This window comes from Haliotis asinina, chromosome 12 (genome assembly GCF_037392515.1).
Source record: "Haliotis asinina isolate JCU_RB_2024 chromosome 12, JCU_Hal_asi_v2, whole genome shotgun sequence".
Lineage (NCBI taxonomy): Eukaryota > Metazoa > Mollusca > Gastropoda > Lepetellida > Haliotidae > Haliotis > Haliotis asinina.
In genome coordinates this window covers 7,016,200-7,141,857 of record NC_090291.1, presented here as the reverse complement: position 1 = coordinate 7,141,857, position 125,658 = coordinate 7,016,200, and the positions used below count along the sequence as shown (strand labels likewise).

General features: G+C 40.2%; 4 protein-coding genes across 5 annotated transcripts; 2 read left to right on the top strand and 2 right to left on the bottom strand.

Annotated features, from left to right (window-relative positions):
• Positions 1-24,871: 24,871 nt before the first annotated feature.
• On the bottom strand, positions 24,872-68,407 carry LOC137258151 (uncharacterized). 2 transcript variants are annotated; one of them, XM_067795718.1, is made up of 8 exons: positions 68,328-68,407; positions 46,356-46,424; positions 33,995-34,031; positions 32,898-33,075; positions 30,643-30,857; positions 29,417-29,665; positions 26,590-27,303; positions 24,872-25,654 (listed from the first exon to the last, which is right to left on the bottom strand). In XM_067795718.1, the coding sequence occupies exons 1-8, from the start codon at positions 68,337-68,339 to the stop codon at positions 25,362-25,364; spliced, it is 1,767 nt and encodes a 588-aa protein (XP_067651819.1). In that variant the 5' UTR covers positions 68,340-68,407; the 3' UTR covers positions 24,872-25,361. The 2 variants fall into 2 exon arrangements, with proteins under 2 accessions (XP_067651819.1, XP_067651820.1); XM_067795719.1 differs by lacking the exon at positions 68,328-68,407 and adding an exon at positions 51,705-51,727.
• Positions 68,408-79,478: 11,071 nt separating this feature from the next.
• Positions 79,479-80,561, top strand: LOC137257634 (ankyrin repeat and SOCS box protein 2-like). Its single transcript, XM_067794962.1, has one exon. It carries the CDS (start codon positions 79,479-79,481, stop codon positions 80,559-80,561), a length of 1,083 nt encoding a protein of 360 aa, XP_067651063.1.
• A 5,024-nt stretch (positions 80,562-85,585) lies between these two features.
• On the top strand, positions 85,586-104,815 carry LOC137257758 (mdm2-binding protein-like). Its single transcript, XM_067795180.1, has 20 exons — positions 85,586-85,808; positions 86,462-86,592; positions 87,864-87,955; positions 88,500-88,564; positions 89,160-89,223; positions 89,611-89,809; positions 90,465-90,566; positions 91,309-91,415; positions 92,749-92,812; positions 93,331-93,448; positions 95,954-96,256; positions 97,081-97,248; positions 98,338-98,469; positions 98,832-98,920; positions 99,206-99,297; positions 100,352-100,588; positions 101,342-101,690; positions 102,233-102,346; positions 102,986-103,051; positions 104,484-104,815. The coding sequence occupies exons 1-20, from the start codon at positions 85,775-85,777 to the stop codon at positions 104,535-104,537; spliced, it is 2,580 nt and encodes an 859-aa protein (XP_067651281.1). The 5' UTR covers positions 85,586-85,774; the 3' UTR covers positions 104,538-104,815.
• A 161-nt stretch (positions 104,816-104,976) lies between these two features.
• On the bottom strand, positions 104,977-107,657 carry LOC137258095 (mediator of RNA polymerase II transcription subunit 10-like). The gene is made up of 4 exons (XM_067795654.1): positions 107,528-107,657; positions 106,792-106,875; positions 106,221-106,323; positions 104,977-105,755 (listed from the first exon to the last, which is right to left on the bottom strand). The coding sequence occupies exons 1-4, from the start codon at positions 107,647-107,649 to the stop codon at positions 105,660-105,662; spliced, it is 405 nt and encodes a 134-aa protein (XP_067651755.1). The 5' UTR covers positions 107,650-107,657; the 3' UTR covers positions 104,977-105,659.
• Positions 107,658-125,658: the final 18,001 nt, after the last annotated feature.

The window sequence follows — 125,658 nt, the reverse complement described above, 5'->3', positions numbered from 1 at the left end:
TGAATGCATTTTTGTTATGATCTGAAGAACCACGAAGTGAAAATATGTTTTTGATGCTGTGAAGAACTACGAAGTGAAAATATGTTTTTGATGTTCTGAAGAAGTACGAAGTGAAAATATGTTTTTGATGTTCTGAAGAACTACGAAGTGAAAATATGTTTTTGATGTACTAGGTTATTTCGAATCGACATGCATGTACCTTCACCAATACACCACTAATGGGACCATTAAGGCCTTTGTTCATAACCTGTCACCAGTGACGTCATACTGCAAGGGACATAAGCCTGGGTGTGTATATTTTGAAAATGGAATTATCTTGAAAAGTGAAATGGATGTATGAATCGAAATATGTTTTAACTTAACTGTTTTGGCTATGAAACTACGAAATCGAAATAGAGACAAAAATGTTGAAAGAACTTTGGAGAAAATGGTTTATTTCCGTGCATTACTGCCTTTTCTCTAACCCAACCTATAATCAGTGGCTATATGCTGTACAAAATAAGTTAGGGATATTGGTATTGTTATTACTTATTTGTTATCAGCGTGCCAAAGAATAGATCTCAGTGTATCAATGAATAGATAGATCATTATTCATAATTTCAAAATTTACATATATCCCTAAATAGTTTTGTCCAGTGTATTTTACCGTTCACTGTAGACATTTTATATCGCGCGTTTTAATATAAAACAAACATCTGCCTTAAGCTAATGCCTTTCTGGTCGAAGTCACTATCTAATTGCTAATCTGTTGTGATTTACATTAGCAGAGTCATACGTCTTTCCTATCTGAATAGACAAACATTTTCGCAACAAGGCAGGCCAAATGTAAACAGTTACCAAAATATTTAAATGTGAGACGTTCACTGGTAACCTATTCAGTTCAAACGAATATCAGTAAATAGTAGGAAATTGTTTTAGTTACCTTGCTATAGCAGTGTTTGGTAATGTGATGAAGGAACCACAGCCTATTGATCAGATCCTATGACAGCTACAATTTGCAGTAATTTGTGAAGCTCCACAGAAGCGTTCTCTCTAACCATCTAGAACATTACGTCAGTGTGGAACACTGACACCTGATGGGCAGGATCGACCTCAATCAATGCCAGAGAGACACACCTACTATTTTCTCAACGGCAAACATTTTACCTTGCGTGTGTTAGAGCCATACAGAATTCTGATCTGCCATATGTTTCTAATGTTGAACTATTGCCGGTAAATCGAACGATCCCTCGACATTTACACAGCGGATCTGGTCTTTCCATTCCACTATGGTAATACCATCGTTGTTTGTTTGATGTACACACGACCTTGTAAATATAGACGTAAATATGTACAGTACTCGATGTTTGACATTATGATCATCGATCTACGCAGCTGGCACCCTATGACATGCATTATTCAAGTCAGAGGGTTGCCATGCTTGAATGCCTTTTAACGCCGCATTCTGCGATATAGTAACGAACAATGGCAAAAGTTCTGTGGATATACATCTTATTTACTAATACTTCTTTGTGCAGAATTTCGAATTGTTCATCACACCATCCTCTAAAATTCCTCTGAAAATTGTCCACATGGTAATACAACTATTATGTAATGAAGGTTTCATCTGAGCGGGCACATGTACGCCCTGAAACATGATGGTAGAACGTCTTTTGACAGAAATCGCCTATTCTCCATTGGCATTCAAACCATGCGCCAGTGACCCCCTTAAAACATTGATTTTATTCCCTAGCAAACTAACAGATGTTCGACTGCCACCAGACATAAAACTTTATATCTAATCTCGAAACCCGATTCATAACGTCTTCAAAGCCTCAATGCCTTCAAAGCATACAATTAAAACTCCTTCCAAATGCTATGAGAGAAAAGAATAAACCCACCACTAATAAATACACTTTTTGCATAGTCAAATTCTTGTTTTCACCTTATGAAATGAAAGATAAATGTTCGAACGTGAAGCTCAGAGAAACATGATTGAACTGTGTGGAAAGAGTAACCAATTTAGCGCCTGGTGAAGATCCATGTGTTTCAGGTTTATCTGAAATCCTCTGTCTGTTCGTTTCCCAGTTTGAATTACTCATTGTTTAATCTTTTTTTCTCACGTTTTGTCGCAGCACCAAACACATTGTTTTCCCTTTCTTTGACATATTCCGCTTTACAAGAAGCTTTCAAATTCCATTATCAGTTAATATCATTCATAAGGTCCTAAGCTCCATCTTGCAAAGTTCCGTCTGCAGCCAAAGTATTCTTCACTCGAACCTAAAGGATACCTGATTTGATTTCAAGGTTGTAATATTTGTCCAGTTCAGATGGTATTTAGCAGACAAACCTTCGTATTAAATTAATCCTATAAACGTAAGCGTTCACTTTTATGGCTTCTATTTAAAAACCTGCCAAAATGCCAGTTGCGTTTCTTTTGCTGTTCAGTATATATAATATTTGATTGTTTTGTTGCTCAACGCTACGTTCATCAATGTTGATACAGTAATATTCTGTAAATAATCAAATCTGTCAAATCTGGACTAGACAATTCAGTGATCAACAGCATGAGCATTATCTACGCAATTGGGTCACGACGATGTGTGTACCACGTCAGCGAGCTTGAGCCATTAGTTTCTAAGTTGGGTTGCTCAATTCTATCCCAGATGTTCAAGGGTCTGGAGTGATGCAATCACGTATTGGATGCAAAAACCCAGTGGATGCATCAGTGCATAATTTGAAGGCGCATCGCTTCGGAGGTACCGTTTATGTCCACGTCCGGACTTTTGATTGGCTTCAGTTGGTTTGACTGACTGAAGGATCGGTATGTTGCGAATATTTGTGGATAAATGCACACTTTCCTGTTGGACTGTATGTATTTCTTGAAACTGATTAATTGTCGGAGTGACAATCAACGGTACAGTCCGATTAAGAAGGGCACACACAGGAGCTTTGAAGCCACAGGACTTTTGGTTTTCATCCCGAAGGGGGGTCTGCCGACCATGGGCATCGTGTGCAAAAGTTTGCAAAGGAACGAAACAGTCTTTGGACCAAGTCTTTAGGGTTGTGTTTCAATACCAACTATCAAATCACTTTTGACCATACATACACGTTTAACTGGTGAAGACGTAAAGTACTTTAATCCTGAATTTTAATAAATGCAGCAATAGTTGTATCTATAATTGCCTGTTAACAATTTTGAAATGGTCTAAGATAGCCACGTCTTGTACCCATGAGTAATATGTGATATATGAGACCACCGATGCTCTTGCCTGCCGCGAACACCTGGCATATCACTTTTTGACAGCGATTAATAAACGCAGGAAACTTATATAGTACACAGGAATTCTAGTTCAGGTGTCTTACGATTATATAAACGCTTTCGTCGCTTTTTCAATGCTTACCATTTTGGTCCATTACGCCTCTGAGTTCATGATGGAGTGCAGAGCTCGTCTCAATGCAGTTCCTGTTGTGCAGTCGGAAGCGACGTGTTCCGTGTGTTCAGTGAATCACTATAGTACCCCTGACTTTGATCTTTGTCCCCGTAAAGGTGCCGTGCGACAGTGATTGTGAAGCCCTCGCGGCGATGGCTACATTTGGAACGGATATTGCTTGTTAAGGAATGGGAAATGTATATGAGAACATATTGTAGAAAGAGTCGGCAGCTGGAAAATATGTAGTGTAGAGTGTAGTCCAGGATATTGACTTCTGAAGATCAAATGTAGGGTCCACAAGTTGTTTATACAAGATCAATTCTAATTATGCACCTTTATGAAGTGAGCCATGCCTCTGTTGTTATTATCTAGTTGATGAAAATACCCTACGGACGTTCGAAATCAGTGCTTCAGATGCAGCATATATAGGTCCATGATAGAAACAAGCGACGACACGTTCCGTGCAAATTCGAATGTGAACTGTCGGACAATCTTTTTCTTGGGTGAGGCCCATGACTGACCCCCGTTATGGATCAGTGCCAGAAACACGTGCATCTTTGCCCCTCTTTCCAATAGGATCTATAAAAATTATACTATGTTACTGAATATATGAAACTTTGCGATATGAGATTACCTCGCAGCTTTGAAAGACTTGAGAATGTAGAAATGATTATAATTACCTAACAGTTTTCTGGACGAATGTGTTGTTCTTGGCTCTATTATGTTCACTCTCAAACACTAATACGAATACATGTAGTATTAATAATTTGTACATGATGCTTATCAGGTAAACTTGGAAGTCAAGACGAGCAGACACTGGCGGATTACAGACTTTAGACGATGCTAGCAGTCTTAACGCTTTACACAAAACGCATATTACAACTTGGTAATGAAAGTCACTGTGTATCAGCACCAACTGAGACTGGCTTAATATTCACAGTATTGAGTAATATCCACAAATGTGTCTGGTTAGTCCAATTTAATACAGTCTAAATTGTTTACATGATATAGAGGCAAGTATGATAATCTGAAAGCTGGTACGAGTGATACTGACTTTGCCATTCGACCACGTACAGGACGTCTACGGTTTACAACGCCAAGACCGGGTACGGGTGACCTACCTCCGACACATGTTTCACTCTGCAGTAACCACAGCTCTGATCTACCCGTTTAGGACATGGCTCCCCACACCTTGACTCTTTCTCTACCAACTTTGCCGACCTGTCCAACGCAATCTGGCCCCAAAACGTTCGTGTTGCCATCGATAGACCCGTTGCCTCTCATCCCGTCGTTGCTGAAGCACGTCTGTACCCTGTTGCACCCTAGGACACGTCTTTGTCGGCGTAGTCGTGTCAGGACTGGTCCAACATTTGGTCGATATGCTCGAATTCCTACTTCTCTCAGACGATTTCTAGTAATGATGATTGCTTTCAAGCTATATCTGCATGAACCGCTGAACACGTTAATTTTTCTGAAGAGCGTACGATGTTTGGAAGATTATAATGTCGTTCGTGTTATACAACGTTGACCATAATTATCATAGTTCTGAATCAGGAATGCAAAGTAAACGCCAATGCATCATAAATATTTACTGAAAATCATAAACGTTAATTTGCCTTGTTTTTTTCAAGAAACTGTATAATTAACCGTCTGAACTGTCACTGTATCATTGCCTTACAACCGATCGACAAAATATAAAGTGGCAACTAGGGAATGTTCAATATATAGGTGTACAGCTGGTAAGTTATAAGTTATATGTTTAATCAGAAAAAAACAACTTTCTCAGTGTAACTGAGACATCTGACCGTTCGTCGTGTACATACACAACGTGCCTTGCTGTCCATCATGCCATTTACATGATAAGTCAAATATATTCAGTGAATCAGCCTTTATCATCAACAGAATCCCGGTGACGGGGCCTCTCCTAATCTCACGTCCATTGTCAGTTATTACCATTCTATTTCATTCATAGTTCATGATCCTTGGGGCTGGTTGTTAACGGCAACAAATTCGCCGTCCAAGGGTACCCCAGCTAGGCATTTTTAACTGGCGCCTCGTCTGGGATATTAATGGGAACTGGCCATGGTAGGGTGGTTGTGTTCTCCTGTTGGGGTTAGACAGTAACAACAGCAGCCCTGTGGCCTGTGTCATAATGGTGACACATGTAGACGCCCATGTAGGGTATTTATGGTCTCCTGTTGGGGTTAGACAGTAACAACAGCAGCCCGGTGTGTCCTGTGTCATAATGGGGACACATGTAGGCGCCCATTCTCTGTTGCACCTGTAAACACCCATGAAGATCCCGGTTATAACTGGTTTTTAGCAACCCCTGCTTGTTGTTAGAGGCGACTAACGGGATCGGGTGGTCATGTTCGCTGACTTGGTTGACAACATGCTCTTCACCACTGGATTGTCTGGTCCAGACTTGATTATATACAGTTACTTATATCATATAGGTGGAATATGAAAAGTCAATCTTGATCCAGCAATGCCGCTCTTGGCACTGCAGTATCGCCACTGGTCGTCTGTCGTTATGCGAGGTGTATGTCTGGCATGCAGGTTTCATCTCTGTTGCTTCGAGAAGCATATCCTCAATTTCAGAAGTACTTTCATCATGGTTTCGTACCGCAGTCGTTCTGATGAAACTGTCTTGTGCACCAGTTGAGGCTTTTGGTCGACCAGATTCACGTCCGTATCGGCGTTATTTCTCTAGATATCGTGATTGTAATCTGCTAGTTGCTTGTTAAAAGTTCATACCATTATTGGCATGTGTCAGCCAAGTAAACGAGTCTACCCACTCCACCCTCTTACGACAAACATAGGTGCCTTTTGTGAAAAGCATAGGTTGCCGAGGACCTGTTCTACCACGGACCTTTACGGGTTACGTCATGAAAAGCGTCAGCAACCAACTGGCGTGTTTGCGTAAAATTCATGAAACGTTGTGAATGGAGAAATTCATATAACCTGGCTTCTTCAATAGTATCATTTGAAAGTGAAATATTCCTTATTTTGTTTTTTTTTTTTTGCATAGAACATGAGTACATCTTTGGAATCTATAATGCCCATCAAAAGTTTAGATTCACTCACTATATGTTATGTGCTTAAGCGTGGCTACACTGGAGATGAATTTTTCCACAATCTTACGGGAACCAACTGACCCGTAATCTGACGCAGATGAACTGTACGCGGATCATGGATCATTTTGCTGAAAAGCATGACATGTCGTGCATGTGAACAGCCGCGTTTTGAGGTAAAGTTGCATTTAGAATTCACTTATTTTCACTGATTTTCATCATTTATTGAACTCAGGACAATCACCTTTTTAACCTTACGAATTTGTTTTAAATACATTAGTTCATGTGTAAACAATACCTACCAATCTTATGGAATATGTGGAGCAATCTAGTTTAGATCGGGTGATTGATGGCTGCATCTACATTAGCGATTCTAAACTTTTGATGAGTAGTATATCTATGTGTCGCATAACCTATATTACGACCCAGGCCTAAAGTGATAAAACAAGATGACTGAGTCGTCCATAAAACAGTCGCAAGGAGTACCTTCTGTGAACATGTCATGTTTGTTTGCTTAGTTCGTGGCGATGTTTATACCATAACATGACTATTCGCATGAATAATTTTGAGATTGAGAGCAAAGTTTAAATGTTTAGTAAAATACGGTTGTTGGCCTAGTGAGGGAATATCTCCGGGAGAACGGAGAAGGCTGTTCAGGGACATATTCAAGCAAAGAAGGGCATCTTGGCAATATGACGATTGTGAATCCTTTTTGTGTAACTAAACGGACAACCAATATGAGAGCAGAAAACAGACTCTCTATAGCTCGGATGAACATTTTGTGTCTCATGCTTGGCACCAGAATGTTTTATGGGAAATATCCTGTCGAATAAAAATGTGTCGAAGAAAGTTTCTGAAGACAATAGAGACGCATCACCTAATTATCATTGACCATGGAAAATGGAAATCTAGTGTTGAATCCAAACTGTGCTTGAAGTAATCTGACTGAGAGATAAACGTGATGCTTACCAAGAAGCATGCATGTGCATTACTGTATGATCACGTGACCAACAATTTGCTGAAAAACACCTTTGTTCATGGTGTGAAAATGTAAAACGTGATGGTTCACGTGATCTTTCAACCGTGTACCAGAAGTCTGCTTCAGTTTAACAGGGCTAAATTTTGAAGCGATTTTGTTAGCTGTTGCGAGAGAAAGACCTGTTAGGTTCTCGTGACTGGTTTATCTAGGAGTCAAATTGGCAGAAAGTTCCATTGTCACAATTTAAACATTATCAGAGCGCCTACGGCACTGAAAGAACATGTGATCAATCACGTTCACGTCAACCACGTGTCGGGGTGTAAGGGCCATACACACGTGTCACAATCAAGATCGTCCTCACACATTTTAGGAGCAATTCAATTCGGCACCCATGAATGCCGCTACATCGTGGTCGTAAACGAGGACGTCTGGCACGTAGACCCACGTATAAGTATGTGTTGGAAGCTTGCCTTCAGATCTCCAGGCTTCTGAACGTTACTTGACTTCAGTTGCATAAATAGGAGGGGATGTCAATAAGTTTTGAGCCTTGCATAGAAAAACACAAAACATTGGTATGAACCACATATATTTTTCAACATAGTCCCCTTGTGAGTCAAGACACTTGTTCCATCTTTTCTGCCAGTCGCTGATGCTATCTCTGTAGAAGGCGCCATTTTGGTCCTCAAACCAAGCCTCAGTAGCAGCAATAAGCTCATTATCATGAAGAATTGTCTCGATGGATCCGTGTTAAATGCCTGCGGTCTCCTCTAACTCGTGGAGTGTTATTCGACGATTTTCCAGTTCTTTAAGTTCTTTGGGGGTTAAGCTGACTAAGTTGCAACACATCACTAAGGACAATAAGACTGAATCTGATGACGATATGGAATATTCCTGAACAACATATAGCCTGTGACATAAGGACATTATTTTGGATTTACGACTTCTTTAATAGTTAAAACACGGCGTTTCTGTGCTACTTCTTGAACTTTCATCATTCATGATTATAAATAAAATATATGGCATGTATGGGAAGCCAGCGAGATATTATTACAGACTAAGATGTAGAGAGATCACAAAGACTATGTGACATATCCATGCAATGGTTGTACAGGGTGTTTACACAACGGAGAGGATCGGATATACATGATAGGATTAATTGGAAGCCATTTATGAAAACAATGATAGCTACACATAAATGGGTTCCAATCAGTCCATTCATGTATATCCGATCCTGTTCGTGTTTCCTTATTCGTTTCCATGAGTAAAATTAACTTGGTCGGCATTGACAGCAGACAGAAAGGCAATGCAACCAACCTGGGCCTAGATTTTCGAAGCCCTCTTAGTGCTAAAATAGTGGTAAGTGCCATACATTAACATTAATTTACGACTATCTTAGCACTAAGAGATCTTCGAAAATCTAGACCGAGGATATTACAAATACCAGTGCCCGGATACGATTCAAAATAGGATTCAAAGACAGAATCATGCATCATTTCATTTAAACTAGATAGGCTCTCCACTTGGCAATACAAGCGGAGAGGAACAAGAGAAAACACAGAGCTTCGGTTGACTCGGGAATAGAAGTGCCTTTAATTCACAAAAAATGTATATGGAAATTTAAGAGACACTTCAAAGCAACTTCAGATGAACATTCCTCACAATGCGTAAATGACACTTGTCGTAGAATAGTGTATTGCTGTACTATTAAGAGTAGAAAAGAGCTCTAGAAACAGACATACTATATATGTTGTTAGTGGAATCACCATGTTCCTGGCTGTGACTGGAGCAAGACTTTACTTTGACATATGAGAGCTTAAATAGGTCTATCATTCAGCACCAGACGACGAAGCAATAGGTCACAGGTCAAGGTTAGGTTTACGTATTGTTGTCGTGGACAAACGAGATGGGTCAAAACGACCAAGTATCGATTTTAGGCAGTCGATATGTAGGTCAATCTTTCAGCACCAGACGATGAAGGAACAGATCACAGATCAAGGTGAGGTTTACGCACTGTTAGTTGTGGACTAAAAGGATGGGTCAAATCGATCCAGTATCGATCAATAAAATCTAGCATCCTCATCCAGTAACTGTTCATATTTCTTGATGACATTCTCTTTTTCTCATGGAGCAAGGACAGGGTTATGAAACACCGGTACAGTCAGTATTTGACAAACTGAAAGAACATAATCTCAAGTTAGGACATCATTATGAACAGTCTCGAGGGTGGAGTGACACAGTTCATTCAACTATGTGTGATGAGGGAGCAGTGCCAATTTAGGAACTGCAAGGTGTACGTGAAGCAGGTGTATACGTGCCGATAAAGTTATTGATTCATGTATCTGTGCTGTGCCGTGCCCATTCGTTCCGCACACCAGACTGTTCCTCCCTTTGCACTCCCCAGCCCCCACCCCCTGGTAATAAATAGTGAACTGTGTAAATATTTTAATGATAGTTTGTTGAACAGGTTATTTTAGGACCTAAATTCTGCAAACAAATGTGATAATGATCAGTGTTACATTTAGTAGTGTATGTTTATCAGTTCTCGAGTTAGAAAGCAATTCATTGGCCCGTTTTTGAGGGCATGTGGACAAGGCGCCCGACTTCGGATCAGAAGGTCCTTCGTTCGAATCCCATCACGGGACTCGGAAATTTTGTGGCCGCTATATCACCGAGGATGTTGTGAAACCAGACAAGAGAAAGACAACAATGCCCCCTCCTTTAGTTGAATTCGTACTTATTGCACAATGTGCACTCAAAATTGTCTGAGTTTACAAAAAAACCCACATCATTCCTAGATAGCATATTGTGTTAAACAGTGTAGAAGACTTTTGTTATACAAGTTAGTAGTTTTTCGTAATTTTAAGTATAAATTGTGGCGAGGAGAACAAAATTTAAAGGGCTACACTTAATGGAGCCATGTTAGAATCAAACTGGGCTTTCATAACAGTTACTTGGCCTTGAGAACATTTCGTGAAATATAAACAAAATACAGAATTAGAAAACATGATTTTGTTGTCCCAGAGATTCATGCTTGTAAAAAGCATCAGAACATCCATGGTCTGTTGAATGTCTTAGTCCTCTCGCCCTCGCAAATAGTCCTTGCCTAAATAGATCATGTTTTCTCATTGGTTAGATGCAGAATGTCTTGGACCTTTGATTGTCCCCTCTAAACACCTGTCATACACATGCAGAACTAATAACGAAACCGTTTAGACACTGAGCTGAGAGTTTTTGAATGACCAAGGGCCCGTCAAGATACAAGTTAGAACTGATCAATAACCCATGCTTGTGGTAAGAGGCGACAAACGGGACCTGGTGACCAAGCTCGCTGGTTTGGTTGACGCATGACATCGTGTCAGAACTGCATAGATTGTTGCTGATGCTGCTGATCACTGGATTGCCTGGTCCATGGTTTACTGCCAAGCGCAGATTCGCCTTCAGGTCTCTCACAGGTTGTTTGTGTCAGGGTCAATAACTAAAGGAACACAAACCCTTTCAACCAGATGAGCGAGTAAAGACTGATATTTTATGAGCGACTTGCTCATTTGCCGAAACGTACAATGATCTACAGCCCAATGAGACGTGAGTATCACAGACGCAGAGCATGGTCATTATCCAGTCATGTACAGTCAGTGGTTAGAATGCATTAAACCATATTGCTGACCTTGAAAAAAATAATATGAGCGCACCTTATTCGTTGCAAGTTCTCTTTCCACTTTGCTACATTTGCTACAGCGATGGCTGAAAAAAAACTTAATTAGAACTCGGCATGTAACACTTACTACACCCTACTGTACACTCATATTGAGTTTTCCATGGATAGATATACCGACAGACATAGAGATGCATGGTAAGGAACGCATGTAGTCCAAAGGGCAGGCTAATGAACAAATTGTAAAATGAAACCCCACGTATTGTTATTTGACCTAAGTTCTATCCTATGCTATAGATAGTAATGTGAAGTTACACACTTACTAGAAATTCATATGAAACTGGCATGTTCAATGTCATGTACAATTCCAAATGTGATCACTCGTCGGGCTAATGTGTTCTATATATAATTGTTCCTCAGAGTAAAGGTGGAAATGAAACACGCGTACTGTCTTTGAACTGGACACTGTAGTTGCTATATATATTGCTATTCAGACTGTTCCCAGTTTTAATTACATGTTGAAGTCATTCGCGAATTAGACTCGCTATCCAATGTCATTTAGCCGTACCAGCCATGATCACTCATTATCGGCGATTGCGCTATTTAGCAATAGCCACTGTTTTGTTACTACAATGTTGATTAGCTAATTTCCCGTTGGGACGGAATACGGAATAGACCGGTGCCGGATTGGACAATGTTTTAATGATCATTATCTCGATGTAAAATGGCGGAACAAAACTTTATCCGTTAATGACAGTGGACCGAGGAATCATTTCTGGTCGATAACCATGCCTTATTATTTTCTGGTATTGCCATCATAGACTCACAGAGTGGCACTTTGACGTTGGAGGATACAGGGTGTAGTGTTAAGCAGGGCTACATGCAAATAACTAGAACCATCGACCATCGACGCCTGCCATATCTACGGACCGCAACTGTGCAATTTGAATCAGTTGACCTTGACCGCCAATGAATATAGAAGAATATCCGACAACTGGGCTGTTTGTGCACAACGATGGCATGCAAGATAAGTTATCCAAATATTGGCAACTGGTTGAAATGGATTATTGACAAATTTCTTACACTGACAACGATTTTAAGTTTTGATCAATGTGTATGCGGACGGAATAGGTCGATAGGAACGTGTCGCACATGGTACACTTGTGTTGTTTATGAAGTTCAAGGCCACCGCCCTGTGGTTATGTCAGGCTTCTTAAATACCAACATCCATGTACACCCCACAGCGGTGGATGCGGTGCGGTGCATGCATTAGAGAAGAGATCCCAAGGAAAGCTTTCAGTGGATGAAGGGGTTCTCAAAGAATGGAGGGTTATATACTCTGAATATCTCCTGAAAGAATCTTAGTGTATAAAGGATTTTCCGTATCATGTGTATTTTAATTTCCCTTTTAAAACATCCACGTAATATGAAATCCTGTAAACCGGAAATATTCAGTTTACATTTTGCGAGATTTGTGTTTTTCTTCCCTACGCAAAATATTCTCTATGCAGTATTATTGAGAAAGGTAAATTTACAATTTACATCAAGAATGTCGAAGACATTCCTCCTTCAATAATTATCAATACACAACAAAAACTTTACACTCGTTTCAAAGTCAATAATTTGAACATTTTGGAAAAGGGGTTTGAAATAACGATTGTATTCAATTCTCTTGTCATTAAAGATGCTATAGCATACAGATCATGTTTGTCATGGAATCGGTTCCACCGGAAATGTGACTACAATGGTCATAATAAAAAACTGTGAGTCACAACTTCATGAAATCATGTCAATATCGGGTGTGTCCTCCATGGGCGTTCACAACAGCGATACAACGTCTCCTCATGGATTGGATGATGCGTCCGAACACAGCTTGGGGAATGCATCGCCGTATTTGTAGCAACATGGCACCAAACTCCTGCAAGTTTTGTGGAGGGTTCATTACTTGACGGAGCCGCCTGCCTAACACATCCCCCACATGCTCAGATGGGTTGAGGTCGGGAGATCTTGAGGGCGACTCCATGATATTGATGCCAGCGTTCCTCAGGAAATTCGTTCTTAAATTGGCCGTGTGAGGTCTGACGTTATCCTGTTGGAAAGTCAGACCTGGGCAATGAATGGCAAAAGCTCTGGTCCCTGATCCCTGTATGCTGACGCATTACGGTTTCCCTGGATTACATTGAGTCGGGATCGAGAATGACCGTTGATAGCACCCCAAACCATAACGCTATCGCTCCCAAATCAATCCACTTCCTGTACACTGGACATTGCGTTCTCCTCTCCTCTCCTCTTCTCCAAACTCTATCCCTTCCATCAGCAAAGGTTGGTGTGAACCTTGATTCATCACTAAACACCACCCTATTCCAAGCTCACTGGGTTCATCTCAGGTGCCGTCGTGCCCAGAGAAGACGTTGGCGTCGATGGAAACGGGTTAGAATTTGTCCAAGATATGGTCGCCGTGCATGAAGACGAGCAGAGCGCAGACGATTTCGAATGGTTTGGGCAGTCACTCGACCTCCAAACAATACATTCCCAGTGGATGTGGCAGTGACAAACCGATTGCGGCTTGTCAACTGCATCCCATAACATCAGTGACGGATGTTCCCATATTCAGCATGCCAATGGCACGTTCACGCTGAATGTTTGGCAGTCGTGGCATTGAAAATTAACGAATAATTAACCATAAAACCGTGTTTTTCTGAGATGACACTCTACTATGCTACCGTGAGATTAATTGCACGTGTATCAATAGGTCACGTGACTTGTGGCACGTGGAAACGTGATTTCAGCGTGCAGTGCTCTCCCCCTTGCTATGTAGGCCCGACCAGTAGAATGAATGTGGGACGTAATGCCCTTGACAATGCATTTAACGATAATTACAACAAGAACTCTTTCAAGAAAAGTTTCAAAACACTATTTGAAAAATAATGAGTGTCAAGTTTTTAATAATCGATTAATAACAATAGTGGTGTATGTTCAAGAAATAAGCATTGGCAGTTTGCACTAGGTTGACGAATATAGAGCAAGGACCATGACCCTTTTCAAACATTTCTTGGCGACTCAAATTTTATAAGAGGTCACTTGAGATCACGACTAGTAACAAAAGTTGTTGTTTTGTTTTTGTTTGTTTAGAATGCGACTATTCCAACTCGTCACAAAGTCTCTAACGCAATCTTTACGGTTTCTACGGTGCTGAACAGCGAGAGAGAGAGAGACCTCCTTGAAGAATATTCTTTTGCGTTTACGGAGCCAGCGGGGGTCAAATGCCTGAACCCCCCACCCCCTACCCACCCCTCTTTCAAACTTTCTGGATACAAGTATACATCCCATGTATCATTCGTTTTAATACATGTTGTATGCATATACATGTCATTTACTGTACTTTCCTTTTACTTTAAAGTCAAATATATCCATTCAGTATTTGCCTGGACGTCAATGTTGCTTCTTGAATTATTAATGACTGAACAGTATTTCTTACACAAAGGAACAGGTAGGCTTTTAAAACGAAAGTATTTAAAGTTAATGATCCCATTATGTGAATACGTGAATCACAAGAACCTTTTTTCCGGTTAAACTGTTACGTGCATTGAGACACAGTTCGCTGGATACCAAAATTGTATTAATTAAGTCGTTGGCAGCACACCACTACACTTGCAAAACAGGTTCGGGAGAGAAACCTGCCATCTTGCTATTCTCAGTAACTTTTTTATGTCTGAAAACATTGCTGTTTATCTAATATCGATTGTAACCTTTAGTGTATTGTAAAACATTTAGAAATCTATTTCTCACTGGTTCTGGGGAGCTACCTGCGTCCCCAGATGATCTGTTCTCAGGCATCTCCGGTGCCCCTAAGGTAGAACGAATTATTAATGGAGGTAGTATTTCGTGTTTACTGAAACGGATGCCATGAAATTTCAGTATAACATTGACAAAATGTTTTTACAGGGAATAGTAATATATTATTTACTATGTTCAGCAGTTGCTCAGGACTTCAAAGGGAAAATGATATTAAATATTCATTACTTAGTTCCAAACATGATCTTAAAGCAGTGTTTAAAGTAAAATCTATTTTCTACACAATCCATTACTCCTTTGATCAAATGCCTGTCGTTATGACACATATTGCAACTAGTGTCAAATTCTTTGCAATTGACATCTGAACGGGGCATAAGTAAATCGACAAAGACTACTTAGTTGTTTACCTGAACAGACTCGAATATCTGAACTGACTCGAATATCTGAACTGACTCGTATATCTGAACAGACTCGAATATCTGAGCAGACTCGAATATATGAACTGACTAGAAAATCTGAATATCGATAACAAATCGAACTTGGAATCGTATCTGAGCAAGACTCAGATGTCTGATTAGAAAATGGCCTCTACATATGTTCCCTAAGCTTCACTAAGGCCCGAAGTCTTACTAAGGCCTTACTAAGGCCTTCAATGTGAATCTGGGTAGAATATGTTATCATGCTATTTTCACGGGTATTAAAGTTTTTGTCCACACAGAGTCAACTTTGTCTTCAGGAACCATTGCTGGTCGCAAGACGTGATCTTGAGGGCTGGCTGGTCAGGTTCGCTGGCCTAGTTCACGCGTGTCTCACTTCCGCTGATCGACGCCCTTGTCAGTTGCTAGGTTATCCGGTCCAGTCCAGTCCAGTCCAGTCCAGTCCAGATTATTTACAGACCTAATTTAGAGTACAGATCGTGGATGATGCCATTTTCCTTTGTCAAAGTGAGAACTGGACCAAGAAGGCAAAGCAGATCTCCAAATCTTCGAACTGGTGGGCAAAAGTGTGGTCTTACAGTGTGGTCATGCGGTTGGCTTAGAGCAGTTCAGGGAACCGGATCATCAAGTCCACTTTTGTCACGTTTAGTGCGTAAATGTACGTATATAAAACTGACTTCCATGGATTCTTGTTCTGGTGCCATTGAGAGACTTATGAGATTTGGAATACGTGATAAGAGAGGCTGTTCTACATGATATTGAAAACAATAAACATTCGTAAACAAGAAGTATTTATATAGCTCTAGATATGTAGTTCTCTAGCTAAGTAATTATAAAACGAGTGATTCTGTCCATATATTTACACCAAGACCAGTTAAACATCAGGACCTAGATTTACGGGGCTCTCGTACCGCTAAGATAGTCGTAAGTTGATGTTAATGTATGGCTTCTGTAGCAGGGTGTGGAGTCATCCCACAGATGACATCCTTACCTTGTCAGCTTGCTGACGGGGTTAACCTCTTTGGTCATGTGGACAAGGCGTCCGACTTCTGATCAGAAGGTCCGTCGTTCAAATCCCAGCACGGGAGTCGGAAAATTTGTGGTCGCTACACTTCGACAATATTGGCCCAGATAACAACCTTACGTCCCAAAGAAGCAGTTCATGGATTCCAATCTACTAAAAACTGTGACAAGCGAAGAACAAACTTATTTTTACCTGTGCACCCTTTTACAAAAGACATACAAAAGAGGTAGTCGTGTCTGAGGACATGATTATACAAAAATAATGAGAAAGTGTGATTATGGTTTTTTGAAAGGGTAATGTGTGTTAACAGCGACCATCAGTTCTGTACAGCCTGTGTTGGTTTGTTCAGCACGTCCACACCAAAGGGATGCAGTTAATTATAACATTAAATATTCATTGTTTCTGTTCAAACTTGACATACCATAAGGAAATATATTGACATGAAAACACACTGGTGCTTTGATACAAAGTTCAATTCCAAAGATAAATATTGCATCGACTGTGCATAAAAATAGGATTATCAGAAAGCCGCAGAAATAGACACCGAATGTATTGCTCTGATGCAAGTGCATACTTACTTCATCTCCTTGTTTACAGAGCACAATGTGTACTACGAAACTGTTACAAATATACATTGTTTTCTGACTCTTGGTGCTATTCAGTGAAATTCTAGAGCCCAGTGAATGTTCTTCCACTTGCTTTGAATGGGAATGTTTGAAGAAATGGTCCGACAGGCAACAAGGCGAAAGGTGGTTGCTCAGATGACTAATATTATCAAACGTCTGTATATTCAAGACATCCCTCAACTTTTATTTACATCCTGTGAACATAATACCTCACGATGTATATGGTCGCTACATGTTGTGTATACATGATATAGTGAAAGGAAGCTATGAATATTGAATAGTAATGCAAAACGGAAACGTTTGTTTCTTTCGACTTATGGGAATTCATCTAAAAATACAACTGCAACATAAGCATTACAATATTCTAATACAATCAGCTTGTTAACAATTATGAATAACAAAGATTTATTTGTAATAGTAAGTGCACGTTTAAGATATATACGATAAGCAGAATATAGACCACGTGTCTTCTTCAATTTACGTGCCCAAAACCGAGTATAAGAAACAATGAGTGTAGGTCCCATGCATGGATCATCTGTTGAAAATGAGGTTTTGAGAATTGGACACATTCAACAAATCAAGTGAAGTCTATTTAGAGTGAATATGGCACCGACGTAAAAAAACTACTTGTTCTGTATTACCTGACAATTTTCACAGCATACATGGGCTTGACTGGTATGTGGCGGCTTAGAGTCAAGAAGATAAAGCAATTCTTGGATACCCCGGTAGAGAGACAATGCGTAAATCTCATTCCTTGTCACCCTGACGCTGATGTCATTTGAAGACTGCTAAAGATACCGGGAGACTACAATCATAATAACACTGCTACTCAACGTACTCGTGATAGAAGAAGAAAGAAAGAAAAGAAGAAAAATATTTTATTTACGTGTCAAGTGATGTAATCGTTAGACACCTTATAAAATATCAGGTAAAATATCACCCGGTCAACGTGGGGTTATTTGTCACTGATTCCTTCTATAAGTACATATAAAAGCACCATAAGTGCTAGAAGGTAATAATAAAACACAGGTGATAGTGAATGTGCTTGCATTAAAATTACACACACACACACACACACACACACACACACACACACACACACACACACACACACACACAAAATATTAATAAAAATAATATGAAGAAGAAAATCTGGAGTTCAGAGCTACATGCTCGAAACAAGGTCAAAGCCACCAATGCATTTGCTGTGCTAGTCCTATCCTATTCCATTGGTGTAGTTGATTGGACAAAACAGACTATCCAGAGTCTTGACCGCCTGACCAGAAGGATCACGTCTGATAACAGAGCACACCACCCTCGGTCCTCTCTTAACCGTTTATATATGCCAATCAATTCTGGAGATCGTAGTTTGATTAATGTGGAAGCTCTTCATGACAGAAGTTTATAGTGTACTTTTGCACATATTATTTATCAGATGATCCTCTGGTGATGCACGTCAAGACTCATGATGAAAGCAAGGAATTCCACAGCTACTTTAAGCGTGCCAAGGCTGTTGGACACAATCTGAAATTTGAAGCTGATTTTGTTGATGGCGGTGTACTGCTGGACGGTACAGTGATGGGAGTAAACCAGGTGAAGTCCTTCACCAAGTCTGCCCAGGGTCGATCCTTTGTGGAGAAGCTGTCTGAGAAGCCATTGCATCGTGTGTATATGCAGTGTGAGGAACAGAACAGCAATCCAACCGATTCCTTTGCCTGGATGAAATCGGCTGGTCTCAAATGTGGGCTTCCTTTTTGCTGCTTGGGACCAGTCACTTCCCACTCGCAATCGCCAGAACGTGATTCTTAAAGAAAATATCAATATGAAATGTCGTCTTTGCAATGCATTTACAGAGACTGTCCAACATGTCAGTGAATGCTCTTCCTTGGCACAAACAACATTTCTTAAGAGACATGATGACATGGCTCACTGCTTTTACTATCGTCTCTGCCATGCCTGTGGCTTTGACCCAGAGGTCCATCCATGGTACGACCCTGAACATGTCCAGGGCGTCCTGGAAAATGATGCTTTTAAACTTCTCTGGAATAGGCCAATATACAACCTGAGACGAATTCCAGCCAACAAACCTGATCTTGTCCTTTTTGTAAAAGCCAATGAAAATATTTATATCATAGAATTTTCTGTCCCTTTTGACAGCAATCTGATAGGTGAAATTCGGGAAAAGCATGATAAATATGCAGACCTCGCCTTTGAAATGTCTCGCTTGCAACCCAGGTACACTGTCGTCAGGCTCCCCATTGTTCTCGGTGCCCTTGGTTTGGTACCTCTTGATCTCTTAGCGCAGATGAGGAAAGTGCCCGGGTTCTCCACCTGGAGCACAGCCCTTACAGTCTGGGTAATGCAGAAGGCTGTTGTGTTGGGGAGCCTTCATATTCTCCGGAAAGTTTTTGGTGGGTTCGACTAGGCAGTGTTTCCTGGGAGAAGTCCCATTCGCTGTCTGGGCTGCGTGTAGAGGGGGCGAGGGCCCTGAACTGATGATGAGCTTTACCAGCCGTGGACTGTGCCAGGATCACCCGTACCCTCTCGGCTGCATTTCTATCTCAATCTGTGAAACATAATAATAATAATAAATAGATAAATAAATAACCATCCCATCTTAAATCACATTTTGAGAGAGTCAATTTTGAATTAAACTGGCGACGGAGTGGTTAAGACTTGGCTGTTTCATTGGAAATAGAGGCTAATCCCTCGCAGACAAATGGAGGAAATATTGGTCTAAGGACGAAGCGCGATTCCAAAGACTTCTTACTGCTGAATACAAACTGCATGTTGTCAGAAAATGAACCTGTCCTCAATGACGTTAGAATTGCACAACTTGCATAGACGATTCTCAAGCGGGATTTTAGGTTTTGTGAAACGGTCTCGATTTCTAGGGGGAGTGTGCAAGTTCCACATTTTGCTAAATAGCTAAGGGCTACCCTATCGTTAAGAGATTTCACATATTCCGAGCTACAAAAAGCAGTTTTGTAGAAACAGTGCGTCCTTAGCTTATTCCCATTATCTTGCCCCATACCGTCTCAGAGTTTGAAAAGCTAATTATTTGTGTCGATAACAACACGTTTTCGTTTTAAAACATCAAGCTGAAAATGCAGAGACAGATTAAGACGTTCAGAGAGCTTTACTACAGTACAGTCCCGTGATTTAGACACCGACAGGGACCATCTGTGAGTAAGAAAAGGCAATCTATTTTCATTAACGCGACATATTCTCTTATCTTACCTCACACATGAATGTCACTTTCTGTTTAATTAAGCGATATTCTATTATTTTCAATGTACCCCGTTTACAGGCGATGTATTATTTTCAATGTACACCGCCGAACTCTTCTGGTGCTTCATGGTAGTACTTTTGCACCTCGAATAACATTGAATCACGCATCAAGGACGGAAATTACTGATGTTTTGCGATTGCAAATCGATGGAAGGGAGATAACTCTAAATCAGTTTACCTTGTGAAATACATGGGAATGAGATGGCAGATAATTTAGCCAAATCTGGATTACAGTTCCCTCAAATTGATTTGTCTGAATTTCAACCAGTCCCCCAAAAATTTGAAAATGTCTTATCAAAATCTGTTACAATGAATTGGCAACAGATGTGGGATACAGGGAATACCGGCCGTCATATGTACAAACATAGACCATCCTTGAAAGATGGCCATAAAATTCGTCGTCGTAAAGGGCGTGATGAGGTTATTCTTTCACGACTTAGACTTGGACACCGTGGTCTAATGCTTACAGGAGTATAATAGACAAGGCGGTCTCTTCTAAATGTAGCCATTGCAATTTGGAGATTAAAGAAAATATCGAACATTTTCTAATTACATGCCCTGGGCACAATAACATTCGACACAATCTCAGAAATGCTGTACTTGAGGATGATGATGTATTATCATTAGAGACAATTTTGGGCCCCAATATCATGTATGGGTCTGTGCAACGGACAGTTTTAGATTTTGTCTCGTCTTCTGGAAATTATGATATTATCTAGACAGGCTCTTGAATGGTTTAGATGTAAGTCTATGCTTTTAAAACATTTCAACGCTCTGTCATCTGAACCTACTGCTTTTTTAATGAAGAGTATCTCGTCTTTCAGAGATGAAAGTGGGTACTTAAGGTTTTTAATCCGTAGCACCAAGCAGAGGTTATTCGATATGCTTATTTATCTATCTAAAGTAATATTGACACTGTTGCCGTTTCTTTCATTTTAATTAAGCGATTCGTTTTGAAACTGATGCAGCTACATACGGTTGTTATTTAAATGAAGACAATGTGTTGGGAGCAAATAGGTTTTTTTACTGGCCCATGACGCCCTAAAATTGTAAAACCAACCAACCAGCCAACCTTGTGTCGTCTGCAAAATGGCGACTCGCCTCTCATTCAACAGAACTGCTTCAAACAGTTCAAAATTAAAATTCAGGTGTTCGGTAAGATCAATATGTTGTTCATTGGTCCCTCGGGGGTACATGAACATAAACATAAGAGGGTTATAAACATGAACAGACCTCGATGGTACGTGATCCCATGGCCCCCTCGCGACCAGTGAACAACTTATGTTATGAAAATGACTAATTTCAATACGGTTTTTTGTTAAATTAGATATCCAACCCATATCTTCCCTCCCCGCCAGATTTGGGGTCTTATTACCTACACCTAGGACAAATCTCCATGCTCGACGTTGTTTAGCATTTATACAACTGAACTGAACCCGAGTACCCCAGATAGCGGCTCTGTAAGATAAGATTGGTTGAACAAGATAGTATTTAAAATACCTCATAGTCCAAGCTATCCAATTTATTTAAACAGTAATTGCCGTGATGGTAATACTTACTTCGCCCCGCCAAATTGATCAAGCCCTAAACACCAAAATAGCCCCAGGATGAGAATCCAGGCTCAACGCAACTGCTAGTCTTCTTGTACGGTAAGATATGATAAGAGATGCGTGCGTGCGTGCGTGCGTGCGTGCGTGCATGCGTGTGCGTCTGTACACACGTAATGGACAGAGGGTATATATACACACAAAATATACCTTTGTCTCTTGCATCTCTTCAAACAGTATTTTCATAGCCGAGTGCATATGTGCGATTCTTGTGTCTCGCTTGACAGCCAGCATGGTGTCTGGTCGTCAGCTGACTTAAATCTGATGTGGTGTTCGGTGCTGCACTTTGAGTTAAAAAACGTATGCATTGTGCAAAACGTGTCCCAAATGTCACATTTTTAGAAGCAGTGTAACCAAGTTCTAACATATACTGAGTCTTAAAAGAAACTTCACAAAATGTAATTTTAAAAAATAATGAAAACCTTTTCTCTGACGATACATCTATGTATCCGAAATGGGATCCCTATCTTTCGACTCTAGAAAAACGCGAGCAAATTCGCTGTGCAAATGACGTTAGTGCCAAATTAAGTTGTGTACGTGCAGTCGATCATGTGATCAGTTTTAAACCACAGTTCTAACGGTACTTTAAATGCCACGATAGTCAAATGTGCAACTTGAACGTGCCGTTGGCATGTTGCAAGCGGGAAGATCAGTTATTGACATCGCAAGAGCAGTGTAATGCAGCCGTCGCACTGTGTGTGACTTGCGAGGTCGTCTACAACAAACTGGCACCACTTCTGATCGGGTCGTCCACGTATGACGTCACGAGCAGAAGACCGTCAAATCTTCCTACGTCACCTACGTGACAGATTTCTGCCGGCTACACGAACCAGGGCTGAGATTTTTAGAGGTCGGCTGTCATCACAGACCATTCGAAATCGGTTGCGGGCTGTCAATCTCCATTCTCGACGTCCACATCGTGGGCCAATATTGACGCCGTTTCATCAACGTCATCATGTGCTGTGGGCCCAACGTCACCTCCGATGGACCCAGAGAGACTGGAATCAAGTTCTTTACCGATGGATCCAGGTTTACCCTCAGATTCGCGGACGGCAGGCATAGAGTCTAGAGACGACGTCGTGATTGGTATGCCCAATGTTGTGCACAGGAAGTCGACAGATTCGGGGCGGAAGTTGCATAGTGCGGGGTGTTTTCTGTGGGAACAACCGTTTCCGACAACTGGTCATCCGTGGAAACCTCACAGCTGCTGCTTACCGCGACCAGGTGCTCACCCCTGAACTCGTTCCTTTCATGACGGCTCATGGCCCAGGTCTACAGTTCCAGCATGATAATGCTCGGCCGCATATCGCGACGTTGACCAGAAATTTCCGTCAAAGCGCTGGAATCAACTTCATGGACTGACCATCGAGGTCTCATTAATCCAACAGAGCACGTGTGGGATGCACTTGGGAGAAGGCTTCGTGGTCTTAGGAACCAACCTCAGAATTTTCAGGAACTTGGCGCCGCCTTGCAAGAACAATGGCTCAGAATCCCCAAGCACGTGTTCTCAAGCATCAGGCAGTCGATGAGGAGACGGTGTTTGGCAGTGGTGAATGCGCGGGGCGGCCATACACAATATTGAACTGAGTAATTTCGAATTTTCATTCTTGTGACTTGACAGTCTGTATTCCCATGTTTTGGGACGGTGGTGTGGCCTAATGGAACTGATTTTGGCACTGTCAGTACATCAAACAGGTCTCAACAATAAAATAACAACAATTTAACCATCTTACCATCTCTTGTTCTTTTATAGCCCGCTGAAGAACGTATGTGACGTTTCTATTTTGACTCAGTATATTCAACTTGAATCAGTTGTCTTTCAGTCAGTATCTTCTGTATAAAGATCCAAAACATTTTTTGCACTTTAGGTACCAATCAACACGACATTAGCTATAACGCGGTACCAGCTAACATTACTATATCAACAAATGGAAGCATGTCTTGCACCGGAAATATTAATTTATTTAGTAAACAAAAACGAAAAAAAAACCTTGGGGTGCAGTAAGTATGCGGCTAAACTCCTCAAGTCAAAACTAGCTTCCGAGCAAATCATTCTTAGTAAGGATTTGTCCATCCCAAACTACTTAAATGAGGATAATGAAATAAATTATATAAATTTCAAATACGTCTCGACCAATTACGAATGCATAATAATGATATTTATAAAAAAACAGTTAACGGTCAAAAAGTTTGGTTTATTTGTACTTTTCAATTCACAAATCCCCGGTTATAATGAAAATGCCCCAGTAAACACATCTTTGTTGTAAATTGGATTTTACATGAGATTAAAATTAAATATTTATATGAGTTTCAAAGGGTAAACCTTTTTTTCCATGACAAGCTATAACCATGGCAAACTCTCGTCAGAATCCATTATCTATTATCCATGCTTCCTTTCATGTACGTAATACATTAAACAAAAGTTGGGGGCATTGTCAGTGTCAAGTAGTTTGCAATACACTGTCCGCAAAATATACTTCCCGTGTATATTCTTTCTGGTCAATTCATCAGCTGTGGGATTTGAGAAAACTCGAACGGAAGCATTGTTTGTCAATTGGCACTTGACGTGCTGTCAATAGAGTCGGTAGTGCAGAAATATAGAATCACAGATTTCTAAGTACCTGGAATTCAGCACGGCCTTGGCAGTAGTAACTAGGTTACTTACATCTTAACATCTTCTGTGATATCATTTGGGCCACGCAGTATAAGACAAGTTAAAGTAAATTACATAAACTGGCATGTCATAAGCCATTAGGGATGGTTAGATCTCCAATATCCACTGGATGACATATGTATAGTGTTTATGTTTTCTCACATACATGCAAAGACAAAAACTCTGAGAATGCTGAACGTGCTCATCCCCATTTCACAAACAGTTTCACAGCTCAAGCTACAGGCGGTTGGGTTTGGAACAGAAATGACTTCTGTCATCGACATATTGTAAGGACAGATAAATTAGTTCAGACAATAGCATCTTGCATCATGCAGTATTGAAAAGCCATAATTTATTTATAGTCTGTTTAAAATGGTAACAAAAAGGCACAACGTGTTCATACTGGTAAATATGAACGTCAAACGATATCCTTAATTTGACCATTCCCTGCTTAAATGATAAGTCTCCATCATACGTTTCTTCGAGTGTCAGCTATAAGCATGGATAGGAACAATGGTTTAGTGGATAATCAAAGTCTTCATTGCATTGGATGCCGTGTCTCGGTGTTGATGTTAACTTCCGTGATAACATCTGTAGCGCAGATTCAGGATCTACACCGAAACGTCGCAGCCATGGCCATAAAGAAGCTGTCTGTCCATAAAACACTGTTCCTGTTCACGACATGGGTTGTTCGACAATGCTTTACAGGTGAAGGGTTATCGCTTTGTCCACTGTCACTGTAGATGTTCCAGCCTTTGTAGTGGATCCCTGTTGCACATAATCTGTCAAAGTTTATCAACCATCTAGCAATCATATGTTACGACTTTGTGTCTGGGTTCGGGCATCTTTGTCAGTGATAAACTGACAGAGTCTTATCGTATCAGCAACGACGAAGAAACTGAATGTGATGACGATGAAGACAATTCCGGAGTAGCCGATGGCCTGTGCTGTGGGTCGGCTGTCCTTCGCTGATTCCAGCTTTCTTCTCGTGGCTGACAGCTTGGACTTGTCTATGTGTAGGATCAATAAAATTTCGGCCATAAGACTTTGCATTTCTGTCCTATTTTTTATTCCAACACACACCAAACACGGGCAGGTCTCATCTGAAAAATACATAATCATGCCTTCCAATATATATTCAAACACAAAAGTTATTGTGATATGATTTTTTTATTGTTGATCTTGTGAATGAATTCTTAGATTTGAACCAGAGAAGCTGTCCATTAAAATTGTCGAAGAAACGCTTCGTTGTTCGAATTGCACGGAATTTGCAACAAACGTGACATAGTATAAGAAACGGTCTGCAATGTCCAGTTGTAAAGGCCAGACGTTTGACTTATCCGCCGAAAGCAGTCTTTATAAGATAGATGGCAGAACAAGTATGTATTCAGCTATCAGTGTAAACGAAAGAGTGACGCATGGCTTGCATTAATCCGCAAGGTCATCACACTCGCTACTGACGGCGTGAACTCCCTCCTGTAGTGTGGCTTTTCAGCATATTCTACCTGCGCTGGTCGTATGTAACGTTAATACCTGTACGTTCCAGGACATAACAGCTTGCCGTTGTATACAATACAACACAATACAATATACATTCCGTGCAATTTCAACAAAAGTTGCAATGACCATTGTAATACACTCCTTATCTGGTTCAAATCCAGGAATTCAATCACTAGATGTGTATATTACCAGGTCACTGACACACTGACGGGCTGTTTCGATCTGGCTGTAAACTGAAAAGAGAAGTTGATGACTGAGAAACGTTTGAATAAACAAACATTACTGGTCTGCGTCAGTTCCTCGACGTCATTGTTAGCTGTATACAGTGGAATCTGTCAGAACCGGTATCTGTCCATTCCGGCAAGTCATCAACACCGTCATACAATCTCAGTGCCATTTGTGGCTTTCACATTATCATCAGCTCTCCAACACGGCACATTGTCTAAAATGGATTATTTCGTCAGTCCCTAAGAGCGCCGGTTTAGACAGTTTCCACTGTATAAGGAAAGACGCTGTCGTATCTAACATAATATCTTACTTCCTTGCAAAGATGATGACAACGTCCTGGCTATCGTAGAATTTGCAGTTCCCGTTGATGCCATGCTTTGGGTTGTTATTGTTGTCGTTGTTGTACCCGGAGCATTAGAGGAGACCTGCTCCGTCGATGAGGCTGGAGTATTCGTCGATTCTAGCGTTGTACCACTTGTGGCAGCTGGTGACGTGAATGCTCCTGATATATTGGTGGTCGTAACTATGGCAGTAGTTGACGTTGTCGTAGCCGACGTTGTGATTGAACTTGGTATGCCAGTAGCTGAAGCTGCGGTTGTTGGTATCGTGTTAGTGCTGGTAGGAGGTGGTGTTGTAGTGGCTGATGCGTTAATAGTGTGAGTGGTTGTTGGAGTCGTAATGGCAGGTATTGTAGTTGCAGCGGCAGTAGTTGCTGAAGGTGTTGTAGCAACTAATGTAGTAGTAGGAGCAGTAGTAGTAGTGGTAGTGGGAGTAGTAGTTGGAGTAGTAGTAGTTGGAGTAGTAGTAGTAGTGGGAGTAGTAGTAGTAGTGGGAGTAGTAGTGGGAGTAGTAGTAGTAGTGGGAGTAGTAGTAGTAGTAGTAGTAGTAGTGGGAGTAGTAGTAGTAGTGGGAGTAGTAGTAGTAGTACTAGTAGTAGTGGGGGCCTGGGTTGTATATAAGTTACAGTTTATTTGTGGGTTGGAGTTACCGTTGTTGACGTTTGATGTGGAGGTCTTTGCTTGGACTGTTTGAAAACAAGCAATGTACAGTAAATGACATTGTTTTTAGACGGTTTATATAAAATTAGACAAAAGAAATATGTCATAAAGTATATATATGTCTGTAACATAGGGGAATATACAAAAGTACTAAAAAAATCACGATTGATAAAGAGAAGAGAAAAAGCAGGTTTAGGTTTGCCAGACCAGTAAACATTGTGAATGACCACGTAATGTGAATGTAAACGGTAAAAGTGTCTCATGAATCACGTTCAGTTACTGATGACACCAGGTGGTCACAAAATGGTGAATGTATCCGGCCCTATGGTGGCAAATCACAAACAGACGTAAATCAACCATTCTGGATGCAATTCTGGTTGGCCCATATCGAGTATTATTTGTCCGTTATCACAGAGCTTCATGTAATGAGTGATTGAGTTTAGATTTACGCCGCACTTCAGCAATATTCCAGCAATATTCCAGCAATATTCCAGCTATGTGACGGCAGTCAACTCTTCCTCAAATAATCTTATATTACGAAGACATGATCTTTATTACTATAGAACAAAATACTTACCACCTAAACCGGTAATCTAAAATATCACTTAAATCAGTTGGTAGACCACACAAGCTTTACAAGAGACGGTTTGCAAGATAGTGAAATACTTGGGATAACTGATAATAATCGATGATAGTACTTCTAACGTACTATTGCAAGACTCTGGTAGAAATACTATTGTAGCATCCTATACCATTCCTAAAGTCAATCAAATACCACTGTCCGTCACTCTGCCCAAAATAGACCCGTGAAGGTCCCGGGGACCATGCATGCCATAAAAGGCGACTGTGCTTGTCGAAAGAGGCTTGTGCGGTTAACGGGATCGGGTGATCAGGCTTGCTGACTTGGTTGACACATGTCATCGGTTCCCAGTTGCGCAGATCGATGTTCATGTTGTTGATCACTGGATTGTCTGGCCCAGACTCAATTATGTACAGACCGCCGTCATATAGCTGGAATATTGCTGAGTGCGGCATAAAACTAAACTCACTCACTCTGCCCAAAATACACTAACTATGGTCTCATACTCCGAGGTCAGTGTCAGCTCTGTACTCTGTGCTATTAATGTTTCAATGCTCATGAAGTAAAGAAGTATTACAGTATAGAAAAGTGATACGAGTTTGCAAAACTCTCACCTATCAATTTACATAATTTGCTGTTGTGTTGTTATAAAAATGTTGAAAATTTTAACTATAACCGCGGTATGGTTTTTGCTTTATGGGATACTGTAAGACCGAAATATCCAAGAAAGTAGCAGTACTGGTTAGAAAAACATATTATCTGTTACAACAAATATAGCCGAAATGAAAATAAAACAGTCTGCTACAGTAAAATACAAAGGGAACTTTGATATTGATAATAGATATACCAGGGTAGTTCATAACATGTTAATGTTTTCTGAATCTGACAGGAACTGGTAAAGTGGATCTTTACAAAAACAAATATTACAACAAAACTTTCTAAACAACACATTTTGCTTGCATTCCCTTAAACAAAGACTGCTTACATGTGAACCCAACCTGAATCAGAGAACTATTAATGAAACACAGTATCTTTACACCAGCTCCGACTTTCCATGTCCTACATTGGGAATCGATATTACTGGGAAATGTGAGCTGAAGATATAGTTGACTACAATTCCATTGTGTCACTCTTCGACCTACCCATTTGATATTTATGATAAAGTTTCCCTCAGAACTTCAAATGAATATAAACAATGAATACTGCAATGGAAACAAATGAATAAAGCTAAATTATACATTGCATTGCAATACCAATTCATTAACTTCCGACAACAGAGATTTCAATTAGCTCAAAATGACTGCATATGTAAATGGATGACCGCAACGTATGACGTACATACTGAGGGACAGCAAAAGTGTTCATTTATTTTTTTTCCAGGTTTCTTTACAAGCCTTGTATCCCACAGCTTGTGAAAAAAACAAGGACAAATAATTAAAGGAACACCTGTGTCTTCATGTGTTCCCTTATTTGTTTCGTTAAGTATAGATATGAATGATGACTGCGGCCTATAAGGCATATACATAACCTAGTGTGGGAAAACGTATATATGTACGCACAAGTAAAACAAGTCCGTGTCTTGGCTACTGTTGTTGCTCCAGGATTTGAACATTCCCAGGGATCTTTGTCAAAGAACAGTTTACATGTGTCTGGGGAAGTGAAGCTGTACATCCAACATGCCCGTGTCTGGAAAATCTCTGTGCTACATAGGGTCTCGCAGCCTGAGGCAGATGGCACTGTGTGACTGTTAGTTGTGTCGTGATTTGTTCCTGAGCAGGATCCGCTAAAGGCTGTATAGGTACAGGGGCCTGTGAACACACAGGACAGATACGTGACAGCATATATATATTCCATAAATGGATACGTCATTTGTTTTAGAGTTTGAACATGGGTTTCAAAATGTGTTTATCGTGTAATCTGCAAAACTGGGATTCGATCAACCATGTCTTAGGTCTCTTTAGACGACTCGGCCATCTATATTCTAAGGAAAAACACTACACATGAACAGTAGGTACACTCCTCGTTGAAACCATCAACGTAAGTACGTAAGTCCCAAAAACATTTCATGTAGATTTAAGTCTATCGGGTTTTTAATCGTACTATTTTTGCTATTATAATTTTGGCGAACATTTCTTACACTCGCCAGCACCTGAAGGGATGGTGTAAATCCAACTAGGGTCCATGTAGGTAGGAAAATCCCCATGGTCTCTAGTACTGTGCTCTACCTTCTTTTGTTGGCGATTGTTGGCCTGTTTATATATTGTAGTGTCGAAATCGTGCTAGTTTTAATTCTCATTGTGATACTCTGGTGGTTTTACTGTCTTCGTGTACAGTTTTAGGGGGTATACATACATTCCATTTCAATGTCAGGTATGTTCTCGTCACGATATGGCTGAAATATTGCCCATGTGACGTTAAAGGTTAACTCGTTCACACACCCTATGTAAAATGTAGGGTTAAAATAATTTCACAAAAAGAAAGCTTCCTACGGGCACCAATTGTTTCTCTCCTTGTAAATCTCTGCATATGAATCAGAATTACATACCTTACCACTGTAATGGAGCGTGCCCGCTTTTTCCAGATTTCAAACGTTACATTTGCTCTTAAGTTGTCGATTTAGGTTACATCATTGAAACCTTTCAAAATGTTCCGCTAGCACAGTGATAGAAAAGTGAGTTATACACTAACTCGAAAGAGGAACATGCGCGTTAGGAGAAAACGCTGCTTTAATGTGCATATATCTCATCGCCCTGTCAGCAAAAGGTATTTGTGGTGATCTATTTACCAGTGGCCTCCTCGCACAGGAACTGGTAGCTGTTACTATCGCACACTTCGTTCTTCCATTCTAAAGTGTCTCGTTCGGAGAACACACAGGGCTTGTCATCTGCTTGTGGACTCCCGCCTTGCCAGGCTGTGTAAGATGAACCGCTGACGGGCTCACAGTGGTCCCACCGATAACCTGATGACCCTTTATTAAGTCCAATCCAGAAATGATTTTGCCTAGGGTGACATAATAGTTCTTGGTGTTAGTATGATTCACACGCACGCACGCACGCACACACACACGGTGTAATCATTGTTTGCATTAATCATAATGGTATTCATCCTACGTAGTACAGTTAGAGGGTAGTAGAAGGCTGATCAGTGATTAGGTAAACTGATTTTGTCTATGACGTACAAAGGGCGCTCTGTTCCATACAAATCATCATCAGCCCTTTCTCATCCCTCACACTCCCTCTTCTCTCTCTCCACCCCCACCCGCACCCCACTCTCCAGCAGCATAGAAACTTTAGGAAGCTAAAATGCTGTGGAAGGTTGATAGGTAAAAAAAACAAAAACAAATTAAATTATTCATATTCGTATTTCGGTCCCCAAACAGCGTCGGGAAGATATATACCGATCCATGAAAAGCTACTATGTTGAATAGTTCATTTGTCCCCCTTAACTTGAAATTAATATACATTTGTGGAAGCGAATTTATTAAACCCCCCCCCCCCCCCACACACACACACACACAAGCCTACTCTCCAGGTAAACAACTGACATGTTTTGCTTTTGCATGTAATGGATACTTGGTAAGACTTCGCATTTGTTTATGTCAACGCCACCCGTGAGGCAAACACAGGTATCACCTGTATCACCTGTATATATATAGTAGAGGCTACAAAATACACGTTCCTGAAAAAGTTGGAATCAAACAATCCACTCCGCAACGAAGAAAGGAATGTCTTATGAATATTGTACGAGTTCTGTGATTTACACCAACCAAGTTTGTTTAATTTGTCTGCTGGACGCCAATCTTGTTTTAACCATAACTTCTTCGCATTTCACAAACAAATGTTTAACGAACAAACAAGAACTGTTTAGGCACCCACTGCTTCATAGAGCGATCCGAGGACTGGTGCAACGCGTGCTGTAAATAACAGTCCTCTCGTGGACGTAACATCATGAAAACAATATGCTACACTAAAAACATTTTCAATTTTTATTACAGGCTGTTTCATTACACCAAGACCAGAAATTGCACCTTTAATATCCGTGAACATTTGATCACTGTTGCTCCTAATTCTGTACAGACCTTGAATTGTGTATTGCCTCGCAACTGCGTATGTCCATTTTCATTATTTTGAAGTAATTCGTTCAATACAAATGGTACTGGTGAAACAATATTTTGTTGCCTGACGATTTCACAGTGAACTCATTTCGGTATAAATATCGAGGTTAGATAATTGGTAATCGTTGATATTTCCTTTGACGCCTAAAACATACAACACTAACTTAAATGAAGACCTATGATAATCTAGATATAACATACGACATGTCCCTTTTCTAGGTTGATTGATGTCGGGTTTGATTTATGAAACTAGAATCTATCTGATTTCGTATCAAAATCTGGCGGCCTTACGGAATGCAGAGACGATATTGTACACCGTCACCATAATGATATGATAAAAATTGAAAAAATACGACATCTCACGAACGAACGACTCAGTGTGTCAATGTGTCTATATACTGAGTCGGATCCCGGCCTAATTGCGTCGAGACAGCCAGGGTCATATACACTATTAAAAAAGAAACGCATAGACCCATAATATGAAAATATATTAAACGTATATAAGGATACAAATTTACGGGGATAGACATATGCATTGTTGTCATTTTCAGCATTTATTAAGTTCACGCACTGAACATGCATGTGAGGACCAAAGGGGACTTTCAGGTCAGTACCTGGTAAAACCATCTCTTGCAGTCATCACTGCTCGACTCTGCCTTGCAAGGCTTGCGCGCAATGCATAACAGACAAGACATAGTAAATGGAATTCAACTATAGAAATTGTCTTAATGATGATTGCTGTCAAACTTTATCGAAATGAACTGACGGTCTATGCTTTTCTTTTGTTGAAGAGTGTAAAAGGACTTTACGATAGTATACCATTCAGTTGAAAAGGCTATTCGCACACCCCCGCCTATCCCCATTCCTTTCTATTTGTTGGGAGGATTAAATATGGATGTTTAGAAAACGTTTGTGAGGAAACATACATTTGGTTGTCCCAAAGACTTTTGCTTGAAAAAGCCTTCAAAGCATCCGTGGTTTGTTGATTGTCTATCTGAGCCAGCCGTCTCCCATCGAGCTCGCAAATAGTCCTTGCTTCATTCCATGTTTTATGATTGGTATAGATGTAGAATGTCTTGCCTGTTAGACTGTCACACAAAACACCTGCAATATACAGTGATGTAAAATTCATGTATGTACAGGTAACTTCAAAGAAAAAGAAATTAATGTCCTCAACAAATAATAATGTTATCTATAATATCTGCCATTATCTGGAGAAGGCGCAACAATTAAGAGAAAACATTGCTACTACTTTATTACTTCGCGCATAGGTTAATCATTCTTTAAAGGCTGCATTTTGGGCATATGACATTTTTCCTAATTACGTGTGTCTTCTCTAATGATGTGAACAAACTAGTAAATTCTCTCCATGTTTATGACTAGACACTTTGACTGGAATCATACGAAACGAAACATACAAATAAGATGATATGATTATTACAAAATTTAAAGAACTATCTGGCGATATACGTCTGTTCCATGTTCATCTGGGAAAAGTGGCATGCTCAAGAAACATGGAAATGACGCCTCGCTCCTTGAATAAAACAAGTTCTATAACTACGCAGAAAACACAAGAAAAACTAGCTGTTCACAGTTGCCCCGCCATTCTGTGCCATAATCCGTTTGAAGAGCTATCGATTACTAGACTTCGATTATTTCTATTTTTCAGCAGCACGTTACATGTTCGGGATGGTTTCAACAGAGTAACACTTCTATCTTCATTACTTTAGGAGGCCTCAAATTCCCCAAGTCAAGAAACAGGACATAAAATATTTGCATTTTAAGTTTCGTATGAGTCCAGTCAAACTGTCTAATAATAAACATAGAAAGAATTTATTAATGAAACACCTGCTTGCAGTTGCGTTCTTAACAGCACACAAAGTTCGACATCAATTGGATTAAATCCCACTGTTGTTACTATATGTTACCTGGCAGAATATAAATAAATTACCTTCGAAATGATGTATTTATATATGTAGTAATAAACAGATAATGAATAGTCATATTTTCACAAAGCACTCACATGTCGTAACGGCAGCGAGGATCAGAGATATCAGAATCTGAAACAATGAAAGTGCTTGTGCTGAATATTATGTCGAATGCCACATCCATGATGAAATTATTATCACAAAATCAGAACAAGGGTGGAACTTGTGGTAGCAAATATACTTGATGCATCCCAACGCACGAACTTGCAGAATTATGGTACTGTGACTCTCGAATGACCTGTAAGAACTCAAACTGGTGCTGGGAGCTAATCAGTGTTCACGCTTTATCACAAGTCAAGAGGAAGTGACAGGCATTAATCGCTCTCTGTTAACTATTACCTATTGCAAGAAGTTTGCTTCTTTAAATAAAACAATCCACTTATAGTAGAGTTAATGTCAAAGACAATTTTCGTTACTTCGATTATTTACTCGTTGCTTCGAGTATTTTCTCGTTATTTCAGTAATTGTCTCGTAACTGCGAGTATTTTCACGTTATTTCAAATATTGTTTCGTTGCTTCGATTGATTTCTCGTTACTTTGAGAATTTATTCTTTACTTCAAGTTTCTTTCAAAAACTTGAAATTTCGAATTTCAGGTTCATTTCAAAAACTTGAATTTTCGAGTATTTTCTCGTTATATCAATTATTTTTTCGTTCCTTCGATTAATTTCTCGTTGCTTCGAGTATTTTCTCGTCGCTTCAAGTTTCAGTCAAAAACTTGAAATTGGGAATATTTTATATATAAGTTTCTTTTAAAAAAATCTTACTTTCTAAGTTTGATGAATTTAGCATGTATATTTTAGGAGATCTGCTCCTCCATCCTACACTACCCGAGTTTCAGGGATCATAAAACAACATTTCAGTTCAATAGGGAGGTTGCGCGCCCATGCAACCACGGTATCTTCCCATAAAGAAGACCTCACAAGAGACAGACCGCTTAAAACAACACACTTCATGGTTGTTTGCACAAGACTTAATTAAGCTGGTAATAATGGCATGTGCCCAGATATGTAATGTATAATTATAAACTATACTTTTCTTAATTCATGTATTGAATTATGATTGTTATATTAACATTTATTGCATCAAAGATACAAAATACAGTGCTTGAGGACATTCTCAACTTCTCAAACAACTCTGTTCTCTACTACTTTTCACTCTAATTACTAGTAAACTAATAGAGGTGGGAATGTGTTGTTACTATACTCTGCAGTGACTCAAAAACACAAAAGGGGAAATGTAGTGAGTGAGTTCATATTTAACGTCAAATCGGCAATATTGCAGCCATATCGTGACGAGAACCTTCAATATTACACATAATACAGAATGGTGAAAAATCTGTCAACGAAAGACAGTAAAACAACTAGATTATCACAGACAGATATTTAAAACTAGTAATTAAATCTAAAACAGTTTGACTATAGAGAACGATACAATATAAAACACCGGCTACAGATCGCTGAAGGTAGATCACCATACTAAGGACCATGGGGACTTACAGTGCCTTTGCTATCTTCATGGATCCCAGTTGTATTTACACCATCCCTTCAGCCGCTGGCTATTGTAGGAACGTTTAGTTTAAAAGAACAAATATACTACGGTTACAATCGGGTAAGGAAAAATTCAACCGTGAAAGTTTGGGGACTTACGTACCCTCTGAGGAGGACCATAATTTTACGATACATTAACGTCCTTTGAGGATACAGCCACTAACAATACCAGTTGCTAATTTATACTACCAATCATTAAAATACATCTATCTACAGCACATATTAATCATCAATCATGAAATCGATTTCTTTAAAAACAACAATGATTTAATGATAACTGACTTTTGTAAAAAGATCCTTAATCTAAATAAAATAAAATATGCTTGACCGTGACTCTCTCATCACAAGGGATACAAAACAGAGGATCTTCACCTTTCAACAGATATGCATGTGTATATCTTGTGTGGCCAACACGACATCGTCGCATGATGACCTCTTCAAATCTGGACTGACAACCCAAGTAGGTGTAACCAATATAGGGTTTTATTTCATGTACGTTATTGATACCAACTTGAGTGTCCCACTTCTTTTGCATAAAATCACGGATGTAAGATCTAATGCTAGTTTTGTAATCTGAGTATGGAATAAGAAGTGATGTCACACTTTAATTTGTTGGTGCAAGATTGGCCTTTGTATTCCCAGAAATACCTACGTGACTGAGTAACCAATAGAGGACGATGGCGTATTGGGCAGTAGCAAGATCAATTCAATAATTTCAATTAAAAGTGGATGCTTACAAGAAATATTTTAATAACCTGAAGGCACGAAAGAGAATCTGAATAAATTATATATTGTTTATGTTTAGGGTGTCTTTGAATATATTTAAGAGCCGTTAATATGGGGTCAGCTTCTGCAGTAAAAATAGAGCTGTTATTTGGTATTGTAGAAGTTATTGTTCTGGATCCAATGACAGTGGCACAAGCCACTGTCTTTGGACCCATCTGTAAATAAGGTTTACTTCTTAAATGATTATACTGTAATTCATAAGTTTCTGATTTTTTAAATGTTGTTAATGTTAGGTCAACTTGTGGACTGGACAATTGCCAGGGAGGAGAAGAAAGAAGTCGGGAAGGAGCTATATTTTCCAGCTCAATGCCGGCAGCAGCAATAAATGACTTTATTCTGAGCCCAAGAGGCGGAACAAGAGAGGACCTTTTGATATACAAAACCTCATAGAGAGGATTGAAGACACAGTGATATGCAGGGTTTTGTGCAAAGTACAGTTTTGTGATGTATTGTAAAGATAGTTTTATACGGCGTTGTGTAAGAGATGGTTCATCTACCTCGACGTAGAGACTGTCAACAGAAGTTCTAAAGGACCCAAGACAAAGTCTTAGATCTTGGTGATGGACAGAATCTAATAGTTTGGGGTTGCTTTGACAAGCTCCACCATACACGACGGAACCATAATCAAGCTTTGAGCGGACAAATAATCTGTATAGGTGTAGGGGAGTAGCTTGATCTCCTCCCCATCTTGAATTAGACACGACTTTCAACAAATCGAGGGCCTTCAGGCATTTAGTTCTTAGGGATTTGATATGCGGAAGAAAAGTTAAATGGGAGTCGAATATCAGACCTAAGAACTTGGCCTCCTTGACAAATTTAATGGGAGTATCATATAAAACAGTTCTTTATGTGGTTTATATTTACGGCAGAAATGTATGCAATTAGTTTTGGATTTCGAAAATTTAAAGCCGTTTTCAAGACAGCATTTATATATTTTTTAAGCACAATTGCAGTTGCCGTTCATTAGTATGCATATTTTTACCTCGACAAGAAATATTGAAATCATCCACAAAAAGTGATCCATCAATTGAGTCATTTATTTATTTTTTTAAGCATAATTGCAGTTGCCGTTCATTAGTATGCATATTTTTACCTCGACAAGAAATATTGAAATCATCCACAAAAAGTGATCCATCAATTGAGTCATTTATTTATTTTTTTCAAGAATAATTGCAGTTGCCGTTCATTAGTATGCATATTTTTACCTGGACAAGAAATATTGAAATCATCCACAAAAAGTGATCCATCAATTCATCAGTCATTTAAAACCTTGGATAAACTGTTGATGCTGATGCTAAATAAAGTGACTGACAAAACACTGCCTTGAGGGACACCCTGATCCTGAATGTAATGGTCAGACAGGGTAGAACCCACTTGAAATTTTCTGTTATATAAATTGGGGTAAACGGCCCCTCAAACCAAAGTCACGGAGATCTTTGAGAATTCCATACTTCCATGTTGTATCATATGCCTTTTCAAGGTCGAAAAAATTGACTCGGCATGTTGTTTATTTAACATGGAATTTTTAACACAAGATTCTAAACGTACCAAGTGATCGATAGTACTTCGATTTTTGCGGATACCACATTGAATGTTAGTGATGAGATTGTTGGTTTCCAGGTACCAAACTAAACGATGATTAACCATGCGTTCCACAGTCCTACAAACACAGCTAGTGAGTGATATTGGTCGGTGGTTAGAAGGATCAGTATGGTCCCGACCAGGTTTAAGAACAGGAATGGTAATAGCATTTTGCCATGATGAGGGAAACTGACCAGAAGTCCATATATTATCAAAGATATTCAACATTGTTTCTAAAGACGATTCAGGCAAATGTTTAAGGAGCTGATAATGTATGTTATGAGCCCCAGTCGCAGTGTCATTAACTTGTTCAAGGGCAGTATGGAGCTCATGAATGGGAAAGACTTCATTATAATCCTCCCTTTTGTCAGAATTAAAATTAATTTTCTTTTTCTTGTTGATCTTTAAATTCCTTAAAGGCTGGTAAATAATATTAGACGAAGAGGAATGTTTAGCAAACGTTTCACCAATTTTACTTGCAATATCAGATGTTTCAGTGAGAAAAGTGTCAGCTTCCTTGAGATGGTGAACACTACACTTTGATCCTTTACCTTTCATTTTCTGTATCATATTCCAAACCTTAGAAATTGGCATTCGTGAGTTGATTTTAGAAACATGGTTTTGCCATGACTGTGCTTTATTTTGCTAAAATATGCGACGAGCTTTGGCATTGGAAATTTTAAACTGATTCAAATTATAGACAGTTGGGTGTCGACGGAAATGTTGTTCTGCTTTTTTTCTCACCCTTCTAGCTTGATTCCAATCAGTGTTAAACCATCGTTTACGAATGTGTGGGACTGTAAAGGATTTTGGAATACGTTCATCAGCTATGATATTTTATTCATCAGAAAAGATTTGAATAAGATCAGGAACATTTAGGAGTAAGTTAGGTTGCAACCTTTCAGTGCATAATGTTCGAAACAGACCAATCGACTTAAGTAAAGTTCCATCTTGATGGTGGTGGAGTGTCACCTGGATGTACAGTTGATAGATAAGTGGGAAAGTGTTCGCTTCAAGAGAGGTCATCATGAACCGACCATACAAATTCATTTAATAAGTTGGAGTCTGTAAGGGAAAGATGTATTGACGATAACTTCCAGATCCAGGATGCAGATAAGTATGTGAATTATAATTGAATATACATTAATCATTATTGGAGATGAAATCCTCTAGTATTTTTCCTTTTGTATTTATAACTGTACCACCCCAAAGTGGGTTGTGGCCGGTGAAGGCACATGCGATAACACAGGGTTTTGGAAGTTGATCATGCAACTCTTGAAGATCTGATTGCTACAGATAGGAAGAAGGAGGAATGTAAAGGGAACATAAAGTGAACACAAAATTCAATATAAGCCGGACGGCAACTGCTTGAAGAGGGGTATTAAGTGACATACGACTATGGATTATACCCTGCTTCACAATAATGGAAGATCTTCCAGTAGCCTTATGACCTGGAGGGGAGAAACGATGATATGAGCTATACCGCCGCAAGTCGAATGTATCAGTGGCTTTGAGATATGTCTCTTGTAAACATAAAGCTGATGGCTTCTGATCGTGAACTAAAAGCTGTAAATCATTAAAATTATTCAGCAGACCTCTACAATTCCATTGGATTATATTTTGAGAACGCATGGTGGCTTAATAGGAGTTTTGGATGAGTTCATTTCCAATGCAACAGAGTATCTGTCATTTAGAATGAGCCTATGGAGAAAGCTCATGACTTTTCTTCTTTGGAAAATGACTCTTGGAGTATGTGCTCTTGGAGTACGTGGGATGACACGTCCATGTCAGCTGAAATATCAAACCTATTTATAATGGACACAGGGTATCTTTGTCCTTTAGGTACGCAATCAGTTCTACCTTGCTTTTGAGAATAATCGACAGTCGCATTTTTCTTTTTCACAACATTCAGTGGACTTCAAAGATCGTTTTAGTACTTCTGCGTATGTGGATTGACGTCTAAAGGAAGCATTGCCAGAAGTCGAAGCTGAAGCAGCCAGTTTCTTTGCTTATGAAAAACTTATATTCTCCTCCGTTTTGATTCGCTGAGCAGACGTTTCAAGCTACCAAGATTGACATTCTTTTGAGGAGGCCTTGTGCGGGCCAGAACTATTCCCACAGTTTGGTTCAGATGAGCATGTAGTAGAGTCATGATCGTCACCAACACAGCGATAAGAAACAGCACGATTTTTACGGGTCATCTGTCCATGCCGAAACCTCCGGCAGTTAAAGCACCTGAGAGGATTAGGTACATATAAGTCAATTTTCATTGAGAAACATCTGACTTTAATAGATTGGGGCTGCTTTGGGATATCAAATGTCTTTAAATAGATATTGGAAGGTAAGGTAAAGAGATACCATGAGAAACGATTGACCTCAACTACTCCCTGCATTCGTAACTGACAGACAATGTCATCAGTGGAGAGATCATCTGTCTCTGTTACGAATAATATCTTTGCCTAAGTTCAGTGTTTTGTAAGGATAACATTTAATAGGAATATTTGCAAAGGATTTGGCTCTTATGAGATTAGCTGCTTGCTCTCTCTCTTCAAGTATTCTATTAAAATGGAGCCAGATCTCCACCGGCACAGGGCCGCAACACACGGCAAACGGGTTGGGGACCAAATATTTCCCCGGGTCCACAACGGGGGTGTTGGCGAGCACTTAGCGTTACCCAGAAACTGCTAGAGGAGGTGGCTCGCAACGGGTGCCTACAAGTATATAGAAATATAATTAAAATATTTACATGATGTCATTTGAAAAGGCACTCTGTTTCATATAGTTTGGATAATCTGAGAGTGAGTGGTGGACAAATCACATTTCATGAGAAAATACATGTACAGATAGAGAGATTCACACAGAAATATTTGGTTTGAAATGATATTCGTTTTTCGACAAGTGGTGGGCATATTAGTAAAACATGGAATTCGTCATATACGGTTTGACTATAAAGACTACAACGATTAAGTCGGTTTTCTTTCAAAACCATCAGACAGCGTCCTGTTTCCACTGGTAACCTATGATTTGCTGTCCTAAATTCTGGTTCTGGAATAAATGCATTTTCATACATTGTGTAATGAAATCCTTTTGACGACTGAGTAATACTTGAATTCCAAGATTGTACAAACTGGTCTAACTTACTGTACTCACTATACTCTGTATTGACTCCGGGTGAGCTCATTAACTGAACAGGAGTGGAGAGCATGGCTGAGCTAATTTAGTGTACTCATTGAGTCTATCTTACAGGATGTCTGTCTTTTGGGAGTAAAGTGCAACTAAGAATTAACTAAGAAATGATACCATATATTAGATAACTTTGAGGATTTGACTGAAGTTGATTTCGTCAAAAAGCGTACCAGTTTGGTATGAATATCAGTACGAACTGGTTTCGTTCCATTCTCCGCATACAACATGTAATGGCAAGCACTTTCCTTTACGCGAAGCAGTTTTCTTGAAAATATTAAAGGAACATTTTCAATAACGCTTAAAGTTTCATATGGTCAGAGGTCGTATAACCATTTCTAAACATAGTGTTGTCCTTTTTTATCAGACAACACTGTGCCACAATTTTCAAGGGTACAGCTTAATTAAACCTTATGCAACCAAACATAAAATGTTTTAAGCGGTCTGTCTTTTGGGAGGTCGATATTGTCCGAAGCGTATTTCCTAAACTATTAATATGATAACTTCTTCAGACTTGGAACACATATCAAGCATGATAGATAGGTTTGCCATTTGGGGTTAAAACCCTGATATGAATCTTTTGCGGTTTCAACCCAAATGTACTTAGGCTGCGGGAATGGGGATGTCATCTTGTTCGGAGCAGATTTCCTTTAACTCTACACGCTTCCTTCATCGAATTTGGCACACATATCAAGCATGATCCATAGACTGCATAGTATCAACCTGTCTCTATAACTATTTTGAAAACTTCGACATTTTATGCAGATCTGACCCGGATCATTTGCCCGTCACAGTGAACATGATTCGTCATGTGACAACACAGCATACGAGCAATCACGTGCGAATACTCATAGTTTCAGATTCGAGCGATGGGACAACGAGCGATTATTATTAAAGACACTGCCGAACATTTTAGCCATGATTTCTATGACTGTGTACACCATAATGTCGATGATGCCATTAAAGCCCTGAAATGATTTTGTAAAGAAGGGACCTCATGCACTGAGAGGAGACACACACAGACATGCTACACACCGAGCACGCATTCAGCCACCCTGGTTGAACCAGCAATGTGATAAAAGCTCAACGGCGTAAACATAACCTTCTAAATACATTCAGATAAACAAAACCATTGTAAACAATACGCACACGCCAAAAAGGAATTTTGGAACTTGTGTTGCAAAAAGAAAAAGGAATATTAAAAAAAGTATTATGAATGTTCAGGCTGCCAAAACAAATGATTGTTGATATTTCTGGAAGTCCATAAAAAGATATTATTTTTGTGCCGAAAACGTTGACCAAACTTTAATAGCTGATGAATGATATAGAATATTTTAGGGAACTTCTTGATAACGCAGATGGAGATGAAGATGACTATTTCGGCAGACATGCTGCAGATTACTTTAGCCCTCATAATGCCAATGAATGTGATAACTCTATTAGTGCCGATGGAAGAGTTGGTAGTAGTATTACTGATAATGAGATTCTTTGTGCCATTAAGAGTCTGAATAATGGGAAATCTCCAGGTAAAGTGGGGTTCTCGTGAAAGTATTAAAGAAAAGTTTGCCTTATATAAGCTGTTTGTTTAACAGTGTTTTGGAGACAGTCCTGTTCCCCGATTCTTGGAATATTGTTTTAGTCGTACCATTGTACAGCTCATGTGATAAGAAAGACCCCAATAACTACAAGGGGATAGCACTGCTGAATACTTTAAACAAGATATTAAGTTATAGGATAGCCGCGTCAAATTTTGGATCCAGAGCCAACAACTATTATCAGAGCATTCTATACTATAAGTATTTTGGAATTGTGTTCTCGTGAAGAAATGTTTTCTCAAGAACTTGTGATGAAGTTATGAATTATGTGAATTATTGTGAATTATGATGAAATTACCATCAGTGGTTATTGTAACCTCAGAGGATGAATACCATATACGTTTAGAATGTCATCAATATTCACGTTTAAGATATAAATATTTACCTCTATCTATGTAGACAACCATCTAAAGAAAGGTTTAGCCTTTTTATTATACCATATACATCGCAAAAGATCAAATTGGCAATAGCTCTATATTATACACAACATTGTCTGTGGTATGCTATTTACGTCGTATTGCATGGTAGTGTTGTCACTGTGTACATTAAAATATATTTACATTGTATTGTTGGCCTCTGGGTCATATATACCAGTTATATCTGTCCGTCAGTCCTTTGTTTCTCTATGGATCCCTGTATATCGGTTGATACATACCTCCCGATCTGCCGAGTAAATGGACGCTAATTGACGTTAATGTTTTGTTTATTACTTCCTTTCCAACAATATTTGTACATGCCTTGTTTCTAATGGATTGATAATACAGCAAGTCTTTGTCTCATCGACCTTTGTCCTCATTTCTGTGTTAGTACATTTGGCGGTAAATACATCTAAGTGATATCTGTATGCATATTTTGAAGGGTAATGTTCCTCGCTAAAAGATATTTACCATTTTTTCCTCCTGTCTCTTTTTAGGTCATCTCGAATGTCTCGATACTCATGGAAACGAATATGGGAACACATGGAATTATAAGATTCCTTTATTTATTTCCAGAATTTCGCCGACATTCGATACATACCTTGTGAAGAAACCTGGAAAAGAGTAAAGGAACACTTGCACTTTCATGTGTTCACGTATTCATTTCCATAGGCATATTGTTACAAATAGATCTTGTCATTATGTGTATATTTAAAAAAACCAAGATTTACACGTAAACAATTGTATTCTTGCTCTGGCAGCACGTCTTACATCTCGTCAAAAGTATTTACTGCATGTGAATTTCAGATAGCATACGTTATGTGACTGAAAATTATTATTGAACATTTGAACACAAGAAGATTCAAATTAGGGGAGATTTAATAACGAAGTGGATGGAGATATGGAAGGCAAGTGTCCCAGTACAACCAGGCTTGTAACAGTCAGGGGTGGATGCAACTCCTTCAGTAATGGGAATGCACACTTTTGAGAAAGGAGGAAATTGGTTAGTAACCGTGTAAACAACGTGACTGGGCCACTGTACAATCACTGTTGTTTGGCACTTGCAAAGGGTAGACACGTCCTACAATACAGGTAGCAGGAGACGCATGCAGATAAACCTGGCACTCACAACGGTACTCCAGCCACACAATTTAGTGATTGGCCGAGCAGAAAATAGGATAGTGCATCTTCTGGTTTTGTAGACACAAATAAAACAATAGTCTGTATGCCATGAGATGGTAAGATTTTGAAATGATATATCTGGATCAAGCAGACGCGGTGTGCCTCTTTTGCCAGTTGAGCAAGTTTTTATTGAAGATGTAAGAGGATTGGAAGGCATCGTGGACTGAGTTTGTATGTGTAAGTAATCACGGTGTAGTGGGACGGAGGGTGGGGGTTGACGGAGGACACGACCAAGCCAAGACAGACACAGGTGATTTTTGTTCAGTTAGTACTCCATACGTCACTATCATTCGCCTTGCAGGAGGTGGCCACCTTCGATCCAGAAAACGAAAATACAGAGAACTAAATGATAGAATGCAGATAGACAAAGAACACCTCCAAGCAGGAAGTAAGACCCTGATATAGTATGAAGATGATGTTTCTTATCTTGTTAGACTTAAATGAGCCATCATTGGGGACATTGATGATGTATGGTAATTGTGTTTTATTGCAGTAATTTATCAGTTTCTTATATTTATGCAGGTTCATAATGCTAAACACGGTGTACAGTTATAAATGTTATGTCTACTCTTCAAATAAAGTAGGGGAAGCTGAACTTTGAAGTCTGGTAGAAAAAACCCATGTATCTCTAAATTTCGACAATTGTGCATTAAAAGTACAGTTCCCTACTTTTTTAAAAGATTATATTATGTATGATTGTGTTTTATAGTAATTTATCAGTTTCCTATATTTACGCATGAACATAATGCTAACTTAAAAGAAGAAGAAGAACAACAACAACAAAAAGGTACAAATGATAGTCTTTCTTGTCTTGGTCACCCCCACCAGGTCGTGAAAATAGTTAAACTTACCTAATCGACCATATCAGTTAATCCTCTTAGTCCTTAAATAAACAACTTGCCGGACTGTCAAAAGATGATACCACCGCTGAGAGTAATAAAGGTCCATTGAAAGGTGACGAACTTTGAGTGCTATATTTTGTACTTCAGACGTTATTCACTCCACATGCACCTTCCAACGTTTCTCTCATCGTGCTGTTTCTTACGACAATCTCTGTGGATGTTTACATGTCAGTTGCAAAATTGTCTTGTTGATTTGTGATGCTTTCAAAATACCAGTGTTAGTTGCACTGCATCTTTTTGTTGATTGTTGGCTTCACACAGAGACCTTTTCGGACTGATTCCAGGCTAACTGTTTGAGTTCAACTAGGAGATAATCACATAATACAGAACATTCAAGTGTAGGGTCGCGGGGATCCCATGCATAGCTCTTCCACAGACCCAGTTTGAATTAATGAAATGAGCTAAGAACATGAAAACAACATGGTGATATATTTTTAGTACAAGAGGGTGGTGCTATTCTTGTGACGGCCTTGACAGTGTTTCAAAATTAAACTATTGTGTCTTGAAGCCATTGGCCTGACAGGCATGTTGTGGACTTGGTATTATGCTTATATGGTGAACATTTTTGAATAAAATGGACTCCACACTTACTACTTATGGACAATGTACTAAACGGGCAACGAATGTCACTCTTACTACATCTTAGTTAGATACATTTAGACAGGGGTTTAGAGGCTTCCATCGTGTTCTGACTCAGAACATATTACAGTATGATCTGAAAATGACAACATAACTAGCATTGTAGTTTATGATCGACCTCGCCCACGCTTATACATATTACTGCCAAACGACCTGACGTATTTGTGAGTCACTGAGGGCATAAATAACTCAAAGATATATTCCAACATAAAATTTCCATGATAATGCGCGTACACACACACAGACACACACAGACACACACAGACAGACACACACACACACACACACACACACACACACAGAGTCACACACACGTGTAGGTGGGAGGGCTCATCTGATATTCAATGTTATCTTTAGTTTCAATACAAATACAAATATCTTACTCGTTGGAGTATACTTCGAATCAAGTTTCCACACAAAATCATGAGGTATTTGGTTTCAGTTCAAGAACAAAACACAAAACCTAAACTCTCCATATTTGTTTCTGATATATACATAATCTACATGTTTATAATTCACAATGTTTCTACAGAAAAAAGTCCCGTATCGTCAAAGAATGTTACCTTGTTTTTGTTGAAGAGAAGCATCGCCATGGTGTTCCAAGGCTCTATGTACCTGAAAAGCTCCATCGGCTGAAAAATAAACGTTAAAACCTGAGGAGCGAAAAACACCTTTTGAAAGTGCGCAGTCTGTAGGGAGATCTTATGACACTATACATTTTGTATACACACAATACTTGCATCCGAGCGAACAGATCAACTACAATCGATATAGTGATGCCCTCGGGGAGTCCATCTGTCATTCAGCCTTCAGGTCAGTGTGCAACCAATGACGAGCAGAACAAGGAGCAACAAGCAAATGAAACAGTAGCTATTTATGATCGTGTGCTATTTGGTCAGCTCACAAATATCTGTGTTAGATCCATGTATGGATCGCGCATATCATCCTACACAATCAATTAATGGTATAGCCGGACGGGAAATTAACAAGTGTAACCGTCGAATCAATCTTGGTTATGTAGTAAAAATTACAAAGGACATTTGTCCTTTTTGTGATTAGATCCATACTGGTTGTTATATAAGGTATCGAGTTATGTATGTAACGTTTTGTTGCATGTCAAAAATAATTTTGAGTGGGAGGTTATATACACACATTCCTCCATATTTATGTGAGGTGACGTGACATGATTCGCTCATACCCTACACAGACACATACTGACTCCGAGCCGACCAGCGTCGAACCCATTAATGCCGAGCACCAATCAGGGACCAAGTGGTACCATATTTTCACAGTATCAATTCAATCATTATTCTTACAAGTTGCAGGCAGACAGTAGAAGCACAGATTAGTCATGGATGTCCAATTCAGGCAGCCAACCAGAGTGAAATCAGCTCAATTCAGCTCTTAAATAAGTTCAGTAGATAATCGAGTCTAGACCAAACCAGCGATTAACATCATGAGCACCGATCTGGGATACGATGACATGTGTCAGTCTGCTTGACCCTGTTTATCGCCTCTTAAGACAAGCATGGTTACTGAGAACCAGTTCTAGCCCGGATCCTCACGGGTCCCTCGGAAACAAAGAACATAACAGTATTTTTATCTGTACATATAAGCAATGTTTGGAACATGTTTGTCCACACAGTGATTTCACTAGGAGACAAACACGTGATGGATCTTGTTTACATATATCAGATAAGAACACTGTTCACTGATACAGAGAAGGTTCTGTCATGTTATAAGATGATCAAAATACATTTCTCATAAAGTACACAAACACTACTCCCTGAGCTGCTTCATATAAAAGGTCGTGTTCCAGACCAAAACAGGGTTAAAAGGAAACGCGTACTTTAATATTCATCTTAAATCGATTCTGAGTTCTAGAAAACTCGGATACGTGCTCAATACATTTCGTTGTTGCTTTAGGTGAAAACCGACATGTGAATCTGCACATGCACATTGCTGATCAATTAGTCAATACCAGAGCTCGACAAAACCGCCAAGAACTATGTAGATATACTTAAATATCTTTTGCAGAAGAAATTGTACATTATCATACTCTTTGTCATCACGCCTCTTTCATGCACAAATAAAATGTTTCTTTAGCATTTAATGTATCCTTTTGTCAGCTAAACCTTGTTGGGGTGACACAAAAGATATTATCTACACCTGCCAGTCACCATAGATCATTGTCTCTAAAAGAGCATGTTCTTCGTGGGTGTTTATGGGTCAGTTGGTGTAAAGATGACGGCAACTAGCCTTTATATATACAGTCAACATTTCCTGAAAATTCGAGCACATACGACCATTGCCATCAACGTATAATCTCCTCAGTCAGCCTCCCGGAAGTCGAAAGTTAACTCAAGGGGAGTTAACACTAAAGCACTTCCTTAAATGCCTGCAGCCAAAATACTAAAAGTAGTGTACATTTATGATACGAAATGTGACCCCTAAATAATTATCACTTAAACCTCTAAACGTTGTGACCCAATAATAATTATTACTTGATTAATAATACAATTTACAGAAAATACACTCTCGTAGCAATGACCAAGTCGTGAAGATGAAATATATATCATAGATGTATTAATTCTTTTCCAAGTCTGTGGAAAATTGTCTGAACTGAAATGTCTGTATGACAATACCTTGCCAAATCAAACAATATAGATGTTGTGAAATTAATACCATTAGTTTCTTTTATCTGAAATATGTATTCGGTGCCAGTAGATACTTGATATCTTACAAGTACCACGTGCAAGTAGATCACTCTGTAATTGTAACTAGGCCACAGGAGTAAAATCGACCTATTATTCGACCATATTATTGACAGGAATGTTCTGAATAATACTGTACATTATCTGAACGCATATTCCGGAAAGATGTCCTGTAAAACGTGAAGCTGCGTTTAATTTATGGATGAACATATATACTCATTAACCTGATGGACCTCCAGTTAGTTCAATCCTGAAGTGACTACAGGACTAGTAGATAGTTCTTTACAATGTCTTCAAGTACGGGAAAACATTTATTACATTTCATAAGTGTATTATTGAACGGTGCAGCGATTCGGCAGAGAAATACTGTTGTGCCATTGTATTCCTTAAATGGACCTGTCAGTTGATAACGGTAGCTTTCAGATATTGTTATAAACTAACTTTAACATTCCAAACATGATCGTGTAATATGTTTAGAGATATTGTTGTGTTCCCAGCGACAAAATGGTTTCGATATTCAAATATAACATTTAATGAAAGTGACTATGAAGTAGGCCTGCATATCAGTCACAGCACAGAAAGATACAAATTAATGTTTTGTTTATTTTGTTTATTTACACATCAGCTGCGAGAGCAATGTCTATGCTAGTTCAGTCTTTCGTCAATTTATATAGCATTTATAAAAGATGACTTGCTTCAATAAAGCAATCGAAGGATGATAAAGAAATTAAGGCATATTGTTGAAATGATTAACTAGTAAGAAGTAGTTAGTAAATTAGTTGATTAATTAGTAAAAATATAATTAAAATCCCTCAATGGGATGGGATGCCAGACGGTCATATGAAACCAAAATAGGATAATTACTCGGAGTATTGTTATAATAGCATCTTCATTACGACTTATATCAGTTTTTGATAAAATCATTAATAATTATGAAACGTACCCGATAAACCTGCAATCGTGTTCCGGTGTCTTGATAAACACACTCACACGAACGCCCACGAGCACTTTCCGCCATATTGGATAGTGTTTACAAAATCACGTTTCGCGAATGAAACGCCGATATTGCGACGCCAATTATATAAATAGACTTATGTTTCATATTCCGTGAGGACAAATGCATTACTGAATCCCTCAAACCTTTTAGAATCTAATTACAGCCTGTCTTTGTCACCTAGTGTCTAAATACAATGAAACGTAAGATATTTGGGGTTTGGAAGGAATGATGTGCTCAAAAGACAACATCTATTTGAAATGTTTAAAAACAGCAATTTTCAGATTTTACTCTGTGTAGCATTCTCAAATTTTCAGACACCCAATTTGCATTAAAATAGCATTGCTGCAAGAAACAGGAAATTCAAAATAGACACAGAAATGTGATGTGTTTATGTGAAACTGTCAAGTTTCTGTGCTGCTCACGCAGCATGACTTACGCAAAATCACGCGGAAGACAACGTTAATGATCGGCATTTCTGGATTCCTTTCTCTCTTACAATGAAAACGATAAAAACATATAACAATAGTAACACAGATAGTCAGAATCATTCTGATTACTTATATCTCATATTTGTGTAATAACTATCCCCGAATCAAGGGAAGGGTCCTCGTCAGTCTACATAAACAGTCTCAGTACTATTCGTTTCACTTTTCTACTGTAGATGAGTGTAACGAACAGTACTGAAGTACTGTACTGAGTACACGTTTACAGGGGTCCTCGAAAAAACCTATGTGAGAAATCGGTCAACGGTTGTGATGTCATACGTGAACGCTCTTGTACATATTTGGAAATTTCTCTGAGGTGTACTTGTACAGCAGGTATTTTAGTTCCTATGATGTGCATAGTCACAGTTTCATATGTGACTCTTCGTCAGAATAATTCCCAATATGGGTGTCCAGCCAACGATACATCCAATCCTGTCCTTGCTGAACTGGTATCATGGAGGCAGCATTAGCTAGGACCGCCATTTGCCACATAACCACACTGATAAGAGGTTAACGGCGATCCTTATATTACATGTGTTAACGTAACGTCACGTTAACAGCCTGTTACAAGTTAACAGGTTTTGAACATGATAACTGTTGTTAGTTAACAGTCGGTTAAATGTACTTAACGGCTGGTTAAGATATACCCGAGTTTTGAACAACCGGGCATGCTGTTTGTGGATATCTACGTATCTATCTACTGATACATTATCACAGGTATGGATAGAATTTTTTATTTTTTATTCATATTTAGGGACTAGTTGGTTAGTTCATGAACCATATTAGTATTGTGATCCCATGCGAGATCTCGTTCATTCAAATATGTACCCCGCTATTCCAAACGAACGGGCATAAAGCTTTTCTGTGTAACGTTTCCTTTCAAATATTATGCCACATACTATCTTTACACATATACGTTCAGCAAAATCACGGTCTCTGGCTCATTAGGCCTCGGTTGATACACCGAGTTTTACAATAATATGTGACAACACTTCCCAACGATCGACACGTAATTCAACAGGAGAAAGCAAACTTATTCTTGATTAAGGATGTTGTCTTACGTAAGCCCATGACAAAGCACAACATACTGTCACTTCATCTCATGGCAGTCGCAGATTGCCAATGGTTCAAAATGTGTATTTTCCATTAAAAGCGTTCTGATTTGTGCAGAATAGAGTCTTCAGTCAATGTGCCTGAATGACACAAGAGGCTTGGATAAACATTCATCTACACAACAGAACAATACCATGTCCGCTTGGTGCCATTAGACAGTGCGGGGCCGGATGTGCATAGTGATTTGACATGGCGATAAGCGTCTTAACGAAACATCAGAAAGTCAGTAAGGTCATATTGTTTGAAAGGAATGATGAGTTGTGATTTGACATTACTTCAACAATGCGACAACGTGACATTATTATCGAGCATGAGGAGATGCGTGACAAGGCTACAACAAAACATTATTGGAAGCTACGGTCATCGGATCCTGCCACGCGCTCAGGAGGCAATTCTGCAACTGCAATATCGACCATTTAGTTAATCATGCACCACAGCTCAGGAGATGTGACCGACATCTCAGCTGATTGTCACCATGACATTATAGATATGTATACTTCCAAATATTGTCAAGGCTAGTCCTATTGCTGAAATGTATCATTGATATTCCATTCAAAGTTCGCAAAATACAAACAATCCCTTTGTTGATGAGTGTGTACTCACCTTATGTACATCAATAGTCAGGAACGTATGTGACCCAGTTCACTTCACTCGTGGAACATGTACGTCCTAAGTGCAGAAAAAATTATTTCGTTAAACCGGATTGTCGATAAGGAAGAACGATATATTCAATAGCTAACGACCTTGGAGGATTCAGAAATAGACCCAGGTATTATGCTCCTATAGATTCTATTCTCTATAAAACCACTGAAGTCATTGATTTCGTCATAACTCTCTATGTTGTTCAACACTTGATAAGGATAATAGAATTGATGCGTAACGTGTCAACGTATGTGCCTTTGTTGAAACATCCACGGACAGAGACAGTGATGAGTGAAACATGTGTTATCTCGTGTGCCACACAATGCCAACATACAACTTACGACTTGTCAAACAGCATCTTTGACGTTGAGTGAGCGTAAGTGCATTCTGTGTTTGCCATCCTCGGTAGTAAATGTTGTGCTCGTTGATAGTGATACACATTCTACGGTTTTGTCAATACCCAAACACATAGTTTCAACTACCAAGTGTACACCGTGCCCATGATTGCCCGCCCCTGTCGCTCACGAAATCCTGAAGGCCTGTAGAGGCTACCAGATCTTTTTGTATCGGGATATTGTAAATTTAATTGGTGGAAACATTTTTAGGTAATATAAATCTTAAATCTATAGCAAACTGAAGAATAGCTCATGAAAGGATATATCTAAACATACAGACAAAGAACTCTTTAGTTCTAGAGCCTTTGTTTAAACACCGTCTGGACTTCAGTGCCATTCCAATGAGTTAGCCTGTTTCGATAACCAAGGAGAATTTTAATACATATGCTGCTTTTTGAAGAATCAAGACGTGTGTCCGTCCATTTGTGACATCTGTGTTACGCTTAATGTCCGTATGACTCTCTGACAGGATCTGTGAAAGGTTCTGGATTTGTAGAACGGATATCTGAGTGTCGGGGTATGGCATCACAGTGTGCTGTTATCACTGCTTCACACCTTCTTGGTACATACAGAATGTTTACAGACTCTCTTGTCTTGAACTCTCCTCAATTTTACCCAGGGCATTTAGGAACACGGATCCCTTGAAATCACTCCATATAAGTTCTATCGCGCATACAGATATGTAAGGCCATGACAAAGTATAGATGTTTGCGTTTTGAATGCCGTCAGCAGTGATACAACAGTGCATAGCGGAGCGCGGAGACAACTGTCTGCGACGGTCGATAACAGGATTAACATCACGTTTGAGAATTTCGTCAGTGCAAGGCACCTCTGAACCACAGTCAAGTCAGACTTGCGGGTGTGGTAGATCGCTGTCCATGCCATCGCAAATCTACTACCGAATCTGTCGACGAAAGCTGTTTGTGCAAATCGAATGCTACGCCCATCAGGAGACAAACATACTGTGTTGAAGAATCGGAGGTATTTAACGAAATCATAATAGCTCTAGATTTTATTTAAAGCTAAATGCGTATATTAATTAACCCTAAATTTCATTTAAAGCGTGAGGTTTCAAATAAAATTAGAACTATCATAGTTTCATTATGTGCCTCTGATTTTCCAACACATTATGTTTAGTTCCATTCTATCAAAAATGCAGACCGTGGTTCAAAATCAGAGGTCTGTATAGTGATTATATGCCTATGAACTGATCTTACAATAAACCAAAAACATGTGGCTTTCAATCCATCAACTGAAACCTCGATCCATGGCAGGTAAATACGCATGTAAACGCCAGGGAAAAACAGTCTCTATCAATAACCGGAACTCATGCACGGCATAAAAGGCAAACTAGCGGGAATACTAAATGAACAGATGATTATTATGTCCCCGACAAAGGGATGAGGATGACCTGTTCCGCATTAATAATAAACGTTAAGAAAGCACACCTTTAAAGTAACTTGTTGGGCACAGCGTTACGATACCGTCATCACAAGACTGTCAGTAATCCACGGCTCTCACACCTACGTTTACTAAGCAACATATGGCATATATAGGATTACACTTTCTCAGTAAAGTACAAATTCTAGTACTTTTTTTGCTTGGGTCCCATCCGGGATTCGAACTCGCACACTCACAATCAGGCACCTGATCCGCAGCACACAAAGTCAGCCGTCTAACCCATCGCCTTTCCTAGAGTATTCATGGTTGAACTTACAACAATGCAGCTCCGGTATAACAAAGGATATTTCAGCATTTTGGATTTGGTCGAAGAAACTTACCGTTTCGAAGCCATGGCTGTGAACTGTATCTTCACATACAGGTAGAACGCTTCAGGCGTGGGTAAAGTGTGTTTGAAGGTCGTGACTTGCGTGTTATTCAATTATATTTGTTCAAAACAAATGGCATAAAAATTATAAATGTGTAATAAATAGAGGATATTACATGAGTGGCCATGACATACTATATTTACGATACGAGTAGCGAAATGTTGGTATTTACCGAGCGAGAGTTAGGGACACAACGACATTTAGGTACGAGTGTCGTGGTAAAAATAACATGACATGAACACAAATTTGATATTCTGTTTATTACTGAAGAAATATGCATCATTTAAACACGAGAAACGAAGTGCCTGCTTATAGCGGCTGAAGAAAATATCAACTTAATTCGGTAAGGACCTTAGCGTCACTTAAGGACAGCAGCCGTACGTGCATATGAAACAAGTGCACGTTGTCAGTACTTGGGATTCAGGGGCAACAGATTGGTTTGAAGACCCGGAGAGTAACTGCTATCCACTGCAAATGTCAGGATTGCCGAGTCAGTCAGCACCAAATATAGCCCATTACCATCCTACAGATGAATTAGAAGAATTATCAGGTTTCATACCACTATAATCACAGTACACACTTTCTATGTGTAGTATATTTTAAGTGCGCATGGAAAATCCTATATCTACATATAGGATATCTAATCCTGTATATTGTATATCTATAATTTGCATATCTATAATTACATGACACTTCTCTTGACACCACGTCAAAGGCCAGCATGTGTGTATTTTCTGTATTTTGTTTTATTAATTAAGCAATAATTATTATTGGGCCACAACGTTTAGTGTTTTGAATAATTATGATGGGTCACATTTCGTATAGTAGATGGTCAGCACTTTTAGGATTTTGTCAGAAGGCTTTCCAGAAGTGCTTTAGAGTTACCTCCTCTTGAGTTTGTTTTGATTATTTGCTGACTTCCGGGACACTATTCGAGGACATTTCACGTGAGTGGCGAGGGTCGCATGTGCTCGAACGTTCAGGAAATGACTGAATGACTGAATATATATATACATTAACTGTTGCTTGACCGCTCGCTGTGTTACACTCTGCATAACTGTTTCTCTCTCACACTAAGACTTTGGTGAGTTTACTACATATTTTGTTATATAAAACAAACATAACATGTATTAAAGATGATGCATACTACAGTATTTAACATGCATTTAAATTTATGTATATTAGAGTATTTAACATGTATTTAAGATGGCGTATATTAGAGTATATATTAATGTGTATATCTATCTATATAATATAGATATTAGGTGATGTAGTTTATTAATGTGTGTCATGTAAAAATCGATGTGTTCGATCAACATTCCGTCACAGTCATTCCTTAGATTAAAAGTTTTAAAGTTTACAAGGTCATACAACACAGTGGCTAAATATCACGGATGACCAAATATCACAGATAACCAAATGAAAAGCGCACGGTGGTTAACTCGCTCCACTGACTGGGACCCTAGAACTAAAGGTGCTGAATAACCCCGAACCCCGAACCTCCACCCCTATCCCCTCACCCCATCATTGCCATTGCATACCCCCAAAAGTGAGAAAAACCCCCAACACACCTTCAACAGGAATACCACTACACGCTATCAAGTCTACACATCTGAAACAGTCATGGATGTTGTATGTAGACGCCCAGTTGACGACTGCCACTACAGGGGCACTGGAAGTGACAGGCACAGTTGATAATTATCAACAGTGACGGACAGGTTCGTCTCTTGACTACTGAATCCATCACGTATATATTTTTTCCATGGGGTTTGTGCACAAGATCATAGGGATTCATGGTGAGTAGTGACTTGTCAAGGATACCAGTCACACACTATGATACCAGCCCTACATTGTTGTACCTGTCAGCCATATTCTGACCAGTCCTACGTAATCATACCGGTTCTACATGTCAGACACATTCCGACCAGTCTTACATTGTCGTTCTTGTCAGACATACTGCAAAAAGACTTAGTCGTCATGTCACTTACATCGTTTTCGTACATGTCATAATGTATAATGCAACCAGTGTTACACGGTCATACCAGTTTGAGATGATGATGATGATGATGATGATGATGATGATATGAAAACAAATCATAGCCATGCTCATGATCACTTGTCATTTTAAAGGCATGGCTAAAAATGAGAATGGGATATGAAAATAATGTCCGTGCAAGGCACTGACAGCAAAGTTTATAGCCATCCAATAGGTCACGTGACAGGTTTCTTCTCCCTCGTCTCATTCAGAATGTAACACTTCAATTTCCATGGTTGATTTATGGCATGACGTCCGTTCTGTTGGATTCATTTTAACCTGCTGGTATTTGCGTATGGAGTAGTTTTTTCTAAATCAATGTGGAGACAATGGTGTCACGTACGGTCGAGGCCTGACAACAATATATCCATTAGCTATGCTACACGATTTCAGTCTCATTGTTTCCTATTGCTTCGATGGTCTTTTAATGTTACTGAATCGTGAAGTCTTCTTACTTTGATTAATAAATAAGCAATGCATATACTCCAACCCTTAAATGTAATTTATGTTAAGAGAATGTATTGAATGTCTACGAGGACGATCGTGAAAGAAGAACAGTTATCCCTGGGTAATGAAATCATTAAATAATTCAGCGTTCCGTATGAGGTCACGAAATGTCCCGACCCTGCCTCAGGTACAAATGCATCAGGTATGACGACTCGGAATCCAATCGCTTACAAGCGATCAGACACTGTGCTGTTCATGAGAATTGCGTTCTAAAAGCACAGTCTATTATACCGTTAAACGTACAATTAGGGAACAAACAGCCGGGCTTATCGGCCAAAAAGGACGCCATTGTTCGCGAAAGGCCTAATAGCTGACAACAATATATGAATTGATTACTGCCAGCCTGTAATCCATTCCGATGTTCTCGAACATGGTCATGGTGGTGAGTAATAACACCATTATGAGAGAAACAAGTGTCGAGCCTGAAACACGTGTTTATTGCTATATAAATCTAAAAGCAACCTTTCATACGAAACACCAACACCACGACCAAAAGCATGTGTTCTTAAAACTTAGGTTTACCACCAGTTGATAATGCCCTACAGTGTTTAAATCAACACAGATATGCTCAATGTGATATTCAATACAAATTGACGTAAAACAAAGTACACACCTGATGTTTATGAACTATACTTTAGACTCACTAGTTTAAATGTAGCTACTCACTCTAGCTCCAGTCATTTGTTCTAAACTGGATTTTGCAAAATATTCCATACCAAGGTAGTGTTTACACATGAACTGATATATTGTAGAACAAATGGCTTTGCATGAGAAATTTTGTAAAGAGTGTGGATATTTAAAACTGGATAGTGGAGAGAATGTTTCACTCCAGTTAGAGGCAAGTTGAAGGAGGGCAAACCTGAACCACATCCCCACTCTCCACGCCCCTAAAAAACACATCAAATTTCTCAGCAGAATTAAGTAATTGTTATGCCAAGGCCAACAGAAAATGAACACTGGCGAGTAATTAGAATGCTCCAATCCGGTACAACACAACGGGATTTAATGTTCATCGAAACATAGTATGGAACTTGTGGCAACGACACCAACAAGCAAATCACGTCAGAGATTGCCCTTGTAACGACCCCACATCAAGATAACTGGATCGGCCACACATCCGGAACCGCTTCCAGCCTGCAGCAGGCCTACTACAGACACCACCCCTGGACTGAGGTGGTTATCACCACAAACCGGACGTCGACGTTTACAGGGTTTTGGATCATCGAACGACGCCCGTCAAGCCGGTTGATCTTAACGTTACAACTTCACCAACGACGTTTACGGTAGGCAAAACAGCATGGGAGATGGATTCAACGTCATCTTCACGGATGAGTCCAGGGTTTCGCTTCACAGAGCTGATAGCTGTTTGAAAGTTTAGCGTCGACGTGGGGAGCGTTATGCTCACAATTGTGTCATGGAAATTGCTCGTTTTGGAGGCGAGAGCGTGATGGTCTGTGGTCAATTACGGCGACACACAACTGAGTCAAGTCTTCTCATCATCACTGTTAATCTGACAGAGTAGCGAAATAGGGATGAGGCCCTCTAGCCAGCCGTTTACCGTTCATACGGCAACATGGACCAGGGGTGACACTACAGCAGGACAACGCCAGAACGCACACTGCCCAAATTGTTCAACGTTTTCTGTCTCAGTACAATATTGATGCACCAATGCCCAACTAAGTCACCGGATATGTCGCCTATTGAGCACGTATGGAATGAAATGGAAAGAAGCTTGCGACGCTCACCAAAACCGCATGTAACGCTGCAGCAACTGCAGCAACGTCTTCTTGAAATCTGGGATAACATCCGTCAACGATGTCATTCACGACTGATACATTCCATGCGACAGATCTAGAGATGTGTTCCCTGCATCATCTCCGGTATTAGAGTGGGACTCTTCTGTTTACATCCTAAGCATTCAGATTGATGTTTTACTCTTTGAAATTGCCTCTAATCCGAAATTAATGTAGTCATTAGCAGGTCAAATGCCTGTTCTGTGATATAAACGTTCTTGTTTTGACTTCTTATATGTTTTGCTATACCATTTTTTTCATAGCATCACAAGAATGTTTGTTGCTAAGTTTACATGTCTTGAAAGGATCCCAAAAGGTGTGCTTAACTGGAACTCCTACTGACTGAAACAAATTAATATGTGTCATCAACTGTCATGTTAAATATCACCTGTCTGTTGTCATTCTCAGTCGTTAATTTAACCTGTCATGTTAATGCCAATCAACTATCATGTATATACTTTATATTTCAAAAATGGTTATTAATTTGGAATTTCATCCGATGTTTTCTAAGCATTACTCTAAAGGACGACTGGGTTATTGATTTCAGCTGAGACCCAGTGAATGGGGTTGAACCGCTGTAATTTTACAAAACAAAAGATGAAGATATATATAACCTTATAGCAAACACCTAGTTTCAGCAATGCTCAAATCGTCGCTGTTTGCAGTTTTTTGTCCTTTACGCAAGTGGGATCGATTCGGTCGAAAATGTCCAAGGGCCAACGACAAATATGAATTGATCTGAATAAAACACTCATGCATTACTCGGTGTGTGTGTGTGTGTGTGTGTGTGTGTGTGTGTGTGTGTGTGTGTGTGTGTGAGTGAGTGAGTGTGTGTGAGTGAGTGAGTGAGTGTGTGAGTGAGTGTGTGTGTGAGTGAGTGAGTGAGTGTGTGTGTGTGTGTGTGTGTGTGTGTATGTATCGACAGGACGTAACAAAATGCTCATATCTGGCACAAGACATGCTCACTGACATTTATCAGCAGGGCACATATGAAAGAAAGGAATGTCAAGGTGATGGTCATCTGTTCTCAATAACTTCATATCATGAAATGTCCGACTATTCTTTCTACAGTAATAATTCTGCCAACTGCTAGAGCTTCTGTGGTTGTTGATGGCGTGTTCGCAGACCTTGATCAAAAGCATCTTGCGTGGTTTAGATCTGGAAACCTTGACGACCACACCAACACCTAGATGGTGCGGTTCCGTGCAAAAAAAGCCGTGTAAGGTTGTTGTTGTCGTGTTGTGAAATTACGTTTGTTTGTCGTATGATGAAAAAAGGAATGTGTCCGAAGAATTTCATCTGTAAAAAGGGATGTGCAGTTAAGTTGCTTTGAACGTGTATCAGGTCTGTTCCACCGATATGGGAGATGTCAGACGATATCATTACGCTGCTGCAACCAAACCTGTCCACTTCCTGCATGCACACCGTCTCTGGCGATTTCGGCAAACACAACTGCTTCCAGTCTGAACGATACCTCTAACTGATCTTCATGCAGGAGTTACACTGTCCTGGTATTGCTTCAGCTATTGAGGTAGACTTGGTGAATCTCTCACGTATGTGATAAACCAGAATGAAGCAGCTTTGCGCTGCAGGTGTGAGACGTGGGGTGACCTGATCTCGCCGGGTCATCCGTCATCGATCAAACGATTAACCAATAATACGCTTATCTTGCACGGTGGGTTATCAAAGAAAAGTGTTTACACATGTGTGGTTGCTACAGTAAAAGGAAAGCATGATTATTTGGATGTGAGGTACATGTGTAAGCAGCATACTTTATTTAGATGATTATCACACAACAACTGATTGATTAACACATTGGTATCTAATTCAATGGACCATGGATGGATGACCGTGGAGTTATTCAGTCCATGCCTAGACAGTGCAGAGCAATATTGGATGTTCAAGGTGGCCACAATGTATAGTGAAGTCAAAACCCAACTAGGAACACTTATTGATAAATTATGCATGTTAACAATATTTGATCTTTTTATACTGGGAGATGCGACTGCAACTGAATTATTCATTTTATCTCACTTTAAATTGCGCTCACTAAATTAGTGAAAGTAAGCATGTGAGTTTCTTTTTTTCGCTATGGTATATATTACAGTTTGGTGTAGTAATAAAATGATGATACCTCCCCTTTCTATCACGAAAAGCGGCAAAATATGGTGACACTAACCGAAGGTGCAGCACAGGTGACAATCTATTCGAGATTTCTGCAATTCCATCAGGGGATAAACGCCAGTAAAAGAAAAAGCCAGTCACTCCGAATAGTAAGAGATAAAGCCCCTTTAAGATGAGCCACCGACACAGTTCTGTTAAACAAACCTTAACCACACAGCCCAGTGCGAGAACGGCACAGTTGAGGCATTCAAGCAGTCATTACCGTTTAATAGATTTTTATGGGATTTTTTTTATTCGAGATTGGTATCTGTCACTAGGTTCTAAGGGTTCCTGTAACTATGTGTAAGTGGTCCAGGTGTGTTCAATTGACGAGTAAAAGGTGAATTCCGTGAGGTGATGGTTGTGCCTGTGTCTGCTGGTCCAGCGGCTGGATGTGCATATTGTCACGCAGCCCACGGATGCGGAGCGCAAGAGGTTACCGGATTTCTAAAAGTACTTTCAAGAGGCCCAGTTCCAGTTTTTAAGTACTTCTCCTGAGTTCAGGTCGGACTTCACCAAAGAATATTACATAATCGAACTCCAGGTAATATTTTACGCCGCTCTTAGCAATATTCCAGCTATATGGCGGCGGTCTGTAAATAATCGTGTCTGGAACGGACAATCCAGTGATCAACAGTACGAGCACCAATCTGCACATATGGGAATCTGACACGTGTCAACCAAGTCAGCGAACCTGACCACCCGACCCCGTTTGCCGTCTCTTACGATAAGCATGGTCGCCTTTTGCGGCAAGCATGGGTTGCTGAAGACCTAGGCCACCCCGGATTTTCACCGGTCGTATCGAAAAAGATGTTCACTGGATCGGATAGTGACGCTCTGGTGTAATAGAAATTAAAGCATCCCACATCGACACTGTTGATCAATGGATAGGCTGGTCCAATGGTTTTAATGTAGAGGTCACTTGTTCTTCGTACAATCGTACAACGGGTAACTGTTACATAGTAACAGCTACGATATTAATATGCATAATATATTACGATATTAAAAACCAAGATATTATCATTATCATTATTTAACCAGGACAGTTTAAAGACAATAGTTTGTTGATATTTTTAAAGTGTATGTGAAGTTTTAAAAACACCTTCGCACACACATCGAAACAAGCAAACGATCTTTGTCAAACATATCTGACATATCAAAGCAACGTATTGTTTACACGCTGTTTAGACACTAATCGACCTCTAAATCCGTATGTTTACTTTATTTTCACGCAGGTTTTTCAAACATGCAACGAGGATAGATCAACACAAACGTGTTTACATTTACTAAAATATTGAAAGTCCCTTTAAGGTCAGTGTGTATCAATCCGTACGATCTGTTTTTGTCAGATAATCTGTTTACTGACACAGGACTGTTTATTACTCAGTACTTGTTTTTCGTATCTACGATGACGTCAGATCACAGCGTCTGCAACCCACTAGACCTTTCAGAATAGGGAAGATCACAAACAGCGTTTTAACCCTCTGGCTCAAAATTTCCACATTCAAGACTTCAATGTTATGTAGACATTTGAAAGACATTTCCATTTCTGATACATCTTTAACAAAATTATGCAGGATGCATTGAGGATAGTACACTCTTCAAGCACAGAAACGCAACATGAAATTCAAAAATGGTACTTACAAGTTTGCACACATATGTAAACTCAAACATTTTCTAGGGTTGCACATTGTTTCTGGAATGATGTGGAAGATTACGCTTGACCAAACGAAAACCAAAACGATTTTGAACTTTTTTTATCAATCAGGATTGTCATGATCTCATACATGATCTCCGAACGTGCGCTTGTCCAAGAAAGTCTGACGGCTAATGGACACATCGACCGTCCGCTCGTCAATCACCTTGTTGACACTCAACTTCAGCTCTTCAAACAGGACAACGCTAGGCCCACACAGCACGTGCCACCCTGGACTACCTGGCCAATAACAACATCAAGACCCTCCTCTGGCCCTCCAGATCCCCGGATCTAAACCCAACACCTTTGGGATCAGACAGATAGACGGGTACTTCGAGGTCGTAATCCAGCACAAACTCTTCAACAGTTGTTCCACACACTGAAGGAGGAATGGAGAAGGATTCCACAACAAAACATCCAACGACTGACTCGATCTGTACTCTGGAGGTGTCGGGCAGTGGTAGCAGCTGGAGGTGGTCATACGAGGTGCTAACTTCAACACCACCTGGCGGACAGCAGTAATGACTGTGATGACTTTTATTCTAATGAAATATGGACAAGACAGCAAGATTGAGAGTTCTTCTCAGGACACATTTACTTCGGCATCTACGTTATCTGGCATCATGCGTTCCGTGCATGAAGTAAAAATGCATTTTGATTAGATGCTGCGCCCAGATGCAAGGCTGCGGAAATGTACGGTTTAAAACAAATCTCCATTTAGATCCTTAGTTCCCAAGACCGTAGAAACAAAGCTCCATTTAGATCCTTAGTTTTTAAATCCGTAGAAACAAAGCTCCATTTAGATCCTCAGTTTCTAGGTCCGTAGAAACGAAACTCAATTCAGACGCTTAGTTTCCAAGTCTGTAGAACATACTGTAACACGGCAACTCTTTATATCAGGATAAGAAAAAGGCAATATTATTTGAAGTTACTTGCACATTTCCACATTTTATACTCAGTCACGCATCGAGGCATCTCTGCGACTTCTTGGTTCACAGTTTGCACGTGCATGAACAATGTCGATGTTTGTGTGTTTATTGGAACATGTGCCCTCGTGCGTGTGTTTGCACTGTATATTGAGATATTGAATAAAACCAGTGAGTTCAGTCGTGAACAAACGCTGACGCAATGCGGCAGTGTGTTATTGATCAGCCAGCATCCTCCCCCGGTGGAATAGAAGGTAGCCAGACATGTGGTGCTGAAGGTGCCGTCTCCACGTGTGACGGTGTCAGGTCAACGAGACAACCATCTACAGTTGGTGCTTCTACTGACACTATACCCAAGTGAATGGTTCCAGCTGCTCCTGCAAGTAGACCAGTGCGTGGCTGAACCGGTCGAGAGCGCACAACATGCGGTACCAACGTCCAGCTATACGTACAACGTTACTGACACATCACCGTCTGTGATGGAGAGTGTGGTGTAGACATGGTTTCAGAGGACAAGACAGGACAAACTGCCCATGCGTCAGAGTGGCAAGAGCTCACAGCACAGTATACTGATTACACATGAGTGCTGATGTCATCGGGACAACACCAATGGTGGTACAAGGATCTACAGACGTACAGGGCAACGTCATACTGACGTTTCCGTTAATCAGCGACGTCTGTCTAACGGTATGAAGTAGCATTACGCAAGTGATGCTTTCACTGTTACGTCTCCAATCGATTTGAAAGGTGAAAGCTGAAGGCACGTCTCCTTTGGGTATCAACCATTTGTTCAATCATTTGTGCAAATGCAGCTCCTTTGAAGTCGCGTTCCTCGCGTAACAGACGTTTTAAGGAAACATGAATTGTTCAACGTCCATGGCCGGAAGACCCAGAACACACAGGTAGCGGTACCGGTGGCACTGTGAGCCTACGCTTTGGTTGGCATTGAACAATATCTCCAGGCTGTTAATAGTGGTGTAGTGTCTTAAACAAAATGCCGTCGGGTCCTAAATGTGTAAACGAAGGCTACTTCCGATGTTGACATATGTATTGAAAAATTGCAGTACCTCTCTTTGAGAGAGCGTCGTTCGTTTTCCTGTTAACACGACTACGCTTGTGCAAACCGAAAAAGGAGATAGGGTTTATAGTGGAATGCATTAATTGTATCCCGGAGATCTGACTCAGCCAGAGTGTTGCTTTGTATGCAGGCATTTGGTCCAATCATGATCTCGGGTCGCACAAGACAGAATCAACACAACGCTGTTAGTCTGTGAATTACACAAATATAATGATTTGCACATACAGGATCACGGTCACCCTTGTCGCGAGTCGATACAAGCTTCTAAGTGCTACTTTTACAGAGGAATTTCACATTTCATTCACAACTGACATATATTTTGTCACAAGACATAGGATAAGATTCATCCCGACGTCATTCTTCCAACTTATAATCAAGAAAAAGTGTGAAAAAGAAAATACATAGTTTTGTCCTGAAATAAAATGGTTAAATCCTAGTGATTCTCTCTAGAGCGAAATGCGCTTCTTTTCCTAGAAGCCAGTTTACCGATGATTCCTCTATGAACAGAGTCTGTGACTTTAAAAAAGTAAACTCTTCGTTCAGGGCTGAATTATTTACTGTTCCATTGACGTATATGTCCCTAACGTAAAGACGCGCATTACCAACAAACAAATGAGAAACATGCTGAAGACGGTTTACATTTGGGTTGAATAGTTTGTCATAAATATTTTAAGTAAATCTGAGATTATCTTAAATCATATGGAGCAATATGAACGTCGTATTTCTACTACTAATATGAGTTTAGATCAGTACAGCCAGATGCAGCTGACTCGTCACGTGACATTCCACAGATCCATGGGGTTGGATTGTCGACGACTGTGGTCTTTTGGTGAAGCAGTTTAGAAACTGTAGTGATGGTAATAAGGATTCTAGGTGACCTGCTACACTGGCAGAAATTACAGATGGCATTGGCTTGTAACGTCATGGTAACAACACAATAATCCACCAAGGCCTTCGTGTTTAGATCATTAATTTTCATGGCAGGCTTTGTGTCGTCTTATCGAGCCATGGCATCTTCAACTTGAACATATGAAAGAAACATTCGTGCCGTACAACGGTTCTTTGTAACAAGTCTCGGATGGGAACATAGACATTTCTGCCCACGTGCAAGGGAGTAGTCATGCATTTTGTAACTCTTATGTTCTGCGTCTTTGTTTCGAACTGGACATGCCAGAAACGTACCAGAATACACTGTCAGTTGTGTATTGATGTCTCTAGTATTTAAAATCACACCGGCAATATTTCTGCCATATCGTGACGACTATTACACGTGACTGCCCTACTGGGGAGAACAAACACGTCTATATCACGACGCCATTATCATTACACACCGAAACATGCCTGAATTAAAACTTATAGATGAGATTGAAGTTGACGTACATAATAATGACATAATAAATGTACACTTATCGTTGACAGATTATTAAAGATTATTAAAGATTTTTTTAGCACTTGTTATCCGTTCTGTCGTCTCTGTCCTGTATGATTGATATCATGAACAACTATCCTCCACATTGGACAGACCACCCTTTTTCCATCCAAATGCCAAATGTCCTGACTCTATAATACGTGAAAAACGTAAAACTATAAATGAACTCTATCACTTCCCGAATGACGGGGTAAGATATCAAAACATTTAGTGTCATGTGTACAACTGTACAATAGCTCGATGTATTGTTGTTCTCGATATAGTGGGAGACATAGGGGCTACTGTCGATAAAGATCAACTGTTTTCTTTTCATTTGTGACCACAATTATTCTGTGGTGTTTTTCGCACGATTTTGCTTTTGGATTAAAAAACAAATTGGGTTTTCGATTCTATAATCTCACAATACTTCAAGGTAGATTGTCCCCTTTCTTGTTATCTAATATCAAGCACAGAATCTTTAATCCTCGCAATGACACGAGCACCTGTGATATCAAGTGGATCAGACGTTAATGTAACTTGGTTACATTTGTCATATGGGTAATATGTCATAACAGACAGGTGTCAATAAAATCGATGTATAAATATCACCAGTTAAGCGAATCAGCAGAAGCCGAGCAGAGGTATGATAAATATTGGACAATAAACAGCGCTGTTCTAGCTATGTGACGATGGCCTGAATCTTACGAAATCTGGAGCGGATAATCCGATGAAAATAAGAAATCTATTATACTGAGGGGCAAAAATAAGGGATCACATGAAAGCGCAAGTGTTCGGGTTTTTTTCAGGTTTCTTCACAAACTGTGATCCAAATCTATCCCTCCGCTAGAACTGGAATGGCGATGTGAGTATACCATGCTTCTCCACAAAGTCCCTGTACCTAGCTCCGAAACTGATTTCTTCATGTAAAATTAGCGCTTAAATTAACATTTGTGTAGAAAAAATGTAATTATGGAATAGTGTGAGAAGAATAAATTTCTTCGGGGTGGGGCGATATCGATGTGGGTGGCTGTTATCGCTTGCTACCATCAGCTGATAAAATGCTTTCCCGGGATGTGTTTAGACGCATAGTATTAATTATGAGAGTGAGGGAGTTCGGTCAAACGAAACTTTATACAATACAGTTATTGCTTAACCATATTGGTATCCATACATGAATGTGTCATTGACCCGTGAAGATCAAGTTTAGAATTTTTCTTCAGTAACACAAATTCGACTTAAGAGACGACAAACGGGATCGGGTAGTCCGACTAGCTGAATTGGTTGACACATGTCATGGTGACCACTACATTGATTATTATGACCTTAAGCAAGTACAAATTTAAAAAAACCCACCAAAACAACACACACACAAAGAAACAAAGGCAAATAAAATAAAAAAAAGATTTTTATTCCAACAACAGTAGATGGGTGTAATAAATATAATCGTGGGATACGAAGCCAGAATTTGTCACTTTCGGCTTCCCCAGAGGATACATCCGTGGGCCGAGGTATCCCCGTCCACAGTAGCGTATGAACTGCATCTAGGCATTTGTACTCGCCCCTAATATGTACACATATTTAATCCGTGATATTACGATTTAGTCACACAAAGTATGCAGTAAATTATGCCTGTAGGCCAACTTTCCCCCGAAGACAATGCACAAGGGGACAATATTGCAATGTTGCAATGTCAAGAGACACTCTGTGACTTGTAGTATGTCGAAAGATTATTCCACTGTAAAGAACTCAAAGTAGTTCTTTCGAATGCTTCGAATCATGGTGTGAATAATCTATTCGAGAATCTCTAACTCTGTCATTTGACATTAAATGAATTGCGAGACAAAAGTCAGTATAGTCTTGGACATTTGAAATTATCCAAACTTACTGGCACGGCTCGGCTGAAACGAGTCGCATGTGAGATCCTCTTTGATATGATGCCTGTGATATCGCCTGTGATATCCGTAACAAACACCGGAGCGTATATTGCCAGGCAAGTTATTATCAACACATGCCGAACATTTTTTTATGCTTGTGAGGAATCTTTACCTTTTATCGACGAGAGTATATATTTATCATCAAATGACATGGAAATGAGATTTTCTTCATCACCAAAATTCCCTTCTTCAAGTAACCAGTAGTAATGTTCATTACAATGTGTTCAGCCAAACAGACTAACTGGCAATAGCGACTTTCTTTGACTGTGACGACATAACACCGTATATTTCACAATAATCAATTAAAGTAATGATAATAATAATGATCAGTAATAATAATCAGTTTCATATCTACATAACATCCAGATGTATAGTGAAGGAATCAGGCCACCTATTCGTAGCCATACGAACGTCTTAAGCCCTTTCTTAACACATGACCCGTGAAGGTCCTGGGGTAGAATAGGCCTTCAGCAACCCATGCTTGCTATAAAAAGCGACTATGCTTGTCGTAATAGGCGACTAAAGTCGAGTGGTCAGACTCGCTGACTTGGTTGACACATGTCATCGGTTCCTAATTGTGCAGATCGATGCTCATGTTGTCGGTCACTGGATTGTCTGGTCCAGACTCGATTATTTACAGACCGCCGCCATATAGCTGGAACATTGCTGAGTGCGGCGTGAAACTAAACTCACTCACTCCCTCTTAACGCATTGACTATGATCAAACTTAAGGGTTGTATGGGCTATGAACGTTTCGAGAATAAGAGCCCAGATCCACAAACAAAGTAAATGTAGATGTAAAGCGAAAGCCCCTACTTACCTCAGCCACCATTTGTCAACACTGTCAACATATCTCTTCCAATAGTCTACCGCCAGCTAGCGTCCCGGACACGATTCTCCTTCAAGGTTCCAGATACCGACTGTGTATTGACATGAGATGCAGTGGTACTGTATCTCTTTGACATGACGTTACAACCGTTAAATCTATTCAGTTCAGTCTCCTGATAATAAAGCAGGCTAATTAGTTCACTAGCATTCCCCCTCTACTCTATACTTAGAGGCACTATTGTACATACTTGGCGCTTGGAAAGCTCCGGGTTATTTGTTTACGGCGCATATTAAAGCGGGTGCTTCAAATGTGTCGGTACATTATCAGGTGTTTCAAAAGTCATACTTGTAATCAATACCAGATCGTACCATACCTTGTCATCATAAACTATTGATTATGAAATATTCCTGAAAAAAAACCCAAAACAAACATAGAACATAGTTTGCGTGAGGCACGAAATGCAACCAAATTGAAGTGATAACAAAGTAATAAAATGTGCTATCTTTATGGATAACAACTTCATTTGTCCGTGAGAGCGACGCTTCGATACCGATCCTTGTACCGTTGTCAGGCATAAATGGAACAAAAAGAAGGAGTACATACATAGTCAATGTAACAATGTTACAAAGAAAACAAAAAGAAACGAATTCGAAAACAATGCAATTAACATAATTGGCTATGCAGTAAGTAATCCAACGACAAAAGTCGATATATACAAGAGTAAGAGATGCTAATTGAATCATGATTAAGAGGTGAAATGAGTACTTATTAAATATTGGTGTTGTTTATCCTTATTATCCTAATCGTGCTGTTAAAGACACTGGATATCTTTTTAAAAAAAGTGTAAATCAAGGAAAATATCAAATGTTTCTGTGAGTGGCTAATTACCAACCAGTGTACATTCATGTGAATCCTCATTAGTGTCAATTAGAGGGGGCCTTCCACTGAATTATTTGAATAACTCCATATAGTTTCTTACTGTGATGCTTAATTAACCTGAATGACATGACTATTTGACTAATGATGTATTGCCATGCATGTAAATGTTTTACGTGTGACAGCAGAGTTATGAAGATATGACACAGAGACGTTGGTCCGGGTCCTGATCTATGAACAAAGCGTTCATAGAACAAGGCTCACCGTGTTACAGTCCTGCGCCGTTTATCCGAACCTCAGATGTCCGGAAAACTCGCTTTCCGAACGAAAATTCCTTTAAACGAATTCACGACGTTGAAAAATTACCCACTTATTCGGAAATCCGGTTTCTGTAACCGGGCGGTCATTTTCACATACAAAACGCTAAATTGTATACTTTTGTGTCGTATATCCACATGGCTGAGCACCTGTCAGTATGTTCACACACGCAAATAGCAACTGACCTTGTATACCCTAACATGAAAGATGACAACAGTCTTTGAAGCGTGAGAAGCGCTGTGAATGGTTTGTGGATACGAAGTGTCTGTGGTGACACTCCTTTCTAGATATTTGCCTCCTACCTTGTCTGTCTGTCGTACTGTATACTGTCGGTTCATTGACTAACGCTGGTTGTGCACCATTGCAGCGCAAGCGTTGTGACGTTGGCATGTAGCTTTCGTTTCCGTCAAATTCTGTCAGCGTTGTTCCTTGTTCGTTCCGAAACGAGATAAATGATACAAAATGGTGACCAACCAAGTCAATGTGACAGCTCGATCTATATTACTACCATTCATGTTCCTACAGGCCAGCATTTGTTCAACAAAATTGCCATTAGGATCCTCCATAGTTACGTCTCTTTGTAACGTGTCCACGTGTTTGCTCAGCTTTCCAGTATTTGCGTTAGAATTTGTATTTACATTTAGATGAAGTATGGCACAAGGAGACGTATGGTGTGTCCTCGTATCGCTTCCCGTGTCAAGTATACCAAGGTCAAGGGCAGCGTGAAAGTGCTTCATGTAGTCACGTGACTAAGTCGGTACACAAATCAGGTATAACATATTCATATTCTATTTTTTTCATTTATTTATTTATTTCGGTATAATGCCTAACGTTCTCAGTGTATTCTACAGTTCAACGAGCAGCTTTGCGACATTTCCAGAATGGCTTGTACTATGGCTCGGTGAGAGTGGAACGAGCGACAACAGGTCACCTATTCAACGTGACAATCGCTTTTCGTAGTCTGAATGAACAAGCTATATAAAACGTTTCCATAATCTCATCTCAAAGCATATCCAGCTCATTGCACGATTAACGCCATGTGCAAAAATAATTATTCCAGTTTCAATCTCAGACTAATGCTGCCGATTGCGTAGTGTGTGCCTTCCGCCCGTCTGGTTGTACTATTGATTCTCGTGATGCAATTCACTGCCATAACGATAAATCTAGGAGTTCGCCAAAAGCTGAGTGTGTCCTGCTCCAACGATAACACACATCAGAAATGCATCGGAATACAATCTTCCTACACCATTCTGGATTCCGAGACAGATCTCTTTCAATGCACTCTACAACAATAATGTGAACATTTGTGAGTGCCCAAACTTTTAATTCAAGGGTTGGTTGGATGGTTGGTATGTTGTTCGACGCTGCAAACAGCGCTAGCAATAGAACAGCGAGGACACCAGACGATGCGTACATGTATGTTACATCATCTCAAGCGGTCATCAATGGCGCAGGGATAGGGCGGTAGTTGTTTGTTCTTGTCATTGTTTCACCAGAAACTGTGGAAGAAAGTAAGGAAATGTTGCAGATAAGATCTGTTTTAGACTGCATTCTAGGTCTCACGGTTTGTATCACGTCACATGACATCTGCATCTTCTCAGTGGGCTGACTTTGAGCACCTAGGATTGATATATTGCAATTATACATGCGTGATAATGGTATTTGCTGTAGGTGTATGAGGTCACGCTCCATCACAGCTATTTATACTTGCTGCAGCTCTGCTTAGTAGGGTGTACATGTCTGGTGGGATTTTTATTTTGGTGCAATTATGTTTTGGCATTGGTAAAAAGTGACTAATTTGTGTAATTTCTATTTCTTTGCCGTCGCTGCCAAATATACGTTTGAGAGGGTGACTCCTCCAGAAGGCCATGTATTTGGCCTTAAGGATAATTAGGTATGTGACAGGCGGCGCATCTGACTTCGAATCTTGTTTGAGGCCAAACTGAGGCATGGTCTTGATATTCCAGTAAGAACTGTATCTGTGAAGGTCTGAGTCACTGCATTGTCTGGTCCAGATTCGATTATGTGCAGACCACCGAGATAGAACTGGAATATTGCCGAGTGCGGCGTTAAACAACATACCAACCATTCAACAAAACCCAGAATTAAATGCCTGGGCACCCACAAATGCTTAAAATATTGTTGTGGAATGTCTTGAAAAAACAACAAAGACAAGTCTTGTTAAAACAACAAATCAAACCAGACAAAACAGTAAGAAATGAGCAATACTTTCCGGCTGAATGCAAAGTGCCGTCAGATGGCTTGCATAACCTTCCTATCATTTCAGTGTGCGTATGTATATTTGCAGTATCTTTTGTTCACTTTTACATCGCAATGTGTTGAACATACATACAAGCTTCGCCGGTAGTTCTGCTTTTCCACTAAAAATGTTGGGATCCAGCCAACTTCATTTGGTCGTCTTCAGTCGACATTTTTTTTTATTGTAGAATATTATCAATTTGGTTTTAGGGGTTGATTGCCTGTTCCTGATGTACTAGAATACACCTAGCTGTGACAAGAGACTGTCTTTGTATCCAGTAGGTCTAACTCTAGTCCAGGAGGAATGTCACCGTCACAGCAATGAACGCTGATTGTCCGACAGACTGATGGGTCGAACACGTGAGGTGTTTAGAGCTATTGATAGCCATTCAGCAATATCGATATCTCGAATGCTCATTTAAATTTAATCTGCCCACTTGACGGAAACAAGAAAGTGCACTCTCGTCTCAGTCTTGTTCATTCATTCATTGCATATTTTCAATAGAACGGTACGGCTTCGCTTCCGCTAATCGGGCTCTGCTCAGAATTTGATCATACAATCAGGACACAATGTTATGTTTTTAATAGTGTTGATATTTGTCAATACAAATTACCATGTACTCATTATCGAAAAGTACGTGCAGGTAGTTCAAACTACGATGCATTTTTACAGCTATGGCAGATAACTGCATGGAGAAATGTTACGAGACGTCAAGACGTTCGTGTGAGTGAGTTTCATTTTACGCCGCTGGCAATATGCCAGCAATATCACGACGGGAGACACCAGAAATGGGCTTCACACATTGTACCAAACACGAAATCGATATTAGCGTTCCAGGTTGTATGTATTTTACAACTCAGTATCAAGGCGTTGACAATATTGATTCAATAATTTTTTCAAGACATAACTAGATCTCGTGATGTCCGAAATATTGAGACATCCGCCTCGAGTTTAAAGAGCTTGAATAATGATAACTTATGAAATATTTTGACAGGACCGGAAGTTATATCGAGACAACCGTCATCACAGTTACTTACGGTAAAGATCCTCCCCACTGCTCAGTGTACTTTTTGTGAAAGTACACCTTTTTGTGAAAGTACACGGCTTCCAGTGTAGGTTTGCGTAAATATGGCAAGGTTGTTACTGCCGATAATAGATTTGTAGACAATACATTCGACATTCAGTATTAGTGTACTAGGCGGAGAATTGTCTTACAATTTTATCGTGAAATTACTTGTTTTGTATACCCTCCATGTGGTTACAACAAGGGCTTGTCGTGAAATGCTTGAACTAAATCCCTTCACCGTACAACATATTTTCTAGTATAGTATTTGCAGTCTACCATTACACCACTGGAAGCGATGGTATTTCGTATGTATCTACAGGTTGTTCAGTTTGACCTGATCAAGTGAATACTAATACATTGTGTGACCATGTCACAGCTGGTTGAGTCTATTATTGTGAAGGGGTGCAACTTTGTCAGATTATTGTCAACATGTCCGAACAGTCGAGACACAGTCGCCGTTTAATATTCTCTGCACCCATGTTTATTAAAGTTAACTCGACCTGAAGTTTGTGCCAAATGACCCTCTGGGCTATTCATGTGTAGAGTAGCTCAGGTCAAGCTTAACAAGTTCAAGTCCAGTTCACTGTGGCATATTGCGTATCAAATATGGGGTTTACTGAATTATGTAACCAGGTAAGTGATTAACATGCTGAACCATTCTTTCCTGTTATGTCTTGGCCTGTGTGTTGTTAGCGTAGCACTACTTTACGTTTATGTTATGGTCACCTCAGATCGCTTTGTACAATGGCACTCTGGTGGCGTAAATCTAATGCTTATCAAGCTCATTCGGGTGAGTCATTACTGTCTCATCCTACTGTACTTATTTACCTTTTTGTTGATCTGTACTGTGGAAATATTTTGCTACCTTTCTTCCTTCTTGTCAAATTGTGTTAGCGGTTCAGTATTTGTTGAAGAGTCGTGTAATATGTCATACAATGGTGTCTGTTACAATGAGTTTCAGTGCAGTCTAGGAGGGATATTGAAGGATACTGAATGATGTTGCTACACAGGGGAAGTGATGTATTTGCTGATAGGAATTATGGTTTTGACGGGGGTTATAGCTAAAACGGCAGGACGGCACCTAAATCGTTGGGTGAAAACGGCACCATATTGGCGAAAACGGCTTGTGATTGGTGGGCTAAAACGGCACCATATATAAAACATTGTTATGCTGACTTTATTGTTTTAATACTTTTTTATATGTTTGATTTCATTTTCACGGCAACCACAGTGAAACAGTTCATATTTCTGTACACTTAATTGTGATCCATTGCTGTTACAAATAAAGCTATCGGTCCCGATACTAAAAGCGCCCGTAAGGTTACGACCTGATGACATTTACGTGCAATATCTATTTCCCGTCAATTATTCCAGACATAATCATACTAAACGAATATTGATAACATGAAGTAGTGAACAAATGTAGCATGTTGCTATTCGAACGATTTTTGAAAATTGCAATCAGAGTGCCAAGTAAATGATTTACAGTGGACGCTGTATAAACCGGCACCGAAGAAACAATCCATTTTAGACAACGTGCCGGATTGGAGAGATGATGATGTAAGTGATGTGGTATTTTTGGTATGTGAAAGCCAAAAATGGGACTGAGATTTTTTGCAGGTGTTGACAGCTTACCGGCATGGACAAATGCCGGTTTTGCCAGCTTCCAGTGTACGTATGAGAATCCAGTGACTGAATCCTGGCGTCGTCCATGAAGGGGCTATTGATTTCTCTTTTACAGGCACATTTGATTATCGTCTGTAAGAGTTCAACTGCTCTTTCCAAACTATAAACTTTATTGATTTCTATATTCCTATCTAAACGTATACTTGACGTCGTCGCATCATCAGCAACAACGGTTAGGGAAGTATCATTATCACGAATTGTCATACAGTTTGTATTTGTATTATTCTGGGGTGTGGGTTCGAGTCCTGGATGAGACTGTGGAGTGCAGGAGTCAATGCCATTGCTGGGAGGGCGTCATCCCAAGCAGAACATGCATTTGCCGATATCCTTGATGGCAGAGTGTATAGTAGCACATACCCCATTAAGATAAGATTATAACGGTCTGCGTTATTTAACAGTTTTACATCTCAAACTGTACTCATGGCCTTGAACTACAATACATTTCTGTTATTCTGATATAATGTTCTGTTATCCCTGATAATAAGGACTGAGTCTTAGGTTCATGCCCAACTATGATATGTTATTTTGTTCGGCTTGACCTGAGCTACTCTACATATATATGCCCAGAAGGTCAAATGACACTAACGGCAGGTCGAGTTAACTTTATTAAATAGGGGAGAAGAGAATGTTATAAATGTTTCTTTCGTGCAAAACATGCATACAGCGGAAACAGGAAACCGTCTTTAGCCTTTTTTTAAAGAAAGTTAAAACCCTGCTAACCATTTGTCGACACTGAGACGTCAAAGGGCAGCCTTGTGTCTGCTGTTGACAGTCTACTGACAAAGGTGCACCCCTTCACAATAATACTTAGGATAGATAACTATCACACCAAGGCCAGCCTAGTCTTTGCATTTTTATATTACCTAAATAAGATGCCTCTATGCTCAGATATGTGATAGGTTTCATATTAAACGACAAATCACCAGTTAATTGATGGTTTTGTGAAAACCAAAGTCAACTCAACCTGGGTATGCTGTAAAATGTCTATGCTGTGAAACAGGAATGGCACAAATCATTGGAAGACAACAGCAACACTGGGGCGTAGGGACTGAGTGAGTTTGGTTTTACGCCACGTTTAGCAACATTGCAGCAATATCATTCATTAGGTGCCAGACACGTTGCACCCATGTCGAGAATCGAACCCAGGACTTTGGCGTAACGAGTGAACACTTTAACCACTCGGCTACCCCAATGCCAGTCTGGAATGAACCGGTTTTACGAAATGATGCGAGGTGATGCGAAATATCGACGGTTCTTCTCTCTATGCGACCCCAGAGAGAAGAACTGGGGGTTATTCAGCTGTAACTGTAACAACAAAAATCAGGGACACAAAGCATGCAGTAAAATCGATATTTAATATCAGACACGCTGTGTGCAATTCACATGCTATATCCGTAAATACATGTATACATGAAATTTCTAAAATATTTTGAAATGTGAGTGTGTGAATGGATCTGAAGATGACTCATGATGTTAAACCCGTTTTTACCGTTGGAATGTAAAGTGTCATTTGTCAGTGATGTTCATAGAGTAACAATGTTTGAAGTGTACATATGATATTCAGTAAGGGGTATTGTGTGCTATCATAGTCTTAGTACTTTTCGTTACACTCCACTACTGAGAATTAGCAGTGGAGACTAAGTTTACTTAATTAGACTGGGTGTGCTATTTTCAGATCGAGTTCTGGAATGCACTACAACACTATGACGTAGACAAAATAGAGACATCTGGAATTTGTACGGATAGTGCTCTCTTATCTCGTATCTCACATTACATCTGAAGTAATATTAGCACCTGCAATCAGGTGGAAATGGTTTTTACCTGCTTAATCAGCTTTGGACTAATTTCGGAACCTTGACCATTGTGACGGTGAGGTAAACTGTCCACCCTGTTTTATACTAGCACAGTAACACTAGTGACGAGTGAGTAGCTTACGCCGCTGTTAGCGATATTCCAGAAATATTAGGACGGGGGACACCAGAAATAGGCTTCACGTATTGCACCCATGTGGAAAACACGAAATCAACATTAGCTTTCCACGTTTATGCATATAACAAACACAAAATGAATGAATTAGTCTACATTGTACCCATTTGGGGAATCGAACCCAAAACTTCGGCGTGACGAGCGAACACCTTCAGCACTGGGCTATCCAACCATCCGAGCAGGGTAAGATAAGTATAGTGATATGGATTTATTCGTAAATTTAGTTGATTTTAGTTTTAATTACTGCCATTACCTTGGTTGTTTCAGGTTTGATATGAACTTGTTTAGCAGACAGGTCTCCGCGTAGCTATGGGGCTGTTTTCACCGTGGGAATCAACGTATAACAAATGTAAGATCTAACCCCCAGGGTAGAAGGAATGCTTTTTGGCGAATGTAAATAGAACCAGAAAAGAAATAGAGTGATGAATATTCCAGTGCATGTATGTGTACCCACAAGGCCAAGTTGCCTCGCCAGAAAGTTGCCTTTCACATCTCTCGACATGCATACTGATCACTTCAATCAAGTCTGAGGACAGAAAGCGCAGTGTGACATAAATAAATCTCCAGATTTATAACTAGTATTCTGCTTGAATGATCTCTCAAATTCACCGGCAGTTTCACTACAAACCTAAGCGGACAAATGTTACTGGGTGAAAACGAGTTAGTTATCCTGTATCTCAGTCACTGTTTTGGACTGTACATTTCGAGGTACCACGTGATAGACATTCACAAGCGAAGTAATTGATAATTTTGCAGGGAAGGGCTAGTTTAAAAGTGACATAATGTTCTATTTGGAATAGCACTTTCTCAGTAAAGTCCAGATTCTGGCACTTTTGGGGCTGCATTTCACCCGGGATTCGAACCCGCACTCTCAGAGCCAGATGGCTAATTCAGCGGTCTAAACAGAACCACCCACCCATCAACGAAATGCCATATGTAACATATTTTACATCTGTCCATTTTCTAAATGGCATTATGTATACACTTATAGCTTTAAATTCTGTCGTTTTAGAACTAGTTTAATAGATGTTGCATCACCGTTTTATTATATCTTATACCCCGTGTTGTTCACCACATCACGAAGTAAATATTCAAGTTCATGTTGTTCATGCATCCTAGGTATGAAGGCAATACACACTGACATGATATGAGACTAGTACATGCAAATTGACAATATGTTTTTATTTTTGTACAGATGGCTTGTAAATGTCTGTGATACTTGTTTTGTCCGTAGAGCTCACTAAACGACCGTTGAAACTCTCGTGACAAGGGGAACAAATGAACTGTGCACCTACTGACCCACAGAAAATGGAATACATGACACAAACGTCAACTATACAGCATTACAGTGTCAAATTAGTAATGTCAAAGAAGACTGCCCATTGGTTTCAAAGAGTATGTAAACCATGTATATCTAGTTTTACAGCACTATAGCAATTAAGGATGTGATTGCAGTCAACCTGATCCGTATGTCTTTTGTGTTATTTGTTATATCAAAAACATGTGTATGTTTTGTTTGTTTGTAACATTAAATGATAATACAGTTTGGCTTTTGTTGAAATCGCCATTGTTTAACATAAGATATGCTGCACAAAAGACGTACAGATTACGAGTGTAAATAATCTCCATTTTCAGACATTCACAAGACGTTTGTAAAAACATGGTATCAGTTTGCTGCCAGTTACTTGAAAAGTTCATTCAAGCATAACAGATAACGATATCAAATGGCTGCTGTTCATGTGCACTCAAGTATTCTCCACTCTAGGAAAATATGTATCGTCCTTTGAATGCGGGGTTTGTCAGTGCCAACTGGTACTGTGGAAATGTTATTTAAATTTGCATACACTCTCTCTGTGAATCAGTATAATTCCATATTAAGACATCCGAGTCAAAAATGACCTGTGAAGGTCCCGGGTGGTCAGGCTCGCTGACTTGGTTGACACATGTCATCGGTTCCCAATTGCGCAGATCGATGCTCATGTTGTTGATCACTGGACTCTCTGTTCCAGACTCGATTATTTACAAACAGCCACCATATAGCTGGAATATTGATGAGCGCGGTGAAAAACTACAGTCACTTAGTCCCAGTCAGTAGTTTAAGCGCTCATAAAATACACCTAACAACCAAATCAATAGCAGAAAACACGGAAGTAAACAAGGTCGGTACAGCGTCTAGAGGTGGGTTCTTGGAGAGATAGATGCAGTTTTGGATCAGCTGCTAATCGCGCTATCATGTGTCTCTACTTGGCAATTATTTCTGGAACTTCCTAGAGTGAAACATAGAAGAATCGACTCAATATGTAATGCAGGAAATGTATATAATATATCGACTGATTGTCAAAAGGGAGTTAACGCTGCTGTTCACTGAAAACAATTAACACATGAAATATTGTTTTCCCAGTCTTTGGGCAAATTTAGGTAAATTACTATAGATGATAAACTTCTCATGCAAATACGTCCACATGCATTGATGCATGGCGGTTATATCCCTGTTACCTTGTCACAGTAGCTCACACGAACAAAGCACTCTCATGTTGTAGGTACACACGCAACACCAGTCGTCATACAAAACCATATGTGGATTCCAGGAGAGAGAGAGAGAGAGAGAGAGAGAGAGACAGAGAGAGAGAGAGAGAGAGAGAGAGAGAGAGAGAGTATACACCTTGCCTTGGGGAACGGTTATCTGAAGAAGCTCAGTTACCTAGCTGTTGCCCAACTCACAATGACTTTCAGTTTGATGACTGTATCACTACCGGCATTTGCCAATATCGTCTCGTGCTCAGAGCTTTCACTGTCACGTTGTAAGCCCTGGTTCCGTTCCCAACATGGGTACATAATATGATGCATACTTCTGGTAACTCCACCAGGATATATACTTGTAATAGCGTGATTAGTAAGTAATTTAGGATTAGTATAACCTGCATTTAATTACTTTCAGCATCGGCTGATCATGGCGAGAAGGGTGAAGAGAGGAAAGGCCGATGTGTCTCTGGAGAGAAACTGGGAAATTCTAACCGAATCGGTGACCACAAAGGATATCAGAGTCGTCAGAGAATGGTTCAAGCACAATACAAATCTACATGGTCGGGGCAGTGAGTTCCCCGCACATCTTCGAGACCCTGTGTTCGTTGCTGTTGCGGATGGAAGCAAAGCCATAGTTACTCTGTTGTTGCGTCATGGCTTCAAAGTCAACAGACTGACACACGGCAAACGGCGAAGCTTGAGACCTGTCCACGTAGCAGCCAAATATGGACAAATGGAGATGTTGATGACGCTGTTGAATGACCACGATGTGCCTGTAGACACGAGAGACTCCTTCCACGGGACTCCTCTGTCGTACGCCGTCGAGGGCAATCACCTTGACGTTGTGCAGTACCTGCTGTCTCAAGGAGCGGACTGTGACAGACCGAATCACTTCCGGTCACCCTTCGTGTCAGCAGTGTCTGCCAACAAGCTGAGTCTGGTACAACTCATGACACAACATGGCGCCAACGTCAACTGCAGGGTTAGTGAGGAAGGTTGTCTGATCAATAAATGCGCACGTTTAAACTACGTGGATATGATGTGGCTACTTTACAACAATGGAGCAAGAGTGGACATACGTGACAAAATCAAAGGCTTTGGCATTTTACACTTCGCCTTACAAAAGCCCATTCATGTGAAAGTGCTCCAGTTCCTGATTAAGGTCAATGCGCCTCTAAATGAGGTGTGTTCAGAGGGGCGTTCGGCTCTCCTGGGAATGTTATGTAGCAAAGACAGTTTGTTCCAGTCTTCCAGGTACGTACGTCTTTTAGTTGAAGCCGGGTACAAGGTGACCCGAAGTGATTGCGATGCCGCCTGTACTATCCACACAGACTGTGAACCACTTAAGTCGGAACTCACGGACTATCTGTCCAGAATCTGGTCACTTCAGCAGCTGGTTTGTTTCAAAGTTCGTCACATTCTGGGACCGGATCTACCAAAACGCATTCATTATCTCCCTTTACCAGCGCAGGTAAAGGAGTACGTCCTGCTCAAGCACCTCACAGACTAAGATCAATCCATCTAATAAAGTGCGTATAGTTTTACGCCGCTCTTCGCAATATGTATAGGGAATCCACCTAAGAATTGTATCAGTGAGACAAGCAACAGCTCAACCACCAACGCCAACATTTCAGTGATCAACGTATTTCAGTACAAAACTGAGATCACCTGAATGTCGAATATGTTTTAGAGTTTGTTTCTGTTCTTTTGGTATTGCATAAATTTCTTATGCCCTGAGGATAAAAACGCAAAAATACTGATACTTATTGAGAGTATTAGAGACATGAACTATGGCAATGGGACTGAATGCTTCTCGGGTCACCTTTCATGCAGGTTGTTTGCTAGATAGTAAATCACCATGATGCCTACTTAATTTCTTCACGCAACTGTGATTCGTTAGCATCTGAAACTCGCGGATGACATCAAGGATGTGTTTTCCAATAACAACATGTCAAAAACAGAGTAATTATAAACTTCCTTAACTCTTAAAGATATCATTAAAACCAAGTTGATGTTTCTGTAGAAATAATTAATGAACAGTTGTAGAATTTGAATCATGATAATGCATCTTCAACCAATTAAAGAATTGATTTTTGGAGTCATCGATATGTTAGTAACGAAGAACATTACCTCATTTTTTAGAGAACGTATGTGCCGAACTAGAAATTGTATTTCTGTGTCGACGATCATGAAGGCAAGCGTTTCAAGCAACTGTTAGGATTTTTCTTTATTATAAAATAATTATAACAGTTTTGAATATTACAAACATAGAGTACATACGTAAATGGGACAAGCGAAATAGAAACCGCATAATAGCCATAAGCAGGGAGACTGTAAGACGCTGTAGATTATCCCTGCAATACAAAACAGTAATTAAAACACTCAGGCTAATTATGGCGATCTAAGTCTCCTTTCACAAAGCTACCTTTACTAAGGTTCAACTTTACTCCCGTTATTTAACTCTGCACTAAGGTTACCTTAGTGACTTGCGATAACCTTACTGCTTGACAAATATTAGATGAGCCACGACCTGAAAAATGACCCCAATTTGCATATATGTGAACGCTTCCAGAATATCCCATTTCAAACAGAGGGAAACAGTCTGTCGTCATAAATATTGAAAAGTTCGATGTCTTCTTGCGAATCGTTTCGTAATGGTGTCTTGCTTACCTAAATCGCTCAGCGAGACACATGTTAAACAGTAGCGGTGTTGATTTCAAGCCACGGTCAGCATGTATTGCACGTGTTTAATCGCAAATTTACCTGCAGCAACCAAGTATATTCGTCCTGATTACTTGCCCCGCCTGCTTGTCACAAACGCGTTCCCTGCGCTGGCTCATCAAACATACTCTTCAAAAAAAGTGGGGGAAATTGCCTTTGTTAAATTTACGATTGACAAAATTTAGGAGATTCATTGATGTTATTGAATGTTTTGAGAGTGCAACACCATTTGCACTTTCTTACAACCATAGTTATTTGGAATGTAGTCTCTTTTGAAAAATGACTGGTGTACGGCATGTAGTTTGCATGTATACCATTTGCATTTTAAAACAAACGACTAGAAACAAACACTAATAAATGTGTGATGCAGTATGAGTGTCCAAATTTATGTTCCAAGTGATTTCTCGACCTTCTTGAAAAAACGTCAAAATCAAGACCGGGACCCCATGCACGTGTATGGGGTTACTACGTTGTGCACGTGTGTTTTGGAGAGAAATGGTGGTGCGTTCATAAGATGTCTGTCCTTGAAACGTTTGTTAACGTTTATACTACCTATCCAAATTGAAAGTTCAGGTTTGCCCACTTTTTTTATGAGTATACTTTTAAAGCTTTCTGAAAGGAGGCACTAGTGTGGATGTTGTGGGCTTCATTCACAGTCGTCATCTACATACATGTACATATTTGTGTTTTAGGGTCATGGCGGTTCATAAGTCGTATAAAACACTTCTCCTTGTTTTGGTAGCAACTGTAGTCCCCCGGATCAGCGAAAATCCCGAGGGCCGAAAGATTTTCCCTCCTCCGATGGTAAACAGATGAGGAGTGTCCTATCCTTTACTTAATCTGGGCTGTACTCCAGATCTCATACTGGCTACTTAGATATAGCACTAACGGCCTCAAAGAATGTTGTCTATGTGTGGACAAATTACATGTCTTGTCCATGTCAAATGTTATACTGGTCGTCGTATCTCACGACCTAAATTTATCCAGGAATGATAACAGAATCATCACATCTTGCTTAAGGTGTTCTGTAAAGATTTTCTAAACGAACATATCTTCTCAATCCCGGTGGCAAGGGGAGATAATCAGCTTCTTGCGGAAGGCGACCCCCCAGTGTCTCACGGATATTGAAACAACACAAGGCCTGAAGCGTTCTTGGATTTGAGACATGGTGCTGTAAATATCTCTGTATGGATTCTGCAATGTCTCCAGTAAACCTCTCACTGACAATATCAACTGCCGCCTGTGTGACAGGGTGACCTGCTGAAACAAGCAGTTGCAGCCATGCTAGAGTGCTCTCGCTTGGCGTAGTTCTTTCCAAACCCATCTCAAGTGGAGAGGTTTCTTTGTCATTTGGGTAGACAAGCGGCAGATTAATTTCAATTAGAAGCTTAATTAGACTGATATTTATCCTCATCCACAAATCAGCACATACTTCACTGAAGTTTATTCCGTGATCGTGGAGGATCCTGGCCTTGTCGAGTCTTCCAATCACTGCTGCCTTGTAGAACAAGCATCTGGAACTAACCTTCACATTTACATCCCCGCCAGATTTAATCAGCAGCTTGAACGTTTCAAGGCTGTGGAATTTGCCTATCGACATGTACAGAGGAGTCAAACCAGAAATGTCGGCTTGATTCACGTCTGCACCACGGGAAATAAGGTAGCGCGCAACGTCCTTACTATGGCGATAGACCGCCCAAAGTAACGGCGTCTTACCTTTACTATCGGGCGTGTTGATCGATACTCCGTAATAATCTACCAACCTTCGGACGATATTTACATTGCCTTGACAAGCGGCAATGTGAATAGGTTTCAGACGTATAATGTTACCTCTTTCGTCGTTTGAGGCAAAGCGATTGGGATCAAACCCTGATAACAACAATAAGTTCAAAATGGCATCGTCCCCGATCTCGGCTGCCGCACAAATTGGGTCCGGTAGCGATGGCGGAAAACTTTTGATAGCTTGGAGCTTCCCATTGATGGAGTTCAGCACCTCCTGCACCGAATTCAAATCTCTACTTTTGATACAGTCTATCAGCGTCTCAAACACATGACAATCGCGAACAGCAGTCATATTTAAAAAGTCTGTGAAATGTGGTAGGGTCTGCCTGGGCATGTATCTGAAATGAAACAAGCAGAGTAAAAACTGTAACCAGTGTTGAACGCACTGAGGAGACATCAGCATTGCAGTGCTCGTGGCTCTTCAGGAGTGCGTTAATAACAGTGGTCAACTCACATTCAAGGCAGAGAAAACAATGGCCGCCTGCATGACTACGGAAGTGGACAGGCAAGAACGTAAGACATTGCGTACCTATGAAGTGCCTAGCATCACGGTAGCATAACCTAACATCACATACGCGTATTTTGAACAAACACAGTTGCTGTAGGGTCCTCAGTACTGTAAACAGCATGCCTTCACCATTCCTGAACTTAGCACATGCCTTTACGTACTCTTTAATGGTAACACGATAACCAGACCCAACCACAAGAAGTAACTGAAGGAGAACGTCATTTCTCGGGCGCTGTACAAAGACATTCGCAAGGTACAGAATGTCCCTCGTCATTTAGGGAAAGTTTATCTCCTGCAAATATTTCACCATTGTAACGTCTGGGTTTACTTCTACTACCAGGTAGAACGCGTTCTCAATATATACTGTTGAAATGTTAACTTCTTCTACGAGTATAGTTTGGCCAGATCTTAGTACAACAGAAAACTTTAACCTCATATTTAGAAATAATTTACGAAATAGTATAGAAATAATTTGTTACCAAATTTTAACTTCGAACAAATATAGGAGATTTCTTGATTGACCTAGGCCATTATTATTCAAACTATATAATTTGTCGTGTTACTGAGATTCACTTTATATATTGTAAGGTAGCATCTAGCATCTATTTCTCATGATAACGGTCCTCTATTTGTATTTCTATACCTTAGTACCCTTTCATGTTTCTATTTGTAGTTTATAGAATATTGCCAATGTTCCTTAATGAAATGCTACTGTACGCAACAATATATCTTATCTTTCCATAATGACACCGATACATTTGGAGAAAAGGTCTTAAAGCAAATCTGCATGGAGAAATTTTTTATGAAGGCCAAACAAGTATAAAAGTATGATGGCATTTAGAAATAAATATATGCGCAATGTGCCGGTGAGTAGCGGTGTCTGTTTTACATTTCGGAAGATAATTCCAGCGAATTTAGGATTTTATTGCCGCTTCGTTCGATATGGTCCAAAAGGGGGATTGTGCAAGTGTAGAACACTCACATGATCACGAACTACGAATATACGTTAAAAACTACAAATGCGATTCTCAGCAGATTTGCGTTCTGTTCACTGATCATGGCACTTTGTCAGATAATGTCAAAACATGAAAAAGAGAATAACATTGATCGAGCCACTGTCGGAAATGCCAATGGGGTGACGGGGATGGAAATGGTTGTCACTGCAGTAGGGAAAAGTTTGAACGGAGCTTAGATATTCTCACCTGCCTCTGTGTATGACAACTATTAAATCCAAGTAATACGAATTGTGTTATGTCCCAGACAACCCCTACCTGTTTTTTCACAACAGACAGCCATGCGGAAATGTCGCAATGTCATCGAGCGATGAAATAATCAAGGGACGTAACTGCGTTGTTACGATTAGGACATCGATGTTTTTCCATTGAAAAGCTTTAGGGTTGTATATGTGGTCTGTACTGTATTCTGTTGTCATGTATGTGTGATCCAGTTTTGTTATAAGAAACGACATGATTTGATTAACGTTTCTGTGTTCAGAAAGATACGTTTCATAACTTTCACGATCCGTCTTTTTGTTCGTCCGTGATGGAATTTCCAGTATAACTTTGGTAACACCCGTTCCAGCGCCGTTTTCAAAACATTTGTAACTTGAACGCCAGCAATGCCATTTATGGTTGCTGCATGATGGCAATGCCGGACACTCTATATTATTCAGTAGCACTTGTCGAATTGACTAAAGTTTTGCTGTAGTTGTGATGGCTTACTTAGTGTTCCTTGCGAACATATCAGGTATGTGCAGATGTCACGGGCACGTGACACAAGGTAGATGTACACAGTGTTAATCAGGTGTCATTCGATAATTAATCAAGATTTAGAAAGATGAAAGAAAATTTTATACCAAAAACTGTGAATGATTTCCAAGATATTTGAAAATATGAAAATAAAAAGCAACTATAATGAATTAAAATGAATTATTATTGTAATAACAGCAACATGTAAGTCTTTGTCTCTAAGGATGACACACTTCTGGCCAGCAACTGTAGATCTACTTATGACTTATGTGACGGTAAGAGTTCGTCCCATTCTCCCATTCCAAGGAATATTTATAAATTAATATATACTAAAATTCTTAACAAAACCTAACATAACATTTACTAGAGAATTCATAGAAATAACAAGAGGCATTTACACCCATGGTAGTTCATATTTACAGCTGTTACAGACGTGGTGTCACACATATATTAGAAAAGGGACACGTTTTGAACCAAAGTCTTGAGACTTGGTACACGGTTAGTGTTGAGTCTGCTCTGCATTTGTCACATTCCAGCTCAACACACATGTTATGTGAAAATTTGATTTCTTTGTGTTAATTACTACTTCCTGACATACGTTTTGTGCTATATCTGCCTTACTCACAATAAACATGATTGTATGTTTTTCAGATCCTGAATCTATTGATACCATTAACCAATGTCTTGAATGTTTTGTGGAGAAACAAAATAAAGGTGGAAAATGTCTAAATTCACCACTTGTTCAAGTTTTGTGTGCAGACAACCTGTTCAAGACAGTAGAGGTACATACAGACAGTTTTCTTGTTATTCTTGGGTCACAATTGTAAAGACATTGTAATATATATGACTTTGAAAGAGTGTTGATATTGATGTTGTATCCAAGCAGATGATCAGTAACTTGGCAAGAACTTTACTGGCTGCCGAACAGTTATTGCCAAATTTTAGCAGTATTTACAAAATTATGTTGTTTGTTAACTTAAGGATTAATTATGAGTGAGTGAGTTGAGATTCACGCCACAGTCAGCAATATTCCAGCTCTATGATGGCGGTAAATAATCAAGTCTGGACCAAACAATCTAGTGATCATAAGCATGAGCATCGATCTATGCAACTGGGAGCCGATGACATGTATCAACCAAGTCAGCGAGCCTGACCACCAGATCCCATTAGTTGCCACTTACAACAAGCACAGTCGTCTTTCATGGCAGGCATGGGTTGCTGAAGACCTACTCTATCCCGGACCTTCACGGATCTATTAATTGTGATTCTTAACTAGCTGTTCATCAATGGATCCAGCCTGTTAACTGCTGCCGAACCTGTTTTCATGGGACGTGGTAGTAGGAAATCATGGCAGTACAAAGAAGTGTCTTCTCACAATCGACTATAACAGTCATCGTCATTTCAGAATTTCTCATGTTATTTGTGAAATAATATATATTTATATGATAACGAAACAAAAAAAATTGATTGTGCGACTTATTGAGTGTCTTTTACAGTCTTCTGGTACGGAATGAAACAATTAATAACTTTTGTGAACTTGAACTTGCTAATATATACATCATGTGACATGCCCATGACAGTGTTAAAATGTTTTGAGGGTTCCTAACTTTATCTTCAATTTTTCTCATATGTTACTTACCATGAAGAATTTTCTTTTGCTGTCCTTAATAGTTGTCAAACGCTGTAGGAAAAAAACTGGAATTGTATTTGACCAGAACTGCTCACACGAGATACTGATGTATTAGGGATAACTGTTACACAGTGATACTGTTTGGCAGCCAGTATGTGTGGATGTCCTCCCATTCTGTTTGATAAAGGAAGAAGTATCAGTGCCTATTTAAGTGTGTTGCAAGAAGTCATTCAGTGGTCATTAAAACAACAACCTTCAACAATTCAGCATAGATCTTCCTTTTATCATTTAAATTATATGAATGTGCTTTTAACTTCTTTAGCACATGTAATAAATTGACAATGTTAAGGTCATCTAAAACCACAACACACCCTAGCGGTCTATGTGTGTTACTGACTGTACTTGTACAGGACTGCCTTGCAGGAACACAGTGGAGGCTGGACCACTCCTTGGGACCTGGATCTTGACCAGTACAAGAAGGAGGTGCCAGTTGATGAGAAACAGGAAAGGGACAGGTCAGTGATCATGTGACCTACCAGAGTCACATGATTGGTTGTCACCATGTGGCCACTGAGTAATAAAGGAAGGAAAACCAAGTTTTATGGATAGTCAACTTCTTTATTGTATTGGAAGCGACATTTCGGTGCAGGTACTAACACTGATATCGAGAAAGTGAGTTGACCATCCACAGAACTTGGTTTTCCTTCATCTATACAACTTCTGAAATGCCTTTCAAAGAAGTCACTGAGTGATAGTCCAGGTGGATCATGTTCATTTTTGCATTATTCCTTTTAAGAATGATTTTGATATTATAGGAATTGGAAACAGGATAAGAATCTCACTCTGATTTTCTCAGTTATTTACTCCTCTGTGGTTTGACGGATAGAGTGTCTGCCAGGAGAGATGAAGGTTGGCACTTGTGGATGAAACAAGGAACCTGATATGTGGAACCTGGAATACGCTCCCAGGTTTTTGAATTTCACTTTCCACAGTTACCATAATCAATGAAGAAATGCCATGTTGAAGCTTAGTCATCATCAGATGCGCCCTGTTTTCCAGGTGTACAGAAGAGAATAGCTTGTCCCACAGACTGCTGCAGGTGTCCGACTCACTGCCCTATGCTGGTATGTATAGTGAACAGGCTCCATGATTCCATAAATCATTGTCCCTGTATTTCCACCTCTAGATTGTTGTATCAACTGAAGCTTTGAGTGTACTTCAGGTAAAAGCGTGAATAATGGTGATAACTATGACTAACATGCTGATGTTTCAAGTGCACAATGCCAGCCAAACTCATGAGTTTCATGGATTAGTTTATAGAGCAGTGGCTTTTGGTGTCAGGCAATGTAATTTTGGCATGTTTCCATGGTAACCATGGTATTTTTAAGAGAACATGACAACTGTATGTAACGGAACACTATGAATAGTGATTTTGTCATGTTTGAGAATGCATGAGATGATACTTCTACTGAAAACCATACAAAGCCATAGTGTCAAAGGTCAAGGTAGACGACAGACTAAGGTCAAGGTCACAGTAATCCTAGTTGTTGCTATTGTTGCTTGAAATTCTATTTTTATCCTCGCATCTATCTTAACTGCTGTGTATGGAATACATACAGCACCAGGTATTTGGTATCATAAGATACCTGAAAGTCTCAGCTTTTTAACCAAAATATGTTTCAGACCAGTAATTGTTAGGACACGTTCACTATGTTTCAGGTGTCGATGTCCATGTGATGTTGGTCAGACCTACTCTCCAGGAGGAGTCAAATGCAGCTGAATGGTAAACTGTTTGATTTTGTGTCTGAGATTCTGATTCCTTCGCAGAATACACAGTCATGGTAGCCTGCTCAGATTCAGGTGCCTACCAACTGTTAAGAGACCATACTGATACACTTCCTAATTGTCTTCCTAATTGGCCATTTTGGTCAAGCATTTGATTCCTCACTCTCCTTTATCTTGAGTGCATAGGTAAGTTTTTACACTTAGTAACCCTGTTTTAGAGAAAGAAAACTATTGTATCATCTACCAAACATCTATGGTGTCCTTTGTCAGAGAACCTGTGCTAGTATATAGTCTCTATCTTTATTGTTTGTAATATCCTCACTGAACATTATCTTTAACTCAGAAAGCTTCCAAAAAGTGATTCTGTACATTTGTTTTGCTGCAGTTACCTCCCTTTATTTGGCGCTCTGAAGAAGCTGTCATGTTGGCACAATGCCGAAATCACAGTCATCACTGACAGTGTGCCACAGTCACTTCAGGCCCTGGGGGATTTTACAGGTGCTTCCTTTACTTCTCAGATGTCCAGCATATCTTGGGAAGATGACCGTGTGTGGCGGGGAAAGGTCACTGTAATGAACAAAGTGGTGAGTCATCATGTGCTCTTGTCTGTTGGATGTTGAGCCACTGTTGACGAACACACTGTATCATCCACGTTCTCATCAGGACATACAAGGATCCCTCTCTTTGAAGCATACCTGTCATGTCTTCAAGTGACAACTAACACAAAGCAACAAAACTACAGAATATGTAGACAATATCTGAATAGAAAAGCCCAGACATCTATCACAGTCCTTGTAATGTATGGATGCTTACTCAGGCCCCCTTAGGTAACTGAAGGAATTATGGCAAATTTGAAGGAATTGCATCTCAAATGGAAACAAATGCAGCCCATTTCGCGAAACAATTGCAGCAATATCAGTAGTTTAGCGGTAATAACATAAACACAACGCCCCTATCAGAAACAATGTCGGTAATACTTGAAACAAGATCGGCCATCTTCTTTGTTTAAATTTGAGATGCAGTTCCTTCAAATTTGCCATAATTCCTTCCATTACTTAGGGGGGCCTGTTACTGAAATACAACATTTTCAGTGGAGTAAGTTTAGTTTTGCACAACATTAAATCATTACCATTTTTACACTCATTTTTGGTGACCTTTCATAAGGATATTTCACAAAAGTAAGTCTTGGTTTTATGTTTCAGAAATGAATGCCACTGTCCTCTGTATGTTCCATTTCAGGAAGGTCAAGGTCATGTGTTCCCTGGGTTTCAACTCCAGTGTGATCGGGATAACCTAGAGGCCTTCCTTGACCGATTGAGGAAAGTGACCAGCAGACACCAGGTAGGTTGCCACTTGTGATAGAGCTACTCTGGGGACCTCTTTGGTATTCTGGCAGGGGTGTTTTTGGATGTTTCACAAAAACATGCCTTACTTAGCACTGGTGTCAGAAACTAATAATATTGTCACATCTCCAGTTCAGGTGAGATACTTGTCAAAATTCTGAAATACAGAATCTAGGTTATCTGCAATGTCATTTAAAGTGTGAAGTGCATCTCATAACTCGCAGATTCAACAAATATCATAAACTTGGCACCAAAGAAGATTTTTACCTCTTCTATAATTTCTCCAGGATTATCCCAGGGTAAACTTGTGAAATACAGTGAGTAAAGTGGGGCCTCATGGATATGTCATTTCTTGGAGGACAATACAAGAAGTTACAGTCTCATAACTGCATCTTTTGTAGTTCTTGCAAAGGAAATATGCTAAAACATGAAAAACCTGGCATGAGATGACCTGTTCATCTGTCAGAAACTGGACTGCTGAATTCATGATAATTTTTGCAAGTGAATTGTAACACAAGTTGAAGCCCACACCGAGAATTTCATCTCTAGCCTTGTGCTAACTGTAACATACAAATGGGTAGCATCTGCATGCAGAGTTCCAGATTTGATTTTGTGGGAGACATTTGTGACTTCTGTCCGCTATGAAGAATTACTATCAATAGGTATACTCTACCACTATGTCTACACATCATCACACATGGCAGTGGATGTGTATCCTGTAGCTGTTGTCACTGTTGCAGACTGAACAGACAGGTGTCCCAGTGATGGGGAGGATGTTGGAGATCCTGGACCAGGTGGATGCAAGGACATTGCCAACTTTCATGTTAACATCATACACCCTGCAGCTGTATCCTTGATGAAAACAAGATGTCATATGTTATCAGCAGTTCATAGGGAAATTTGTTATTGTAACCAGTTTGGCAGCTCTAAACTTATAGCTAAATGTCTAAAAATTGTTTCGTTGTTGAAAAATACATTGCTTTTGACTGGCTATGGAAAGAAAACATGAGGCCTTTCCGATTTGTAAAGTAATATTTCCTGACTTACTGATAATAAAATGGGTGTCATGGGCGTAACTAGGGAAAGAGAAATTGTATGCAGACAGCAACAAGTAAGTCATATAGCGATTTGACCGAGAGTGCATAGAGATCGAGCCTGCTAGGGGCGTTCGGGGCTTGCACCCCTAAGAAAAGTTTGAACTGAAAAAGCCCTGAAATATGTTTTCCTACATTTTGAGAAGTAAATTAGTGGTTTTCAAGAGCAACTTAGCATAATCTAATAGAATTATTTTTTTCAAACCTTTTGAATAAACATGTCTGATCCAATTTGGGGTCAGTTGTCACAGCGTTTTGTTTCAGCTCTATGTGTAATGGCTGCTGCACGTTTCATTTTACTGATTCAGTAACAGAGAGTAACATCCCTAATGACTAAGGGAGACAACTCTTTTCACACAGAGCATGCTACTAAAATAACAGTGGACCCGCTGACACTGACATGAGTCATTTTTGTGTATCAGGGTTGAAATAATAACCACCCACCCCCCACCCCCCAACTCCCCCAAATTACGTTTGGGGGATAAATCTGCTTGAAAAATTATAGATGGACAGCATTATTGTATGGGAATGTGTACTTTGCACAATAGAAGTTACGCCGATGGGTGCGGCTTGTGAGGAGATGAGCATAGTGATCTGTGGTTATGTTCAGTTTACGGGACGGACATTTGGTCCAACTGAATGTTTAGTACACAACGTTATCATTTCTGCCTTTCATGTGAACTTTATAGAATGACAGTGACATGCTTGAACTAACAGAATTTTTCTAGCATATTGCACCGGTGAAGATCTGGGTTAAAACTGATCTCCAGCAACCAATGCTTGTTGTAAGAGGCAGCCTATGTGATCGAGTGGTCATGTTCGCTGACTTGGTTGACATGTATCGTCTTATCCCAGTTGTGTTGATTGATGCTCATGATGTTGATCACTGGCTTGTCTGGTTCAGACTGAGGACAATGTTAAACAAAAACAAAACAGATTATAATTGTATATGCATGTGTTGGGATGGGTATAGTGTCGGTAACAGTGTCAGTTGCTCCATTAGTTTGCAAGCCCTCTGTGTGGAACATCAGTGATGTCTGTATGTGAGGCATTAGAAACTGTTGTAAACATCCTTATGAGACCCAGATCTGTTTGGAAGCCGCACCACTTGTCACTGGAACTTGTACACGAACTCATAGAGCAGGAAGAGGTGTGGTAATCTGTTTTCACTGAACCAATAAACATGGTTTGCATGCATGTTATTTTTTATAAGTAATACTTTACACATATAGTTTTGTAGCACAGTCTTTTTGTTTGTTGCCAGGAGCAGGATCATTTTGGATTTATTGTCATGCATGTCCCATTTCAGAATGCATCAGTATGTCATCATATGTCTCTAAACTATAAAGCAAAGTCTTTTCATGTCTTTTAATGAAAGTTTGTTTTCCACCTTAATTTGACTAGGATTAGTTTGGTTGTGAAAACAAAGAATGTCTCGTTATATCGTTTCTAATCTGATCAAAATCAATTACCATAGCTACATTGTCCCTACACGTATCTGACTAATTCGAGAATTAACATTTTTAATATTGTGTGGGTGTTGTTCAGTCATCTGAGGCATGCCAGGAACTACAGGCTTCTTTCCCAAATAATTTCTAAGCTTTGCTTTGCGGCTTACACAGATGTGATGATTAAAGTTGTTACACTCAAACCATGTCTGTTCAACAGATTGCAGTCATCTGCCGGCTGGCTGTGTATGACTCGGCGTCAGTGGTAGACTGTACCCAGAAACTCAGTGCCCAGGCCTGGAGGGAGAGTGTCATGGCAAATGTGGACTACGTCATAGGTCAGATATACCCAACAGTCAATTACCTCATCTGAATCATACCTTGACTGCTGTAAACTTTCCGAACCTGATAATTCAAGTTATTTCACTTTCTTCCAATACCAATGAGTATTGTACAAAGTACAGTGGAAGCTGTCTAAACCGGCACTCATCGGGACTAAGAATTGATCTACTTTGGACAAAGTGCCAGATTGATAGATTTGATGGTAATGGTACAAGCCACGAATGGGCCTGGTATTTTATGTCGGTGTTGACAACTTCCTCGATTGGGCAGATGCGGGTTTGGACAACTTCCACTATACTTATAGTATTCCCAGAAATTATTGAGAATCATGTTGCGTCATGCAACTCATTACGTTTATTAACTTCTGGCGTTTTACTTACATAAACATGTTAAAACATCATCCTTTTACAGTCTCAGTCTTGTTTTAGTACTTTGTTAGACCTCCTCGCTCAGCAATGCATGCCTGAATACGCCTGGGCACACTACCCATCAAAGTTTGTAGGTAATCGTGTGACAGGGTATCCCAATATTGGACCACCTCGGCCTTCATATCTTCAATATTTCTCAGTCCCTTTTGGTTTATTCTGTCCTTCATGACTCCCCACACATTCTCAATTGGGTTTAGGTCTGGGCTGTAACTGGGCCAGTCTAAAACTTGAACATTTTCGCCCGACAACCACTGTTTTGTGTAGCGCGCAGTGTCTTTTGGGTCATTATCATGCTGGAAAATCCAATCATCTTCATACAATGTTTGTGCTGTCGGAAGAAGGTGACCATTTAGAATGTCAACGTATCTTTCTTTTGTCAAGTTTCCCATGAAAACACACAATGGCGTCACTCCGCGAGCCGATATGTCACCCCACATGTGAAACTTCGGGCTATGGTCGCTGGTAGATAGGTTTGACAGTATCTTTGGTCCAAATTTTCACACAATTAGGGAAAAGCCAAACAGAACTTTCATCCGAAAAGAAAACATTATCCCAATCTTGATTTTCATGAGCCTGACACCAGTTTAAGCGTTTTTCCTTTTGTGCATCTTTCATCAACGGCGAGGGAATTCCACGTTTTTTCACCCAATTAAGTCTCTGTAATTCCTGCCTAACTGTTTCATTGCATACCTGAGGACTTCCTCTGCTAATCATTTCATTTCTGATGTTCTCAACACTTTTCAATTTGCCCCTACTCACAATCTGCCCAAGTCTTCGGCGATCCACAACACTGAATTTCCTAGGCCGACCTGTCCCTGCTTTGTGCTCTATCCCGGTTCCTGTTTGAATATTCTTCAAAGTTCTGTATACTGTAGACAGAGGAACACCATGTCTACAAGCTAACACTTTAGCATCAGTCTCACCCCTTTCAAAATCATCTAGAATGAGCTTTCTTTTCTCTCTTGCTGTAAATTCTGCCATGTCAACACAGGAAGCCGTCTGCTCAGACAAGGGAGATAACTCTTGACGTAATGAGCTGCCTTCTAAGCCTTCAAGAGTTGTTTCCCTTATTTAGTATGCTTAGTGCATAGTGAAAGCCCTTTTTCCAATCTTAGCATCATTAGAAAAAAAACGAAGATTTTCTCAATAATTCCTGGGAACACTGTAATTTCCTACTGCAGACTGTCTCCCTTGACAGTCAGTGCAGACAGCTCAAAACTTGGGGGTCCATTGATGATAATTTATGAATACAGACAAGTCCACAGGCTAGTGGGGGTCTATGCTCATGGTACCTGTAAATACTGGCTTGTGGAATCCTAATTCTATCAGCGTGATGTACTTGGTGTGAGTCTCAGGCCTGCTGGTGAGTGATAGTTTCCGTCGTTCATTGTTTGTCTCATGGTCTCTAGTCGTCATATTGACATCAAACCATTGTGTTAACAGTGGTCGAATCATTTTCATTTGGCAAATTATAGACCATTTTGAAAGTATTGCAGGTTTAGGGAGAAGTCTTAAATTTGAAGTCTTAAATCCTGCCTCTATGTCAAGTGACAGCTCTGGAAGAGTTTACAATATACTGTTACATTATTGCCGTCATCTCACTCCCTTAGTCGATATTCCGGGGTAGTTTGTACTGATAATGGACTGAATGTGCCAGGAATTTGTGTATGCTTATATATAAATTAAGTGATGAGTTGTACCTTGTGTTTTTCACAGCATAATGAGTATAAAGGACTGATTAAAGGCAGATATTGGCGAGGTCATTTGTCAGCTGATTTGGTACTCAAATGTTTTAAAGGAAAACCAAGTTCTATGGATTGCCAACTTCTTTATTATTTCAATGAGTGCAACGTTTTGGCTCTCATTGCAATGAAGATGTTGACTATTCATAGAACCTGGTTTTTCTTCATCTTAACAACTCAAAAATGCCTGTCCTGGTACTCTTATGTTTTGTGTGTTATGTTGAAAGTCAGAATTCAATTCCATACATGGCTTTGATTTGTGATGCCCTGCCATGATATTCAAACTAAATGTGTCATAAAACAGTGTTCACTGAATTACTTCCTCTCCTAGAACAAGAAGAAGACCTGTTGACTCCTGCCCAATTCCTCCATGTTGTGTTGCGGAGAGACGAGTCCTCATCTGCTGATCGCCTCACTGCTGTGGTCCTACGTGACAGTTCGGAAATAAATTCCAGCTTGTTCCGCATGGACTCTGGTTTATACAGCGGCATCTGCTGTGGGAGCTCCAGTGAGGGGCCCAGTGACAGCATGGAGACGTACCTTAGTAGCTTACCTCACATGACAGGGGACCTTGTCGACCAGATCAACACCAGTCTTGTCCACATGCAGACGCACATGTTACAGGACTGGGTCGGTAAGGGAGCCAGCAATACAAGCTAGGATCACATGCTTATAGGACAAGCCAGGATCACATAGTTGTAGGACAAACTAGGATTACCTGGGATTTAGGACAAACTAGGATCACATGGGCTATAGGACAAACTAGGTTCATATGGGTTGTAGGACAAGCTAGGATCATCTGTGTTATAGGACAAGCTAGGTTCACGTAGGCTTTAGGTCAAGCTAGGATCACACAGGTTGCAGGACAAGCTAGGATCACATGCATTATAGGACAAGCTACGATCACATGGGTTGTAGCACAAGCCAGGATCACTTGTGTTATTGGGCATGCCAGGATCATGTGCGTTTTAAGACAGTCTAGAATCACATGGGTTATAGGACAAGCTAAGAACACATGAGTTGTAGTACAAGCTAGAATCACATGGGCTGTAGTAAAAGCCAGGATCACATGGGTTATAGGAGCAGCTAGGATCATGTGGATTGTAGGACAGGCTAGGATTACATGGATGGTAGGACATGCTAGGAATATGTGTTCTAGGACACTTTCATGTCAGGCCACTTGCAATACATTCATAGGACAAGCTGGTAAGTAAGTGCTGATAATATATGGATTAAAAGTGAAGGTATATCAAACTCCTTGCATGGATTAGGTTCAGCTAGTTCAGTAAGACAGTGTGTGTATGTTGTATGGTTGATAGTTCTGTTCATACTATTGGTTAACACCTCATGTAAAGGTGTCCAGTTTATCAAAATCTAGCCATGATAGAGGTGGAGGAGGGAGGAACCTATGTCTCCATGACGCTGCGGTGTTTCACTGTCAACACTTTGTCCTACCAGCTGAACTAGAGCAGAGTGGAGAAGCCACCATGATGTCAGTGGAGATGCTGTACAAGTTCCTGGGGCAGATTCAGCAGAACTTCCTGGACAAGCTGCTCCAGGATGGAGTGTTCCAGGAGGCCATGAGTCAAACTGAAGAGTCTGACACCGTTCCCACTCTTGAACCAGGTCAGTGATTTGTAAACAATCTTACAATTAATTTGTGAGCTTCAGTATTTTCGGGACCCATGATGTCATTGATATATGACAAACTTACTTCCTGCTGAACAACCTTGAAAATGTGTAATTGGTAATAATATGTGATTAATATATAGTGATCCGTTGTTCAAAACAACCTTGGCTAAGATCAACTTTAAACACTAAGGTTAGAGTTATGATCACCTTAAGAAAATGACATGCCTGTTGCACAAAACAACCTTAGGACAACCTTAACTTGGACTCCAACCTTAGCTGAACTCTTCAGCACAGGTGTAATGGAAGAGGCCCTAGTTATCACATGAATCCAGCATGTCCATTTGACTCGTTCTGTCTCTGTACATTCTCTGCTTCCTCAAACTTCTCTCAATCTCGTATAAAATAAAAACTGTTGCCATATTCCCTTCCCAACCTTAGAGATGCTAGATAAGACCAATCTTAGTTATCAACGTTAACTTAAGGTTAACCTTAGTTAAGGTTGTTTGTTCAATGGGAGGCTAACCAAAGTCCAAGGTTGTAATCTTAGTGATAAGGTTGATCTTGAAACATATGGTTGTTTTGAACAATGGAGCACAGATCATGAAGCTGTATACTAGTATTAATCAGTCATTGACATAAATAGGTCAACAGTTAAAAAAAGCAAGGAATGGTTTCTTTGTTTTGTTGGGCTTGGTATGCTGGGTTTGAATTTAGGATCCATGTTTAACAAATAATCAAAGATGAAGACTTAGTTATCATGACTGTTGGATTTTTTGCTGACTGCTGACATGTTTAATGACCATAAGTGTTGCCATATCCAAGCAATAGTTATTGCACCAGTGGATTAACCTATGACATGCTCCTTTGCTGCGTGTTTGGACTTGATGCTGTGTTTGAGTCGAGGATCCTTGTTTAAAAACTGTTTTAGACAAAGACTTAGTTATCATGGCTGGTGTATGAGTCACTGAATGCTGGAGTAGGCCATGGTCCTGCCTGTTTTAATGTTAAGATGGACAAGTGTTGCCATATCGAGGCAACAGTTGTTATTGCGTCAGTGTATAACCTACGTATGGACTGATGCAGATATTGCTATGGATCCCCTGGACTGGCCAGAGAGGAAAGCTGTGCAACACCGGGACACACAGAAGCGAGAGATGCGGCGCTACCAGTCTTCAGAAAGTGCCTGTCTATCGTCCCCACCACATGCTGATGATGGTGAGTTCATGCATCTCTCACAGAACACCTGGCACAATAGGTGATCTTTAATTACGATGACTGTCATATGAATGGATATAGGACATTCTGAAACACATAATAGATTTAGAGGGTGAACAAAACATGAACGAAACATGCAACAGATCTGTGTATTGAGCTTATTGGTTTGGAGCAGTAAGACAGTGACACAGAGGTACAGATACACTGTTATACTTTACTTGTAAAACTAAATGAACTGATGATTTATTTATAATCAATGTATGTGAAATATTATGACTTATTGTGAAAGAAATGCAAACAAGAAAACTAAATTGGCCACATTTTATCTGCTTGTTGGTTGAAAATGAGATGACTTATTTCAGGTGTGTCAACAATAGAAGTGAAGGACTTCATCAAGCTGTTTAATCCTGATGGTAGTGCATGTATTGACAAGCTTTCACCAATAAGACAGGTATCAGTCATTATCTTTATGTGTGTCTAGACTATGATTTGAAATGTGCCTTTAGGTATTGCATGTTGGCTGTCTCAAACATCCGTGATAGGTACCAGAGGGAATGGGATGAATTTTCCTGAGAATAACTGATTGTCTATGAAAGAAAAATTCTTTCCGTAGACATAAAATTTCACAATAATTCAGATCCGAAAACAGTTGTTTTAGTTTGATAATGAAGTTTCAAGGCAACCTTGGAAATGATTAGGAGTAGAAAATACTCAATTCCAACTGATGTGTTTACAGCAGTCAAGACGCAAGCTGACAAAACTCAGTAGTCAGGGGGAGACAACTCTGCTATGGCCAGATTGCATGGATACACTGTATCACGGCATTGAGTAAGTAACAAACATCTTCATCATTCTGTGAGATCCACAGAACTTCTACTATTCAATCTAATGTTTTGCTTCTTGTGTAAGCGTAACAGTTGCATCTCAAACTTAGATGGGATTTTTCTGCTCCTAGTCAGTATGTAGTGTCCTGGACCCGTGTGGAGTTTTATCTCCCATCCTTGATATCTCCAAGGTATACGTTCTGATAAATCTCCACTATACCCATCTATTGCGCGACCTGATAATTTTATTACCTCCCTTAGCTGGCTTTTTATCCAAACAGGTGTCTACACTGGGAAGTTAAACCTACCGTCACAACTCTTCGCTTTTTAAATCATCTAGCAGATTAAACTTGGCAGCACAATTTATACAGAGGAGCTTGGAAAGAGATAGAAGGAGTTCTTTCATATATTTTTGGACCTGACAGTATGTATGATTTCCCCAAAATCTGAGTTGAACAAGCTTTCATAGCTGCAACTGCTATCTTTGTTGATCCCTTGAACTTAGGTGGATATTCAGACTCCACACGTTCGCCCTGCAAGGCCTCACTGACAAAATAGTTGGCTAAGGTGTCCTCTTAGTCTTCTCTACTTCTGAATTAAAGCCTCATACTATTCCTGACTAGCATAAATACAGATGGACACTCAGTGTGACAGACACACCAAAGACATGCACACTTTAAATGTCATAAAAGTGCCTATCAACTGTTTATACTATTAAACTCCATAGGGCTCGATTTAGTGCTTTGTTACATGAACTGGCGCAACCCAATATTATAAAGTGCAACCTTGTTATCAGAATACCTTGAACCAAGTGCAAGTAAAGTTTTGAGTGGGTAAACTTCAGAATAAAACATTTAAATAATTCCATAGCATCTTTCTTTCACTACACATGGCAATAAAATCAGTGCATCTGGAATTTGTCTGGTGCAGCTAGGTTTATCTCAGACTGCATCTGGTACAAGTAGGTTAACTTCTCTTAACTCTAGCACTGCTCCATTTCACCTGAACCACCTTATCTATAATTGGTTCGTATAGATTTGTTTCCAATATGCCCCCAGTTACTACAAGGACAGAATATCAGAAAAGAATGAAAAACACTACTCTAGTTTACGAGAGAAGTTCATCAAGAATGAGACATGCAGTTCCTTCACGACCAAACACATCCTCACCAAGAAAAAGCCCCCGAAGTCTGAGTCCGGAGACAGGAAGCGGAAGTCAGGGAGTCTCATGTCCCCGCCCAGGAAGTCACCGCGAGGTCCGCTTACATCACTGCAGCCATTGAAGGATGAGATCAGGTGAAAATGCTGGTATATTGTCAGATGACTAGAGTTGTATCCCTTAGTTTGTCTGATAAGCCAAACCCCAGAATTCCTTGGATAAAGTTCGCCAGTGTCGTACATATTCTTCACTTTGGTAATTGTTATTGTCATAAGTTCAGATCTGAAGTGTTCATAGTGCTTCAACATTCATAAGCCTATCGTAAACTATAGAGTTATGACCTGTTGTAACGTTGCAAACACCATGTGAACCGAGATGCGTCATTTTATTTGGTTGATTTGTGTTCATAGTGCTTCAACATTCATAAGCCTATCGTAAACTATAGAGTTATGACCTGTTGTAACGTTGCAAACACCATGTGAACCGAGATGCGTCATTTTATTTGGTTGATTTGTTTGTCCATATGCATTAGGTGACATGACAAAATAGCATTGATCTGCTCTTTTTGTTTGTTTCTATATTTGATATGTCATGCTGTGTTTAGAAATATACCGGGCAGTCTAGTGACAGACTAGTACTGACTATTATGAGTACTGATCCACGAAATGGGACATGATGACATGATGACATTCCACCAAGTCTGAACATCAGTTCCAATCTAACATTGGTTCTGTGTAGGATCAGTATTATTGACTAATAGGAAGTCTGTTACAAGAATGTAATTATGGGATAGTTGCTGTTATACGCCAGAGTATTCAACATATACGACAAAGTGGTTACCCACATTGAACTGCATCTTAAGTAGATATTGCCTTCCTTTTGCCCTACAGAGCGTCATCACAGCCGTCCCGACAGAAGATGGTGCTCCAGCATCCAGGGCTGAAGAGTCCACGGAAACGCCAGACCCTGCCCTCTGAGAAGCTGAGACGGTCACCACGGAAACAACCGAGTGCTTCTTTCCAGCGCCTGAAGTCAGACAGTCATGTACTGCCTCTACCACCAAAGAGGAAGCGAAGATCAGATCCAGATTTGCTCAACCGATCAGATGATCGAGATGATGTTTTCTCATCACAGAGATGTGATAAACCATCACAGTCAAGACTAGCACCAGTGCCTACTGCAAGTGGTGCTGATGAGGAGAGGGCTAAGAAACAGTCACGTTCAGAGAGGCACAAAAAGGTAGTTCTTCCTAACATCTCAGTTTGCAGAGCTACTTTTGTCACTAATAATAGTTTTCTTGTATGGGGATAACTCTTTGTTCAACCGCTATAGTATGAGGATGTTGAACAGGTTGAATGAGGTTTTTATATGATGTCAAATTGCGAGATATGATGAACTCGTATTAACATGCTGTGACCAACACTAAAAACCCTGCCATGTGTTCATGGTGATCTGTTTAGGTGCTTCCTAAAGAAAATAACATAGCTCACTAAAATTTACAAATGTATAAAACTATCATTGATATAGTTTTTAGATGATGTTACTTAAAACAAGTTCAAGTCATTGAATAACTCAGCTTGAGACAAGTTGCTTGTTCCTTAACATTTCTGTAATCGTTAAAATATGGACCATTGGACTGATTTGTAAAAAGTCATCACTACCATGATCAACAGAACTAAATTAGTTCAGTCAGCAAACATATGAAACATGTCTAGCTTCATGCTAACAGCAGAGATGAAATGTACACATCTAGATGTATACGTGACAGTATTATATTGCAGAAACTGGAGCAGATTGTCAAGTCTGTACTGGTGCATCATGGGGTAGATGAAGACAGTGCCATATTCAAGTCATGTGCAGACAAACTCTTCCAGGTCACCAAGTTCTTCGTTAAGGTAGGAGACACTAAATGTTCTGGTTGAAAAAAGTTAACTAACACTCAGTACATGGTCGGTCTGTCATGGCTGTAAAGTAATGCAGTAATTCACCACCTTTCAATACCATTTGTTCTTAACTTATTTTGAGTAGTATACACTCCATAAGGGGCCAGGTTGCAATCTGTCAGCAACAATCTGTGATTCTTGTAAGGGGTTAGGTGAGTACCTATGAATATCTGGGTTCAAACTGATCTTCAGGAGCCCATGCTTGTCGCAAGAGATGACTAACAGGATCTGGTGGTCAGACACATAGATCAATGTTCATGCCATTGATCACTGGAGTGTCTCATCCAGACTCCATTATTTAAAGACCACCAGAATATAGCTGGAATATTGCTAAGTGCAGTGAATCACTAAACTCACTCACTGGTAAGGTAAGGTCCCTGGGTCCAGAATTATGTGTGTTCTACTCAACAACACATTGGCATACTCAGGACTGTCTTTGTCTTTCTAGGAATGTCTCTATTATTAATTCAACGATAGAGTGCATGAGTCGTATTATGATAGATGTCTGAAGACTATTGCAGTCATGTTAGTCAACCTGTTACACACAGTACTTCTGACCCTGCTATGAGATGTGTGCTTGTGTACTTGCAGACTCTCCCTAACTCCAGGAATCTCAGTCAAGAAATGAAGAACATTGCAGAGGGCCAGGTCACACAGGTCAGTGGCATTGTGTTCAGATTTTCCTCAGTATGTTTTAGCTTTTGATGATATGGCTTTCACTGTTATCATTGATTAATGGTGTATCAAGGCAGCAATACAGTTTTGTATCGCTATCAGTATTGTATTGTATCCATATAGTATTGTATTGTGATATGAGGCTAGCAATATTGTACATAACTTGTTTGAGTGGCATTTTAGAAGTTGAAGTGTACAAATAGGACAAATTGTTGTGGATAACAGCTTCTTTATTGCATGATTGCGACGTTTTGAGTACAAGAATCTGTATCGAAACGTCACAATCACGCAATAAAGTTGTTCTCCAATACAATTTGTCCTATTTGATATTGTACATAGATTTATATTACAGTATGCCAATTACAAATCATATTTGTGCAAATGCAGATATCATATTGCTAATATTTTCTGGTTGGCAGTATTTTCATAATGCCCCTAAGTTTATGTTCCTCTACAATATCTTATCTTCACTATCAGGAATATAAAAACAAATCATTCAGGGTTGTGACTGACCAGCAGAAAGGGTGAAAGTATTTATCAAAATACATATTGCTTTGTACCCTATTATCGCTGCCTAATCATACTGTTCCAACTCTTATCACTCTCTTCAAAATTGTATCTCATGGTTACACTATGTAATCAGAGATGTGTATTGTAACAATGCAAGTCCTCGGAATGTGATTTGTAAATCACTGGGATGTGATTTGTAGATCCCCAGGATGTGACTTTGCCCTGATACTTTCTAAACAAAGGTTTTGAAATTATTTCTTTTGCTATCAATGATCGTAAAGAATGACATTATTGGAAACTTCCAATATATTGTGGTGACACCTGGTTTTGAACCTGCAACCCTTTGTCTCTAGCTTGGCAGTTTTATCCACTAGGCTACGAAGGATCGCAGCAAAGAATGAAATCGTTCCGAAACCGGTACTTCGGACGTGCAGTGCGTGGAATGCTCGAACTTTTCACGAATATCAGCCAGGTTATGGCCGTGTGATGTCAACACACTTGCTATACTGTGTACCCCATGGAGATCTATTGTTTAGATTTTTAGGCACTGAGGCTTAGTGATATCGATCGTTGTATATTATTTTAAAAGATACTTTACACAAAAACGGTAAGTTGGAGAAACCACTCTTACCCAGGTTTACAAGAGATTGTGAACCCTAAGTGTCGGGACATCCCACCTCACAGGGTTCACAGTCTCTTTTTAAACCCTCATGGTTGTGGTTTCTCCTACACATACCACCCCATATGGATTTAGGTCTGGTCTTAGATCAGAAAACATAACTCATATTTGTGGTCGTCTTGCATTCAGATTTTTTAGTGGAATTATTTATTTTCCATCTAATATTTTAAGTAATGATGTGTTCTTGTCTTCATTCCTTGTACAGCAGCACTAGTGTTGTTTCAGGTGGTGGATCTGGAGAAGAGACGACAAGAGATGAAGAGACCGTCCAGGAAGTAGACACCGTCCAGGAAATAGCCACCAACCAGGAAGTTTGCTCTACAGTTGCATCACATGCCAGGACCTGATTATCATGGGTTTGAAGACCACCTTGTACTCATTCCATGTTGTTAGAGCACCATGCTGTATTCCTTCTCAGACCTGTATCTTCTCAGGATTTCCCCAACATCAAGCAAATGTGCCATGATCTAAGTGAACATCTCTTCCTAGCAATGTTAAACCAAACTTGCACGTCTGTATGTGTAAATACATCATTTTGTAATAAATCATGTTGATCAGCTCTGTGTTCCTGTCTTAATTGTATGAAGTGGAAACATGGGAAAGGAAATCTCATTTGTTATGAGTGCTATGGCCAGTATGGCGTTTTCACTAAGCAAACATCTCTGTAAATAGATAGAAAAAAGTAATTACTTTTGAAATTCAGCAACACAGAGTAACATTTAATTTTAATATTAGTGTTTATTGATTGAAATACATGAGATGAATGGGTCCACATGAATATGTACAGAGGAAACGATGAAGAAATCAGCACGGACCAAACACACTTGTGTATGTCCAAAGATTTATCCCACCATCATTATTTTCTCTTAAAATCATTTTGTCACCTGAAGTATTATCTATTACCTGCTGCATCAACCACAATATTACAACATTGTAAACCAAAACTCATGGTGTTCTGTAATCTGATTGAAAAACATGATCAAATGGTATTTGATTCCTGGAAACTGCAAGATTATTTGCTCTGTATTGAGATGTAGAAACATCGCAAACAGTTGCTTTGTTGTATCATCAGCAGTGAGGTCACCGTGTCATCAGCAGTGGTGACCTCACTCAAATCGAATTGTGACGTAAAGTCAGATTAATGACATCACAAATGAGCAGTTCCAGATGCTACCATGAGAACCAGCTGAAACCGCCAGCTGATGACACTGCACTCCTGTACCCGTTGGCTGTTTGGCTCCAAATGAATTCCTGTGCTTCAAATACTCAATAACATCCAAAAACAGGCCAACACATGATGTTTATCTCCAAATGACGTCTCGTGACCAGAAACTCAGGAGTTAATAACTCTCTTTCTCAACATAATGTCATTATTTTCATGCATAAAGTCAGGTGCAGGTGTCACGTTGGTCGTTCATCTCCCTTGAGGGCTCGGTACATGCTCATCTCATTTGGGAACACTTTCGTAAGTTCAACCATGAGCATTGCCTTAAACCTCTGAAAAAATAAAGACAGGGTTTTAGGACGAGGCTTTCAAAACAGCACAGTCATGATAACTGAGTGCGCTGTCACAGCTTACTAGGTAATGCTTGTTTTCAGTCAAAAACTGAAAAATTGCAGTAACGGCTTTTTTAATTATGACAGTTCCTAGATCAGTTATGAGTTCTATAAATATACTTAGACAAGTGTGTCTGGAAAGTTTTTCGTCAAACTCGTATTAAGCATTTGTATCATTGGATGAAATTCAGAGTGAGTTAGTGTTTGTTTGGACAAGGTAAAATAGTGTAAGGATTTGCTTTGTAATCTTTTGCGAACAATTAAATGATTTGAGGTACGAAGAACTCAGATAATTAAGTTTTACTGTAACTCAACATATTTTTCAGAAAGTAGGGTTGATGAAAATTGTCAAACCTCTGGTAAGGCCTAAATTAATAATATACAATCCACACACTTTAAACTCACCTTCAAGTTATCCATCTTTCCTTTTATCAGTTCATTTTTAGCCAGGGCTTTTTCCAAGCAGTCCTTCGTATACAGGTTGGGGTTTTTTCCTTGGTCAATGTAACTAGAAGGCAATGACAGATGCTAGTGACTATGTGTAACTACAATCATGTGGAATACAGGGATGAGAATGGGTATGAGTGAAAAAAACAGAAAAATGAGTTGTGGATGCAGGTCCACATGCTAGATCCAATGACCCCAGCATGATAAAAATTTCATAGTTCTTAAATGCACCAGTACAGATAAGCTGCGTATCGAAATAAATAACACAAATATTTATGTGAAAACTCAATCCCTATTAGGCCTGTTGCATACAACTACCCATGGATTTTTATGAATACTAGTACTCATCAAAATAAATTGGATCTTACATGCGTGCATACAAAAATTTCATAAATTAAGATGCTATCAAAGGCTCCTTATCCACCTGGACCCACTTGCCGTTGCACAACACAACTGCAATGCCAGCGCTACGATGATCCCATACTCAAACATACTGAAAATAATCACTTAGATGTCTCTTCTCACTTACTCAAAAACTTCCAAAGGGACATGGACATCTTGCATCTGAGGACGGAACTTGTCGATTTCCTGCATCTCTAAAACCATTGTCTGTCTGAAACAGCAAAAATACTGTTTTTGCATTTTATGATTTACAAAATAGGCAAGGAATAAAGAGAAGAAATAGAGACCACATGAGAAAAATAGAAATGACATGACACTTGCCACGGCTTTGCTAGTAAAAACGAACTTATCATAAGCGGAAAAAATGGGACAGTTTTGGTCTCTGTCGTGGGTAAGAAAACAGAGAAACTTAAGTCCCGGTTAACTACATTAGGAAGTAGGAGGTAAAGGGGAAGGAAAGTAAACCGAAGCTTGGGTTAGCGATTTTTCTGACCTGCAGTGGGAGCCTACACATTTTACAGTAAAGTTAGGTAAGAGTTCCTTCCGTTCCCCATCCCCAAAATAAAATGTATTTATTGATTTCTGCTAGAATTATTAACAACACCAAACACAACAATTACTTGAGGACTCACAAAAATAACTAAATGGCCCAAAATCAATACATACAGAGTTGAACTACTTAGTGTTACCTCTGTTAATTTGACTTGAGGAGGAACGGAAGGAACTCTTTCCTAAAGTTGTACATTATCTGAACATATGAATAGAGGAAAGGAGGAATATTTGAAAATGCTTGATCAGATGTTCAACTTGCGTATAGCTTCTTGATTTTTCATTATATTTTTTCACAATATATGTATACTTACATTTTTTGATTTAGAACATTCTGTCCTTGCGGCTGAAAATCACTGACAATGATACCCATTTGACGGGTATTTTCGATAAACAATTCCAGCTGTTGTTCCAAAGCCTCGAATTTGTCCGCCATGTTTGATGCTTACCAAGGGAGGAAACCGCTCAAACTCTTACCACCAGCAAACCACAACATGATTTTATGAGCGATTCAGTTGATCGATGTGCCTTCCACTTAATTCTTTTCCGATGGACAACTGATTATACCAATATAAAATAATCAAAGAGCAGCTGAAATGTGATAATTTACCTTCATGAATACATTCAGACAGTTTCGTCATAAGGGCAAAAGGATCTCAGTGGACCTAGAGATGCGAATATGTTTATCAGGAAAAAGTAAAATTACTCTCATTTTTGTTTGTGGATGCCCTGCTTCCTCGCGGCAAACCCTCCATATATGGTGACATCCTCAGCAGTTCGCCTGGCAAACTTGAACGGGAGAGAGAGAACTTGTTTATTGTATTCTCATACAGGACATTTACAGATATATAAACAATGTTGCCTTGGTAAAATGCATTGGTCACCATTAAAACGCAATGAGAGAATTTTGAACAGGTCTTGTCTTGCATCCATCTTCAAGGTTAATTGATATAATTAAACATCAAGCCGATTCGTTAAAGTCTACAATTTATGATTGAGAAAGTTCAGTTGACAGTTCGTTAATAGTTATGGTCCAATTAACAACTAATTAAAAGTCAACCATAGGCAGTACTACTGACCTGAGCTATTACTTGGACTGAGACAAGTTTGCCTGCCTATGTTGTGTGGCAGTGGGTTAAGAATCAAAGCATAATGTGTAATGTACATTATAATGTTAAATACACTTCCTGAACTTCAAGCGTGATTTTGAAGGCAACTGATGGAGCTTCTGTTGAAGAATTCAGCTGTAGAGTGAAACTGTCAGTCGCTGTTGTCTTGCATGTTCAAATTCTATTTAAAATAACCAGAGCACACTAAACACTATTGCACTATTTTACGAAACATTATTTTTGACCATTTGACTTATGGCGAAGACTCATTTGACTGCAACCCGTAAGCAATGCTTTGTCAACGAAATTTGACAGTCTGGTGTCTTGGCCGTCGAGGTATTGCAAGAAGCGCCATAAAATACCAACTCTTGACAAGCTTCGGGTGGATCTGGAACCTATAGGACGCCCGCCCTTGTAACAGGTTCGATTGGCGATGTCCTCTTGACACGACCCATCATTAGCACAAAATCAGCTGACACCCTTCTTGCTCACAGACGAGGGAACTGAGTACGTGGCGGCCATGTCGAAAATTTGTTGTTTCCCTAAACTCATACAAATAACGGGAATCATGTCTCGACATTAAACTGTACGTGCTTAACTTGCCTGCATTTAAAGATAACACGCATGCCTGGAGAGCTACCACTGACGGATATATATGTTTACCCCCGACACCGTGTAGTATATATCGTCTGGTTCATAATTATTGAGAATTTTTCTTCTTACTTTGAGCTATCCTAACACCTCAACTGATTCACTGATACTTAAAACTAAGTAATGGTATAAGGGAGGTAACTCATCCTGGCCCTACTGAGTATAGTACAATTAGAGTTACCTCCCCTGAATTTGTAGCAGACGTCATTTTCCTCAGCACTGTCAACAATGTCTGCTGAGGATAAAAGAAGGTTGATTTTTTAGTTGTGTAATCAAGGAATTGATGATGTAAATACATTGGCAGAGAGAACAGGAACTCCTCTTTCTACTGTGTATAGGATTAAGAAAAATTTTAAAGAGGGAAAGGATTTTGGGCACCAGAAAGGAGCAGGGAGACCCAGAAAATTGGACTTCTCAGATCGCGTCCGGCTAGGAATTTTAGCTTCTAAAAAGCAAAGGGCAAGCATCTCCAACATCAGGTATGAAATGATAGAAAGGGGATCAACAGTTGTATCAAAATCTACAGTTAGAAGAAATTTGATTGATCTTGGATGGGAGAAAAAGACTGGAATTCCTTCTCCTCTCATGAAACAAGAACATAAAGACAGGCGTGTTGAGTGGTGTTTGGCACATGAAAACTTTGACTGGGAAAATGTGATTTTTACTGATAAAAGCTCAATATGGGTATATCCCAATAATGTGAAAATATGGACAAAGTCTGCGTCAGCACCGTTGTATCGACGACCTAAATACAGCCCAAAGTTTCATGTATGGGGAGGGATATCCTTATTAGGAACCACCCCGCTGTGTGTGTTTGAGGGAAATCTGACAAGTCAACGCTACACTAACATATTAGATAATTTTCTCCTTCCAAGTGCCCATGTGTTTTATGGAAATGACTGGATTTTGCAGCAAAATAATTATCCTAAACACACCGCAAAACATGCCAAGCAGTGGTTTCAGGAGAAAAATGTGACTGCATTACCATTTCCTGCGTATAGTCCTGACTTAAATCCCATTGAGAACATTTGGGGGGATGATGAAGGAATGTGTGAATCAAAAGGGGTTGACAAAAATTGAAGACATGAAGAGAGAAGTGGTCCGATACTGGGACAGCATAACCCACGAGACACTAACCTCTCTGATAGGGAGTATGCCTACCCGTCTTAGACTGTGCCGTGAAGCTCAAGGAGACTTGATAAAATATTAAATTGTTACCTACACAACATGAAAAGGTCAGTTCACTTTCACAATACATTCAATTTTATCTGATTTGTTCTCGTTTAATAATATGAAATGCTTTAGCTATTCTCAATAATTTTGAACCATACTGTAGTTGTCAGTAGAGCACCTAATGTGTGTGTGCGTGTGTTGTCGGTAGAGCAGCTAATGGATTTCAAATACTGTGCCGTATATCTTGATATGCATAAGATGTAATGGAGATAGGTAATATATACACAAAGAACTTTCTAAAGCACCCCCTGACACACCTCACGATTGAATGAACTCCGATCTTAACCTTTAGGAGTACTGGTCATGACTGGTCGTCATGTGGAACAAAGGGATCATCCTAAACAAACCTGACCCAGCTGGAAGCTGCTTTACGCCACGAATGGCGTAGACAACTACCCCTTCAGAGAATGAGGAGGCTGATGGGGGTATGAGGAGGAGAGTGCTGGCTGTCATACAGTCACATGGAGGTTAGACTCGGTGTTGCCCCTCAATCGTGTAAGACACGAAAAATGACATCTTGAATGTTCACATGCACTAATAAATTCACCATTAAACATATTTCCACGGACATGGTATGGCATGAGAATCAGTGTGTATTTTGTAGAAAATGAGCAAGTATCAACATCAAATCAATATGAATTCCAGTCATGTTGTCGTATTTTCATGGGTCAAAGGGTCAAACGGGTCAGAAAAACTCACGTTCTTCGATTATGGTCATGATACGTTCTTGCATGTTTTGAAAACCCAGTGAAGTGCTTAGTGAAGTTCTTTGCGTATGGAATGCTCGTCTGGACTATCATCATACATACATGTTGTGAAACTCCAACGGGCAAACATCCGGGTTCGACTACCCACATGGGCTTAATGTATGAGATCCATTACTGATGTTCTCCACTGTCATCTTGCCAGGATTTTAAAAGACACGACACAAAATAATACTCACTCAGTCACCCGGACCGTTATACTCACGGCAATACACCCACTGGGTGTTCAGTTCAGAACATAAATACTGAGAAATGCTATTGCTGATGGTAGTATGACAGGACCGGTGCAAGTTTTGCACGGCGGTGTTTCTGTATCCCACTGTTCATAAAGTGACGTGTAAGGGTGGTTCTAAACTGATCACACCATCTGTTTGCGACCCAGTCGCCAGAACTGTTTGTCTCAATGCCCCCAGACGACTACACAAAACGGTTTTAGGAAAAGAGAAACCCAGCAATTTACTTTTACAGTCGTTAGTTGAAGCACCACATGCCCATTTCAAGGATATCACTCAAGGTTACCAAGGCTATTTCGTTTTAATACGAGAGGATCCGAGTTAGAATTGATCTTCAGTAAACCGTGTTTGTAAGAGGCGACTAACGGGACGAGAGCGGTCAGACTCGCTGACTTGGATAACACATGTCATCTTATCTCAGTTGCGTTGACCGATGCTCATGCTGCTGATCACTGGGTAGTGTGGACTCGATTACTTACCTCCGGCGTATAAATGGGGTATCGCAGAGTGCCGTGTAAAACTTCACTCATTACTTCGTACCGGTACCGTTTCGGCCGCCGCAAACGTTTTGTTATATTTTAGGCATAACTAAAAACAACTGGTTCACCTCTGAAACTAGGATTATCTTCTTTCCTGATCTGATTGGATAGACGTTTACTACGATACAGTCTGTCCTCCGAAAGTTAAATATGATCAGATCAAAAATGTAACTATAGATTGCAGACCTGTACGTATCTTGTCAATCTTATCGGATTGAGATATATGACCAGGTTTAGGCACAGATAGCTTGTAAGGTTCTCTAGTGCTTGCCCACTGGAAAACCATACCCCAGTTAAACACTGGGTATGGCACTTCTGCGAGTATGCTGACTAAATTCCCGTTTTAAATCCCCACTATTAATGCCAGGCAGGGTGACAACAAATACAATCATGTCTACAATTTTTCTGCCACTGGGCCTTGCTCCGGAAATTATCACAAGCTCAACCATGGTGTTTCTAAATATATACTAGACAGCCAGAATAGCCACAAGGCAATGTTGAACGGCCCCTTTCACTAATCACTCAAAGAAAAAATATGCTCAATCAATACCAGGGACGCAAACTACTAATGGTTTAGTCTGCACACAACGCTGGGGTATCGATTAAGGGTAAATCAGATTTGACGAACATAAATCACTTCCTAATCATTTGCCTTTTGCTTAAAACACAATTTTCATACACAAAAACTCTTGAGCACACTTAAGATGCTGGAAACACCTGTGAGCGTGGGACGAGCTATTAAACTGAGGGAGAGTTTCAGCGAGGCAAGTGATTTAATCGCAATAATTAGAACAAGCCGTCGTTGACACATTACCAGATCACCTACAGCACATACGATTTGCTGTTACCATCAGCTGAGAGTCTTCATACGGAAGTAAGAGCCCTACAGCAAATTGAAGGTAGAAAGGTTTAAAATCTCTCGCATCCTTTATGTGTCAGCTTTGAAGGGAATCTTCTTTGAAAACAGTTCGTACAAGTGGTCGCGTTTATTTTAAATACCGCGTTTATTTCGTTGGAAGAAAACCTGCATAAAGTGATGGAACAGCATCTACTTCACGACAGTACACCTTCATACAGTGATGTAACCCAACATCTCCTTCACAACAGTACACCTGCATACAGTGATGTGACCCAACATCTACTTCACGACAGTACACCTTCATACAGTGATGTAACCCAACATCTCCTTCACAACAGTACACCTGCCTACAGTGATGTGACCCAACATCTCCTTCACGACAGTACACCTTCATACAGTGATGTAACCCAACATCTCCTTCACAACAGTACACCTGCATACAGTGATGTGACCCAACATCTACTTCACGACTGTAATGATAAGAGACTTGTATACAGTCTGCATGTGCAGTTAGGCCAGGCGAGCCGGACCGGTCCCCTACCCGGATGTGCCTGCCTCGCACGTGCTGCTCGCGAACCGTGTCACATGTATACACGTCGCATTCAGATCTTCAATAAAACTTGTAGTGAACAGTCATCTGTCGTTGGTCTTCATGTCACACTGTTACATGGTGTCAGAAGTGGTTTCGTCAGAGAATGGACAAACTACGACCACCCTCACCTTTGCTTTTGACTGGTAATCTTGCTGAGAACTGGCGTAAGTTCAAGCAACGGTTTGAGCTGTTTTTGACTGCTTCTGACAAGGACGGGAAAGGTGACAAGGTAAAGTCGTCTATTTTTTTGTCTACAATTGGAGAAGATGCACTTGAACTTTATAACACATTTCATTTTGAGAGTGAAACGGATGCCATGAGACTTAAGTCAATTTTGGATAAATTTGAAGCTTACTGCATTCCCAAACGTAACATTACCTTCGAGAGGCACAGATTCTTTACATGTAGCCAGAGGGAAGGGGAGAAAATAGACCAGTATGTTACAGAGTTAAAGAGCAGAGCAAAAACATGCGAGTTTGGAGATTTGCATGACTCACTCATACGAGATAGGATAATTTGTGGCATTGCAAGTGATGCATTAAGGGAAAGACTCTTGCGTGAAGATGATTTGACTTTAGACAAGACTATTACTATGTGCAGAGCTGCTGAAGCTAGTAAAGTTCAAGTTAAGGAACTTCATCCACTAGACCCTCAGCCAGTACATTCAGTTGAACAACAATCAAAATCTGGTCGTCGAAAATCTAACAGGAAAAAGTCACAGAGTTCTGGTTCACGTTCGATTGAGCAGTCTGATACGTGTGGCTATTGTGGATTTACACACGCTCCTAGAAAATGTCCTGCATCCGGAAAATCATGTGATAAATGTGGGAAACAGAATCACTTTGCTAGAGTTTGTAGGTCCAAAAATCAGTCATCGAAAAGTAAAGTTCACTTTGTTGAGAAAACCCAAGATGAACTCTTTGTGGATTCAGTTGATGCAGATGTCGTTTCTGGCAAAGATTGGATAGTCTCTTTACAAGTCAATAACACGTTCTTGCCACTTAAACTTGACACAGGTGCTCAAGCTAATATCCTTTCTGAGAAAGATTTCAACAGACTATTAGACAAGCCCAAACTGCGCCCCTCAAAGACTAAACTCACTGGTTACTCTCATGTTGATATTCCTGTAATGGGTCAGTTTACAGCTAAAGTTTGACACAAGAACATACAACTTGATCTCATATTTGTTGTAACTCCAGAAGATGTTCAGTCTATTCTAGGGCTGAAAGCGTGTGACCAGTTGAATTTGGTTCGCCGTGTTCTCTCTGTTGATGCTGAGTTACCTTTGAATGGAGGTGTAGTATTTCAGAAATATGCAGACGTGTTCAAGGGTCTAGGTAATCTGCCAGGTGTTCATCACATCAAGCTCGACAATGATGTTCCACCTGTCGTAAACGCATGTCGTCGAGTGCCCTTTGCTTTACATGACAGACTGAAGGAGGAACTCAATCGCATGGAGAAGCTTGACGTCATAACCAAGGTGAATGAACCAACGGATTGGGTGAGTCCTCTTGTAATTGTTGAAAAGCCAAACAAACAATTGAGAGTCTGCATTGACCCTAAGGACTTGAATAAGGCCATTAAACGTGAACATTTTAAGCTTCCCACACGAGATGAAATCACTGCAAAGTTCTCGAATGCACGTTATTTCAGTAAACTGGATGCGTCAGCTGGATTTTGGCAACTGAGGTTGGATGAGGAGAGTTCGAAAGTCTGTACGTTTATAACACCTTTTGGAAGATATAGATTCTTACGGCTCCCCTTTGGCATATCTTCTGCTCCAGAAGTGTATCATAAGACAATCCACACTTTGTTTGATTCAGTGGAAGGTGTAGATACCTCCATGGAGGATATTATTGTGTCAGGTTCGACACCTGAAGATCATGATAACCATCTTTCTCAGGTCCTTGATATCGCACGTCGGAATAACTTGAAGTTCAACCCAGACAAATGTGTATTTGGAGTCACCGAGTTAACATTTCTTGGCGATGTGATTAGCAGCGATGGTGTGAAGCCAGATGCCCGGAAGGTTGAAGCAATACAGTCTATGCAGAGACCTACCTGTAAGAAAGATATCCAAAGGTTTTTGGGTATGATAAATTACTTAGGTAAATTCATCCCTCGCTTGTCAGAGAAGACGCAACCACTTAGACAATTGTTGGATAAAGATGTTGATTTTCTGTGGCTACCTCAGCAGGAACAATCATGGTTGTCTCTGAAGCAAGCTGTGTCACAGGAGCCAGTCCTGAAGTTCTTTGATCCTGGGAGGAAAATCAAGATTTCGTCTGACGCTTCCCAGAATGGGTTGGGTGCTGTCCTGCTGCAGAAGTATGATTCTGATTGGTTGCCTGTAGCGTATGCTTCCAGAGCTCTTACCTGTGCTGAAACAAGGTACGCTCAAATCGAAAAGGAAATGTTGTCAATAACTTTTGCATGTGAACATTTCCATCAGTACTTATATGGGCAGTCCATACTTGTAGAAACGGATCACAAACCACTTGTTTCAATTTTCAACAAATCTCTGAATGACTGCCCTCTCAGAATACAGAGATTCATGTTAAGAATGCAACAGTATGATGTTCAAGTCTCACATACCTCGGGAAAGTTCATGTTTACAGCTGATACATTGTCCCGCTCATGTCCTTCATCAAAGCCCGGATCTGTTTCGTCATCTGAAGAATGTGTTCAAGCCTACGTTGACATGATCGTCTCGTCTCTCCCTGTGTCCACGACACGCTATGCTGAGATACGTCAGGAGACAAGCCGGGATCCAGTGCTAGTCGCTTTGATGGAAATTGTTCAGTCAGGTTGGCCAGAGCATAGAAGTTCATGTCCCGTGAATCTTCGTGAGTATTGGAACTACAGGCATGATTTGACTGTTGTAGATGGTGTCATCTTCAAGGGTGTTAGGGTTGTAATACCTACCTCGCTCAGAAACTGCATGCTAAACAAAATTCATGCTGGTCATCTTGGTATGGAGAAATGTAAACGTAGATCCAGAGAAACTCTTTTTTGGCCACGACTCAATCATGATATTGACAATATTGTGTCTAACTGTTCTATGTGTCAAACATACAGGAACAGACAGCAGCCTGAACCTCTGCAACCTCATCCGACGGTTTCTCGCCCTTGGCAGAAAGTTGCCGCAGATCTCTTTTACTGTGGTGGGAAAGATACCAAAAGATTATCTGGTGGGAAAGATTATCTGGTGATTGTAGATTATCTCTCCAACTATCCGGAGGTATGCTCCTTGACAGATACGTCGTCTCGTCGTGTCATCGCCTCCATGAAAACGGCGTTTGCTCGCCATGGTATCCCCGACGAGGTATTTACAGACAATGGTCCCCAGTTTCGTAGTCATGAATTTAGACAGTTTACACGTGACTGGCAATTCAAGCATAACACGTCTAGTCCAAACTACCCACAGTCAAATGGTTTGGCAGAAAAAGCTGTTCAGATTGTGAAAAACATTTTGCGTAAGGAAAGTCAGGATCCTTATATGGGGTTACTTGCTTACAGGAGCTCTCCTCTTGATAATGGGCAATCCCCAGCCGAGATTCTTATGGGCAGACGTATTCGCTCTAATCTCCCTATTCAGGAGAAACTTTTGCAAGTTCCCAGATCTCGTAAAGTTGTTAAATATAAGGAGAATCAGAAAATAAAACAGAAGTGCTATTACGACAGGTCTACTAAGAGTTTGAGTAGGCTTCAGTGTGGTGACAAAGTTGCAGTGCGTGATCATCAGCGGCGTGATTGGTCACAACGAGGTACGGTCATTCAGGACGTTGGCCCAAGGTCTTACTTTGTTCAGACAGATCGTGGTAGTCTACTTCGGAGGAATCGTCGTGATATTCTGTTGTCGTCACGCACGTTTGTGCCAGTGAAGAGTGCTGGAACCGCCGATGTTACATCTTCGTCGTCTACGACGTCCCCAGTGTCTGGGATGTCTCCGTCGCCGACTGTGACTAGATTTGGCCGTGTGTCCAAGCCACCCATGAGATTGGGAGTGGATTGTTAACTGTTGTATGTTTAACCATGTTCGATGTTTCAGATGGTTCCCTGCCGTCTGGAGAAGTTTCGTGCTAGAGAGGGGAGATGTAATGATAAGAGACTTGTATACAGTCTGCATGTGCAGTTAGGCCAGGCGAGCCGGACCGGTCCCCTACCCGGATGTGCCTGCCTCGCACGTGCTGCTCGCGAACCGTGTCACATGTATACACGTCGCATTCAGATCTTCAATAAAACTTGTAGTGAACAGTCATCTGTCGTTGGTCTTCATGTCACACTGTTACAACGACAGTACACCTTCATACAGTGATGTAACCCAACATCTCCTTCACAACAGTACACCTGCCTACAGTGATGTGACCCAACATCTCCTTCACGACAGTACACCTTCATACAGTGATGTAACCCAACATCTCCTTCACAACAGTACACCTGCATACAGTGATGTGACCCAACATCTACTTCACGACAGTACACCTTCATACAGTGATGTAACCCAACATCTCCTTCACAACAGTACACCTGCATACAGTGATGTGACCCAACATCTCCTTCACGATAGTACACCTGCATACAGTGATGTGGCCCAACATCTCCTTCACGACAGTCCACCTGCATACAGTGATGTGACACCAACATCTCCTTCACGACAGTCCACCTGCATACAGTGATGTGACCCAACATCTCCTTCACGACAGTCCACCTGCATACAGTGATGTGACCCAACATCTTCACGACAGTCCACCTGCATACAGTGATGTGACCCAACATCTCCTTCACGACAGTCCACCTGCATACAGTGATGTGACCCAACATCTCCTTCACGACAGTCCACCTGCATACAGTGATGTGACCCAACATCTTCACGACAGTCCACCTGCATACAGTGATGTGACCCAACATCTTCACGACAGTCCACCTGCATACAGTGATGTGACCCAACATCTACTTCACAACAGTCCACCTGCATACAGTGATGTGGCCCAACATCTCCTTCACAACAGTACACCTGCATACAGTGATGTGGCCCAACATCTCCTTCACAACAATCTCCTTCACAACAGTCCACCTGCATTCAGTTATGTAAACCAACATCTACGTTAGGACAGTACACCCATATACAGCGATGTAACACCAACATCTCCTTTACGATAGTACACCTGCATACAGTGATGTAACACCAACATCTCCTTCACGACAGTCCACCTGCATACAGTGATGTGACCCAACATCTTCACGACAGTCCACTTGCCTACAGTGATGTAACCCAGCATCTACTTCACGACAGTACACCTTCATACAGTGATGTAACCCAACATCTCCTTCACGACAGTCCACCTGCATACAGTGATGTGACCCAACATCTTCACGACAGTCCACCTGCATACAGTGATGTGACCCAACATCTACTTCACGACAGTCCACCTGCATACAGTGATGTGACCCAACATCTTCACGACAGTCCACCTGCATACAGTGATGTGACCCAGCATCTACTTCACGACAGTCCACATTCACACAGGAATGTAACCCAACATCTAATAATTAAATTTTTATTGTGTTCAATCTGATTGGTTAACTGGGAACATTTCTTTTGATTTTATATTCCAATGAATCTAAAAACATAAGCCACGCCCACCGAACCGGACTACTTTCGGACCTGAGGAATGTCGGGGAATACCTTTACACAGCGAGGGAATTCCCTTGCACCCGGGTACCCTAATGAACTTTGGACAAGCATTGAAGTGATACATTGTGGTTAACATAAACAAACAACTCAAAATTATCCGTGAACGTTAATAACCTTGTAACGCCTCGACAAGAGCATGGGCACGATGGAACAGCAGTTCATGGCATCGCAATCCCAGTCACACCACAGCCTCTTTCCACTTGCGCAAATGTCATCGTCATGTCATCGGGGTTCATTTCCAATTCTCACATTTCAAACTGTGTCTTTCAGTTCGCTGGTAATAATTCAAATGTTTGAACTTGAAACTTTGCCGGTACCGGAACGCGTCACGTTGTGTTGTTCCGCTCTGATTCGCCATCCGATGTCAGCTTGGATGATTGACAGCTGTTTGAGGGGCGCTGTATGGTGGTTGTCTAATTGTTTGGTTGGCGTGTCATTTTATGTAAATAAGTCACCTGACTCATGTCACGTCATTACCTAATTCTTACACCGAAAATGTTAATCGGTGGTAACAAAGATATCTGTTTCGATGAATTTGAATATATTTAAATAAAGTATTGTTGAAAGCCTATAGTATTTGTTGTTGAGTTTAATTTTAAAAATTGACAGTGTATTTCTTTCGTTGCATTGAGGTATGAAACTAAAAACCAATGCAACGAAAGAAACACACAGTCGATCCTTACCTTCACGACAGTACACCTACATACAGTGATGTAACCCAACATCTACTTATCGATAGTGTGGGTGGTAGACTGATTAGCTATATGTTTAGCGATGTATCACATTACCTCAGATCACATCACTAGCTCCCAGATGAAACCACGGGTACAAAACATCACGTAGTATCAGTTTTTTGTCAAGAAGTTATCACTCTATTTTTAATTTGAGCAAATGTAACTTTATGGCGCCCTATCCATTTCATACATGAAATGTGTCAGTTTCACTGTTTATTACTTAACAACAGGTTTATGTTTGTATTAGTGTCAGGTTTATCGCTCGGACCATATATATTGTATACCGCGCCTCTAATCAACAAACCCAAACCAACTCTCCTAAAAAAGAAACCAGACATTTAGAAGAAAAGTTCGTTCTTTATCTATTCTATTCAAATAACTGTGTACTTATTACGAGCTGCTGAATGATGTTTGGCACCGCAGGATGTAATTTAATGGCGTTACCACAGCGACCTGCTTGTAGTGCTGTCTTGATCGCAGCGATAGTAGCTTAACGGCGCCTCACATTGTCTGTTTCAAAGGTATTCAAAGGCAGCCCCTTAGACTCTTTCAAGTTGTGCTTACACAGCAAACATTCACGTGTATGAAGCAAGTTCAACATTGATTTTCTCGCTGTTTAATAAAGAAAAGCTGAAATGGAATAATACTGGAACAGTGTCATATAATGCAGTGATTCCAGTGATGTACCGCTAAGCACACTGTGTACACGAGGCTACACGGCTTAGATAAATTGGAGATCCGATAAATATATATAAGTTGTGCCCATGATAGGATTTTGCTTGCCACGAGGGGCAGTTGGGTAGCCTAGTGGTTAAATCGTTCGCTCGTCACCTCGAAGACCCGGGTTCAATTCCTCAGAATCGTACAATGTGTGAAGCCGATTTCTGGTCTCACCGCAGTGATATTGCTGAAATATAGCTAAAAGCGGCGTAAAACCAAACTCACACACAGATTACTATGAGAGGGATTTAAACAATCACGTGTTCCAGTCTTGGCCAGTGTGTTTAGGTATGAAAGTTAAACTTCGCAGAAGACACTATCTATATGGTTGACCCTGTTACCCAGCTTCCTGCTTCCTGTTTCCTACAAATCACTATTGCTAAAAATAAAATAGAATAAAAAATAAATAAAAAAAATTGCTCACTCACTCAAGATCCATTAACCGGGTAAGTAATAAGGTAAAACGTCGAACTGAGGACGAAGATGACGAAGGCGTGGTCGAGTTCGAGGTCGAGCTTGGTATCATTATTCCTAAGTTGGAGTATCAAAGGGTGAGTGAGATGATATTTATCGTCAGCCATTTTGTGACGGAGTAGCATATATAGAAGTACTGGTGTAAGCACGTTTCCATACACGTGACAAAACTAGTTAACTTTTCAACTTCTCAAGCGTTGTTTTGAAATAGACATACACTGCATCACAAGCAAGGATGGCCCGTGAAGGTCCGGGGTAGTATAGGCCTTCAGCAACCCATGCTTGCCATAAGAGGTGACTATGCTTGTTGTAAGAGGCGACTCACGGGATTGGGCTGTCTGGCTCGCTTACTTGGTTGACGCATGTCATCGGTTCCCAACTGCGTAGATCGATGCTCATGTTGATGATCACATGATTGTCAGGTCCAGACACGATTATTTACTGACCGCCGCAGCTGGAATATTGCTGAGTGCGGCGTAAAACTCAACTCACCCACTCACTCACAAGCAAGGGTAGCTGGAAAACATCACCGAATCAGAGACCCATATCTCCTTGAGGTAAACGATAGTTTGTATTGCCTGACGACGCATCCATACCACCCTTGAACTCTAAACAATGACCAATGGGGCTGAGGCGTGCTCTTTCATTTTTCATGAAAGATATCTTGTATAAGTTCAACATCAAAGTAAATTATTTATCAGAAATGCCCGTTCTACCTCGCTTTGCATGTTCGGATATAACAAAAAAGCAGCGCTGCCTTAAGGGGTTCTAAGATCGGATCCGTTTGAAGACCGAGTTATTGGTGCATGCATTGATCTCTGACAGATAACTCATACGTCGACAAATAAAGTTTCATGTCTCTGGCAACTAATGTCATCTTTCTTCTGCACAGACGCTGACTGCTGATCTTTATGGCAACGACATCACGTAAACCCGAGTACTGTTTTGTCTCGCGAAATATCCATGGATTATAAAATGTTAATCAGCCTTTCAGACCTGGACACAAGATTCATAGCCTGGAGATATCTTCAATCAAAGTGGTGTGGCGTTTGATAAGGTAATGAAATTAGCCATACTAAAGTACAGGCGAAACTGGGCTCTGTCATCAGTGTTTCGAAAGGTCATATAACGAGTGTCTTTTGCAGGTAGAACGAAAATGTGACAAACAGATAAAGTTGGCATTTTCTTCATTTCATCAAGCTGGTATAATAAAAACAGCGTCCAGAAGAGAGCTTAGGCTGTGTCAAACCATTACGACTAACTGGCCATGCGATGACGTCACTGGACGCTGGACACGGAGGAACTTAGGCTATGTACCGATCCGCCATTACATTTGGCTTTGGATGGACACTCTCAGCATGATCATGAACACCAGTCATTACTGATAGTGACTCATTCATGCAATTTTCCCTGCTAATGAACCATTTCGTCTGTTGGAATCGGGCGGATACTTGTGGGATAACAGTATTGTGTTTGACGAATTGAGGACGTATTCCGGTCGTTGTATAGCTGCAAATAACGTTATACTTGAACGTAACGTTGTATAACCTTAGACATACGTTCCCAATTCGTCAAAGACAGTACAGTTATCCCCATTCGTATTCAACTGGTTTTTCGCGGATTTTCGTGAGGGAAATTCATTATTTGAGCCAGGTCAAATTATAGCATTGACCATTCAAAACTCGTGTTGCATATTAAGGTAAATTAGAATTGAGACTGATTACTGTCTGGCGTTGGCGTTAAATTGAAAGACATGCAGTTATGAAGAGACATTCAGTTATGGAGAGACATACAGTACAGAGAGACATACAGTTAGAGAGACACACAGCTGTAGGGACATGTTGTGGAACACCGGGCATCACGACTATTTAAAACGTTTCATCAACTCACCCCTGATAATATTTCATCATATATGAATTGTGATAAACAAAGGATTTTGTCACCATTATCCAAACAGACTTCTAGCTTTGATCAGTTGAACACAACAGAATACTTTTAATTTCCATCACCTTGCAGTTAGAAGCACGTGGATTTATCGTGATGCTGTTTTTTCTGGTCATAAAACCAAGTCAAACTGATTGCCAAGACACTTATTTGCTGTCTTTGTTTAAACATCGTACCCAAAATTTCACAGACATTTTATTTTGTGAAGATCACATTTGCCTTCGTCTTTGACACAAATCCCCAAAACGCAAGTGTGAAAAAGTGGCTTTAGTTTTACGCCGTTCTTAACATTAGTAATATTCCAGCTATATCACGATGGAGACATGAAAAAGTGTTTCACATTTTGCACCCATATGGGGTTTCAAACTCGGTCTTCGGCGTGACGTGCGAGCTTTAACCATTACGCTACCCTATGTATCTAATACATACAATTTAAACTAAGTTTCGTCAATAATAAAGGCAAATTCTTCCGTGTGGCAGCATTATTGACTTACTTAGAACCAGGGCACATTTATCAACAATGATGTGCCCACATGGATTGGAAAAAGCCCCCAGCCACATGCTGGTCGATACACGTAATGGGTCTGACGACCTGCTTCTTAGCAGGGCATCTTGACCCGACCCAGGGAATGGTCAAACTATCACAGGATTGTCTGGTCATGTTGCTTGAGTACTGTTGACAGAGATGCCAGATAATGAACACAGTAAAACTCATTTGGGGCAGCGACATTTAGAGGACAGGAGGTAATTATTCTTTAGAGAAAACTCTACTTCGGGTTGTAGACAATTATTTAGAGTTCCTCTTGTAAATGAGCCCTTGCTGACGTCATGCTGGTTCCACGACGCCATCTAGCTTTTAGAAATACGATAAAAGGTCATTTGATCCTGTTGAAGAAATTTATCTTTTGGTAAATACGGCTAAAAAGTCATATCAGTTAGCTGTTGATCGAAAATGAATGGCTTGCCCTGCACATGATCAGAGATTAATTGCCTGACCAGACACGGGAAGTACCTTAGGGAAGCACCCGGGGCATACATGCACTGACCTCATTCTCACTACATTACAGCAAAGATGTTCTTTCTCCAGATGCATATCAAGGCTTTTCTCTTCGAGGGGAATTAACTGACACGTATGTCACGTTGGCTGTGTCTTGTCATGTGGTCATGTCCATCTTGAATCAAGTTAGCACAGAAATATTTGTGGAAACATATTATTCAATGTGAAACCTAGTAACATGATATACCATAAATAATTGTGTCATACGACTTGTGAGCTTTACAAATCAGAACAAAATATTGCAAAGAACCGCACCATTGCAATGTCATTACAAAATAGGATATCTGTAGCATTAACAATAACGCCAGTGATAATAATAATCCCTAACAGTGGAGAAGCTTCCAAACTATACTGAATCAAAAATGAAACTTCACAAAATGTAATTTTTGAAAATAATGAATAATTTTTCTATGATGATACATCATCTATCTGAAATGGGATCCTATCATATCCATTCGTCGTGCAAATGATCTTAGTGCCAAATCAGGTTTTGCATGTGCAGTCGATCACGTGATCTTCGCATCGAAGTTTTCTTCATTCACACGTGTTTGCATTGGCCTCAAGAAATAATAATAATAACAATAAAAAAACAACACTTTTAAACCACAGTTCTAACGGTTCTTTAAATGCTACGATTGTCAAATGTGCAACGTGAACGTGCCACTGGCATGTTGTAAGCGGGAAGATATCAGTTATTGACGTCGTAAGAGCAATGGGATGCAGCCGTCGTACTGCGTATGACTTGCGAGGTCGTCTACAACAAACTGGCACCACTTCTGATCGGATCGTACACGTGCGACGTCACGAGCAGAAGACCGTCAAATTTTCCTACGTCACATACGTGACAGATTTCTGCCGGCTACACGAGCCAGGGCTGAGATGTTTAGAGGTCGACTGTCCTCACAGACCATTCGAAATCGGTTGCTGGCTGCCAATCTCCATTCTCGAAGTCTATATCGTGGCATAATATTGACGCCGTTTCATCAGCGTCAAATTCTGCTGTGGGCCCAATGTCACCTTCGATGGAGAGACTGGAATCGAGTCGTCTTTAGCGATGAATCCAGGTTTAGCCTCAGATTCGCGGACGGCAGGCGTAGAGTCTGGAGACGACGCCGTGAACGGTATGTGAAGTCGAGTCGACAGATTCGGGGGCAGAAGTTTCATGGTGTGGGGTTCCTTCTGTGGGAACAACCGTTACCAACTTCTGGTCATCCGTGGAAACCTCACAGCTGCTGCTTACCGCGACCAGGTGATCACCCCTGAACTCGTTCCTTTCATGGCGGCTCATGGCCCAGGTCGACAGTTCCAGATTGATAATGCTCGGCCGCATAACGCAATGTTGACACGACATTTCCTTCAAAACATTTGAATCAACGTCATGGACTGGCCATCGAGGTCCCCTGACCTTAATGCAATAGAACACGTGTGGGATGCTCTTGGGAGAAGGCTTCGTGGTCTTAGGAACCAACCTCAGAATTTTCAGGAACTTGGCGCTGCCTTGCAAGAGCAATGGCGCGGAATCCCCAAGCACGTAGTCACAAACATCAGACATTCGATGAGGAGACGGTTTTTGGCGGTGGTGAATGCGCGGGGCAGCCATATACAATATTGAACTGAGAAATTTCCAATTTTTATTCTTGTGACTTCACATTGTGTATACCCATGTCTTGGAACGGCGGTGTAGCCTAATGGGACTGATTGTGGCACTCTCAGTGTATCACGTACATCACGCAGATCTCAGCAATGAAATAATAATAATTGAACCACCTTACCATCTCTTGTTCCTTTTTAGTGCCCTGAAGAAAGAATGTGAAGTTTCTTTTTTGACTGAGTATAGA

What these genes read in the sequence shown, in the direction of transcription:
- LOC137258151 (XM_067795718.1), bottom strand. An exon ending in CCTGTGCGAGGAGGCCACTG is followed by an intron (nt 29,666 to 30,642) that starts GTAAATAGATCA and finishes GTGTGTTCACAG; the next exon opens with GCCCCTGTACCTATACAGCC. An exon ending in GACACGGACTTGTTTTACTT is followed by an intron (nt 27,304 to 29,416) that starts GTGCGTACATAT and finishes GTTTTCAAACAG; the next exon opens with TCCAAGCAAAGACCTCCACA.
- LOC137257634 (XM_067794962.1), top strand. Translation starts at nt 79,479, where the DNA reads ATGGCGAGAAGGGTGAAGAGAGGAAAGGCCGATGTGTCTCTGGAGAGA.
- LOC137257758 (XM_067795180.1), top strand. Translation starts at nt 85,775, where the DNA reads ATGGCTTACTTAGTGTTCCTTGCGAACATATCAG. An exon ending in GAGAAACAGGAAAGGGACAG is followed by an intron (nt 87,956 to 88,499) that starts GTCAGTGATCAT and finishes CCTGTTTTCCAG; the next exon opens with GTGTACAGAAGAGAATAGCT. An exon ending in AGCTTTCACCAATAAGACAG is followed by an intron (nt 98,921 to 99,205) that starts GTATCAGTCATT and finishes ATGTGTTTACAG; the next exon opens with CAGTCAAGACGCAAGCTGAC.
- LOC137258095 (XM_067795654.1), bottom strand. Translation starts at nt 107,649, where the DNA reads ATGGCGGACAAATTCGAGGCTTTGGAACAACAGCTGGAATTGTTTATC. An exon ending in AATGTTCTAAATCAAAAAAT is followed by an intron (nt 106,876 to 107,527) that starts GTAAGTATACAT and finishes TTGCTGTTTCAG; the next exon opens with ACAGACAATGGTTTTAGAGA. An exon ending in GTCCCTTTGGAAGTTTTTGA is followed by an intron (nt 106,324 to 106,791) that starts GTAAGTGAGAAG and finishes ATTGCCTTCTAG; the next exon opens with TTACATTGACCAAGGAAAAA.